Source organism: Erpetoichthys calabaricus, chromosome 6 (assembly GCF_900747795.2).
Source record: "Erpetoichthys calabaricus chromosome 6, fErpCal1.3, whole genome shotgun sequence".
NCBI classification, from domain to species: domain Eukaryota; kingdom Metazoa; phylum Chordata; class Cladistia; order Polypteriformes; family Polypteridae; genus Erpetoichthys; species Erpetoichthys calabaricus.
Genome location: NC_041399.2, coordinates 175,146,113 through 175,290,291, shown reverse-complemented (window position 1 = coordinate 175,290,291; position 144,179 = coordinate 175,146,113). Strand labels below are relative to the sequence as shown.

The following is a 144,179-nucleotide window of genomic DNA, read 5'->3' as shown; positions in this document are numbered from 1 at the left end:
AATGGTGACCATAGATGGAGACATTCAGGTTTTCCTCAGGTTTTTGAGGCAGTAAAGGCATTGGTGAGTGTGGGATGCCCACTGACCAGCTCCTTGATTTTGCTGACATTAAGGATGATCAGAAGGCAAATCTCTTCTCCGTATACCATTTCAGCTTTGCTTATGATCAAGCCTAGGATGCTGATGTTATCAGCAAATCTATTGATGGAGATGATGCTGTTTCAGTCCACACAAGAACGATCAAGGGGTACAGCAAACATCTGCCAACCCAAACAATTCAGTGCTACTTTTTTTGTAGGTGTGCTCCTAGTATTCCTGATGAACACCGGCATTTGTGATGGACCAAGTGTATTTTTTGCACTTCACACAAGATGGTTTTGCCTTGTTCTCCGTTTAGTCCTGCCATAAACTCTAGACTTTAGTGGACCAGTAACATAAGTCAGTTTCAGATTTTTCAGTGGTAGACACATGAGCTATTTTATTTATGTTATCTCTTAACATATTGTGTGCACTTTACTCATTTTTTTCAGTAATACTCCCTTTCCTTTCCTATATAGATTTATGGAAACTGAAAATGGAACATCTACAAAGACACTGTCTAACCTAATAGGGTAAGCATCAGCAGCAAGAAATGTTTGGCACAATAGTTTTTCAAACCCGCATTCTCTTTCTGTTTTTCCTGGGTAGGGCTGCAGTATCAGCTGAGCTGGGCTGACCAGCCCAACGTAACTCCAGAAACTCTCCACAGACCTTCCAGCGGTATGCCAAGATGACAAAAATACAATTGAGAGACACAATCTCTTCACTGAGTTCTGGGTCTTCTCCCAGTGGGCTGTGTCTGTACACTTCCCATGGTAGGAGCCCAGGGGACATCCCAAATTACCTCAGCTGACTCCTCTCAATCCCAAGAACCTGCAGTTCTGCTCTGTTGTAATGTTGAATTTCTCACTCTGCCATAGGGAATTACACAGCAGTCCTTCTCAATTCTTGCATTAAATTACTCTCTTCATCTTCTCAACAAAAGATTTCCAAAACTGAGTGCCCTTAGGAACAATGTTGCACATTCGGTCTCTGATACACTACCACAGAGTACTTTCAGCAGAATTATGTCAGGAAACCAACAGCAACATGCCTGCATAATGCCTCACTGTAACTGTGACTGCCAAGGCCAAGTCAGAAGTTCTCTGTCTTTTTAGATATAGATAGATACTTTATTAATCCCAAGGGGAAATTCACATACTCCAGCAGCAGCATACCGACAAAAAAACAATATTAATCCAGCAGCAGCATACCGACAAAAAACAATATTAAATTAAAGAGTGATAACAATGCAGGTATACTGACAGACAATAACTTTGAATAATGTTAACGTTTACCCCCCCGGGTGAAATTGAAGAGTCGCATAGTGTGGGGGAGGAACGATCTCCTCAGTCTGTCAGTGGAGCAGGAAAGTGACAGCAGTCTGTCGCTGAAGCTGCTCCTCTGTCTGTAGATGGTACTGTTCAGTGGATGCAGTGGATTCTCCATGATTGACAGGAGCCTGCTCAGCGCCCATCGCTCTGCCATGAATGTCAAACTGTCCAGCTCCATGCCTACAATAGAGCCTGCCTTCATCACCAGTTTGTCCAGGTGTGAGGCATACCTCTTCTTTATACTGCCTCCCCAGCATACCACTGCGTAGAACAGGGCGCTCGCCACAACCGTCTAATAGAACATCTGCAGCATCTTATTGCAGATGTTGAAGGATGCCAGCCTTCTAAGGAAGTATAATCGGCTCTGTCCTTTCTTATACAGAGCATCAGTATTGGCAGTCCAGTCCAATTTATCATCCAGCTGCACTCCCAGGTATTTATAGGTCTGCACCCTGTGCACACAGTCACCTCTGATGATCACAGGGTCCATGAGGGGCCTGGGCCTCCTAAAATCCACCACCAGCTCCTTGGTTTTGCTGGTGTTCAGGTGTAAGTGGTTTGAGTCATACCATTTAATAAAGTCCTTGATTAGATTCCTATACTCCTCCTCCTGCCCACTCCTGATGCAGCCCACGATAGCAGTGTCGTCAGCAAACTTTTGCAAGTGGCAGGACTCCGAGTTGTATTGGAAGTCTGATGTATATAGGCTGAACAGGACCGGAGAAAGTACAGTCCCCTGCGGCACTCCTGTGTTGCTGTCCACAATGTCAGACCTGCAGTTCCCGAGACGCACATACTGAGGTCTGTCTGTAAGATAGTCCACGATCCATGCCACCAGGTATGAATCTATTCCCATCTCTGTCAGCTTGTCCCTAAGGAGCAGAGGTTGGATGGTGTTGAAGGCGCTAGAGAAGTCCAGAAACATAATTCTTACAGCACCACTGCCTCTGTCCAAGTGGGAGAGGGATCGGTGTAGCATGTAGATGATGGCATCCTCCACTCCCACCTTCTCCTGGTATGCGAACTGCAGAGGGTCGAGGGCGTGGCGGACCTGTGGCCTCAGGTGGTGAAGCAGCAGCCGCTCCATGGTTTTCATCACATGCAACGTCAGAGCGACAGGCCAGAAGTCATTCAGCTCACTAGGATGTGATACCTTTGGGACTGGGGTGATGCAAGATGTTTTCCAAAGCCTCTGACTCTCCCCTGGTCCAGGCTCAGGTTGAAGATACGCTGTAGAGGACTCCCCAGCTCCAACACACAGGCCTTCAGCAATCGTGGCGATATTCCATCTGGACCCACTGCTTTGCTGGCACAAAGTCTCCTCAGCTCTCTGCTTACCTGGGCTGCTGTAGTTGTGGGTTGGGGTAAACTCTCTCCTATGCTGGTATCAGCACAAGGATGGGTGGAGGGTGCAGTACTCTGAGTTGAGAGTGGGTTAGGGTGGTCAAACCTGTTAAAAAAGTTGTTCATCTGGTTTGCTCTCTCCACATCTCTCTCAATGGTGGCACCCCGCTTCGAGCTGCATCCAGTTATGATCTTCATCCCATCCCACACTTCCCTCATGCTGTTATTCTGCAACTTCTGCTCCAGCTTTCTCCTGTACTGCTTCTTCACCGCCCTGAGCTTGACTCGGAGTTCCTTCTGCATGCGCTTGAGCTCATGCTGATCACCGCCTTTAAAAGCCCTTTTCTTCTGGTTCAAAAGGCCCTTGATGTCACTTGTAATCTATGGCTTGTTGTTAGCATAGTAGCGTACTGTTCTTACTGGAACTACAATGTCCATAGAGAAGCTGATGTAGTCAGTAGTGCAGTCAACAACCTCCTCAATGTTCTCACTATAAGATCCCAGCAGGATATCCCAGTCCGTAGTTCCAAAGCAGTCTCTCAGAGACTGCTCTGCCTCAGGGGACCACTTCCTGAATGAGCGTGTGGTTGTAGGTAGCTCCCTCACTCTTGGTTTGTAGTGAGGCTGAAGCAGAACCAGGTTATGATCTGCTTTCCCAAGTGCAGGCAGCGGCGCTTTTTAGTCATCCCGTTGTGTGTGTGTATATTATATATATATATATATATATATATATATATATATATATATATATATATATATACACATATACACACACATACACATACAGTGTATATATATATTATATACATATAAAAGCTGTGGTAATGTTTTTTGATGTGTCCTCTGTTGGAATGACAACTGCAACGCATTTTACTACTAAAAATGTTTGTGAGGCTCTATCTGTTGGAATGGCAGAGACATAGAAACTAGATGGACACACAGACATGTATCCTTTTATTAAGATGGATGAATATTAGAGAAAGATAAAGCTGTGAAGGTGCCTCAATCCAGATATTTCTGTTACTTCAAGTGGGTTAAAGCCTCACTGCAAGTGGTAAATGCCATGACATAAACACGTACAGTATTTCAAAGCAAGGGATCCGACCACATGGTTTACTTTTGTGACTGAACTGCATCAACGTATAGGTAAATGTTTATCAGTACTTAAACTGAAGCTATTTGAAGGTTTTCATTCCTGAATATATAACAGAACTCTGTCTCAAGTGCATTTCATGTGAACAACCGTAATAGAAAAAAGGAGTCAGATAGTAACAGGCATAACCCATTTTTCTTATCTAGTTATATACAACTGCTGCCATTGTTTTACTTACTCTCTTAATCTCTTGCTGTAGACTACCTAATTTGGGGAACTCGTGTTACATTAACTCAACATTACAGTGTCTTTTCAACTTGACGTCCCTGTGTGAGGAGTTTCTTACTCAGGATGTTTTCTGGATGAATGTACCATCTGTGGAGCTCACAAGGTACCAACCTAACTATATTAAAAAAAAAAAAACTCCACATGTGGATTTTGTCCATTTTGTTCACTGTTGTCTTCTCTCCTCTGCCTGTGTGGTTTCTTCTTGACAGGAACTTTGCATTCTTGCTGGACATGAAAGACTCGCACAGTATTGATGAGAAGAGAAAACTCCTCCTTGCTATTAAGAAAAATGTCTCCTCACAAGATCCAACATTTGCTGGTAACAGACAAAATGTAAGAAAGTAAGATTGTCTCAACATTAGCAAATGCTGATACCCATCTGAAGCATATTTTACTTGTTATCTCACACATTGACTTTTGATTTTCTGGAAGATTATGCTTTAATTCACAAAGGTATCTGTGTTTATTGTCACCTTCTAGGATGCTCATGAATTTTTGGGCCTTCTGTTGACTCAGCTGAAAGAGGATGGACATAAACTGCGCCATTATTTTCACTTTCCACAAGATACCGGAAAAGATGTCCAACAAGGGGTTTACAGCTGCCCTATTGCCAATAATCTGGAGTTTGTGTTGCAGTACATATTCACCTGTAAACAGTAAGTTTAATATCACAGAGGCAACGTGGCTTGAATAAATATTTAAGGTATATGATGGGCCCACCTCTTAAAGTGTATGGAGAATAATATTCGGGCACTTCAGATACAATACAATACAATACAATGCAACTTATTTTTTGTATAGCATTTTTCACTGAGTTTAAGTACCGAGCTCTGTAAACAATTCTTAGTTAAAATACAAGTGTAGATTATACTGATTAATAAATACAGAACTGGTAGACATATAAATGCAGATTTGTTAAAGCACAGAAAGAACAAGGTAAAAACTGATTAAACATAAATGGAAACCAACTTCTGTCCATTGATAAATTATGGCCAGTTGACAACAGTGGAGATTAAATTTATAGAAGAGAAAGTCAAAACTAAAGTCACAGTACTTGAGACCTTGGCCAACTGGCCACCTACCCCCTCTTGGGTTTTCTATAGTGGAGACGGTGCTGGCCGTCCAGTCTGATGAGAGAATTGTTCAATCTGATGATTCCAACACTCTTTTATCTAAGGACAGCATACAGGATAGAAGCCTGGTAGTAGAGCAGCAGCACCAAGTGCCACATCCAGATACTAAGAACAGAAACAGAATAGAGGAGGGTTAGTAACGGTTTAAAAATATTGTGATACTTGTATTTCTGTACAAATGACTAACAAAAGGGTTAGTAACGGTTTAAAAATATTGTGATACTTGTATTTATGTACAAATGACTAACAAACAGAGATGCAACATGCACAGCTAATCAGCAGCTTTAGTCAGGGTTTACTGGGCTAAAGTAGCGAGTCTTCAGACTGGATTTTAAAAGCTGAGACGGAAGGGGACTGAAGATCAGATGCATTTCTTATGCTACCTTTTCATTTGGATTTTGCTTGAAGGTGTGGGGATATTACTGTCCGGCAGGAGCAGGTCAACCATTTGTCGGTCAGTGTTCTACCAGGAAGGTCTCTACAGGATAGCCTAGATCTCTTCTTCAAGGTCAGTAACTTGACTGTGGGCAACTGCTTATTTTTTGATTCCTCGAAAGTGGGCTACAAGTGATTTTAGCCCTGCTGTGTGATGTTGAATTATACAGAAACATACCAAGTGGCTAAGAGTTAAACTTCTGTACTTCTGCAGCACACCAACTTTAGAGAGCTTTAAGTTAATACATGTTTTATATGTGCGAACTATGGTTAAATAATTGATAATGGAGAGTTATAATATTGTGCTTATACTGTGAATGATAAGCTAAACCATGGTTAACAATAATTAGTTACTAAGACCTATTCCAAAGCAGTTACAACTTCTTTGCATGTATTTGTGCCCCCACACAATATTTCTAATTTCTCCTGCAAAGCCTGGCATTCTTCTTCTTCCTGACATCCCCATATAATGTCTGGCAGCCTAATTTTAATAATAATTTCAAGAACCTTAACACTCATAACAGGTTATGACTTGGCATGGAATTAACAAACTACAAATTTTACCAGACTGTCAGAATGTGACATTTTAAAGCACAGATGTTTTGCCATTTTTCAATGTACACTTTTCTTTGCTAAAGTTTTGTGTCTTGTCAGCTTGTCCATGCATGCCTTGTGATGAATTTGGTTTGTCTCTCAGAGTGAAGATGTTGAGAGCACCTGCAGGCGCTGCCAAAGCAATTCTACTTCTTTACAAAGTGCCTTTCAGAGCCTTCCAAGGTTGGTCCAGTAAGCCCCTCCAATCAAATTACTTTGTAGGTTAGGTGAGGGCCCAAAAACCATCAGAGTATTCAACCACATCATGTAATGGAAGAAGGATATGTCACATTTGAAGTAGATGCAGAAGTGGTTGATTTATTTCATTAAAATTTTTCTAAGGACAAACCAAAGAGTATTACATATTACCACTGGTGAGAAATCACTCAGGGTCTCATCCCTTTCCCTTTCATGTCCTTTCATGTTACTCCAAGTCAATAAAGTGACAGCTCTTCCAGTTGTGCAGCATCAGAACTCTTTTAGCATAGTGGTATGGAAGACTGCTGTGTAATTCAAAGGCTTCCAAGCTCACATTCTGCTTCTTCTGTCTTGGGGATGACAGGTGGCTGAGAGGGGAAGGAGTGTGTGAAACAGAAGGGGCAACCATAGCAGAGACTGAGAGAGAGAGAGAGAGAAAGGGGATCTGCCAGTATGTAAGAGGCTGTTATGCTGACAGAGTTCACTTTTGGCTCAGCTGGCTAAGAAGGCTGGCCATGTAATCCAGTGGTCCCAGTTCATGCCCCATTGCTGCCACCTCAGGGAGTATACACAGATGAGTAGCAGGGTGTTACACCAAATGAATTCTTAAACAGAGATGCCTGTTCATTGGTAGTATGAAGTAGACATAGACTAAGTCAACATCTCTGGTCTGCTTGGCCAAGCATGCTCATTTCTTTATGTTCCATGAAGGGCTTATAAACAGCCTTCAGAGAATCTTCAGACCCCTTCACTTTTTATATATTGCTACATTGCTGCGTTATGCTAAAATCATTTAATACTCAATATCCCAGAAGGATTTAGGTATTTCCTGTTATTCTTCTATGCAGATCCTCTCAAGCTCTGTCAGGTTGGATGTTGGAGACTGTCAGTGGATAGCAATTTCGAGGTTCCTCTAGAAATGTTTGATTGGGTTCAACTCCAGGTTCTGAAAAAAAAGAAAAAAGAATTTTTAAAGCATTGACCATAAGCCACTTCTTAGTGTTTCTGCTTTGTATTTAAGGTCACTGTCCTGTTAGAAGGTGAACCTTTGGCCCACTCTGGAGTTCAGAGCAGTATGGAATGGGTTTTCGTTAAGAATAGCCCTTTACTTTATTTATTAAGCTTTCCCTCAACCCTGGCTAATCTCTCAGTCCCTGCTGCTGAATAACAATCCCATAACATGATGCTGCCACCACCATGCTTCATCATTTGAATGGTATTGTACAGCTGATGAGCAGTACCTGGTTTCCTCTAGATAGATGTTTAGAATTAAGACCAAACATTTCACTCTTGGTTTTATTAGAACGGACAATGTTTTCTCATTGAGTGTCATTTAGAGGTATCTTTTTGCAAACTACAAATGACCTTTAATTTGTTGCCTTCCAAGCTTTCCCATAAAGCCCCAGTTAATGGAGTGTTGTAGTGATGGTTGCCCTTCTGGAAGTTTCTCTCATTTCCACGCAGGTTTCCTGGAGCTCAGTCAGAGTGGTTCTTGGTCACCTTTCTTACCTAGGCCTTATCCTAATTCCTCAGTTTGGCTGGGCAGCCAACTCTAGGAAGAGTCGTGGTTGTTCCAAGCTTATTCCATTTAAGAATTGCATAGGCCTCTCTGCCCTTGCTCCTTCAATGCAGCAGACATTTTCTGTAGCTACCCCAGATGTGTGCCTTGACACAATCCTGTCTCTAATCTCTGCAGGCAATCAATGACTTTGACCTCATGGCTTGGTGTTTGCTTTGATACACACTGTCAACTGTGGGACCTTCTACAGACATGTGTGTACCTTCCTTAATCATGTGCTAAGTTTTGATCACAGGTGGACTCCAAACAAGGTGCAGAAACATTTCAATGATGATCAATAGAATGGGATGCAACTGAGCTATGGGTCTGAACTACTCGTGTCAATGTGATATTTTGTTTTTTTATTTGTATTAAATTAGCAAAAATTCATAGAATTCTGTTTTCGCTTTGACATTCTGGAAAACAGTGTTTGTTGTGGGGAAAAATTAAATGATTTGAGTTGAGGCTGCAACATAACAAAATGTGTAAAAAGTAAACATGTTTGAATACTTTCTTAATTTACCACATGTAAACAGAAAAAGGATGCTACATTTTGTTGTTGATTAGCCTTGTTTCCTTCTCATGTAGGGTACTCATTCTCCACCTGAAGAGGTTTAAATATGATGTCCACACCTTTCAGTGCTCAAAGATCACTGACCGCATCATCATCTCTGAGGACCTATCGGTTGTCTCACACTGTAGTATACCAGCCCAGTCTCCAGCACTCCAACTGTTCGTTTGCTTTCTTGTATTTCTGTATATCTTCTTGTATATCTCATCAATAGGGCTCTCTCATAGGAAATATGACTTCTTCCTCAAAATGAACCAAATTACCTCTTTGCATTTTCTTGCAGGTCATTTGAAGGAATGTCAGACAATGATATATTGGAAACAGTGATGGACATCAGCCTTTGGGAGTGTATCAGTGGATCAGATAAAGATGCTCACCAGGGATCTCTGGTACTTTAGATGTTACTTATGACTAAGTAGTGGTATGGAAATGGGGGTAAGGGGTACATCAGGTTAGTCGATTGTTAAAGCTGATTTGTTAAATAATATGTAATTTGACACATTCTTATTTATCATGGAATCAGAAAGTGGTAACATGTTGTATGCTGGTTGGACAGTAAGAATTCCACTGTTGTCAGCACACGTGGCAATGCTAATACTAGTAATTTGAGGTGAGTGAGCTCATTGCATTGTACTCCATTCTTTGTGATTTGCACTGTTTTGAGTGGTGCTCCTCAAATTTTCAGTTGTTAGAATCAACTCAGCTCTTCACTAACCTCCTTTAGTGGAAAACTAGAAGACTGATGAAACCCCACATTGCATAGCAGTGTGGATTCTCCAGAAAACATTCTTTTCATTAAACTAGGTCTATTTTGTATCTATACTGTTTGCGGTACTGTACTTTCATTCTTAGTTTGTCTTCCTTACTGACTGGGCAAGTGAAAAAAACAATTGAGATACATTTTTAAATATAAGGCTTTCATCTGAAAATGCACAACGTATAAAAGTCACAATGTTATCCTTTGGGGCCCTTTCATATCAATAAATAAACATGGAAGATGATATTAAAGTGAAATTAAAATTCCTAAGCATAAGACTCATTGATAAAGCTACCTGCAGATATCTTGGTCTGAATATCACTTTTACTTCTTCAAGTGGGCAGTCTGCAACTGATTTGAACTTTACAGTACTGTCAACTTTAAGACTGTAGGAGATTTATCCATATGAAACCATGATGAAATGATCTTTAAATATAATACGCTACCGTGGCTGTCCAGGATTTTAAATCACCTGTAGCTCGCAAACCGTTTGACCTATTGACCTGAAATTTGGTACACATATACTACGTGATGTCTACTACCTACTTACGGGGTGATGATTGACCTCCAAGGTTATTCCTCTTTTTATTTTATTTTACTGTAGAATCAACTCTCGGCAGCGGCCAGCAGGGCGGGTGTGCAGTGCATGCGTACGGGTGCTGTTCTCATTCCCTACCACCTTCGCCATCACTTCCCCTACCTCTTCATATCTTGAATCATTCTTGAAGCAGATTGAAGACTTAAGTGCCAACTTAAGTGAAAAATTAAGGAAAACATACTAAGTAATTGCAACACAAACACTGACTTAATTGGTTTTAACGTGAAAAAATGACGACCAGAGAAGAGAAAAGCTGGTCACTAGGGTGCAGAAAAGAAGAGCTGCTCAGGAAACAGCAAGCACATCAACCACTGAGCAAATGAATGCTAAACGTACAGAGAAAGAGTATGAAAACTATGAATGCTCAAGTCAAGTGTATTCACTGCCGTTACTGGTTTAAAACATAATACAATGGGGATAAGTAATGACACTGTAGCATTTGTGTGTCTATACATATATCTTTGGAGCCCCTTATAAAATTCAATATTGATTAATGGATGTGAGAAATGTAAAAGTTAAAGCTGCAAACCAGTTCTGCTTGAGGAATTTCACTGTCGTGCACCACTATGCATTGTTAGAGGTAGTTTCAGTGTTGAATGGTAGTGTACTTGTAGTTGTACAGTTGTACATCAGTACAACTGTGACAAAGTTCATCCTATTCATCAAGATTACCTTAAATAACATCAAGTTGTGATCTGATGGTCCCCAAAGTTTTAATCTCCACTCCAGGACTTGGTAATTTATTCCACATGTCTATGGTTTTTATGTGAAAAAAAAGTTTCTAACATTTTTGTGAAAACTGCCCATAAGTTTCTAATCTGTGCCCATGTGTTTTTGTTGTTTAAACTGAAAAGGTTCAACTCCTTCGATCTCTCCTCACAGCTCATACCTCTCAGTCCCAGAATAAGCCTAGTTGCTCTCTTCTGCAATTTCTTTAGAGCTGCTATGTCCTTTTTGTAAAGTGCACAAAACTGTATGCAGTACTCCAGGTGAGGCCTCACTAGTGTATTAAAAAACTCAAGCATAACCTCCTTTGGCTTGTACTACACACATATAACCTTCTTGATCACTTCTCTTCACTGTCATGATATTGTTATGTTTCAGTCATAGTTCTTACATCTTATTTGTATCCATTTTTTTCATTTTTTTATGTTAAATAGTGTGGATTACGTAGGTTTCATTAGTATTCTACTATGTATCATGTGTTTTATGGGTGGTTTCACAAGAGGCAGGGCCACCTGCCCATCATTGCAGGGGACTTATTTTTATACATGGATTTATTTTTATTTTAATCCATGACATAATTCTTGCTGTTCCACAGGGCAGAGATTCCGTGTCCTTCTCCCTAGTTGCAGTGCTGAGCCATATTGGGGACAGCTCTTACTCTGGTAAGGGTTTGAGGAATGCACACATATCAGTGTGCAGAACCGAGTCTGGTAATGAAGAAGGTCTAATACTTGTGAATGCAAAGCATTGTGATCTTCTGTCCTTGTTCTTATAGGTCATTACCTTTGTGATGCCTTCAATGAGAAGTTCCAGGCTTGGGTCACCTATGACGATTTGTCGGTTACAATAACCAAGAAGCCTCTTATACAGGATGCTTGGGCAACAACTACATACATTGCTTTCTATCTACGCAAGTAAGTCATAGGGCTTGCATGCAAAGACAGACTTGTATCCAGAGACCGTTAACACATTTTAAACTTGGAAAAAATAATCCCTGATTAATCATTATGGAAGTTAAGTATGATTTGCTTGATTTCATATAAATATCACCTAATATTTCCAACACAGTGGTACCATTCATGTGGAAGAGATCCTGGGTCTACAAACAGAAACAGTTCAGCTGTTTAAGTTCATGCGTAACAGAAAACAGTCTGATGACCAACAAATGTCAAATGCTGCATTTGTTCAAATTATTTTTTGTCTAGGTAATAGTTTATTTTTGCACAATATACCTTAATCACAAACACTCGTTGTTCAAAACAAAGTTTTAAGTATGAATGAAAAAGAGCAAAAAAAAAAAAAAGCGAACTGAACACAAAGCAGTTAAAGCATTTTTATTTTCTCATGAAAGTCTGAAGACATGTATAACTTTACTTCTACCAGTTTACCAGCTGGTGGAAAATGGCATTTACTGATGGGCATTTCAAATCACTTTACTGATTCAATTCATTAGAACTACTCAATTAAGTGAATTGATTCTTTTGATTATTGTTATTTATTTTTAGGATTTTAGGCTGTTGCATATGTAAAGTCTGGAAATGGAGAGGCAGGTCCTCTTCTGATCACATTACAAATACATAATGTTAAATATACAATTAATTATGAATTATTACATCATAATAATTCATATGACATTGCCCTGTTTCAGTACACAAAGCATGACAACAAATTTAAGGTATATAATTAAAATAAGATGTTAAATTACAGAATCAGAACTGAATGAGTATAGTGTGACTCATTCGTGAGTAATGATTCAGTTTGTGAATCAAACAAAAATTGTGTGACTTTTTCTCAGGTAATGATTATTTTGTGAATTAAATGAACAAGAATTGTGTAACTCGTTCTCAGGTAATGATTCAATACACAAAAAAAAAAAACATGAGTGAGAATTGTGGGATCTGTTATCAGGTTGATTCAGCTCGAACTCATAATAATTAGTAAATTATACATGCCCAGTGCAGTCAATGATCCATAAAAAAGTCTGTGCTAAAGTAAAGTTGAAAGTAAATAATTATTAGAACTAATTGTATAACTAATTTGTTGAATATACAAAAAGACTTAAACCTGTTTGTTTTAAACTGAATATATAAACAATGTTAAAACTATTCTACTAATGAATTGTACAAAACAAAACAAGTAATGAGGGGACCCGGGTTCACTTCCCGGGTCCTCCCTGCGTGGAGTTTGCATGTTCTCCCTGTGTCTGCGTGGGTTTCCTCCGGGCGCTCCGGTTTCCTCCCACAGTCCAAAGACATGCAGGTTAGGTGGATTGGCGATTCTAAATTGGCCCTAGTGTGTGCTTGGTGTGTGGGTGTGTTTGTGTGTGTCCTGCGGTGGGTTGGCACCCTGCCCAGGATTGGTTCCCTGCCTTGTGCCCTGTGTTGGCTGGGATTGGCTCCAGCAGACCCCCGTGATCCTGTGTTCGGATTCAGCGGGTTGGAAAATGGATGGATGGTACTTGTATGATGAATGAGAGAATCATCAGTGACAAGAGTGTTCAGTATTCATAAAGTTTGAACTCAAAAGAATCATAAATGAAGTGAGTCAAGACTCGTGGTTCAGGAAGTCCTCGCGCATGCGTTTTAAACCACCACCAATGTTAGTGATACAAAAGACGCTGTTGACATCACAAGGGACATACAAGGGCTTTACCACTCCCACCGAGCTCCATTAAATTGGTTCATTAGTGCCTGTGAATTGATTCATAATGATTCACTGAAAAGAATCTTTCAAAAAGAAAAAATAATTTGCCCATCACTAATGTCACCTCCAAATAATCTTACCAGATCTCAGTTCACCTGAAGAGTAGCTTGCTTATTTCAGATTTAAACAAATTTCTATGCACTCTTGAATTAGTGGACCTAACAAAGCAAATGAACAAAATTTTGCAGTCAAGTATGACCTTGCATATGTTACTGCTCAAGTCTTTACGAGTGGTTTACAAGCACTGGTGATGGCTAACCTTGCTGTTTAGCTATCATGCTGTGTTGAAGGCTTATCTCACCAGTTTTACAGATGTTACCTTCAACCTGGCAGTTTAATGGCAAAGTCCAAAAATTGCCTGCATGTGTGGAAAACCCAAAGGTCTTCAGATACAATTTAGATTGCAATATGTTGGTTTACTTTTTAATACTTTAATTAATACTATTGTAAATTTTTCACTGTATATTGCTGACTGTCACAGTGCTTCCTACGATTAACCCTGTAGCTGCATTTTTTTTATTCTATCCAATTTCACAATTTGTGCATTTGTCTTCCTTTCAGTTGATCTTATTGTTTAGTGAACTGTCCTTTATATTAACTTTATATGCTTAGGTTTTGAGATGTTTTCTAATTCATTGTTTTCTATAGCGTTTGCCCCTTGAATTGTTTCCAAATGCTGATAGCACTTAATACACTGTTCACTCATTTCTTTTAAGTGCAGACAAGTTTAAATGGTAGTGAAGTGTTTGTCATCCTTCAGCATTCACTATTATTTGTATGTGTTTGCTAATCATCTCCATCTGAATGCAATTAAAGGAAAAAATGTACAGAAAAGGGTACATTAAACAGCAAACAAAACTCAAACAAACACTTAATGCTATGACAAAACATACTAATATTTATGAGAAATACTTCTCAGCCACATAACTAAACAAGGAGATTTTAAACAGTTAGTATGACACACTGATTGGCATAAAAACCTGCATGCATGGGGTGGTCCAGGACTGAATTTGAAAACCACTGCTCTATTATATAAAACCCTAGATAATGCTCTTTTAGAATCTGAAAAATGTACACCACTGTCTATGTATAGTTTTAACTTTATTTTTCAGGGAAGACAACCAATGAAGATGGACTGAGTACCTATCCATCATATTAAATGTGAACAGTAAGTGAAAAAGCTTTCTATATACCGTGGATTCAGAAAGTATTCAGACCCCTTCACTTTCTGTACCCTTTTTGTTGTAAATTTAGTTTTAAATGGATAAATCTGTCATTTGACCCATTAATCTATCAATAATCCATAACGAAAATGAAAAAAGTGAAAACATGATCATACTTGATCGTACCTGTAATTGGTCTAGAGCAGTGGTCCCCAACCTTTTTGACAGCAAGGACCACTTTATTAGATGCAAATTTTTCCACGGACCGGTCAGGGGGGTTGGTTGGGGGGGGCAGTTTTATACACAATTTACATAACATTTCTATTATTATTAAAGTTATTAAGCAGTTCGCATACGTTTGCGATCTGAGATTTTTCTTCTTTTTTTGCATATAACAAAGATATATGCTTTACATTTGCCAATCCAACAGATTGCACATCACAAACACTGCAATCTTTTTTTCGTGTCTGTCGTTTCTATAGGTGGGTGACAATGAGTTAAATTCCAATGGATGTTTTTCAAATGTTGACAAACAATAAGCAAAAGGAATCACTGAAAACCACAGACAACAAAGACAGCAAAAAAAAAAATAGTACGAGGAAAGTTCGAAGAAAGATTTTTTTTACGTTTCTGTTTGGGGATCGTTGTGCAAACATGCACAACTGAGCTGCGACCACAGATCTAACTGCTCTGTGGATGATTCGTTCAAGCATTTCAAGGTCACTTCGTTGTAATGAAAGCATCTGCTGAATGTACTTCGTAGTAACGTGATTTCTATAGACTCGTGTCATATGGGGAAACTGTCGGGACCATAAAAATACTTTGTTGTAATACTCTCTCACCTCGGTCTCTCTCCACCGCTGCAAAGCCCCGCCCGCCAAGCGTTCTGAAAAGACTGAGTGAGTCACCATTGCCGGCAGTTCTCTCGCGGCCCGGCTGTCAGACGGCTGCGGACCGGTAGTGGGTCGCGGACCGGGGGTTGGGGACCCCTGGTCTAGAGCACCAACTTCTTTGGTGTACACCTGACAGCTGACCTTACTTGGTCAAGTAACACTACCTCCACAACCAACAAGGTGCAGCAGCATCTTCACTTCCTTTGGCAGCTGAACAAGGCAAGCCTACCTCTCCCCATTCCCACCACATTCTACAAGGGCACCGTCAAGAACATTCTGACCAGCTGGTTTGGAAACTGCAATACCTCTGTCCTTCACTGGATAGTGCACACAGCAGAAAAGATTACGGGGACCTCTCTGTCCTCTATTAAAGACATCTTCATGCATCTGAACCAGTTCTGTTCAACTTCTGCTCTTTGGCTGTCTGGACTCTAAACTCTGTGCTGCCCTCAGGTTATTTATATGCAGTACATTTGTTACACTGGTTACTACTGTTACTTTTTATTATTAGTTGTTAATATTCATTACTATCAAATTCAAATTATTACCATATTTTCACTTGCATATTATTTATTTATCTATTTATAGTATAGCATAGTATAGTAGAGCTTGTTACTTGTCTTGCAGTTGTCCTGTGTTTATGTCAATGTTGCACCACAGTCCCTGAGAATGTTATTTCTTGCACCTGTATGATGCAACACTGTACATGGATGGTATGACAATAAAGCCACTTCATTTGACTTGACTTGATTAACTAAAGATAGCGAGGTGCAGGGAATATACCAAGACAAAAAAAATACTGATTCCATAAAATTGCTGAATTAAGAACTCTGAACAATGCTGACAAGACAGTTTCAGAGCATGTTGTGGCCATATTTGTCAATTTTTGGGTGTGGCATTGCATTAATTTCCTTTAAACATACATAAATACTTTTACATATATAATCTACAGTAGATTTGATCAGGTATTTTGATGTTATTAACCATAGTATTGGGGTTTCTTTTTCATGCTCAAATTTTGAGTCTCCCCTTCTAAAAAAAGGTCCATAAAAATGTTTATCAACTGTATATAACAAGTGTGTTAAAATTTTAAGACTTTATAATTTATTGTCCATTCTGAAATTCACCAATGAAAAGAATCTTCAAACGCTTCCTAAACCCACTGAAGGAATCAGCATTTTAAATGGAGGCGGGCAGCTTGTTCCACCAGGTTTGATAAAACACAGATGTGGCATCACCAGACACCAACTGCAAGCCTGCGAAGGTAATTTGAAAATTATGTGGTAACTGTAATGAATAGAAGCTGACACAATAATACATGTTCGCAATGGGTAGTTCGAACATGTACAGCATAGTGCTTTGCTGTTAGTCCAGTTAAAGCCGTGGTCAAATGAACATGGACACTCGCTTGGTGTGTGGGTGTGTACCCTGCGGTGGGCTGGCCTTGTTCCTGCCTTGCGCCCTGTGATGGCTGGGATTGGCTCCAGGAGACCCCTGTGACCCTGTGTTAGGATATAGTGGGTTGGACATTGACTGACTCCACTGTAGGATTGCATCATTGTTCAGCAACGAGCTGTAGTGAGATTTCTTTAGGCAATGGGAGTGAAATCTGCTGAAATTCACCAAAGGATGTTTGGCTTGTGCAGATCAGTAAGCTGTTTGGGTAAGCACATACTCTAGGTCATCATGCACAATGGCAGTGTTTCCCAACCTCGGTCCTGGGGACACACTGTGTTTTTGTTCCAACCAGCTTCTGTTTTTAATTGGACTCCTGGGTTAATTAAGTAATGTGTTATTTTCCAAGTTCTGTGTTTTGGGAACAATATAGAAATTAGAAAACGAAGTTTGGTAAAAAAATATATATATATATATATATACAGTGTGTATATATATATATATATATGGAAAAATACATATTAAAATGTACCAAGCAGTTATTTCTTTTTAACAATATTTTCATCTTGATTTTCATTCTACTTTTCTAGGTGTTCTAATTGTTTAATTAATCCATTATTTACTAATTAATGGGTGTGATGCTAAAGTTGTTGTAGCCGTTTATTATTCATGGTTGTTTCCCAGCATGTTTGCTCTGCTCATTTTTAATTGTCATTAATAAGATACAATGAAGGGGAAAAACTGCACAGAGAAAGGGCAAACTATAATAAAATCAACAAAAGAGAGTTAAGCATTTAAATCAATAGCAAAAGCAGAAATATTTCTAACTGTCTTATAAATGTAAAAATCATACTGCTGTGCTTTGTGCTTTCTGAATGTAGAATAAAAGAAAAATAACACCAGCTAATTAAATGAGATCAGTGTTATCAGGTGTTGTTACTGATTAGAAATCTGGTTGGAATAAAAACCTGCAGCCACAGGGGGTCCCCAGGACCGAGGTTGGGAAACACTGCACTATAGCACGTGCAGATCCACAGCCGATATCAAAATGTACAGCAACAGGGAACAACGTAACCTGTTGGTCTTCACTGATGAAAGCATTTGTCATGTCGATGTGTGCTTGTACACATGATGCTGATGGTTGACCTGATCGAGTTTTGTCGGATACACTTGTTCTTCCTCCTTTAAACCTTTCTTTCCATTCACAAACTTATCATTGAGTGAAGCTATTCTTCTGTGAATTTCAGCTGTTTTCAGTCCCTTTGCCCATAGAAATGTTACTATGGCACATTGTGCAGCAATAGTGCAATCCCACAGTGGAGCGTCCATGTTCATTTGACCTTGGCTTCAACTAGAATAATGGGTGACAGCTGCGCAGTGTGTGTTCGAACTAATCAGGACATAAGTTATCACATAAGTTATCACAAACGTGTTGTATTGTGTCAGCTTCTATTTGTTACAGTTTTGATTTGATATACTTTATTAATCCCAGAAGTAATTACCATGTAATTTTAAAATTGCCTTTACTTTTTGATGTATCCTCATATATTTTATAATGTTTTATTGGATATTCAGACTCAGAATACAGTGAAATGCGTACTTCCTTGTCTGACAAACATGCAACATTTTGTCACTCTCTAATATCATGATAAACAAAAATGTATTAAACATCTACAGTTTCTAAACAGTGAGATGTATGAATTTACTAGAGTACTAGTAAGGCCCATGCTGATTCCAGAGGCACATGTTGTATAGGTGTCACTTAATTCCAAAACATTACCCAGAACAGGGGGTGTAAACCTCTCTCTGAGTGCCTCTCATCAGCCTCCTGTTTTGAAGGTACTGGCAGTATATTTATCTAAGCCACCGGTAGCTTTTAGTTTTGGAATCTCCTGATAAAGTAAAGTATGTTCTAACTAAAACCTTTTGAGTTTTCTACTAATTTCCCTTGCCATAGTGTCTGAATGAATGAAAATTGCATATTCTTTTGTGCAAAACCACCAACAAAAACAATCATGCTATGTATTACCACCTAACTACAGTAAATGAATTTGTGAAGATGATAAAACTAAAATAAAAAATGACTGGTGCACAAACAATGTAATTGAACAGAGCTCAGTAAAGAAAAGGAAAGGAATTACAAATGATTAATCATTCACAATGAAATGTTTGCATTTCCGTGATGGACTGGCACCCATCCAGGTGTTGTACCTGCCTTGTGCAGTTGTACTGCGACCCTGCCCTGGATAAGCAGTCTAGGTAGAAGGATGAATAGATGTTTATTTTAGGTTGGAAGGCTGGAAAGGATAATTTAGTTTTTTTTACAAATTTAAGTTAATTCTTCACAGTCATGCTATATATTAATTTGCCACATAACTGTCCATTCTAAAGTGAAGCATTTTAATATATATACTGTATATACAAAAACTGTATAAACAAGTCTGTTCTTACATTTAAAAATGGAGGTGATGGGGCATGGGTTCAAAACTGAAAACAAAGGCCCTAAAAACTTACCAAATATGTCCACTTTGAAGCAACATGCATTTCAATGTAATGAAGTATGAAAAATAATGAATTCATCATTTAGGATAGGGGGTTTCCAAACTCAGTCCTGGGAACCCACTGAGGCTGCAATTCACTTAATTAGCCCAGGAGTCCACTTAAAAACAGAAACTGGTTGGAACAAAAACCTGCAGCCACAGTGAGTCCCTAGGAGGACCGAGTCTGAAAACCCCTGCTTTAGAAGATTTCTAACTAGAAGATTAAAGCAGTCCTTGAATTTATTGGTTGCAGCACTAATGGTCTGTTACAGAATAGGAAGAAAAGTGACTGTGCAGGACGGCAGAGGTTTTAAACAAAACTGTTTGATTTTGTAGGGCAGCAAGTGTCTGTGCCACCTTCACCACATTCTGTAGTGCTTTGAGGTCCTGAGCGGAGTAGTTGCAATACCAAGATGTAATGCAGCCAGTGAGAATGGAATCCACTGCACACCAACAGAACTTCCTCAGCTAGTGAATTTATAGGACGATTGCCTGGTTGTGCGAGGAATGGGAATGGTATTGGACAGAAAAACTCCGTCTGTATCGCCAAGATGAGGAGACAGGAATATCAAGTGCAACTCTGATTTATTGTGTATGTGGTCGACTGACCCACGTGTCTGCTCTCTTTTACAATCCTACACACTAAGGCTAAGACAGTCGGGATATAAAAAGATAAATTGTCCTTTAATTGGCTCAGCCACACTGATTTCCTATGTACAAGGCATTTAAAAATGTGGCACTGACTTAAACAATTGTCACTTCCAATATGTCATCTTACCAGTCATCCTTGCTTTCTCATTCTAAACTGCCAGACCCTTCACATTCCACTGAAGTAGCATCAAAGCTCGTTTAGCTTCATCATTCCTATTCTTCTTTCAACCCTAAACTGGACAAGCGGGCTGGAAAATGGATTGTCTCCTGTTCTCTGGCATGCTCTCCTCTTAAGGCAACACTAGTGTTCATATTCCAGTAATGCTTGAAACTTTGTAATTTCTCACACATTTTAATGTAAATTTATTCTCTACTGTAAAATGTAATCCTGTCCACTCAAATTATTGGGTTACTTTGGTTTACTTGTTAGAGATTTACATTTACATTTATCAGACACTGTTATCCAAAGCAACTTAACAAACGAGGTCAGCATATTCAAGTAGACATCAGTTTGCAAACTGTTTGGGAACAAGTGTAACAAGACAAGGTTATAAAACTGATCACCACAAGTGAAGAGTTCAGAACAACATGTAGGTTTGTTGCAATTCCCAGGTTACAAAAATCTCCCAGCTAACATCAGCTAGACAGAAATGCACCAAACAAGAAAGCCTTCAAACGCTTCTTAAACACATCGAGCAAGTCAGAATTTCAGATGAATGTGGGCAGTTCATTTCACGAGCCAAGAGCTAGACATGAAGAGTCAGAATTGAGATTTTGATGACACACACGAGTGGACTAAGATTTGATACAACGCAGAGGTGACCACCATTCAACAGCAGACCTGGGTGGTGAAAAAGGTGCACAGGACTTCTGAAGTGCCTCCATATACATACTGTAGGTGCAGATTTAGTGACTACTCTGTAGGCAGGTATTAAGGATTTGAACCTAATACATGCTGCTACAGAAGAGCCAATGTGGTGATCTGAAAAGAGGAATGACATGTGTCTGCTTTGGCAAGTTGAACACCAGACGTGCCACTGCATTTTGAATCATCTGCAGTGGTTTGGGGACACATGCCAGTACTTCTGTCTGCAGAATGCTGCAGTAGTTCAGACGTGACAAGACCAAAGCCTAGACCAGCTGCATTCTCCGTATTTGATTTGATCTTGCAGATGTTGTATAGAGTGAATCTGAAAAACCAAGACACAATGAGCCTGGGAACGGTGCTATATAAATAAAATACATTATCATTATAGCAGAGGTTAGACATTCTTCAAAGTTTGTATTCTCCTATGTTGAATGGACTGAAGATCAAACACAAGGTTGCCTACTTTTCAAACCCTGCTTATTCACATTGAGGGCTGTCAGTGATCACACACTGTACTGGGAGCACTGCATGTAAGGTGGGAACTAACATCAGATCTGGTGCCAGTCCATCTCAGGAATTTTAACATAAATGTTTAGAATAAATACCTGTGATGGACTGAACCCCATTCCAGTGCTACTTTGGAGCACAATAAACTATTCTTCCCCCTTTTAGGTGTGTTTTGGGGTTTCTAGCATTTCCTTCCATTGTTATTAAGACTCCATTTTGGAAAAAGCCGCACATGGAGAAGCAGGTGGCAGACTTCTGTCTGTATTCACTCTTTATGTGTCCTTGTAAAGGCATAATCTATAAATGTTTTGTTATATCACTATATACATTATTTGAATTTTATAGTTGGCGATGTTGATTTTACATGACTGTTTAGTTTTGAATTTTAAGATATATGACTTTTTATGCATTTGTATATGATGCAACAGTGTGTATTTGTATTGAGAAAAGACAAGATGTGTTTTTTAACCTATTTTAAACTAAACTGTTTAAATATTTTGTATTAAATGTAAAGTATGTTTAAGGAGAATGTATATTAAGCTAACAAAATTCTGTTTGTACTTTTACACTGTCTCTTAGCTTTCATTAAAATGCCTGAATTCAACTGCTTTCTTGGGTGTTTCATGAAAGAGTTTTTAGCTTGCTGCACTGCCATGTGCATAAACATGTAGTGAGGGCAGAAGATGCGCCAGAGATTGGACTAAGTCCTACACACACAAGTCTCAAGTAAGCTTCAAGTTCTGACCTTCAGGTTTCAAGTCAAATCTTAAATTATAAGGATTACATTCCAGCAAGTCAAGCTGAGTGATGGAGTAAACTAGTGCTTCCACTTCACTTTACCAGCAATAATTCTCATTCTGATAAGATCTGATGTATACTAACATAGATGAGAAATAATTGGTTTATTTTAAAGCAACCAGGATTTGTACTATCAGTTTTCCACAGTTTTTTTTCACAATTTCACTGCGGCACAGCTACCTGCTGGTACTCTCAAACTACTGGGGCTGCAACCTTGATCTTGGGTGGACCAGAGTAAAATAAATTAAAAATAAATGCAAACTACATACATACACTGCATATAATTAATATTCAAATTATATTGATAACGATTAATTTATGAAGTGTGTAGTTCTCATACATTACCACACAAGGTAAACAAGTTTTCTTTTGGCTGATTGCAATTTTGGCATAATCTTAAAATTAATTACACTGCTGCATTAAAAACAAAGAAAAGATGTTTTTGTGATGTAAGGTGGGTAGCAAAAAAATCATAAATCATCCACATCCACACACAACCCACAAAATCAAGTCTTTACCTTTCTAACTCTACAAACATGTAGGGGATCCTTTGGAAAGTTATCAACAAAAGGGACTGTTCTTTTTGCAAAATATCACACTCATGTACATGAAACTTCATTATTTTAAGATAGATAGATAGATAGATAGATAGATAGATAGATAGATAGATAGATAGATAGATAGATAGATAGATAGATAAACTTTATTCAAATGTGTAAATAGAAAATAAGAATAACTGCTTTGAGGATTAAAAAGTGTTAACTTTGAGTAAGATTAACATAAAAAAATGAGTAATTACAACAATCCCTGACACGGATTATGCATCTGTTGAAAGAAAATAATTGCTTTCCTTCAACACAAATTTTGTTAGTGTGACATCTAAAAAAAATTTAAGTCAATATAACTAGAAAATCATAATGCCAGCAAATAATTAAGTTAAAGTAACTTAAATGCATAAAGTGGACATCCCCATTAGTTCTTTATTTTCCAGAGCATGGAATTAAATATCGGGTATAATTAACAACAAGAATTGACCTCTAATTAAGAAACTGGGTGGACTGAAATTGGTAGGAGTTTGAAGCCCCGTTTGAGCTGGTCATCTTTGGCACACTTGACATCTCATTTTGTTTGACTGCCGTTTAGAAAAATAAGAAACAATGCAGAGGACCAAGTGTTAAAAAAAACCAAAGTAGTTAAAATGAGGGGTAAAGACTTCAATTAACAACACAAATTGGTCACTGATTAAGAAAATGGCAGGAAGAAAACCCACGTTGTGATAAATAAAAACAAGTTAGACATTGTGCACATGGTGTAACATTCAGGTGCGTTCTGCGAGTCAATTAACTGATATGAAAGTTGGAGCATTTCAGTTTTATTTACTTTGTCCAGTCAGTCAGTTATTACATTTTTGTTCATTAAATAGTTTTGCAACAATGAGTCATATTCAAAAGTAAAGCAATAATAGAATGTAATTACATGTGTTAGTACACTACCTTAATTTTAAAGTTAAAAAGGGGACACAAAAAGGCTTGTGGTGGCTCCATAGCTTTGATACACAGCAGATTGCAATTCAAGTGATGAGAAAATACCATTGATTGATGTGTGTTAGTGATAGATAGATAGATAGATAGATAGATAGATAGATAGATAGATAGATAGATAGATAGATAGATAGATTATTAATCCCAAGGGGAAATTCAGTGGTGGAGGGTCTGTAACTAATTCTTGTTCAATTTTCTTACACAGCAGTTTTGAAAGTACAGTATATCCAGTAGAACAGCATCCAATGATTAGCAATTGAAAAATAACTTCATACAAAATGACCAATGCTAGCATAAAATCAGTATCAATATTACCCTATGAAAAGAGAAAAAGAATCTGAAATAACTTCTCCGCCTAGCTATTAATATTAATTAAAATGCAGTTATTCCTTACAATTATGTAAATAAATAACTTGAAAAGGAAATGATTTATCGTATAACGCGGATACGAAGGGTACACGATGGGCAAGTAGATTACAGCTTTGCAACGATTCTTCGCGCATATCCGGGACTAAAAGATCATGGATTGGGCGCCAGAGATCAGAGGTTTAAACCACAGTCCATTTTTAAAACCATCCTTACATCACTCAGGGCAGCTGCATCGTTCCCGTGTTAGTTTAAAAACCACTTAGCTGCAGGTTAATAACATTGGTTCGTTACAATAATACATTGCAGATAATGTTGTTCAATCAATTCAGTTTTTTATATGCTTACATATCAGCTTTCCCTTAAATTTACTTCCACAAATGGGATTTCCTTTTGTATTCTATCAACTTATCTAAAGCAACAGTAGGGGGGCGAGCTCTGCCCGTAGTCTGATTCACTTGCATTGGAAATCCGAGCGGCTGTTCAACTGTGCCGAGTTGTTTCTTGTAGAATTACGGACATGAGCTTTCGCAATCTGTGCTTCGCGCTTTAAAACAACACGTGGATCGCAAGTGCGAACTCTTTACGGTGACATGCTGCCAAATGAGTAAACCTAATCTTGACCGGTGTATATAGCTTAAGCGTCACGTCTTAACGGTCTCAACACGGTCTAATACATTAGGTAACGTGTTGTAAACTTTCAGCCCTACTGGAAAAATCATTTGAGCTAATGGACGAGGACGCTACGCTGGCCATAACTGGGGTGCCCAGGTTTTCAACGGCACAAACCGGGCCACATCTTATTAATCAAGCGATCAAACTGCGTCTCCCTCGGATTTTCAGTCCTCGTAGTTGGGCATATATTAAAAATGAAGACCCACCTGGAGTTTCGTGCGCGTTGATATTCCTTAACCAAGTCGTTATATTTCAATTATCAACTAAGTCACATTACCTGAAAACGAAACGCCTGATCATTCTATAGTCACAACAGCTGCCTAGTATTGCGCTAAGGAAATAATACTTATGGGACAACACTTACTATACGGGAAGGCATTGTGCCGGGTCCTCCCTGTGTGAAGTTTCTCCCCGGGTCTACAACGGTTTCCTCCTACAGTCTAAACACATGCTGGTTAGTTGGACTGGCGTCGATAAGTTGGCCCGTAAGTATAAGCGCATTCATTATGCGATGGACGGACCGCTCGGCGAAAGTGACGTCATACACAGAGGCACGCCCCCACACGCGGTTAGCGCGCGCTAGGTGTGTCCAAAGTGGTGAATTTCGTGAGAGGCTGGTTATATGTGTGCTAGAATGATGAACGAAGGGCAGAATATGAGACAACTTGACATCAAAGCGCAGGAAAGACATGCAAAAATGTCTGAAGTACATCTGTTTATCATGTAGGACTAGGCCAGCATCGCAACGGCACCCCCAATTCTGAATGTGTTTTGGTCACCGGATTCACGCGGTAAGTATAAACTAACCGTTAAAGCAGCGAGAGAGGGGTTGGGAGTATGCCCTTACACAATACACAGAGTGTTGACGCGCCCACCTCACGACGAACCACCTCATGATCCCAAATTAGGACTGGAATGCAGACGTGCAACGAGTAACGCCAAACTAGAACAGTGTGAGTTTTTTTGTTTTGTTTTTACAGTGGCTGGAGTGGCAATCCTGCCATCAACCCCCAAGTTTTCCCTGCAAGTCGGAGGACCTGCCTGCAGGGCTGTATGCAGGTTAACTTCACACGCAGGACTGTGCAGTTGTTGGTTAAGGACCTTGCTCGAGGGCCTAATGGAGTGGTATAATTTCTGGCATTTACGGGATTCAAACCGACAACGTTCCAATAGGGATTAAAAAAAAATCACCAAGTAAAAAAAAAATTTCTTTGTGATTTTAATATTCATGTTGATATCAACTGCATTCTTACAGCTGAATTTATCTCAACTTTGGATTGTTTTGACTTGACACAGCATGTGGATTTCCCCACTCATACTCGGGGGTCATATTCTTGATTTGCTTTGTTCAAATGGCTTGAATAATGTCTCTGTGTCATGTTCACTGTGGTATTTCTGATCATAAGATTATTAAATGTAACTTTAGCATTATTACCACTACATCTGTCAAGAAAAAGTCTGACTCCTATTACAACATTAGGTCTGTTAATTCTGATTTGTTTGCTGCTTCCCTTCGGTCTCCGTCTCTTTCTGAATTATAGTCTTCCTTCTCCTGAAAACATGGTTTCCCTTTATAACAGCTGTGTTTCCCAACTGTTAGATAACTTTGCTCCCTTAAGGACTAGGCAGGTTCCAGCCTCCCGCTCCTGTCCCTGGTACACCGATGAGCTCAGAGCTATGAAAGCCACTAGCTGGCACCTTGAAAGGCTTTATAAGAAAACAGGCCTCATAGTTCATTCACAGCTTTACACTGAGCAAATACTTAAATATAGGGATGCCCTTAACACTGCTCGCTCCAACTATTATTCCTCTCTCATAAATGGTGCTAAGACTAGGCCTAGAACTCTTTTTAGAACTGTTAATAAACTCCTCCAACACCCTCCTCTAGCATGCCCCAATACAATTGAACAGTGTCAGGCTTTCTTACATTTACTTAATACCAAAGTTGATCAAATCTATCACAATTTCACCTCCACACCACAATCAGTCACTCATACTGATTTGCCATCTCCATCATCAAGACTTGCTTGTTTCTTGCCTGTTGACTCTCTTGACATCTCTGAACTTATTAATAAGTCTAATGCCTCCTCCTGTCTGCTTGATCCTGCGCCCACTTCTCTGTTTAAGACATGCTCATCCATAATTAGTATTACTATTGCCTCATTGGTAAATCCATCCACCCATCCATTTTCCAACCTGCTGAATCCGAATACAGGGTCACGGGGGTCTGCTGGAGCCAATCCCAGCCAACACAGGGCACAAGACAGGAACCAATCCCGGGCAGGGTGCCAACCCACCGCAGGACACACACAAACACACCCACACACTAAGCACACACTAGGGCCAATTTAGAATCGCCAGTCCACCTAACCTGCATGTCTTTGGACTGTGGGAGGAAACCGGAGCGCCCGGAGGAAACCCACACAGACACGGGGAGAACATGCAAACTCCACGCAGGGAGGACCCAAGAAGCAAACCCAGGTCCCCAGGTCTCCCAACTGCGAGGCAGCAGCGCTACCCACTGCGCCACCATGCCACCCTCATTGGTAAATGCATGTTTCATTTCAGATTCTGTCCCTACTACCCTCAAAACTGCTGCAGTTACCCGAATCCTTAAAAAACCTGACCTGGATCCTTAATCTCTCTCCAGTTACAGGCCTATCTCTAATCTCACTTTTTTGGCTAAGGTGATGGAACGTGTGGTTGCTACACAACTCCTGCTTTTCTTGTAGATAATACACTCTATAAGCCTTTTCAGTCTGGCTTTCGTACACAGCACAGCACTGAGACAGCTCTTCTCTGTGTAGTCGATGATCATCTCTGGTCTGTAGACTGCGGTTCCCATAAAATTCTCCTCCTTGACTTAAGTGCAGCATTTGACACTGTTAACCATGAAATCCTCCTGTCACGTCTCTCTGCTGTAGGCATCTCTGGCTTAGCCCTTCAATGGCTTACATCATATCTTTCTAATAGGCAACAGTTTGTCACACTCGGCCTATATAAATCCTCCACCTCACCTGTGTCGCATTGTGTCCCTCAGGGTTCAGTCTCTAGGCCATTACTTTTTCTACTTTATATCCTTCCTTTGGGTCAGATCATTCGCAGATATGGCCTTAACTTCCACTGTTATGCACACGATATAGTTATATCTTAGTACAGACTCCCCTACAGATTCTCCTCCCAGCACACTCACTGAATGCATCACTGATCTTAAGCTATGGATGGAAAATAACTTTCTCAAACTTAATGCCAATAAAACTGAAGTGTTACTGGTAGGTCCAAAATCCCAACTTTCTAAGGCATCCAATTTCTCTATTTCTGTTGATGGTACACTTGTCAAACCTGCTCCTGTTGTCAGAAATCTTGGTGTTTTGTTTGATTCCTCACTTAACTTTGAGCTACACATTAGGTCTCTTTCCAAAATTTCATTCTGTCATCTCCGTAACATTGCCCGCCTCCGTCCATTTCTGTCCTTGTCTGATGCTCAAACTCTGGTTCATTGTTTCATAATGTCTCGTATTGATTACTGTAATTCCCTCTTCATTGGCCTTCCTGCAAAATCTATGCAGAAGCTACAGTATATTCAGAACTCCGCAGCTAGAGTCCTCGTCCACACAAAGCGTTTTGCTCATATCTCCCCTGTTCTCTCCCAGCTTCACTGGTTACCGGTTCCATCAAGGATTAAATTCAAGATTCTGCTTCTCACCTTCAAAGCCGTACATAACCTTGCCCCCCTCTACCTCACTCGGCTACTAGCTCCTTAAACTCCTTGTCCATCTCTCAGGTCATCGAGCAGTAATCTCCTTACTGTCCCACGCACCAGACTCTCCACCTTGGGAGGCAGGTCCTTCAGTGCTATAGCACCTCAACTGTGGAACTCTCTTCCTCAGTCTCTTCGAGATTGCCCCAGTTTCTGCACTTTTAAATCTCAACTGAAAACTTTCCTCTTCTACGAACTTTTGTCATCGGTGTAATTTTTTTTTTTTTTTACTTTGTATGTAAAGCGGCCTTGGGTTTGTGAAAGGCGCTCAATAAATGTAACATTATTATTATAGGGATTGCAATGCCTAGCCTCAGATCCCAACACTCCACCCAATGTACAGTATACCTAAAGGCTGGTTTATAATTGACGCGTCAGCAAAAATGACATCAGGCATCCATGAGTTGGTGGGTGCCAAGTTTCCGTTTTTTTTTTTCTAACATCGTAGTGCTGTATCCAAAGTGGTGAGCATGGATCGGATACAACGAACAAAGGACTGAATATCAAATTGTAAGATATGCAAAAATATTTGAAGTGCATCACGTAAAACATTTCTACTCACGACAATGTTATACCCACCCTTGCAGTGACATGTTAGATATGCGACATTGACAAGAAACTTTAATCTGAGCAGAAGAAGATTAATGCGGCAATCGAAGGGGCTGCCACAAGTATGAATACGTTTTGGTTGCTGACCACACACACACACACACTTTCCGTTGCGGGTGTGTAGTCTTCTTGCGGTTAGTATAAACAAGCCCTCTGAGTCCACCCCTGAGAGCCTGCTCAGGATTAAGTGGGCATAGTAAAATGGTATGGTACCTGTTGTATAATAAAACACTTAGGATGCTCAATCTGCAGTGGGTTGGCACCCTGCCCAGGATTGGTTCCCTGCCTTGTGCCCTGTGTTGGCTGGGATTGGCTCCAGCAGACCCCCCGTGACCCTGTGTTCGGATTCAGCGGGTTGGAAAATGGATGGATGCTCACTGCGGGTTCCTTTTTGTGCGGCTTGGCAGTGATACAGATACTGTATTTGGGACCAACTCTCTAGAAAGTCTTTATTAATCTTGAAATGAAGATGGTGAGGATGTTGTCCTGTCAGTGATTTTTGACCTGCTGATCTTCAGTCGTCTACAATAAATTGAAACTGTTTGAACCTGGTGTAGATCTCCCCATTGCATTTGCACTCCAACACACTGATTAGTCATGAGGATTTATGTCAGAATGGAATGCTTTGAATATATAAATGGAACATAAATTAAAGGAATGCAATTTGAAAAAGAATAATGGTGCAAGTCATTTATCTAAAGTGCACATCAAGCCAAAAAATCAAGACTCAACTCATGAGCAAGTTTGCTTTCCGTTTTATCTCTGTAAGCTTGCTTCCCTTCACTCGTTTTTTTCTTCAGTACTCACTTCAAAGCCTCTTCCTCTCATTCAGAAGACTTTTTAGCTCCTTGGTAATCCAGGGCTTCTTGTTTGCAAAGCTGTCCACTGGTTTTGTAGAGTACAGTAGAGTAGGGGAATGCAATTTTAATCTTGTGTTTTAAAGTGTCAAAAGCATTATAGACATTTTTTTTCCTGCCAACAGTAAGTTCCTTTACTTGAATTTCTGACCTAAGTAAAAGTAGCTTGCTTAATCACAGAAATATGAAGCATTAGTAGACACTTCAGCAGACAGAAGGCTAACCAAACAAACTTAACTAAGCTTAACTGCAAAAACAACTGTCTAGCAAAAATGAAAAGGGTTTAAATGGCAAACTGGCCAGTTCCTGAATTTTCCCCACATGTGTATTGGTTGCTTTTTTGTATACACAACTCATGAACATGTACTGTACAGCATGTCAAAATGCTGTTAAAGTAAAGGAAGCAATTAATAAGGAGAATACTGAGCAGCACGTCATAAACAAATTTATTAGAGAGCAGTCAACATAGGACTGCATTGGAAAAACCATCATGCACCAAGGATTACACGATGAAGTACTAAAGCATTTTGGTTAGAGAGATGCGTTGAATGTTACCCATCTTGATTTTCAAAAAGCTTTTTGCAATAAGGTGCCATCAAATGGATAGAAGGGGGAGTTCAAGCCACACAGTTTAAATTGAGGAAAATTCGCTTATACCTAGAAAAAAAAAAGTTTATGCAAAGAGGGACTTTTTCCCCAGTTTTACAAAGTGCCATTTTCCAGCTGCTCATTATATAATTAAATGATCCACATAAAAGGTAACACTAACAAGCTGGAAAAATGTGCAGGTGACAGTAAACTAGGTGGAATGGCAGATACCCTAGTCAGCAGAATCCATAAAGTCAGACCTGGATGGAGTTTACACTTGGGCGGTATCTGGCAGATGAAAATGAGTGTTAATAAATGTAAAGTGTTATATCTTATGAGATGGACTCAGGAGCTGTAATGCACCAGTCACTGTCTACATCTAGAAAGGGTAACAGGGCTGAAAGAAAATGCAGGGAGGTTATTCACAGGCTATGAAGCATACTAGTACGGAAGGCCCCATCTTGAAAAGTGTGTTCAGTTGTGGTCTCCATACAAAAAATTACAACATATGTGGGAACAACATAGATTCAAGAATTTTCATACTGATTATTTACACATTGCTGATTGACAGTGTTTGTTATTTATCAGGGTGGAAGTATGAGCATCGCCATCTTAACAGAATAAGCCAAAATTGCCATTCTTCATCTCCTGTAATTTTCAATTTAGCCTCAGGTTGCTCTCCTTGTTAAAAAACCAAGTGGTGTAACAAATCGCAAAAGTATGTCATTTTTGATGGACAAACTGTTAGCTAAGAAGAAATCAACCTGGCTGGTCTGGCATCACTTTGGCTTCAAGGCATACTCTATGAGCATGATGAGGTAAAAGATTTCACCAAACTAATTCGTTGGCTAAGCAGAAATGTTTTTGTTGTGAATGAGTCACAAATGACAAACTCACTTTTATTACAGACTTTAGTGACTATGCCAGTTTAGCCAATGCTGCTGGTACAAGTGCCAAAGGTTCATCTCACTAGGCATTAATTATTAGCACTTTTGGGTTTGGAAAAAGCGCAAAACAAACAGGGCAATGCAAGAAGAGCACAATGTACCACAGCTGTTTCACATTAATTATGTGAATAAATGTTAACATATGCTTGCTTTATCAACTCTTTCCTAGTTTCATTTTTTAGTGCAATACACATTTTTCTTGCTAAGCCTTCAACCCTTCCCAAACAGCAAGCTTACCAGTACAGAACACAAGGAGTTAATGACCAGGACTTCGTGGTATTCCACTTTGGTTGTAATAATCCTGTTGGGGCAGTGATGGAGATATGTGACTAGTCAGTTGCATTGCTGAACTTTGGAAACCAGGCAGCTCCTTTCAAAGCCATTCACAATTTTACAGAGTCACTTCTCTCAAAGGAGACTGATGTACACCTCTTGTAGAGCTGATCACAGGAAACAACACACTTCCCAGCCACACTGGCTTACTGATGGTTTGCCTTGCTAAACCAACTGGATAGAGTGTTAAAGGCAGCATCAGTACCAAGACAAAATAACACCACTGAGACACAAGTTTTGATGGATATGATCTCAACAGAGGCTGAAGTCTTCCACAAACATGGTTAAATGTGAGGTGATGCATCCAGAGAGTAGACAGCCATTGGCGGTCACTGAATGATCCAAGCATGATTTCATCTCACCAGTCTTGACTTTGTTTGCACATCCATAATGACTATGGCACACCTTTAGCTTAGATGCAGCACACTCGCCACATTGTACAACATCCACTACCTCTCCGGCATACCCACCATGTTGAACCTAATTCTTCTGTGAATTTCAGGAGGTTTCACTCTGCTCAAAGTAATCTAATTACGGCACGTTGATCAACAACTGTGCAATCCCGCAGCAGAGTGGCCATGTTCATTTGACTCTGGCATGTGTTCAAACTATCCATAAGCCTCATGAGCATGTTGTACTGTGTCAGCTTCTATCCATTGCAGTTACTGCATAATTTTCAAATTTCCTTTACTTAATGATTTACCCTCGTATAAACAGGGTATTTACAATGTGCCAATTCACAAGGTTCAAATCATTGGCAAAATAATGTCCATCAGTAATGTAAACAATTGTGGAGGATATCGTCCATCAGCACCAGAGAAAGTCATGAGTTGAGCAACTAGATTGCCCCCGGAATATGGAGTATGAGCTATGACAACAGACTCAAAGATAGATAGATAGATAGATAGATACTTTATTAATCCCAATGGGAAATTCACAATATAATGAATATTATATTGAATATTTTCAGTGTCTGAAAACCTAGATTAAGAGGAGACATGATCAAACTACTTAAATTTATACAGTGGGTTCCAGTTGTTACTTTAAAATTAGTTCTTGAATAACAGGTCAGTCATAGATGGAAGGAAGCTGGTTAAGGTTACATTTCACACAAATATTAAAAAGTGTTTTCAAATACAGAATCATAAAATTATCAAGTTACGTGGTGGATAGTAGTACTTTCGGGACTTGTGAAGAGGTTAGGTGAATAGAAACATAGAAATGATGCTGGTCTGAGTAGCCTGTTCTCATCAAAACTGTTCTTATATTTGATAATGCTTAAACAATTCATATAGAATTAAATCCACTACACGTGACATGTAATGAACTACAAGCATCCAAGCATCAAGCACTGGACAGGATGCACCAAAAGCAAAAAATGTGTTCCCAATGCATGGTGTATACTTTGTAAACATCTGCAAGAAAACAAATCTGAACACTTAATAAACACACACGAAAAAATGCAGTTGTGGCATGGTCATTTTTGGTATTTTTATTTAATAAATAAATTCCTTAACAGTTTTGTAAAAGTGAACAAAATGCTAAAATAAAAGGCACTTTAAAAACAAGGTAATGCGTGTTGTACATAGAACACTTCAATGATTAAGCCCGTTTTAAGGATTTTTGTTGTAACACTGACGTTTGTATTAAAAAGAAAAAAACATAGCAAAACAATATGTCAGCTCAGACCTGGATTAACACACTTTGATGAATTACTTTTAGGCACCTTTTAAAAATGCAAAAAAGAGCTAACGCAGTAACATTAAAAATAAGGCTTCCGGTACGTAAGGCGACCTTGCTGGCACTTCTGGGAAAAATAAGGACAATTTTGACAGCAGTTTGTATTAAATGCTTAGTCAAAACTTTCCAGGTTTCAATTTTCACTCCCCTTTCCATCCAGTGCTCCTTCACTACATCCTCATCATTCACTATAATTTCAAACAACTACTGCAAGTTTACATGAACTATTTTAACACACTTACTTGGTCTACTCAAACCAAACAGATGCTGCTCTCCTTCCTTTCAAGGCTGCCTCACACAATCATTTTACCTGGTGTCCCCACAAGAGTCAAAATGAATTAAGAGAAAACATAATAATATAAGTGATATATTCAAGCAGATGTGAATATCTGAGAACATGGGGAAAATAAAAAGGCACGGGCAGTTTTATCGGTATACAGTCAGTTTACCTGGCTAAGGTATCCCCCCCCCCCCCCCCCCCCCCCCCCCCCAAAAAAACAAAAAACAACTTAGACAAAAATCTCACTCATGCAGACATACACACAACTGCGCACACACATACATTCAGACAAATTAAAAAAATTCTTCCACCAGAATCCATTCCCCTACCCCCTAAAATACAAAACATAAAAACAAAAGTTTATACATACTTTATACATTTCAAACTGCATAGAAAAAGTTAGTAAAATCATTGAAATAGTGGCCTAACAATGCTAACGTATTGTGACCCCCCCTTCCAAAATAAACAACCCTTAAAATGTACTTTGCATACAGTGTTGTAATGAAGAAATTACATTGCAGTAATCCATCATTTGCCCTCATATTTAGGATTGACCACAGTTGTGACAGCGCTCTTATAAATTGGATTTTCACCCTAAAAAAAGAAAAATACCAAAAAATAAGTTATTAAACATTCAACATTAAAGGAAGACAATATGGTATATTCCAGCTTCAACCACTCTATTAATGCACACAACAAGAAATGCAAAGCTGTTTAGGTTTTAACTCGCATGCTTTTCTTAAAACAATGTAAATGTAGGAGATTATTGGAAGAATACAAAAAAAAAAAAAAAAAATATATATATATATACATACAGTATATAGTTTTGCAACAACCGAAAGTGTTTCCTCCTGTAGTTTACATGGCCCCATGGGCATTTGTGAGGTGGCAAGAGGGGATGCATTTTGGCGCTGGCACTGTTTAACAGTCTTATGCTTTTGATTTTTCGTTAGTATTTTTGCCTCACTATTAAATGAAAAACGTTTACAAAGAAAGTGGACAAGAAGAGTAATTACACCTGTAATATCTCCTCCTGTTGCCACCCTAATGCAGTTCTTTTTTTTTTTTTTTTTTAATCAGTAAGCAATTTTATTTTGCTAAACGTTACAACCATTCATTAAGAGTTTTAAATGTTTATATCACAATACATGTCCATTTCAGTGTAGAAGGAAACATAATTAGTTTCCAAAAAGGAATAAAATTGTTGTGTTAACTATACTACTGCAACTAAACATACACATTATTGAGTCTATCAACTGTTAAACAAATACTATAAGTAATTAGTGTTTTAGATACTTTATATTATGCAGAAACCTTCCTGTGAGCTGTACACACAGGTGCTTCGAAATGTGTGGACATTTTATTAACCCAGTCAATAACTGACCCTAAATGGCCACAGCAGCAGCTCGAGCACAGCTGGCCAGTGGCTCACGTCACAGTGAAGTGCACACAATGCTCTGACCCCCTCCACCTTCCAAATACACTGAACTTTATTGAAGTTAATGCAGGCAAAAAGTCAGTACAATTACAGTCTTCAGTTGTTTTCAAACACTTTTTGATGTGAAAATATCAGACTATGGACTTGCTGAAGTTCAATAATTTTTCTTTGTATTTGACAAGCCATTATTATTGCTGAAACATTGCGTGGAATGACTTGCAGAGTGGAAAAATCATTTAACACAGTGGCAAGTGTGAAAACTTGACTGAGGACAAGTATGTTAGATGTAGGTTTACTTGGGCATGTATAATGTATTCACCTATTAGAATGAAGTTTAAAGATTAAGAGCAAGTTAAAAAAAAAATAAGTGATGACTACATTTGCTGTTTAAGCAAAAATAATATACCACACATATAATAAAAGTGCACGATCCTCACCAAGTAAAGCAGATAAGAGGATGAGATGAAATGAGATAATCAAAGTAGAGTAAAGATGCCAACCTCAGTACTTTCACCAAAGACACACAACTTACTTAAAACATATGAATGTCACAAATGTAAATAATAAAAAGCCAGAGTGGATTGGTACAGAGTGTACAGTGAACACCAGTTACATATGCAAATAACTGTCTATTCAACTGCACAATTTTACATTTTACCAGTTTATTGGAATATGTAATATCACTAACTAAAATGTTTATTTAAAAAAAGCCTTTTAAAATCACGGACATAGCTAGATGTTATTTGGGTTTATTTTTCTAAAATTGCTGTTAAATACTAAACAAATAAATAGTTTATCTCTTTCTTATTCATTTTATTGCTGTCGTGAACATTTAATTTTATCGCTCACAGAAAATTTTGTGTTCCCCTACAAAATTTTCTGCAGATGCCCATGCATGCCCCCATGAATTTACCTTCTAGTATAGCAGAGGATGCATATAGAAGACATTTTTTGCACATATAAAAATAGATTTCGTATATAAAAATAAATAAAAATAGTTTATAAAGATGTTAATTTAGTATAATAATTCCAAATTTTAAACTGAAAATTGTATAAAGTTACTGAAAGAAGCAGTATGTGCTTATCCACTCTAATAAACTGTTCAAATGGAAAAGGAGTGAAGTAATGCATTTTTCCTTTATCATACTACAGCACAAGGGGTCAGTATTTAACAATCCTAAAACCATGAATGTATTTTCAGTTGTACTTTAAAACAATGGAAGCTCAGGTGTGAGTAATCAAACAAGTTCTTTTTATAACACATCTTGACAAAAACATATTAAATGCTTTGAGAGAATTATCTTAAAAAATAGTACATATAAAGATTTAGAGATGTGTGTCTTGGTATGTCTGGTTTACAAAAGTAACAGTTCATAGTATTTTATTTTATTCTATAACTCACTATATTATTTTGTAATTTTTAAGAGGCTTATGTAGTTACACTGCACACTTAATATTAACGAAGTATGAAGAAGTGTAATGAAAAACCTCAGTCAGAAATGGAGAAACCAGTTAAACTTGAATCTGTGACTTCTATAAAATAAAGTAAAAAAGGAACACTAAGTGAGAAAATATGATTTCGTATTTCGCATTAATTGCAAATAAGTTGTTCAATACCATAATATTAGCTAATCTTAAATCCTTGGGAAATGTGTGTGAAGGCAATTCATTTGTTTAAAAATACAGAGTTTAACAGTGGCAAAAGGATAAAATCTTGGAAAGAAAATTACATTCAACCCAATGTATTCTAATGTACAATGTAAAATGGGCACATTTCTTAGTGTTAGTTTAAGAAAAGTAGAATATGATTTTAAAAACTAAGATGATGGTGAAATTATTCAGAAAGATTAAGAGCTAAATTAATCGAGAGGTTATAAAATGGATTAATAAATACCTTCATTTTCCAGAGTGCAATATTAAAATGAATTTTGTACATCATCCTCTTTTGTTGTCAGCCTGTTCCCATATACAATTAGCTAAAATGTGCCTGTTCTTCAAGTATTTATTTCCCTGTGCCTTATAACATATTTCAAAAGTATTGTACTGGAGAGGGTTGCTAGCCCAGAAACTCTTAGCAGGCTCCATGTCCAGCAAAATTAAAAGGAAGCTACTCCACCCAGGAAAATCGGCAATTACTTTCATCACATTGAGGGAGGAGACTCAGTTCCAGCCAAGATTTGCAAGACTTCTTGGGACAGCCCAACTCCAGTAAATGAAGGCTAACCTTGGGAGGCAGCTCCAGTTTGTAGATTTCATTGAAGTAAACACACTCAGGACAGATATTATACTGATATTTGGATAAAGAAAGTGGTCATGCTTGAGCTGCCAATTCCATTAGAACCCCAGACAGAGAAGGCAAATAAGAAGAAAAAGGCCAAGCATGAGGTCTTGGTGGAAGGTTTTCATAGCCATAATGTATGCTCAAAAAAATATTTTTTTAGGCTTTCCACGCCAAACAACAAAATATTCTTCCTGCAAACTCAGCCTTCCCCATTTTATCATGAGTGTACGCAGGAACAAACCCATCAACATCATCTGAGGTGTAAGAAAAGTGTTTAAGTCTGCTATTATTCAAAAGGAACAATTTATTCACATAAGCTGGGGTTTGATAAGCTCTGGCAAGGTCACTTGGCAGACAGCATTTTATGTTAAAAGACCTTGAAAAAACTCAGCAAAACATGGCTACCATTCCTCTAGATATTCATTTTAGCATTTTTAATATTATACTACCTAGTACACTGCACAGTTACAAAATCGCAACTACTATGCCATATACTTTGTGTCAGATTGCATCTGCCACACAAACTTATCAATATGGATTATAGTCATGTGCCTGCTCACTATCCGTGTGGAGTTTTCACATTTTCCTGCATTGGCATGGGTTCTTTAATAAGTACCCTGTGCAAGTGTGGATATGTGCATGAGTGGGCCCCATGACAAACTGCCATTCTAAAGTTGGTTCCTGACTGTACCTAATGTGGAGATAATGAGCTCTGGCCCTCCACTTTCCTGAATTGGATAAGTTGGGTTTGAGAATGAGAATATTATGCTACACTTCGGTACATAAAAATTACACAAAAGACCTCAAAAACAAAAAAGAAACTTTACCCTGGTCATAACATTATTGCCAAACCAAAGTATGGTTATTATACACATCGGCAGGGAATAAAAAACATAATGCACTACTGTAAACTATAATTATTGTTATTGCTGTCTAGTATTTAAAAGACCATAAAATGCCGATAGCACATTACCATCTACTTTGCATTTTACACACATTCTCCTAACACACATATATGCAACCCCTGGCATAAGCAAGATGAGGTTTAGCAGAGGAGTCAGCAGAGAAGTCCATGCAGTAGCAAAGTGGAAAGAAAAGGAAAGGAATACAAACTGAGACTCAGAGAGCAGCAGCTTTGCGTCCATAGTTTGGATTCTGGAACTTATTAATTGGGCTCTTGTATATTGGATTCTCTTGCTAAAGCAGAAAATGTGATAAATGTTTAAATAAATGAAACACAAAGCAATGAGACAGAAAAAAATCTTAAACAAAAAAGAACAGCAATGAAATAAAGTAGAGGAGGAAGAAAGTAAGATGAAGCATATGCGACAACTATACAGGTACGTACAAGGTATAAGGAGAAAGGAGCATCGTTTTTTTTTTGAAGTACTCATTATAAAATTACATATCACAATCACATTGTACTAAAAACTGCAATGGAGGTTAAAGTATAAAAAAAAAAAAAAAAACTTTTGTGAAGAACGTGATATAAAAAGGTGTCTCACATTGAATTTTGTCTGCGTTATATAGACTGGTTAATGTTCCTCAATGTGCTACTAAGAGCACAGTTTTATTTTATAAGATGGTACTGTTTATAGTTTGTATTTTGCAGCTATGTATGAACCTACAAAGACAAGTGTACCACCATCCTATCTATATGTAAATTTGGTCACTCTTGCAATATCTATTTGCCTCTGTCATAATTAAAAAAAAAATATTCCAACATATCAAACAACATTGTAACTGAACAAATTATTTAATTTATTAGTGAAAACCACTGTCTTCATACTCTGACTGAACCCCTGATGATTTAAACAAATCATATATCAAATGAAAATGATCACTTACTTTACAAAAAGGAAAAATGTAATCGAAAAAAATTAAAGCAAGAAACACTCACAGTATCCCACTTGGCATTCATCTTTTCCTTTTCGAACTTGGCAAACTCTCTTCTGTCATGGATGATCATGAGAAGTTTCCAAATAAGCAGGAGAGCAAGGCCAATCAGCACAATGCCAGCAACCACACCCGCCACAATGGGAACTATGTCAGGACCAGAGGGGCACTCTTAAAAGAGAAAAAGGAAATGCAAATACATTAAACAGGCAGATCATCACTGACCACTTACTTGGTGGATTAAATTTCTTTAGACAGCCACTTGAATGCTGCACCCCAGCACTAATGTTGATTAAATTACTGCTATTAAAATTACTGAAATGCCATACTCAGTTAGCATGTTTACATGTACTTCAATAACCCGATCATTCACAGATACAGGATTTCTAAAATGCCATGTAAACTCATATTCCAATTAGAGAAATCTGGTTAATGGCCATTGAGAAACAAGATTAACGGAGGTTAGACTTCTCCTTAGATAATCGCATTATGTGGCAATGTAAACCCATAAATGGGTTACTGTCAGGGCTTTTGTAGCTTGCGCATGTCTGCTGCAATCCATCAGCCTGCGCATGTGTTTTCTTTACACACGCTTTCAGTTGCCACTGGTAGAAGCGTCCACAAAATACATTTCCAGAAGCAAATGTTCAGGTGATCACATTATTCCGTCTCCTGGCTGAAATAATCTGTCTCAATATTTCAGATATCACTAAATTTAAACTGATAAGCTGAATGAACAGTGCGCTCAGCAACACAATTGAAAGCAGTAGGGTAACATATTAAAAATATCATGTGTTACGTAGTCTGACTACTTTTTAAAGTGAGGAGTAATGTAATGCAATATTTATTGAAGTAAAAATACCTGTGTTATTATTATTCCAGCAGCACTGGGTGTAAGACAATAAGCACACATACTGCGTCCTTTGCAGGACAGAGTTTGCTGCATGCAATCCAGTAAAAGAAACCTATAAATAAAGCGTTAATTTGACTAAACATATAAAACACGAGAAAATGATCACAGGCATTACGGTTATTTTCAAATTCACGGTTGTCAGTGATGGCATTGAATTATTTTCTGCACAGTTTAATGACGCCCGAGTGTTTTGCCAAAGGGGTACACCAGAAGATTACTTATGCATATAAACATGGATTACTAAGAAACCAGTTTCTGTCTCAACCAGGTTATTCACCTTAACATGATTATGTTTGTGCATGTAAACACCCTGCATGATACAGTGAAAGACTGCAATAAGAGGGCCATGTTGTGCTAGGCAAACCATAATTAGCATGGAAGCAAGAAGAACTTTTTTAAAATTATACTGAGAAAATAGAAAAGAAGAAAACAGAAGTTTCCAATAATCCATCTCTCTCTTCAAATAACATACATGACATAGAAATGGCACAAAAACAGTATTCAATAAATAGGTCATAAAAAGTATGTATGTTTATTCAAATGCCCTTGCCCATTTTAATATAACCTGCATTTAAAAAACGTCCAGCAAGACTCTAGTTTACTAACTGGCCTTTCATGCTTAATTTATGTGTCTGCACCTCATTACTTAGACTCAGGACTTGTTCCTTTTAAAATCTGCATATTGTTAATTTTTTGGCCTATCTAGGCTGTACCTAGTGAATTAGTGAGTGAAAAGCTGTGTGTGAACTTGCATTTTAGGGCTAGTTGCATTATGTAAACCATGCTGATGTGATAAGCTCCTTAAAGAATATTCAGGAAATGAATGATTGAAACTTACAAGTAATAACTTAAGTTTCTAAGTGCCATTTCTATACATACTTATGATTGCTTTATTTTTCAATGTAACAACATTTTCAAACATGTAAACCCATAAATTAAAAAAAACATGTCTACTGATTAATTTTTTAATAAAATATTTAAGAACAGAAAAGCATGAGGAATCCATTTTTAAAAAAGCATGCCACACATCTTTATAATATGAATATGTTTGTTGTATAGTCTATGGAATATACTATGCTCCTTTAATATATTTTGTAATGTAATTTACCTGGTTTTTCCACTACATGCACATGAATGTCACTTTCAGAATTGTTAACGGCATAGGTAAAGTAGAACCAGCAGTCTCGAGCATCTCGTTCCTTGCAGTGAGTTAGGGCGGATGCCTGGCCTGGCTGAGGCAGCTTGTCTCTGTTGCTCACTTTCGTCAGGTTGAAGTACATGCATTCTGTTTGACATGTCTCTCTCTTCTCCCCAGTTTCAAATGCCCGACACTGCACACATTCCCTGCAGGTGTAAAGAAGTTATAATTAAAACACACTTCTCTCTAATATATTTCAAAAGTGAACTGCTTTACTTTAAATTAGGTTAAACTAGGGGGCTCCGCCCCCTGCTCGCTTCGCTCGCCAACCCCTGGTGTTGGGAATGACAAAGAGCGTGATGTATGAATGAGATATAGAATAGTGTGAAGGTGTAGATAATGCAAATAGAAAGCAAACAATAAAGTGTGTGGCACAGTGTAAAGGTTTATTGGAAAATTTCTTTGTACACGCCGTTTAAGTGTAAAAGGTAATTCCAGGTCAGAACTTGTAAGGTCAATGAAGATGGTCATTATCGTGATCAGAGTCAACTTTGTCAGAGCTTAGAAAGAGTTGTGTCTCTCCAGGAAGTAATGGAATGACTTGGGTATTTATGTTTTCCACATTAATATTTTTTGGACATAATATAGTGCGTTGTGTTAAAAGGGGCATTTGGTCTAATGAGATTGCTGTTCCAAATCTCTCTGTAACTAAGTCGTCGCAGATAAAGGCTTGAGGAATTGTAATAATATGTGGCTGAAGTCCATCTGTATTGGTGAGTGTACCATCTCTCAGTTGTAATAAGCAATTGTTATGATCTGGTTCTGGACATCGTATCTTTTTTACTAACTGTATCTTTTGAAAGCAATGGCAATTGTCTGCGTATTTTAAGGTGCACTGAACAATAGCTGAGTGCATGGCATCTGGAAGAATAGCTAATCACTATTTAAAATCTCCTCCTAATAAAAGTACCTTTCCTCCAAATCGAATATTATTATTCATAAACGTTTGTAGAAGTTTATGAATGGTGTTGAGTAAGTGACTTCATGCCATTGTACATTCATCAATGAACAACATTTTTTGAAGACGGATGTCACGTGCAGTGCCACCGTTAATGTTCATAGTGGATACCGATTTGTAGGATCTAATGCAGTTGATAAAGATTTCACTTTCAGGTACATCGTCAGTTAGAATCTTCTGTAGATATTCAGTATATGAATGTAAAGAAAGCAGTCTAATTTGACCCTTTTGACAACAACGTCTAAATGTATTACTTGTATTGCCAGTTGTTTCTTCAGGGAAGTGAACTGAATGACAATGATTGCAAATGACATTCATTAATCGGAATGAATTTTTCTGGGGTATGTTTTGCTTGTGCCGTTTGAGAGGCGCGTTGTTGCATATGCAGTATTTGGGACGTGTTGTTTTGGAGCTGTAATCGATTTGCCTGTGCTGTGTGAGACGCCCGTTGTAGCCTTCCTTGCCGTTAACGTATGTCTGAGACGGGAGGTGTTTCGTTTTGAATCCGTGCCTGTTGCGATGCAGCACTTTGATTGATAGTTTGCGTCATGTGGATCCAGGATGTAGATTTGTGCATATTTGCGTTGTTGATTTGTTTCAGGGTGCACTGTTCCAATGCGATGCAGTATTTGTGCACATATGGGAAAGCAGTATGGGCCATTGCCTTTTGGTGGCCTGATATTTACTAAAAGCAAATGAACTATTGTAGGATCTAACGCAGTTCATAAAGTTTTTACTTTTAGGTACATCGTTAGTTAGAAGCTGTAGTTGAGCTTTGCGTTTTTGGAGTCGAGACATTTTTTCTTTTAGAAATATGGATAAGTAATAAGAAGTATTGCACTCACTGTTAATATGGAGACTTTTCTGCGGTTGAACGGTTAATAGTGCCTTATGGTAATGAGATCCACCTATGCTGCATAGCCGTCTATTTTGTTGTTTCTTTCATGTTCGTGTGTTTGTTCCTGTTATCCTTTCCTTTTCGTTTTGTACCCGTGACCGTGTATTCATGACTTGTTTCAATATGTTTCCTTTTCTGCAGTTGAACGGTTAATAGTGCTTTATTGTAAGGAGATCCACCAATGCTGACACCTATGCTGTCTAGTGTGAAGGTGCTGACGTTCACTTTAGAATATGTGGCTTTGGGTGTGACTTCTTATGGATGTGGGGGGGGGGTTGTTGAGGATTGTTGTTGCGCGAGCGTCTTCTTTCTTTTTGTGTTCCTGTGTCTTGTTGAATCCCCCTCTTTGTGTGTGTCCCGTCCCTCGCTTGTAGGGTCTGTGGGGTGGTTTTGTGTTCTTTTTTTTGTGTTCCATGGGCTTGTTGAATCCCCCTCTTGGTGTGTGTCCCGTCCGGTGCCTGTAGGGGGGGGGGGTGTGCCTTGCTGTTGTGTGCGAGCCTCTTTTTTTTTTTTTTTTTTTTTTTTTTCGGGTCTAGTTTCGTGTGCAATGTGTTTCGTGCTTTTCCTGCGTTTGACTTTGCGCCTCATTTCTCCTTTTTGTATGTGCTCACTCCTTTTTTCTGTGGTCTTGTCCGCCACTCGCGGCCCCTCATCCGCCTTTGTCACCCTCTTTTCTCCGCCTTTCTCCGACTCTCGCGGACTCTTTTTGCGCCTGCGCCTCTCACGGCCCCTCATCCGCCTCTCTCGCCCTCTTTTGTCCGCCTTTCTCGGCTCCTCAGCCGACTCTCGCGGACTCTTTTTGCGCCTGCGCAGTACGTCTTTTTGCAGCTACGGCCCATGGCCGGATGTGCCTGCGTCCATCATCCGGTTTAGCATTCTCGGTTAGTAATATGGATCATAAATGAGCAAAAAAGCAAACATCAAAAAGAAACACAAAGCAAAGATTGCAATTTTTAAATCATTTTCTTCGCCTGAAAGTGAATTACAATAGGCACATTGTATCCAATAATTGCACAAAATATAATAAATATATGAATATAATCACACTAGTCCCATCTAAGGAACTGTTGTTAAAAGACATAAAAATGAAAAATATAAATGCTAAAGCATGGTGTAACTCCTTCAGGATTTACTGTTGTTAATGAAAATAACACAGTGATAGAACCCCCATCCGGATTTCATTAAACTGCAAATGTGTTCTTCATTTTTGACAAATGCCGACAGATTTTGAATAATATCAGGTGCAAATCTGAATATTGGTAGGTTCAGGCATCCAGATGTCAAAAACACTGGGTGTTCTGCATACTGAAACAATGTTACCTTTAAAACTATTTTTGTTAAAGTTTATCTGCCAAAACAGGCTGCATCACCTTTTTCCCCCCAGACTTTAATATCTGAGGATAAAGGCATTACATTTAATACATTATTACTAATTATTGATAATGAAGTGTAAACACCACTAAAAGCTCAAAGAAAATGTTAAATAATTAATGATATTTAAAGTTAAAAGACCTACATAGAAACTGTCTAAACAAGTTTAGATATCAGAGGAGCTGACTTACTTGTGCTCAGTGCACACTCCTGGACAGGTAGGGCATATCTCACATGTTGGGCCCTGAAATTTGGGGTCAGTACACTTGCAGGTGCCGCATTCACAAATTCCCCGGCCATTGCAGATTTGTCCATTCTTTGCCAAACATGTAGACGTGTCCAATGAGCAGTCACAGGCACTGCCTGTATAGTTAGGATAACATTTGCACACCCTGCACTCGCAGTCACCATGCCCTGGTTTCAGAACAGAATGAAAGGCGTCACCGTTAGAATGATTAAACTCATCTGAGGTTTGATATACTAACATTTATTCTCGTGCTTCTGATTTTTCTTAAAGAACATGGGTTAAAATGACCATTTGCCAAATTAAGAAATTTCTAAAGCCAAAAAATTAATAACAAAGGAAAGAAATTAAAAGAAATTCAATTTCCAGTTGTTTAGGCATTCCCCCCAACCTTCACACCAAATTCTACATTCCAAACCATTATATGTTATAGCAGTGAGTAGTACAAATTGGGCAGATTAGCATTTCTAGAATCAGTTAGTGTTCAATTGAGTATTGGAATGAACAAACAAATGACCCTAGTGACTTTTAATGTGCAATGATAACGTTAAGTGCATCTGCCCAGCAGTCACCAACATGAACTTCTCACAGGCAACTGCTTCAAAAGTTTACAGATGTAGTGATCTTGAAGACAAACAGCTTGGAGATAAGAAGGGGGACAAAGGAGAATAGCGAGAAACATACAAGTAGTCAGAGGTGCTACCACCAAACAAATCAATAGATGGCGAAATGTCATCTCAGAACACACCACTTAACAGACTTAGCCTTGAATGGGCTACAACAACTAAAGAGCATGTCAGATTCCGATGTCTCCAATGAGTACAGAAGCATCAAAACTGGACCAATTATAGTTTCCTCAGCATCAGTGGTGTAAATTAAAAAAATAGCTATTTCTCCCATGTTATCTGCAGACAGGTTCTGTGATACTTTCAAACCTGGTAATTTTGTATTAGTGAGTGGTGAATAATCAAAGCTGAACAGGCAAACATTTAAGAAAAACACCACCACCTTACAAGTTACTGTTTTTTTTATAATAACTCGAAGATATTCCAGCATGGTGTTAATACTAAAGTAAAAATATATGTACCTCAAACTATTTTAACACAGCAAAAAAAGAATCCCAGAAAAATTCCTAAAAGTGAAAATATAGCGACTGAATTAAATATACATTTCTAAAAGTAAAAAAGCAACAATTTGCTTTTGATTGAAAGTTATTTTTCATTTATATTAAATATTTACAATGGTTTTATATTGACCTGTTTCAATTAAACCTGCTTTACGGTTTCAGTTTATTTCATGTAACTATTAGTTAACAGCCCACTAAAAGTACAATTAAAATGGTTTATGAGGGGGATTATGTACTACAAGAAGGTGTTCTACAGAGTAATGTTATGTCTGTATATCTGAAAATGATCATTTACTCATAAGCTTGAATAGACTGGTAAGTATCCCAGGACTGGAATGTATACTTGCCTCCACAAATTTTATTATTTGACCTGTCACAATTAAAGTTGTCACATTCACAGTATTTGCCACTGAAGATCTCATTTGGATTTTCCCTCTTTTTACAAACACATTCTCCACAGATACAGTCTCCATTGGTACTGCAGATATCTGTGCTGTTGTCCTTTCTACAGTTGGCATCCAAGTCATCACTGTTCACCTCTTCTGTGCTGCACTCGCATACTCTACCAATACGTCCTTCGTTGCACCTAAGAGAGATTTAAAATAATTGAATGTGTTAACAAGAAACGTATTACAGCGTGGGTTAATCTTTGGTTAAACTTCAATATTGTACAGCATCATGTCAGCATAGGTTTTACCCTTCAAATCAAGCTATAATCATTTACTTACAGCTTCTTTCTTATGCATGACTCTTTACATAATGTCAGTATATGAATCAGTGAATGTTTACAATGTTCTTTTTGGTTAAATCTTTTTTTTTTTTTCCTTTTGCTTAAAGCATCCTTGGCCATTTAAATTGCAGCCTTAAGGCCATTTTGCAAAAAGTTGCCAAAGTAAAATTTCAAAGATCATGCAACATTGTGTCAGTTTAAGTTTAAAAATAACAAGTTACAAGTGAGACTACTACATAAGTAAAATAGGAAGACAAAATTGTTTATTTTTTCCCCAGATAATTTCAGTTATTGAACACAAAAGAACACGTGAATTTGCATAACAAAAATAAGTCAAGGCTATATGCACATCATATAAATAGCAGCAAGTGGAAAGAGTGTCATGCAAATATAATTTGCCTTAAAATGAAATCACTCATTTAATGCAACCAACTGAAATAATACATTGGTTACCTTCAACAGCCAATAAGAGATATGCATCAAACTCTTTATTGACCAGCCAATTCCTTATGAATAAGTGGTTTCAGTAATGGGTGGACATTTAGTTACCTTACCCATGTAAATGAGAATGCAGCTTTCGGGATGACATGCAGTGTAAACGAACTGCGATGCACCTTACTAACAACCGCCCTAGAAAAGTGCTTTTATAATGCTCATATAATTTGTTTGAATAAATGTTGTATTTTCTTTTTCTTACCTGCATGCCCCACACTCAAATGTACCATTGCCATTATTACAGATAGGGCTGTTGGGAATTCCTTGATTATGACATTCACATTCACAGATGAAATTAAGAGTGATCTCAACTTCTTCATTGAAGCCTTGTGGCTTAATTCGAATGGTTTCACTCTGACCCTTCTTAGGACATTTTTGTGCTGTAATGCTGATATTAAACATCACCTAAACATCAAAAACATTTCAATTTAATACACAGGTGACAAACACAAAAAAAAAAGTGCCTTATTTTATCTTGTACACACAAAAAATGGTAGCTGTCACTGTGTAGAGAATCCACACACAGAAAGTGATGCTTATTAAACTAAATTTTCTTCCCTTTTCCTCAGTGGCCTCTTTTTGTGATGGCATGCAATACAGTCTTGGCATTCAGATGTGGTGATGGAATGGCATCTGTGATGCTTTTATAGCTGTTTTCTGAGCTGTTACAGAATCATGCTGTGTTTGCATGTTTTAAAAGTACATAGTAATGCTAATAAAAAAGGGTTTAAAGAGCTATTTGAAGCAGATTAAATTAGCTGGCACTTGTGGATGTGGGGTATGAAAGAATTCAACTTGCTTATATAAGCAATGATTCCTGTGGCACGATTACCCTTTGCTATTAGTTTTTCAGTTGGCACTTATGTGACCCGTTAGAATTTTCTTCATTTGTTGCATTCAGACCACCAAAAGTAATTCCATTTGTCATTTTATCATAATGCATTATTGTTCAATGCATCATAACCAATTATTATATATATATATATATATATATATATATATATATATATATATATATATATATATATATATATATATATATATTTTACCTTATATCATTTTCACATTTTTAGCCCAGCCCAAAGCTAAACATCCCAACAATGAAATGGCTTTGAGTGTTAAGGCAGTACCTGAAACTTAAAATTGCCACTTCAACAAAAAATATTTTTGTAGGTAAAACATCTGACATACAGTATTCACAGAAGTGGAAAATTGAATAAGCACTTTAAATGACATGATAAGAAACCATTGTAATAAACTGAACAAAACCACCATGAACGCAACTCTTACAACAAGGTCTTAAAATGTAAAGGAGATACATTAACTTACTCCTGATGACTATATAATCACTAGTTTATTGGAATGATTTTTTTTGTGTACAGACAGCAGAGAAAAAGTATATTTCATCTTTGATATTCTGAATTACCAAATCTTTTTTCACAGTAAATGGAGTCAGATCTTTTTTTTTTTGGATTATTGCAGTACAGAGAGGAGTGTATGACTGATGGTTTAGTCATCTTATGGACAAATAAAGTATATCTATCTGTAGCAGTATGCAGTGTAATCAAACATGCAACCTACTATATATAATCTATTTAAAGGCATAACCAGGGTCAACTGTTTGAGTAATATGGCTAATGATGAGGTCCGAGTTAAATATATCTAATTTTACCCCTTACCATTAATAGTAAACTGTCTGCACAAAGCTTTTAAAGACTAAGTATGACACCATCAAATAAAATGTGTTTAAACATAAAAACAAGTTGCTGATATATATTTGGAAAAGTTAAAAAGCCCCTTTTCTTGATCTCAGGCTTTGTCAAACCATTATCAGAGACATACTGCCATATGAATAAAGTTCACGACATGTACTGAATTTTTGCAAGAGTGGAAACATATCAAAATACCTCTACATGCAAAGTTGTACTAAAATTACATGTAATCCTAGATGATTATCTAGGGGTCTGCAGACCTCTCTGACTTTAGCTAAAAGTTGTTTATTCAGCCACACCATTTACCTGTTGTACTTGTTCTTTTTGTTCCAAACTAAAGGAACCTTAGTGGTAAGGGTTTCATATGAAACTTCAACCTATATTCAATCCACTGACAATGTACACAAAACTTACGAGGTCTAGACAGAAAAGAAACCGTATGCTAGTGTAAATAACAGGTATCAACGTATTCTATGTTTCATAGTATTATGTACTCTGTAAGCCTTGGTACTGAGTGGAAATAGTTTCAGGCCACTAAACAATCCTAAATATGCACTTCAAATAAAAGTACTCACAAAGCAATATATAATTGTATTTTTTATAGTAAAGACTGATTAAGGAACAAACACATACAGTATAATGCAAACTGTCAAAAGCAAATTCAAATCTGAAGCTTCACGTTTATTATTCTAAGAAATGCAGACATAATTTAACATAAAAACATATCCCTTTTTTGTTGTTTATTTTTACCTCATCGCCAATTGAAATGTTAGAGCATTTTCTTCCATTTTCTCCTGTCCCAATGATTCCATTTTTGCAGTAAGAAACATAGTTAATAGTCATGCCCTCGGGTAATTTGCCATTCTCTAGGATAACTTCTGAAGACAGTGACTGTAAATAAAATATGAAGATATTGATATGGGAGATTAGACTTGCAATTGATAAGTGCAGTTTACTCAATAAATCTCTCTCTCCCTTTTGCCATATCTGGATTCCACATATTTATTTTTTTTTTAACCTTGCAATGAGGCTTGTGTGTGTTGAGCATGTTTTATCCTTGCTAATACTAACACCAAAGACTCCCACATTATTTCAGCACTACAGCAACATAGTGCCTTTTTAGAATGACAATTATCTTCTCAGTGATTAGAATTATATGCTAGCTTCCATTTTAGTCATGTGGTAATGTCATACCATATATGATACAAGGACAGATTCTGTATTAGCAGCATTTCAAAAGCTACCATTAAGACATTCATATTGCTTCACTTTGTGGAGTATAACTCACATAGGACCTTCACAATCAATTCTAATAATGGAGGTATGATGAGCAATAATTGGGGTAACAAGCATAACTAACAAATAAGGCAAATAATTTAGCATGGTTCACAATTTATTAATTATGTTCAACACATGAACAAAATTTTACCTTCATTGACACACAGCTCATGTATCAAAGATGTCGCCTGTTTTGAACAACTGTTGTCAGAATTAACAAGTGATGCAAATAATGCACTGTATGTGCTAGTCAAATAGCCATAAGAGATGAGTATTAGATGAAGTTAATATTTTACATCTAAAATATGTTTATGTGTATTTTACAGATGATTTATTGTTTAGGCTGTTATTTTTAAAATAATAAAGTACACCTAAAACCAGTTTGATCACAGGGTTTATTTTGTAGAGTATTACATTTCAAACTTTACAGATTGTTTATTATTGTAATATCTTACATGAAATCACAACTATCTTATTCAACAACAACAACAGTGTTGTATATCAACTAATAACCTTGCTACATAATGTATTTTTAATAATATTTCTGATTTAGCTATCAATTAAATGCAGGGCCAATAGATACAACAAGTTAATTAATAGCTTTTGAGACAAATAAATCTCCAAAGCATTATAGATCTGCACAGTTGATAGCATGGGAATCTATTCTAACAGATATCATTCCAAGTCAAGTAAATCATATCGGTTCGAATTGGGATACATTATGCAAGCTTGCTAAAGTGAAAGTTTCAGTCAGTTTATTTAGCAAGAATTACCACCACTCCTTCAAACTTTGCTCAGACATGTATGGCATGTACAGTATATTGGTCAAAATAAAAGAATCTAACTACAAAATTGACTTTAATGAAATGTACAGCATATCTTATACAATTAATCAAAGTCTGCATTATTATTATTATAATACAACAGAAAAAAACAGTCCGTCACCTTGTTCTCTACTGGCTATTACTGTCAAATCCCATCACTGATTATACTTACGTTATAAGCATCAATAATCAATTTGATAACATTGCTGGAGTTAGCAGAAAGGGTTCCCACAGCAGACTTTGGTATGAGATTCTTTAGTTCCTGAAAACAGAACCAGACTATGATACAACATGTGTAGATAAACCTTACTTACTTTCAATGTTGAACATTTTTTAAAATGGAAGTTAACTTAGCAATGCAAATCAAAGTCCATACGACTTCACTTTACTGAATCTTACTAATTTATGCTGACATTCATCTGCTAATTGTTTCCAGTATATTAATAATATATAGTTAAAGTAGCATACACAAGACATCTTTGCAGATATGACTGCACTTATTTATTAATTTGATAACACACTCTGATTGATTAGGAATGGGCCACTGAAAAAAACAAATTTTGCCTTTGTCTATCCCCAATCAATATTTTGAAGCCTCCATACTGGTTTGCACTCATTCTCTCTGCTTTTATCACCATCTACTATTTGATTCTTCCTCCCTTCTCTCTGCTTCCATGTTATAATCTGGATGGCACCACATCTGTTGTCTTAATGTCCCCAGACATTCAGTTTTTCACACACTCTCTCTAGTTCTCTCCCCAATGTTCATCAAAGTGTAAATCAGATAATAGCACTAAAACCTTTCATACATGGTACATGAAGATGATGACTGACACAGGAAAATACACTGATACATCAGTCCTTTTACTGTCTTCTGCGATATCCTATTTTGTTACTGTTGTATTTTGTGAAATTACATCATATCTTGCCTGTATTCATATCAGAGCAAAACTCCACTTCTTTCATACCTTGAAGCATTTCTTTATTTTGTATAAAATTTGCCTAAGGACTTTGTCTCTGTTCCAAGGCTGAAAACACAGTATGCTTTTATAAGTATACAATGACATAGTGTTTAAGGCATTGAACTTCAAAGCCTGATGTTGTGAGAATAAATCAAGCTACCGAGACAGTGTAACCATGAGCAAGTGGCTGGTGCTCAAACTGGAAAAAAACAAAAGAAATCCAATTCAATTGTCTCTCTCAAATTTTGTAAGTCACATTGGATAAAGGCACCCACTAAAGAAATTTATTACCTATTAAACAAGTGAGGAATATAGAAATTTGTTCCTCTACTTGTATTAAAAAAAACCCCAAAAACTATCAACCGAGTTATTCTGCTCATTTTAACATTCAAGACAGGATAGTTAAATCTGAATTTAGGCACAGATTACATTTAAATTTAAATAAGCATAAACTCATTTACAGTTTGTTTAGTTCTGTGTTTAGTTTTTTTAATAAATATTTTATGAAAAAATATAAAAAGCAACAGTTAAAATAAAAAGTAAAAACCAAAAAAAAAAAATAGCATTTAGAAAGGGTTATACTTAAAATAAGAATTTAAAAATGGAATATCATACACCATGTCATTACATACTCTGGATCCATCCTGGTTAAAATTTTGTATGATCTCCACTGTGACAACTCAACCACACAAGACATTACAACGAGGACAATTTGGTTTTAAGAAAAGGCAGAATTGGAAATTAAGACCATATGACTGCAAAGCAAGCTGATACTCTCTGGATGTTTTGAGCTGTAAAGCTATAAATAACACATCACAGCGGCAGTCCATATAAAACAAAATATGGAAGACACTTTTCTTCTTTTCAAAAACCTTACCTTGTAAACAGGTTGGAATTCCTCAGTGACAGCAAAAATTGTTTGAATGTTATTCTCACTTAATTTTTGCACAAGATGTGCAATGGAAGGGTAATCCTAAGGGATGCATTAATTAAAAATACATTAATAGTCCACAAATACACTTGAAAATACATTTATTACATAGGTATTGTCAGTATATAAAAGAATAAATAATAGATAAAAGGAGAAGGCTCGTCATAAAAGAATACTTCTCCAAACATTCTAAAAATAGTATGCAAAATGCCTCTACTAATTCAAGGGCTGAATTTCTCAGCTCAGTTTAACACTGTACATTCATCTCTAAAAATATAGTTCTCCTCAGACACTGGATCATAATGCAACTCAATGGCAAGAGTATTTACGTGTACACTTACTATGATATAAGGTGTAATAAACTTTGAGAGTTTTAATTTTAGGGTATTGAAAACACAAAGGACTCACTCATATATACTAAAGTACTCACATAATAATGGCTCATGGTGTACATGCCATCTTTCAGGTGACACTTTCCATCATTTGGCAAGACTATCCCACCTAGCTTCCCATCCCCAGCGAAGTGGAAACCAGCATCCGTAGAGAACACCAAGAGTCGTGTGACATTTCTCCAACCAATAATGTCCTAAGGAAATGTTAAAATAGATAAGATACAGACAGTGCACATACCATTTCATCAAGTGTACTTGTAAAGGCCCAGTGAAAGTGTAAAACAGCTTAAGTGTGTAACGTTTTTAACAGAAAAAAGTGCACACATCAGGAAATCTGTATGCCTGAAGTAACTAAATTCTTTTTTTTTACATTAGTATGCAATAAATAATTTTACTAACTTTAAATGCAACTAATCACAAAGGTGCTTTAATAGTAGGACCCACAAATAGATTAGCTTAGATAAATGTTATTAATCCCGAGGAGAAATATAGGTGCATACAGCAGCAGAAACATAAAAACAAGAGAAACAGACTCAGGACAAATAATACAATCAATCGATCAATAAACAAACAAAAGTATATTGTGCAGAACCTGCAAAATGAACTTAAAGAATACAAGTATTTAGTCTGGGACATCTGTGGGGAGGAACTGAATTGCCTGATAACAGCAGACAGAAAAGATTCCAGAGTCTACATAATCATCATAATGTGTATTTGAATGAAAGTGATATCAAAGTATGAAGTATCTTAAAACCCTAGACAAATGCTCAATGACAATGTTTTTGTATCAAGTGTAACTAATTTTGCATTTACTGGACATACAGTTTGCTGAATTAAATATTTTTTATTATTTTTATATTATTGCTTTCCTGGAGGAATGGTTAGTTACCAAGAGTTTGTTTTCATGTGGAGGACTAGAATAATGTGAAGGGGAAGTCAAACACTTATCTTTTATGCACATAACTTTATCACTAATAGCATATGTTCAAAATATAAGTTAATGTGACACAACACTGGCAAGTCAAATGAGCATATGCTTCCCCTCCTCTAAAAAATATATTTGTGCCTATTGTTTCTACAGCATATATTTACTGTGCATGGCCTTCACAAAAACAATAAATTATTTACATTAATAGGAACGCTACACCTTTTAAGTTCAGTATTTTTCAAGTCAAAGTTACTTCTTCACAAACAAGGAATATACGAATTTGCCAAGTGAAATCGAGTTCCAAAGTTAAGTGTTTTCTATAAAAAAAAAATATCTTGCCCACGCTGATGCTATACAATGGAGGCTATTGGGCACGGAGGCAAAGCTTAAAAACTTAACAAATATATCCCTTTTTCAAGCCAAGACAGGTGTTGAGTACTATGTATGTCTTGCAGTTGCACACACATTGTAAAATAGTTTATACTCATACATGTTATTGTTTTAACAAAAAACAAACAAAAAAAAAAACTACAATTATGAGATTTGAGGTTCAGCCATTTCAGCTGTGTGTGATAGCAACAACTGTTTATCCCACTGAGGGGTGGTTTCCTCTAGAAAGACCAACTCACAGTAAACTTTTGTGCCACATAGTTGGTTTTGTTTTGATTTACCTCTATTTATGTGTGAACTCACACAACAAGTAGAAAATGCATCATTACCACGAGAAAAATAGTACCACAAAAATGAAATAAATTATTTCCAAATCCTTTTTGATACCACAAACGTGTCAGAATAATTGAAGGCATGTTTTTATATTTAAAACTTTTGTAACTTCCTCTGAAAGCTTTAAATCTTTTGTTTTTTGGTGGCGTTCTGTGCACTGTAGCCATCATTGTGAAGTACCGGTGTGGGCAAGATATTTCACATGGCAAATGCATAAATACCATGATTTTGAAGAAATAACTGCGACTTGAAGAATACGAAACTTATTCTTTAACTGAAAATTGTCTTGTGAAGTTCTAGTACAGTGCTATTTGTGATACTGCCTTAACTGCAACTAATGACAATGGTGCTTTAATTGTAGGACCCACAAATAGATTAGCTTAGATAAATGTTATTAATCCCGAGGAGAAATATAGGTGCATACAGCAGCAGAAACATAAAAAAAAGAGAAACAAACAGACTCAGGACAAATAATACAATCAATCAATCAATAAAAAAACAAAAGTATATTGTGCAGAACCTAAAAAATGAACTTAAAGAATACAAGGTAACTTTGTTAAAAGTGAATCTTAAAAGGGAGAAACACTTAATACATAAGCTGATAAGAACACTCACCAGTAATAGTACGAATACCACAAAATGCTTTTGTATCTGTTCCTAGTGTTTAAAAAATGCATTAATAAAGCCATGCTGCATAACAAATCCCATACAAAAATCATAAATCACGACTCTGTCCTTTAACAGGAATTCTATGTAACAGTGTTGGCACATTTGTTTTGCCAGTTGCTTCAATGTAGCAAGTGATAAACAATCAACATATAACTTCAGATGTAGATTTATGATTTAAAGCCACATACATGCTGGGTTATACGCAAGCTTCTAATAGCATCTTTGGAACATAAATACAAAAAGTTCAATTTTTAACTAGGGAAAATAATATGCAAAGGAAGACTCACGTGTGACAGGATCCTTGCTTAAGTAACAAGCAGGAGTGGGAGGGAGTGAACACTTCATGTGGATCTGCAAGAAGCTATGGTCAAGGCGGAGTATGTGCCGCTTGACCCTCATTTGTTTCTCAGTGATCGAGTTGTATGTTACAACTGTGGTGCATTTTACATGCTCTATAACAATTCAATATTACTGAACTGTTGAGATAATTATTATTATTGTTCAATGAATTTTTCTTTTCTGCAAAATTCTGTTTTTCTAAATCTTGCACGTAATTCCACAGTAAAATTTCATAAGGATTTAATAACCTCAGAAGCACCAAGTGCTAAATAATACTAAAAAAATACACATCTTTCTGCTATGATGAAGAGGTCATAAGCATCACATTTGCTTTTTACTTATTTTACATATGTAACATACATCACTCTTCTGTGTGAAGCTGGATAGAACAGCAAGTAGTATACTACAAATAAACATTAGGAATTACTGGGGAAAAACTGAACTTTAGTAGTACTGTGGCACAAGATAGTAACAAAGCAGGTGGCACTGAAAATAGAAAGACTTTGGGATCCACATTAATTTGGGCTGGCATTGCTGTATTTTGCATGTGCTTAACATGTGCTTTATGGTGAACTATTGTCCAACCCAGATGGGGCCCCTAAAAGAAACACAAAAAAAATTTCCAGGCTAGTTTGGAATGAAATCCATGCCTCTCAAAAGAACTACTTACACTGCATACTGCCACCTGCATGATTGCATCAAAACCCCCTTCAGGTGAATCCAGGTTTCCAGAAATCTGCTGCTGACCGACCAATGTGTTAAACTGGTTTCCATCACTGGTAAGACTTAGTACATTCTTATAACTAAAGGGACTGGTGCAGTTCTGATCCCCAGTACAAGGATTCAAGAGCTTTGCTGGAGTGGTGCTAATATAGGGCATCACAGTTTTCTCAACAAAAGAGCCAAAACCTAAAATATAGAACATAATTTTTTTTTTTAAATAAGCCTTTATCAGCATAATAGAAAACTTGAAACTGAATATAGAAGAACTTATCATATGGTATAGTAAAACTGAAATTAATCTCATCTTAAATACTAAATACCAAATTAAAGTCTAGTATGAATCAAATATTTGTTAAGTTTCAAAACTTTATAGACAGAATTTTTCAAAAACAAAATTTGCAGCATTGAACTTGCTAATGTGTCTGTTCAATGACACTTATACATGACCCAAATATTTATAATTTTGGACAATACTGTATGATCCAGGCCAGACCTCTGAAATCATATGTGTTTGGAAGTGACAATGTACCTGGTTATCTTGGTTAATAAAGTTCAATGAGGAAAAGGGCAATCAATATACCTTCCATCCATCCATTTTCCAACCCGCTGAATCCGAACACAGGGTCACGGGGGTCTGCTGGAGCCAATCCCAGCCAACACAGGGCACAAGGCAGGGAACCAATCCTGGGCAGGGTGCCAACCCACCGCAGGACACACACAAACACACCCACACACCAAGCACACACTAGGGCCAATTTAGAATCACCAATCCACCTAGCCTGCATGTCTTTGGACTGTGGGAGGAAACCGGAGCGCCCGGAGGAAACCCACGCAGACACGGGGAGAACATGCAAACTCCACGCAGGGAGGACCCGGGAAGCGAACCCGGGTCCCCAGGTCTCCCAACTGCGAGGCAGCAGCGCTACCCACTGCGCCACCGTGCCGCCCATCAATATACCTTTCTCTACTAAATAAGGATTTTAATAATTCACCTTTTGAAAGACAATTTTACTTGGTTAATTAATATTTACCTATTTTCTGAAAAAAAAATTGTTGAATTTGATAACACACAGTTTAATTCAGGATAATGGATGTCACAACATACTGTATATCAGCAGTTATGGACAGTGTCAATCCATGCAGAACCCTATATATGGCATACTTCAACCTACTAATCCATTTTAGAGTTGTAGGAGGATGAAGCCTATCCCAGCAGTACTGAGTGTAAAGCTGTAGTTATTCATTTATTTAGATTATGATTTGCAGAAGACAAACATTGCTGAATTCATTCCATAACAAACAAAATAAAACAAAAACATAGCATTAAGCCCACAATTCCTCAAATCATTCTGGCTAATACAAGTAGATTCTGTAAAAAATAAAAATATTAATTTTAACTCTTACCAATTCTAAAATCTGAGGTAATGAGAGACATTTCTTCCCTCAGACTTGTTCCTAGGTTTTTCACATTTTCTAAATCATCTTTCATAGAAAATGAGAGGTCCATAAGATAATACAGATCAATAGGGTAATCTTCTGCTCTTTTGAACTTCAGCTCAAAAGACTGTGGTTCACCTGTAAGAAAAGGGAATTAAATAGCTAAAATAAACTCAATCATAGATACATCTGGCACAATATATTGGATAATATTGAAATATGGCATCTTCTGTTCTTTCATATTTAATATTGAAACTAAACACTTAAAAAATACAATTACAAAACATGTCAGCAAAGATGATATAAATACACTATGTTAGATGAATCTAAAGTGAGATGTCATAACATCCCAAAAAGGTTTAAAGGCAAGCCAGTTAAAATGTTGCCAATCTACTCCAGGCAATACGGGTTTAACATTTAAAACATCAATAGCTCACAAAAGTTCATTTCCATTGTTCATTAATAAATAAGTCCTGCAACACTACTAAAAGGAAGTAAAACCACAAATTTGCAAGGAAGTTTGATCTAGGATCCTGCAATTCATTATTACATTAACAAACATAAGGTAAAACTTTGGCTGTATCAAAACAACATACTAATGTAAAATGTTATATTCACATGTAAATACTGGAACTGCACTGGTTAATACTACTGCCTCACAGCTCCAGGGGTCTCATTTAAAAAGCTTACACAAAAAGAGGCTTCAAATGTATATATGGAACTGCCCACTCAAAAATCGTGATTTAAAAAAGAAAACTTGACAAGTAAGCTTATATATATTTATGCCAACACTGACCCATGCATACGGAACATTTCAGAAAAACTGGGAAAAGACAACACCCTTGACCAAGAAAGAAAATGCAGCCAAACCAGCCTAATGATGACATGCATGAATAACAGTTCAAATTATGAGCCGTCATTATAATGTCCTTTGACATGACAAAGAAAACCTCAGAGGTGTGGAATATGATGTATAGTCTCTATTTTAGTTCCTTTTAAGTGGGCCAATGCTGTGTGCTTGCACTTAAGTACTTTTTTGTTCACCTGTTACCACTTCTCAGAGAACAGGTCGACAGGTCAGGAATATCTCAGCCAAGCTGAAATGACTAGTGTGCTGTCAAGACCCGAGCAGACATCTGTTTGCGCAAGCAGTTGACCACGTTTGTCATTCCATTTGCCATAAGACAGATGCAAAGCCCAATAACTTTTTGGATATTGCCACTAGTTACACTTCATGTGTACCAACAGGTTGTGCACAGTAGAGTCTGGGGCTGGTTTTCTTCTTTTTTATCCTATAATAGGCCCATTGCCTCATGTGAAGCAGAGGTCGCTGTTACTCTTTTTCTCTCTGCCATGCCACCTTGTCGATCAGTGTCCTTATGAAGTTTTTAACAAGAAAGACTTTACAGGGGCTGTTGCCAACCACAAATTGTGCTTCATCAGCATTCACCACACTATAAGCTTTCAATTAAGACCAAAATCAGAGTAGTCCAGGTGGTTTCCAAGTTAACATACAACATATAGGCACAACCCTAAGCATTTTACACGCACATACACTATTATATATATATATATATATATATATATATATATATATATATATATATATATATATATATATATATACACATACGTGTGTGTGTGTGTGCGTGTGTATCACAATGCTGTGAAAAAATATTTGCCCCTTCTTGATTTATTTTTTGCATGTTTGTCACACTAAAATGTTTCAGATCAAACAAATTTAAATATTAGACAAAGATAACCCAAGTAAACACAAAATGCAGTTTTTAAATAATGATTTTATTTATTAAGGAAAAACAACTATCCAAACCTACACGACCCTACGTGAAAAGTAATTGCCCCCTTAACCTAATAACTGGTTGTGCCACCCTTAGCAGTAACAACTGCAATCAAGCGTTCACGATAACTGGCAATGAGACTTTCACATCACTGTGAAGGAATTTTGGCCCACTCTGCTTTGAGAATTGTTTCAATTCAGCCACATTGGAGGGTTTCCGAGCATGAACCGCTTGTTTAAGGTCATGCCACAGCATCTTAATTGGATTCAAGTCCGGACTTTGACTAGGCCACTGCAAAATCTTCATTTTGTTTTTTTAAGCCATTCAGAGATGGACTTGCTGGTGTGTTTTGGATCATTGCCCTGCTGTAGAACCCAAGTGCGCTTCAGCTTGAGGTCACAAACTGATGGCTGGACATTCTCCTTCAGGATTTTTTGGTAGAGAGCAGAATTCATGGTTCCATCAATCACAGCAAGTCGTCCAGGTCCTGAAGCAGCAAAGCAGCCCCAGACCATCACACTACTACCACCATGTTTGACTGCTGGTTTGATGTTCTTTTTCTGAAATGCTGTGTTGCTTTTACGCCAGATGTAACGGAAACTTTTGTTTCGTCAGTCCACAGAATATTTTCCCAAAAGTCTTGGGAATCATCAAGATGTATTTTGGCAAAAGTGAGACAAGCCTTTATGTTCTTTTTAGTCAGCAGTGGTGTTCGCCTTGGAACTCTACCATGCATGCCATTTTTGCCAAGTTTTTTCTTATGTTTGAGTCATGAACAATGACCTTAACTGAGACAAGTGAGGCCTGCAGTTCTTTAGATGTTGTTCTGGGTTGTTTTGTGATTTCTTGGATGAGTCGTCGCTGCACTCTTAGAGTAATTTTTGTAGGCTGGCCACTCCTGGGAAGGTTCACCACTGTTCCATGTTTTCTCCATTTGTGGATAATGGCTCTCACCGTGGTTAACTGGATTCCCAAAGCTTTAGAAATGGCTTTGTAACCTTGTACAGACTGATAGATGTCAATTATTGTTTCTCATCTTTTCCTGAATTTCTTTAGATTGTGGCATGAGGTCTTCCTTATTGGGATCTTTTGGCCTACTTCACTTTGTCTGACAGGTTCTATTTAAGGTCTGGCAGTGGTTATTGAAATTGAACTCAGTTTTCCAAAATATGTGATTAACCACAGTTACGTCATGATTTAACAAGGGGGGCAATTATTTTTTCCACATACAGCCATGTAGGTTTGGATAGTTTTTTTCCCCTTAACAAATAAAATCATCACTTAAAAGCTGCATTTTGTGTTTACTTGGGTTATCTTTGTCTAATATTTACATTTGTTTGATGATCTGAAACATTTAAGTGTGATAAACATGCAAAAAAAATAAGGAATCAGGAAGGGACAAATACTTTTTCACAACACTACACACAAACACACATATTATATATATATATATATATGGATTCTACTACTTAACTAAATAATGCTGTTTATGAAGCATAAACAACCTTCAGTTGGATACTATTATTTGTAGAGTTTAGACCTCATGAAAATTGTCATAACTTTGACACATTTCAAACTTTCTCAAACAGGAAAGTGACTAAAACAGAAGGTGTGTTTGGAACAGAGTAAATATAATTTAAAAAAAATAGAAATGAAAACACAACATTTGTTTCTATATAAACATATATTTCCTTGACACAGAGCATTATATTTTGGAAAATATATTCAGCAGATTTCACCTAAACAACAAAAATTTATCTTCACAACCCATGTGCAAAATAAATAACTTGCCAGTCCAGTGCCACAAAACTTTTAAAATTATTAAAAAGATCACCAACACATGCTACGAAAGGATAAGCTGAAATTCACCTGATCGAAGCGTCAGACTCATTTTCTGTGGCTGAATCTGGGTAATTTCTTCTGGCTTTAATTTTTCAGAATTCTGGCTGCGGTTTGTCACTGGCTTGTTCTGCAACACTTTTTGTGTTCCACGAGGGTTCTCTATCATGTCGTCAGGACAGCGTTTTCTCAAAGATTCCAAGTCATCACATCGTGCTGATGTAGGTTCCCCTTGTTTTAAGAAGTCCTATAGTGAGATGTACCCATATTTTTATATATAATGTTTAAATTAAGTGCTTTCAAAAATTAAAATACACATTAATTTAGGCAATAGGAATCTGTGGAATATAAAGAAGAAAATATGCAAAATGAAACACAAGCTGTTTGAAGTAATGGTAGTTTCACCATCTCTTTACAACCTATATTCCTTAAAATTTAAATATTCTTCATGAAATTACCACACTTCACCGTTACTGATTTAATTGCACTACACTGTTACTGTACACATATTCCCTACAACATAAATTTAAAAACATACAAATTAAACATTTCACAAAAGCATGGTAGTGAGTAAGCAATTCAGTAAGCACTCATATACATATACAAAGCATCAACTGAAGGTTGTTACAGGAAGCAATCTTGCATTTGCCATACATGTGAAATTGTAAGAACACGAAAAAGGTCCAAAAAAAAAAAAAAGTTGACAGAGTATGCAAGCAGCAATCATGGAACCTTAAATGAATTTAAAATGCCTATAAACCTATATAACTAAGTTTGCTACGTTTTTCATTACCTGGAAAATATCTATTTCACTCATTACTGCATCAACTGGAGACTTTTTCTTTGTTGAAAAAATTTTCAAGCCGTAAATACATTTTAAAAAATATACCGTTATTTAAACGATAAGCATGGAAGAGTTTCTGTTAAAAAAATAAATAAATTTTAACATGCTGAATGAAATCTTGTGAACATAGTCAAGTTTGTTCTGAAAAAAGGAACTATGCAACAAATGATCCGATAGTATAAACTATTTACAAAAAAGACATATGGGACACTTCTATAACTGGAGGCTTTTAGGCAAAATACAGAACAAATACAAAATTGATTAAACTTAAAACACTTGACAGTGCCTCCTACTCTGAACGAGTTAAGGGCTGCTCTCATCTGACGCCAGAAAAACACAAGCCTGTGATAAAAACTTTTGTGAATTGACCACGAGATATAGTAATTATAGTCACTTATAAGAAATGTAAATGAGTGTAATAATCAAAGCAGTTTTATTATGAGCAGAACTAAAAAGAACAATTATTTGTTTTTCATACTTTATTCGATCTAGCAGCCTTTGTTTTACATGTAATACATGGCATATAGGTTAAAGCATGCATTATAAGAATAAATTGAATAATCAAGTGTTTTAAAAAAGCTCTGCCCATTCAGTATAAGGCATAAACCAATTTGTGTTTCAACTAGGGCAGCACGTTAGTGCAGTGATAGTGCTGCTGCCTCACAAAAAGGATTTGGGCTTGTGCTCCAGGTGCTCCCAGAATGGAGTTTGCATGTTCTTCCCTTGTACGGGTACACTTATTCCAGGTGTCTCTATTTCCTACCAAAGTCCAAAGACATGCAGGTTAGGTGGAAGAGCATATCTAAATTGACCACATTGTGTGTTTGTGTGGGGACTCCCCTGTTAAGGACTGGTACCCTGTCCAGGTGTTGTCCCTGCCTTGTGCCTAGTGTTGGCTGTAATGGGCTCAGCTACCTCACAGCCCTGCCTTGGATAAGCTAGTTACAAAAATGGATGGATAGATGTTTCTGCTAATTAAAATGAAGTTTTACATTTTACTGTGTTTTTTTATCATGGTATCAAAGAGTAATAAGCTGCATGTTGGTTGGTTGGTTGGACATGAAAAGAAACATTTCACTGTACTTTAATATTGTAAGACAGTAATATCACAGTTGTATCACAATTGTTGAAATACGATTCTGTGCAATTCGGCTTCAAATCAAAACAGTTTTGACTCAAATAATCAGTCACCATATTTTCTAACTTCCAGTCACCTTACAATGGAAACCAAACATGTACTCCTACCTACACACATTTTAAATGATCAATTCTGATAGAATACTACATATATGTGAAACATGACTTTTACTAGTTTGGTAATGAGAAAGAGATCTTGCCTGAAGAAGGGGCCTTAGTTGCCTCGAAAGCTTGCATATTGTAATCTTTGTAGTTATCCAAATAAAAGGTGTTATTTTGCTTGACTTCTCACTACATTCATAATGGCTAACACGGTACAACACCCTAGTATTTCTGGTTTGGTAAGGAATGTATTATTTGTGGTTATGACAAAAATAAGTGACAGCAACACATACGTGCCTCATACTCTATTTTGAAATTTCTCAGATTTTTTTGCTCTTAAAAAGGACACTTGCTAATCAGTGTTTTTATACACTTGTTATATTCCAACAAGGCAGCAAGTTAAATCATGAAAGATACTCTATTGCAATTTATTTCATTTGTAATTTTAAATTTTCAAGTGAATGCTTATAATTCTCCTTAATACAGCATTCAACTATTGATTTATTTATTTGCTAATACAAAGTCAAAGTAACCCAAAAGTGAGATACAAACCAAATTAAATAAACAATAACATTTTCGGTATTTTCATCAGCTAAGTCACTACAAAATCCAGAATTATTTTAGGCTAGGCCACTGTTCTTTTAAATTAAATAAGTAGCAATAACAAGGAGACTTACAGGTTTGGTGCACCATCCACAGTTTGCTGCCACTTGTATACACTCACCACAGGATTTTGCATTGGATTTTGTACACTCATTGCCATCTGTAATAAAAAAATAACTTGGTTACTTACACACCACACTGGTTCTCAAGATAATGTTCCAGGCATTAGCTGTGCAAAGGTTTTTGGATAACAGACTTAATAGCTTAGGACAATGTGAATATTGGCACATACAAATAGAAGCCACATATGCCATGTGCTCAACAGGTTCAGTTCATGTGGCAAATGAAAACTTCTGCATCACATAAAATGATTAGCAGGTTGAAGTGGCACAACTTTAACTGGCTCAATCTATAGGATAACAAGGAGTTGAAGACTATAAAGGCAGCATTGGGCCATTCACACACATACTTATACCAATTTAAATTACCGAGTTATCCTAATATTTGCATTTTTTGCAATTTGTGAAAAAACAGACCATCTTGAGAAACACAAACACATGGTTAAAAAAAACTCTAATGACATGGCCTTGACTTATGAGACAGAAACAATAACCCCTGTACAACTGCACCACCCAGCCAAGGAGTTATTATGAAAGAACTGAAAGCTAAAATGATTCCTGTAGAAAACACTCTGTGGTGCATCAAATTTCACTTGGAATTTTTAGTATAATTAAGAATATTTTAAATATTAGCCTATAAACACTTGGTGCATATTGCACATAGTGCCTAAGAATAGCATGCCCACCTTATATTACGTGTAATACTCAAAAGGGCAGAGTGCAGCTATCTTGTCAAGATATTTTATGGCAGTTAGAAGCACCCAACAAATGAGCAAAGGTTTTGTGGCAACTAGAGCCATGGACTTAGCCAAAGGCAAATACTGGCACTATGTCTTGAACATGCAGATATCAGCTAGATGACCATGTAACTGTCGGGGTTCAGCCAGTTTTTACAAGATATGAAATAAATGGCAAATTTGATCAACACAGCTAAGTAGATTTTGGCTGACACATTCCAGGGAAACCTTTCTGGTGGCAGAAAATAAAATGCAATATGAAAAAAGTACAGGGACTAATTGTAACATATTAAAAGTCAAAAACAGACATCCATCTTACCTTGCTGAGCACCAATGGAACAAACCAGGCATCCAAGCGTCACTAATATCGGAAAAGGTACATTCATCTGAGAAAAGAAAAAAAAAAAAAACACAATTAAAGTGGGCTCAAAATGTTAATTGAACCACATACATTAAATTCGGCAATAATATTTATCACCAGAAAACCTGGCATTTTTCACTAATGACAACAGTTCAACATCAAAAACTACTATTTTTGGCACTCTGTCCTTATAGGTAATCAGGTCAGGTGCAATTCACCCATGACCCAACTGTAGGTACAGTATATTGTCATAAGGAACGGATTCCCTCCTCCTTTAAATAATTCATATTTAAAAAAAAACAAAAAAAAAACACAAAATATATTAAAGGATCATTTTTGGTGAAAAAGCTTACTTTTTACAGATAGTAGTGCTGGGTGGTATGACCAAAATTCTATATCACGGTATTTTTCAAAATTATACCGGTTTCACGGTATTCAACGGTATTTCTTTCCCATGCAGCATGAGTGGATGTTAACCACATTTTCCACTGCAAATACTGCAGTAGACTGGCTAAGAATAACCAATTCCACTGTCATGAGAACTGTACTTTGTACAAAAAAATATTTTAATGTGCACACAAGTATTAATACAGGTTTGCATGGCCCCATAATAATTTTCAAGAGGGTGGCACTAATAAAGAGAAGGAATCACATTGCATGACAGATGCAGTCAAAATATAGAACCTCTTTATTAAACAAAGTTTGCAAACAACTTAAACTAAAATTTTGACAACATATTTTCAACCATCCAAAGAGGCATTTAGACTTAGTAAAATATCCAGAGGTGTGTGTTAAACGTTGTATTGCACTGAACATGTCTTAGAAAAGGAATAAATAGTAAATATTTTTTGTAAACCAACTACACTTTCTGTTAACGTTAACAATCTCTGTCCACTGACATGTTAAAGTGACTTTTTAAACAACTTTACCATCATTAAACTGTATAATATTTAAACTAATAAATAATAATAAAATAAATAATAATGCAACTTCCAGTAATAATACTACTTCAAGCCCAGTTGTATTATACAGTATTCACCAAATAAAAATAAAATAAAATAATACAAAACAAGTGCAACTTGGTGATGACAGCTTTACCAACTGAACCATCATTAAGGGAAATCACATTAATATGGACCTTGCTTCAAGCTAAGCTATATACATAAAAAAATAAAACTGCAACTTGCACTTATAATGCTATTTGTGGTATAGCCCTACGGAAGCGTATTAGGGCCACGGTGAAGAAAAAAAAATATGGACACAGTGAAGAACAAAAACACTATATGTCAAAAATAAAGTCAACATGTTGACTTTATTCTCATAGTTTATTTTGTCATTGAAGTAGAATGTCGTAAACTAAACTTCATCCTAAAATCAATGTTTAATTTATTAGATTTTCTCAAACCCTGTCATAACTATTGTAGCACATTAAATGCTTTGTGTTAAGTGTTCCCGGACCCAGTTGTTAATCGCTGTACGTGCTTCTTAAACTGACTTCCTCTGCACTAAGAGGAAGCGCAGGCAGCTATCGCTGCACAGAATACATTCACTTCATGATAATCCTGCTCTCTGAAAATTTAGAATGCTAAGATAAATACTTGATATCATTTTCATGATGAAATGCATTAAAGCAGGTATTAAACATGCACGGTAGTGCTGCTCCTTCGCAGTAAGGGGTCCCAAGGTGTACATTCAGTGTAGAGAACTTTATGGCAGGTGTGATGAGGCTCCAAAAAAACTGGATGTATGAATGGGTATCGAACAGGTTTAGCTTAAATATTGTGTAAATGTTGGGTTCATGATCTGGTGGTCGGTGACACAAACACAGAATTAAATGGATGTTTTTCTAAGTGGACTTTCTTTATTGCATGTGTGCTGTCTGTCTGATGTAACAAACCCCCAGTTCCTATCCTTCCTTTTTCTTTCTCCACATAACCAATCACCACACGATAAACGTGTTTGTGAAATTAAAACTAGTTATAAACTTAGACCACGGAGTGTTCAGAACTTTAAAAATATCTTTGTTATACATGTTTAATTATGCCAACAATTCAGAGTTGTGCCCATCCCTGCAAGCATTGTGTGCGAGGCAGGAGCAAATCCAGCACATCGCTGGGTGAATACGAGCAATACATACACTAGCAGGGTCAATATAATGTAACAAAACCCCACATCCTACATGACTTTGAAAGGAAACTGAAGCACGCCGAGTAAACCCACCAGAAAAACATGCAAATTCAAGGCAGGGAACACCCTGGACCCCCTTGCTGCGAGGCAGCAGTGCAACCTCCATGCCACCGTGCCCCCACATGATTAATACATACTTTGATGCATTTCATCATGAAAATGATATCAAGTATTTATCTTAGCATTCTAAATGTTCAGAGAGCAGGAATATCATTAAATTAATGTATTCTGTGTGCTGCCTGCGCCTTCTCTTAGTGCAAGAGGAAGTCAGTTTAAGAAGCACGTAGCGATTAACATGGCTCCGGGAACACTTAACACAAAGCATTTAATGTGCTACATAACTTATGACGGGGTTTGAGAAAATCTAGTAAATTAAAAATTCATTTTAAGATGAAATTTAGTTTACAATGTTCTACTTTAATGACAAATTACGATAATAAAAATCAACATGTTGACTTTAATCTCGTCATAAGCGTCGAGAATAAAGTAGAAATGTCGAGAATAAGGTCAACATGTCGACTTTATTCTTGTCATAAGCATCGAGATTAAAGTGCAAATGTCGAGAATAAAGTCAACATGTCGTCACACTATTACACAGTACCCAGGTACATTACACAGTATTGAAAAAAAATAAAACAAGTACAACTTGGCTTGCAGTATTATCCAGTAGTATAGAAACAGTATTCAAACATTTGAACATAATGGTCCACATCCGACCTTTTAAAACCAAAGTATCTCCAGACAACAGACACGGCTCCTTTTTTCGGCAAAAGTTCTTCTGTATCATCATGTTCAACTTTATTGTCTGCTACAGCTTCAGTTTTGGAATGTTCTCTGTCCATTTTCACCGTTCAATACCTCCACTAACTTATGTACTCCGTTGTATGCATGTTAAGCGGTGCAGCAGTGAAAAAGGTCCCTTCTTAAACAGATTTCCGCTGCTCCACGTTCCGAATGTTGTTTAGGTTATTTAAGCCGGTGTTGCGGTATAAGAAAAATCCATATCATAACAAAAATAAAAAACGGTTTTTGGTATGAACCGGTATACCGCCAAGCACTAACAGATAGTGTAACATATATAATGAAAGTCAACCAAGAGAGCTCCAAAGAGGCCAAATACAGTACATGGTGTCTGAATCACAGATGCATTAGACACAAAAATAATTGCATCATATACAAAACACCAAAAAAATGACAGCATTATGCCAAACATGGACATACTGCATCTATAAAGAAAAACAGTGGTCATAGGTCAAAGCTCACTGGTAGGGACAGATTTACACTTGACATGATAATTGCTCAATGCCTTAAAAATTACTGTTATTGTCCTGTTTGTGCATAAATGTAGAGGGTGATGTTGTGAGGAACTTTATGAGAATCGGATGAAGTTAAGATCTATCTCTCTATTATAAAAAAAAAAAAATCCTGGAGAGAAACAGTAGTGCGTCGAGACGTGATCTTCATATTAAGATCACGGAAGACACTTAAAAGACCCGCGAGGACCTTAAACATTAGACACTGTGCCAAGAAATGACTCAGGACCGTCTCGCGAGGACGTAGAAGATGAGATTCTTGCAAGACACGCCCTACTTACAATCAATATCAAATAAGACAACGGGGCAGCTCCAGGGTTTCAGCACATATAAAGCGTATAAGGACAATACATTATAAATGAAACGTCAATGACTAAGCGAAGCAGCGTGGAGAAAAGAGACTCAAAAGCGGAGAGAAAAAAGAGCAAAAAAAAATAAAAAATCTAGGTGCAAATTCAGAAAATAAAGAAAGTAATTATCAGCCCATAACAAGTGGAACTGAAACAAAGCACGTTCAATCAGGCTCAGAATTAAAAGACAGAGTAAAAGACAAAGTAGAACTTCATAAACACGTTCACAAACGTTGGCGCTATACACATGCAGAGCAGGTTATGAAAGCAGTGGAATTCGAAAGGCTCAAAAAAAAGTATGTGTGATACAAATGTGGAGAAAGTTAAAGAATATGAAAGTAGGAAAATTAGAAAGTATAAAAAAAAAAACAAAGTAAAGATCGCAGTAGCGCAAACGAACATTATTACTCGAAAAAGGGAAAATAATCACCACGGACCAGGTGTCACTGAAAAAAAAGCAAGACAAAGCGAGGTCAGAAATAAAAGAGTAGAAAACAAAGTAAAACGTCATAAAGAGGTTACAAAACAAAGGGGCCACACACATGCAAGGCAGGTTAGAGATAATGAAAACTGGAATTCAAAAGACTCAAAAAAAACGTAGGCGCGAAACACATGCAGAGCAAGATACAGAATATGAAAGCAGAAAAAAAGACTGTCAAAAAAATAAACATTGCATTAGTGCAAAAAAAGATAAATTATTAATCAGAGAAATAACTAAAAGGCGAATAGAGATCGAATATATGGACACAGGTGATATGTCAGAAGTATGTAAATATTGTAAGGCTTTAAAGTTTAAGTCAGAGAATTTAAAAAACGTGGTTCACCTCACATGCATTTATTGGTTACTTTGCAAAAAAAATTAATAACTGCTGATGATGTAGATCGCTTTGTCAGTGCTGAAATTCCAAACAGAGAAACCTATCCTGAATTATGGTACAAAGTCATTAAACACATGTCTCATGGACCTCATTTAAAAGATTCAGAATATTGGGACTCCCAAGATTCCAAATATTGTTTTTACAGAAGTTCTGAAATAAAAGTGAAACTAATGAAATAGCAACAATTCAAAGAAAAAAAAAAAATCTTAAAAGTGTGTATCCAGAAAACCAAACATAAATGTAAATATTACACATAGGAAGTAAAAATGTGACATCTGAATACATAATGTGAGGTCTGAAAATTGCAAGTATACCTTATGAGAAGGATTTCGGAGTCATGGGGCATCTCAGTTTTGGGTTCGTTTGAGTTGTGTTTTTTGGGGGGAAAATCAATATTTGAATCAACTTCCAGACAGTGTTTGTTTTTCTTCACACAGAGGACCATAGACACATGGAATAAGTTACCAAGTAGAGTAGTAGACAGAATGACTTTAAGGACCTTAAAGACTGGACTTGATACTATTTTGGAGGAATTAAGCCGACAGGACTGGTGAGCTCTGTTGGGTTGAATGGCCTATTCTCGTCTAAAACTTTTTAATGCTCTATTCAGAACTGATTCTTCTTATATGGCTTTTCCTTGTCTACAGTTTTATTGTACACAGAGCCCACCTCTACAACTTGGCAAACAAAACGGTTTGATTTTGTCAGGATGAATCACAAACTAGTTGAACCGAGTTGCCGAGAATATGGCGCTACACAAGTGGCATGTAATATTATATGGCCTTTATTTCACAGAATTTATAGACTGTGCAGATTGTTCTTTTTACCACCTTTCGCAACAGAATGTTTCAGGGCTCAGCATAACAAACACTAAGGACTGCTTGTCACTGAATTGAATTATCTTCAAAAGTTATTCTTATATTTGTTGGAGTAAGAAACTCAATGAATGACAAACGGGCAGCAGTAATGCATAAACTCTGTGCTTATCAAAAGAGAGTTGTAAAAAGGAAAATGGAGCCAGATTTATTAATCAATCTCTTCTGACTTTTTCTACTAGATTATTACACTGCAACTCACTACTACTATAACACTGTAAACTGCAACAGAAAAAAAAAAGTTATACTGGCCAACTTGTGTACTAGAAAGTTACATAAAAAGCTTCACACAAAATATCACATCAAACATAATAGTTACCAAATGTAAAGAACTAAAGCAGAGATGAATTAAAAACATGACAAAGCTTAAGTACAAAGAGCAAAGATTTAAAGAACACTTGCAACTGCAGTTAAGCCAAAAATTATTTTTTGTTTCTTAACTGTGAACCACCCCTTTAGATATGATGACCTACATTCCTCACTGGAAATTAAGTAGCCTCAGAAGTTTGACTTGTACACCAGTGTGCAATAAAAGAAGTGGGATGAATAGCAAAAATAAGTTGGATATTAGCCATCAAATAACCACAGCCTGATGTTCTGAACAAAAATACCTTGAAAACTCGGTATAGAATTCTCATGGGGGGGAAAAAAATAAATCAGAAGTAAATCATAAACTGAGTAGGAGTACACCAATGGAACATTCCTGAAGGCGATAAACACTTAATATGTGTACCAAAACACAGCCTTGACAGAAACATGTTTTACCCCTGAAAGCCAAAGAAATGCAAAATAAAAGACAGATGGATATAACAAAATAATGTTGACTGCTACTTGGTGCTGCCAGCACTTTAAATAGCACAACCCAAACTACTACTGCTTCTTCCCAAACACAAAACCAATAAATCATCAGATACACAAATACTCTGTGCTTCAGATATTTCAGAACAGCAACAAAATGTGTGAAGCATGAATGCTTCAAGGAAGACTAAGTAACATCTTGTGTGCACTCGTGTCAATGACTGCTGTCATATGAATCTGAACTTAATGAAGACTACAGTACTCATATCAAAGCACCCCTTTCACCTCTAATTCTGTAGTTCATTGTTTCTAGTTCATAGTTTCATAGGTCACGGCCCATGTTTTCTACTTTCGGTCACACAGAGTCGTGAATCACAACTGAATGGAAAAGAGTCACAGATGGTTTGCATAATGTATTGCAATGCATCGTCGTGAGCAGCTAAAGAAAACATCACTGCTCCATTACAACCTCAACCTGCCATTCTCCAAGGGGCAGGGATGACAACAGGTGGTGATTCTCCAAGGGTGAAGGATGATGATCACTGGCTATTCTTCAAAGTGGACAAAGCCACCCCCGTGATGACGATTGCTTACGGTTCTTCAAGGGGTAAAGAATATATCACCCTCTTGGATGATGGTCGGCAATGACTGTGGGTCGTGAAGATACAAAAAAAGCAAAATTGGTTTGTGAGAATGATAGGTTTAAGAACCACTGCCATAGGCAGTCAGAATAAACAGCTTCACTACCTTGACATTTTTCTCATCTGTACCTTTCAAAATATTAAGCACCACATTTAAACAATAGACAACAAAATGTTAAAAGGTCCCGAATTAAAGAAGACCAGACAACAATTAGCAAACAGGCTTACTGATTACTTTCCTCAAGGACGTGAAATCTTATGTCTAAGTACATTTCACTAGTTGTAAAGTAGGTTCAAACTTAAAATTCTGAAAGATGTACAGAACTTAAATGTGTGGCACTTTACAGTGCTCAGAAAACAAACAAAAATGATCAAACATCTGTGCCCAGTATCAGAGCACTTGAAATTCATTTACATTTAGATATTCTAATACAAAGCTCTGAAAAACTTAATTGTTTAACTGTTTAGTGAACACCATCTGAACATACTAGTTAACCTAAATCAACACTTGTCTATGGAAGGTGCAATAACAGTGTGGGGTTCTGGGGATACCACTGCTACATGCCATTTGGTCTCTATATTTGCATGGCAAGAGCTGTGATCATATACTTGGAATTAAATAAAGACTGTTTAATGTGGGTGCTGAACTCTGCCAATGATGCATCTTGTCTCCTTTCTTGTTCAAGGGCTTAAAAATGATATACAGTATATATTTTTTCAGTAGGAAACACTCACATCAACTCCAACATTTATGCAATACAGTTGTTCATTAATTTAACCAATGCATTACAAGTCACAACCTGGCAGAAGTGAAATGGCTGTGTGCACAGTGCAGGTCAGGTCAGGATGGGGAGCATGCACTGGTTGACCCTTTATCTGCCGCAGCCAGGTGGTATGTGGGCATCCACTTGGCCTAGTCCAGCTATTCGGGTCCTCAGTATACAAAGCATATTATATTGGTGGAAAGCATTCTCAAACAGTGCTAAGAATTAGAGGTATATATGGGAGAATATGAATCAATAAACCTCCTATATCAAAAACAAAAATGTAACTTTTTTTGCTGTAATAAATATAGATCACACAGATCAATAATTATAAACTACAAAAAAATTTCAAGCATGAAAACAGTACACTAGATATTGATATATGTGATTAACTGCTGCAGGATATCTGCAGACAACTTAAAATATGTACTTGTGTTTTGATCAGATGGCTACATTACTCAAAGGAAAATAAACTGTCGTACCCAAGTTCAAAATAACATAGGAAATAATTACAAATGTACAGGGAGGGAGGGACATTTGATTGTTTTCTTTGTATACAGTCCAATGTGACATGACTTTAGATGTTAGTGCTTAGCACAGTGCAAATGGAACACATGGGAAAAAAACATCCTTTTCAGGCAGGTAGTCACTAACTCACTGATTGCATTTTACAGGCACGCACAAAAGCAGGATACGGTATAACACCGGGTTAATGTGGAAATAGGGTTTCTTTAAAATCTCTGTTTATATGCACAAATCCACTTATGGAGTTCTTTTTAGGGAAAATGCTCACAAATACACAAAGAAAGATTAAACACTATCATCAGCCACTGAGAATCCAAAAACATGCATTGACCATGTGTCTCACAAGGATAGTGAGGAATTTAAATTTTAAAAGTACTTCATTAAATTACTCATTAATTACAAAAAAATAACTACATATGCACTTACTTATAGTAAAATTTAATGTGTTAAAAATCGTACATTACTTTTGCATTACCTTTTCTTCTTTTGTATGAAAAACTGCAAGTTTGACTGGCCAGCATGTGTTATTAAATCCTAAACCCACATATGAACTTTCATAAAACTGACCAAAAAAAAAACAGGCCAAACATGACAATTTTCTTATGTTTTATAAATACATGTAATCCTTCATGTGCTGTGAAGTAAGCAGCATCCATCCTTTTTTCCATCCCCAACCTATACCTCATTTATTATTAATTTATTATTTATTTATTTATTATTATTGCGGATTGCACACTCTTTTCTGCTTGGCTGTGTGATTAACCCCTGCAAAAGAGTGATATACCAGTACACTGGCTTCCTGCCTTGTACCCAATGTTGCTGGGATAATAACACAGTTATTTATATTTCAATAAAATAAGTATTGCATTGGGTTACTCTTTACTTTAAAAATAATCAGACAATGTAACACATATTGATTTTAACATGTTACCCCCACACATACTGCTCCTAAGATTGTGGTGCAGTGCACAGTACTATATATGCAGCACATCACCATGAATTTAGCAATTTCTGAAATACTGAGACAGATTACTTTAGCCAGGAGAAGAAAAATGCAGTCACCCAAACATTTGCCTAAGGAAAGTTCTTTGTGGATACTTATACCATTTATGTACCAAGTGTGTACCAAGCAAAGACATAAATGGGCACTGTGCAAAAGACATACACAGATTATGAAATCATAACTTTTACCTGGTTAACGGTTTAGATGGCCACATAACTGGATTATCTAGGGACAAATCTCTGAGTGTTAACCCAGTTTCTCAGAGACCAATAACCTGGTTTCTCAACCTGAAATAAGGGTAAATATGTCATTTTTGAAACCAGGTTTCTCTTAATAACCAGGTTATTAAAGCACATGTAAATGCACTGATTCGATGCATTTGCTCAGCATAACTTCTTACCTCAGGCAAACTGCAAGAGAAATGTACAAAGAACAAATGCAAATACACCTTGCATAGCACCACAAAAGTCCCAATAACATTTCCTCATTTTGGCAGCTGATCAACAAGGAGCATACTTCAATAAACCACAGTCCAAACAGATGTCTGTGCTGACACTGAACCTTCACAAGCTTCTCTTCTATTTCTACCATCCAAAACACTAGGCACCCTTCTTTCATTGTAGCCACCAATGTTCGTCATGGTTTGTGGGCATTGTATTTACAGCTCTTTGAGTTTAGTGCTCATTGGCTGTTTATTATAGGGGTGAGCTCTGGCATTTAAAGTAACTACTCACTATGATAAAATTAAACCAGTTTGATTCTACTGTAAAGAGTAATAGAGTCCTGTGCGTGACCAGGGGTGCCACGCCACAAAACTGATAGTAAGGGACACTTACTGATTGTCAACAACTCACCTCACTTTATGTAAATTAAGGGTACATTATTAAAAAAAAAAAAAAAAAAGTTGATTACTCCACATGATTAAACATCATCTTAACAGGACAACCCACAATGTTGAGAAACAGTGATTTAATAGTTAATCACATAAGTATCCTCCCATTTTATATTTGTGTAATATCAAAAAAAAAAATCAAAGAAAAAAAAACTAACATGTCTACAAAATCACTTTTCAAAAGGATTTTCACAAAGCAATGGGAAAAAAGCAAGCTGCAAACCACAGTACAGAAATGTGAGACACTGCCAGGCTTACTAGATTAAATGATCTCTTAAGTATTCTACTGCTTCCCACACTCAAATTTAGTCTGTCAACAGGCCTTTTCTTTGGACCAACATCACATTTTCCTTCATATATTACTATAACTAATAATAAACAGACAACCTTTTTTAGGCAGCCAAACTGCAGGTTCCCTATGGACCTGCTGAATGTGTCTTAAGAGAAACTGATGCATTGCATTAAAGGATAATGAAGCCAAAAAAACCCTGCAACCCTCCACCACTGAAGGCATTCTGAGGCATTTAACCGACCCTAGAATGATGTCTCTTTTCCCATATACGGTCATGCTAATATGATCAGCCTCCAAAGGCTAGCTGCTCCACACCCTCTCTTCCTGTTCATTAGCTCATTTAAATAGGTCTTTCTTTTATTATGCTGCAATCCGAGAATTCAGGAGACTTGTTTTAAACTTTATAGCTCAAACTGAAAATGCAGACACAAACAAAATGAAAAATAAACCAATAAATTAATAAAACAAATACAAAAAAGCAAAATCAATGCCAGAACAGTACTAAAGAGAAATCATTGAGCAAACAGACCAAGTTAAATGCAAGAAAATCAGTACATAGAGATTTTCATACTACACCATTACAATTTCTTCAGCTAATTAAAACTGAGTATTTTTCACAGTTTAATAAACTGATATTTAAAAATTTTACCTTTACATACAAATAATCTGTACCTTATATACAATATGAGGCCCATTCTTAGTCATTTTAAAATACATAAAACAAGATGTCACTGGTAAATTTAACATTCACCAACAGCAAATTTAAGTAAAAAAAGTTATAAAAATGTTTAAATGAAGGTGCTTCAAGCAAAATAAGATTTTAAATGACTGCCACATTTTATTTCACTAAATTTTACAAAAACCTTTTGCACATTTGCTATTTAAGGAGAAAATTTAATTAAATCTTCAACCCACGCTGGGCAGTTATGGGAAAGAGGTAATCCACAATGCATCTGCAAAAATTCAAAAAACATAATTCATGGTTGCCAGGTTCAGTTTTTCTTTCAACTGATCTACCTTTATAAATATAACCATTTGTCCTGAAAAAGTGTCTTGGCAACCAGTTTTTTTTGTTATTAAAGTATTATTTAAAAAAATGCAAAAAAAAAAAAGGTTATTTTTATTATACATTTAAAGATAAATATATATACAATTTGCATACAACTTCAAACTTCTCTGAAGCTTTATTTGTGGAAATTGCACACCCTTCAATTGCACAATCACATACATACGATATTCATGTAAATATATTTACACACAGAGAATAGTTGCTTTAAAGTCGAACAGAAAACATTTCAGAGATTGCTGTACAAACCTGTTACAAAAACAATTTAACTAAAAGCATCAGCAACAACAAAAATCTTTGAGTGTACATAGTGTACTACAGTATGTGTCTATGTAAGTGTGATCTGTATGTCTAGCTGAAACCTTTGTAAAACTGTTAGTATTAAAAACCATTTCTGGATAAGTCTGCCTAAGTCTAGAAAACTGACATTAAATGTAGTGAGTGTGGGGTATTTCTGTGAAATGTTTTTGCTTTTACTTTCCTTTAATAAGATCATTACAAAGAAGCTATAAATGAGGGGTTATTAGTATTAGTACAGCATTATACTATATACAAGAAGTCAGAAGTCATGTAGTTGTACTAATACAAAACAGGAAGGTAACCTAATATACATGAGTGGGCCCTACAAGTAACTGGTGTCCTATGCAGGGTGTTTCTTCCTTTTGCAATAGGCTTCCAAGATAGTTGTCACAGGGCAATGGAACCTAACTGAATTAAATTGGTTTGAAAAGAATGCTACATATGTATATTTTTGGCATCATAAACATGAGAAATACACAATACCTGCTGAAGATGAATATTAAACAGATAAATTAAATTTAAAGAAGGCTTAAAGCAGCACATACCCCAAAGTTTTAATTCTATGTCCCCTCTTTATTGTCAGTCAGTTATAGTCTAATCCACTTAGTCCTGAACACTGTCACAGGGGGTGCGGGAGCCTACTCTAGATAGCACAGGGCACAAGGCAGAAACAAACCCTGGGCAGGACACCAGTCCAGCACCGGATGAACAGACACACACACACACACACACAAAACGGACAATTTAGGATTGCCAATCCACCTAACCTACAAGTTTTTGGACTGTGGGAGGAAATTGAAGCACCTGGAGGAAACCCATGCATGGAGGACTCAGGATGCGAACCCTGGTCTCTTTACTGCTAGGCAGCAGTGCTACGATTGTGCCACCATGTTTACTGTAATGAAGAAAAATATGGGTCAGAGAAAAATGGGAATCATGTCAAGGATGGTTATGATGTCACTGTAGTGCAGCATGATTCACACACAGCAGATAAAACACCATCAAATTGCAGTACCGTAAATGCATTTAAAGATCATTCTTGAATGAGCACATGACAGAAGGAACAAAGAAAATGTTGTAGCATTGGAGGAAACGCTTAAAAGGTGGAAACCCTAACCTGGAACTCTGCAAGATAATAATTTTTCTCTAAGGCCTAAATATACAATAAAATATTAAATATATAGAATACATATGGTATTAATACTGTCAGATACTTATAAGAGCAATAATGTAACTCCTCATTCAAATAGTATTGTTTCAAACATGTTTCATCAAAACATTAAATGCAAAAAGAAACTTAGTTTTGAATGAATAGAAAGGTTCACCATCTATTGCAGAAGTTTTAAGTTTCCCAGCTATTTTCAGTGTCTATACTGTATGCATGCTGTACACAGAAATAACTCAAAACTATATTGGTTTCTTTTCAGAATATACTAATACCCAATCTGAGACAGTGTTGGGAGCAGTTTCTTTGTCAACAGATGGAGGCAGACTCAATGTAAAACATATTCTTCTTCAATGATTATGATATTCAGCTTGGCTCAACATGGTACACTGCATTCCATTTCTCTTGACTCACAATGTCAAAAAACATACCTGGGACAATACCCTACTTGAGACAGCTGAAGCACATGCTTTTTTAGGTCACTTATTTTGGGAGAGTCCCCTATTTAAACCTTCCTGGAATTAAATGTTTAGTTATCAGTTGTTAGAATCATACTTTAACCTCCATAACATCAAAAATAAAAAATACTATTTGTACCCTAAGTTCTTGTCAATAAGCCGCGGCTTATCTAAGGAAAAAAGTTGTGAAAATGAAAAAATAGAATATCGGCTTATACATAAGTCCGGCTTATACATCCATCGCGGGGGTTGCGTTCCAGAGCCACCCGCGAAATAAGAATATCCGCGAAGTAGAAACCATATGTTTATATGGTTATTTTTATATTGTCATGCTTGGGTCACAGATTTGCGCAGAAACACAGGAGGTTGTAGAGAGACAGGAACGTTATTCAAACACTGCAAACAAACATTTGTCTCTTTTTCAAAAATTTAAACTGTGCTCCATGACAAGACAGAGATGACAGTTCTGTCTCACAATTAAAAGAATGCAAACATATCTTCCTTTTCAAAGGAGTGCAAAGCAAGCAGTCAAAAAAAAAATCAATAGGGTTTTTTGGCTTTTAAGTATGCGAAGCACCGCCGGTACAAAGCTGTTGAAGGCGGCAGCTCACACCCCCTCTGTCAGGAGCAGGAAGAGAGAGGAAGAGAGAGAGAGAGAGAGAGAGAGATAGAGAGAGACAGATAAAAAAAATCAATACGTGCCCTTTGAGCTTTTAAGTATGCGAAGCTCCGTGCAGCATTTCTTTCAGGAAGCAGCTGCACACAGCCCCCCTGCTCACACCCCCCTACGTCAGCGCAAGAGAGAGAGAGAGAGAGAGAGAGAAAGTAAGCTGGATAGCTTCTCAGCCATCTGCCAATAGCGTCCCTTGTATGAAATCAACTGGGCAAACCAACTGAGGAAGCATGTACCAGAAATTAAAAGACCCATTGTCCGCAGAAATCCGCGATATATATTTAAATATGCTTACATATAAAATCACAATTTAAATGACCGCTACGCGCTCGTGTTGACTCGGCGACGCCCAGAGCAGAAAGAACGCGCTCCGGCCGCTCCAACCGCGCCATGCGGGAAGTGAGAGAGAAGGCAATATCTCACACTCTCTCCCCCCTTAAAGAAATTAAATGGGCGCAAGTGAGACCACTGACCTCCCTCCCTTCTATTAGTTATAGGTTATAGTACGTTCGGCTTATCCATGAGTCCGGCTTATCTATGATACGATTTTATTTTAAAAATTCGTATGATTTTTGGTCTCCGGCTAATACATGAGTCTGGCTTATAGACAAGAACTTAGGGTAATAGAAACACATACTTACCAAAATGTCAGCATAAATAGAGTACAGTAAAGGAAAGGCATGACTAGTGTCCTCTGCTGTTCTGATACAAATTTAGTAAAAGTCCTTTGTGTTATACGTTTGGAAACCGTCATCAACGCATTGCCTGATGTTGCAATTGGAACAGAACAAGTGTACCTTACGCGCTTATTTTATTTTTTTCTGTTGCTTGTGCATAAAAGGGTGGAATGTCAGTGCCTGATCTGCATGAGCAATGCTGCCCATTGTGTTATTGTAGGCTACCACAGTGGATGACTAAAATGTTTCTTGTCCTTTCCCTTGTTCAGAAGTTATAGTTTTTCCTATTTGCTAAGCATCTACTTGTACCACAGTGAAACTTCATGTGACCTAATTCACCTGGCATATCATGTTGGTTTGGTTGTAGAGTGCTGCATGCATCAATTTCACTATCCATGTCAAGGTCTGATAACCAATTCACATTGACATTTCTATCACTTTATTCAACTAATGGTTCAGTTTCAGTTTGTTCTAAAACTGGTTTTGCAATGTTTCGTTTACAAACCATCATGTGTTTTGGTGGAAGAGTCTGCCCCTACTAATGAATATTGATGAGTTACCATAGTGTGATAGAACACATAGAAAAAAAATTCATGTTTTTTGCAGTACAATGTCATTTAATACACGAGACTGCAAAATAATACTGTCTCGAGCAGTATTTGAGCTTCAACATGCTATATCTCACCTAAACAGCTTAACCATAGAAAGACTTTGAGATAACTATTTATTTTCAAAAAGAATTCCAAGCCTAAGAGACACCTGGGGTTAATGCCAAGGAGGTTAGAAGCTATATTTGGTGTAACAAGTGATAAATGGGAAGTTGCTTCCTAATGAGCATTCTATTGTGATCCTTACAAGCATTCTATTGCTCATTTGGAAAAATTCAACAGGACAATGGGGAAATGTAGAATTTTATTTTGAATGAGAATTGTAAATTTTCAAGGACCTACTTAAAAGAAAATCCCACAGGCCTTTACAAACTTTGTGGTTCTCAACTAAGTGGACATGAGGAACTGATACTATTTCAGAATCTTTGAGTGATAAAAGTATTCATTTATTCTTTCTCATTCCTGTTGTTTTGGTTACAAAGGAGTACATAAATATAGAATACTTAAAAAGTAAAAGGAAGCACACTTTATACAGTAGTGTGTTGCACAAGAACTTGGAGCTGAGTATATACACCGGTACTGCACTGGTATTTGCTAGTTGCTTTTGTGGGGTAAAAAAAAAAAAAAAAAAAAAAAAACTCCTGTATCTATTTGGCCACCTGTTTTCCACGAATCCTCTTAATTAATCTGCAGAACACTTTTGAGCTGCAGTTTTCAAAAAGTGAGATGCAAATATTGGAGTTAGCATTTGGCAAGTTCCCCTAGCTTCAGAAATGAAAGTACAAGTGATGAAGTCAGACCTGATCCAACTCCTCCCATGTCCCTGATGTCCTCAGTAGTAACTTTTTCTCTTCTCTTATTTAGAATACTTTGCACGGAATCCTTAAACTGCATGGTAGAAGAAAAAAAAAAAAATCTTGCATGCAATACTAGCTCCTACATAGCTAATTAACTATCTAGTAGATAACACATAAGACATATACAGTAAATGGACTTCTCCTTCATATACTTCCTTAGAAGGCTGGCGTCCTTCAACATCTGTAGTAAGATGCTGCAGATGTTCTATCAGACGGTTGTGGCGAGCGCCCTCTTCTACGCGGAGGTGTGCTGGGGAGGCAGAATTAAGAAGAAAGACGCCTCATGCCTGGACAAACTGGTGAGGAAGGCAGGCTCTATTGTTGGCATGCAGCTAGACAGTTTGACATCTGTGGCAGAGCGACGGGCGCTCAGCAGGCTCCTATCAATTATGGAAAATCCACTGCATCCACTAAACAGTGTCATCTCTAGACAGAAGAGCAGTTTCAGCAACAGACTGCTGTCACTGTCCTGCTCCACTGACAGACTGAGATGATCGTTCCTCCCCCAAACTATGCAACTCTTCAATTCCACCTGGAGGGGTAAACGTTAACAATAGATAAAGTTATTGTCTGTTTTTACCTGCTTTATTATCAATCTTTAATTTAATATTGTTTTTTGTATCAGTAAGGTGCTGCTGGAGTATGTGAATTTCCCCTTGGAATTAATAGAGTATCTATCTATCTGTCTATCTCTATTTATCAAGTGGTTGAGCACTGATTTAGCACGTGGAGCCAAACCCAATCTAACTCCATTCCCTGGACTTTTCCTTCTCTAGTGAGGACTTCCACACTTTTGATGGTAAATTTAATTAGACCTTTGAGTTTCTTGTCAAGTAGCACAAGTTCTTTGGATAGTTAGGCTTAATATTTCTTTTCTATATTGGGTAATTCTTATGGTTAACTCCATTCTCAATAAGTTTAATGAATCTGCATAAATGTACTAATACTGAAAGTGCCAGTCTTGAATGTAAATGCAGGATTTAAAAATCCTGAATGGTTTAACCTGATAAAGCAAGAAAATCCAACTGCTTTTTGAAGGCAAATTTTTTTTTTAATCTTGATATGCAATTAATTCACAATTAAAACATAATTTGTGCATGATTAGTGCTTAAATTTGTGCTTCTGACATTTTCAATCAGCATCTCTTTGCTCTGGTAGCCTGTAAAACAATAAGCTGTGTAGCTACACATATAAACTTATGTATGTTCTGTTAGTTATGAAGTATCTTAACTTGTTTATGTTCATTTATCCCTGGTAATTAATAAAGTATATCTAATCTATTTGCATAATATTCATTTTTATTTATCCTTTTCTTCGAAATGTTGGAGGAAAAATATTTAAAAATGTGTTACCCCTTACTAACAGTTATTATGAAAATAAATGGTGAACTTCATAATGTGTATTTCTTTTGAGTAAGGATTAGTCTGATCAGTTACTGTTGCCATAACCAGCTTCCTCAGCATTAGAATACAGCCATACTCAGAGGAAGCATCTATAGACAGATAATCTACAGACAAAATACAAATGATTGTTTGGTGTAAACATTTTTAATGTAATAAATAAAACACTAAAGATGTTTTTTTTCCTTTATTTCATTAGTACAGCTTAGTTTTAGTAAACTGTTTATTGATGCTGCGGTGGGTTGGCACCCTGCCCGGGATTGGTTCCTGCCTTGTGCCCTGTGTTGGCTGGGATTGGCTCCAGCAGACCCCCGTGACCCTGTGTTCGGATTCAGCGGGTTGGACAATGGATGGATGGTTGGATGTTTATTGATGACTGACATACAATGAAACTGCAAATGTTAGTCACATGAAATTAGACAAGCAAAACAATGTTAACAACAACTTATTAATGTATGTAAAATATAGAGGAATGCTGCTGGCACTTGTGAGCAGAAAACCATGGGTACCAACTCCTCCAAACTCTGACTCTTTTCTAGATAGGTTTTTTTTTTTTTGACGTAGGTAACACTTCAAAACTTGCAGAATATTTCTGATACAAACTTTCCACTTCAAAATATGAAGAATGAAAGTTTCATCACAGTTATGGGTCCACTAAAAAATGACCAAAAGAAATGGCAAAGGACTGATCCACAACATGATATTAAAAAATTTCCTTAACGGGAAAAAAAAATCCCCAACACATGCTAATTCCTTAATATGACAAGCACTTGCATCTTGGTGGCCAATGCAAATAGCAAAAAGCATGCAACATAATTGTGCACTGGTGACAGGCTGTGGACCACCTTGATAAATTAATTATACTGTGTTTATACAATCAGATTTAAATGAGATAGCACTGCATTTTCAAAATGGAAACAGTGGATTCACATGTGTCATTGGTTTCTTTGCGGGGTGCTTGAAAGAAAGAAAAAAAAAACCCATACATTTCTCGATGTATTGGCATGTACCACTTTATGCAAGAATTTTCAGAGTGTAGCCCAGAACAAAGGCTTGGTGCTTAAACAAAAAGCAGCAGCATATAATGAAGTGATCCGAAAAAAAAAAAAAATTAATTCACAGGCTTAGATGTATGAACGCACTGCCATTGTATAGTAGATAATGAAAAGAAACATCCTGTAATTATTAAATCAAACATTTTCATTTACAACAGGTCAATAACAACTTTAGAATTTATATCAAAATTATTTATAAAGCACATTAAAAAACAACTGAGGTTGACCACAGTAATGTACAGGAGTATGTAAATTAATGAAAAAAATAAAATGCATCACAAGTAGAATATACAAACACACATAAAAGAACATATTAAATCATTTATTAGGTTTTCAACCTAGTTTTAAAAAGTGTAATTGATGTTGCTGATCTGACTACAAGAGGCAATGTATTCTACAATTTGCATGCCACTCAAGACAAAGCATGACCACCCTTTGTTTTTAGACAGGACTGTGACTACCAACAGGTGCTGATCACACAAGCACAGTGACTTCCATGGACAATAAAGCATTATCAAATCAAAAAATATTTAAAGGGACTAATCCACATATTGTATTTATTTTAATATTTTATTTTTTGTTCTTAATGCACTAAGAAACAGGAAGCCAGTGAAGAGACGCTAGAACCAGAGAAATATGCTCTCTTCTCTTTGTGCCACACATGTACTAATATTAGTAGTGAATGTTCTGATTTATACAGATTTACTAGTATACTATGTTTTATTTACCCTGGATAATTAAAATTAAGCATGAACAGGAATGGAAGAATGAGGACAAATAAAGACGTTGAACTGTTAGACTTGCTGAGAGTTTTTTTAAGGGAATTACTGGTAACAGTACAGACTAGATAGTTCACTCGGATCTAGTCTGGGCATATGATATGGAAAGGGTCAATTCCTTGGGATTTAAATATGTTATGTGATTCATTATATGAAACAATTCCAGATATAAGCAGTATATTCTGAGCTAAAAGACTGGGATAGATCCATTTACTAAAACTGTAAAATTCCTATTTAATTATCTATGCTTAAAATTCAACACATTCCTGAAAAACACTATGGCCAAAGCCAACTATAAGGCCTCTTGGCAGACAAGTACAGTGGAAAAACAATCATCTCAAGACTTCATATAACAAAAACAAAAAACCAAATGGAAAAAAATAAATCCTGTTTAATTTTAAATATTTCTTTTCGGCTTCAGATTTTATCATATATAAAAAGCAGAGTCACTGAAAAGGAATTTCAAGAAAAAAAAAAAAAAAGCACGGAACCCACATGGAGGAAAGCTAGACCGCCAATCACCTGCTTCACTTCCTTTCAAGCTTCAATGGGGGTTGGGGGGTGAGACAGACAGACAGACAGACAAACTATGAAGGGATGGGAAAAAGCCAGAAAACCAATGCATTTTACAATATACATAATACATGCTCCCATTTTTGATAACAGTATCTTTGGTGTTACTTCAGCTACACTGTAAACAAGTAGTATTCTCAAGGTCAGTGGATCTTTAATTCCATTTTGAAATGGCGAGGTATTGGGGGGGGTTCGGTGTTGCTAGGTGTTCTGAGCAATAACTGCATTAGTTCTATTTTCCTTTGTTCTTAGCAATTCAATTTTCCTAAGTGGTTTTGCAATTGGGTGGTGGAGAAAAGTAATTGACATTTAGCATTTATGACAATTTTAGGTACTGGTAAGGGAGAAACTCTTCATTTAGATTATTACACTACATTAAGAGGTCAGTAGTGCAAGGAAGAATGAATAAATCAATGCATGCAATAAATATAACTCTCATAAAATAATGTGCTCTATTATTCAGTAAAGACTACATGCAGATGCAGAAATCCCTTTTTGGCATGTCACTAAATGGAAATTTAAAAAAAAAACTATTGTTAGATAGCCATTTCATTTCTGTTTAGTTCATTCAGCTCTTTTCTAATACACATAAATCAGTTCAGGGTCTGGTTTAGCATCAACAAAAAACAATCACTTGAATGTACATAAAGTAAAATCTAAAACCATCAGTCCATAATTAATTAAGGCAAAAATGATATTTTTTTCACTTAAAAGGAGACCAAAACTTTAATCGGGGGGTGTAAAGGCAACAATTCTGTCAGCTATGAAATACTGTAGCTCACTTTATTCCTGCAAAATATAAGAAACTTGTGCCAAACAGGGAATCCCTCTAATGATGCCATGTTAACACCATGGTTATTAATTGATTCAGTCTGTTGTCATGAAGATCACAAGACTGTAACTGAGGTACTGTTGCTTTTGTGGTGCTGTCTTTAAACATATGCTTTTATTGTTTGCTGTAGATTTTTGTGAAATGCAGGTTTCTTGTGCAAAATGGAGACACAGATACAGTGCCCCTTATCTTTAGTCCAGTGTGACTTTAAATCTTATATACATAACAAAAACTATGTATGAAAATTTTAAATAAGCATTGCCTGCAGCAGAAAACAGTGCAAAGAAATTTTTTGAAAACTGAAAAGCAGAGAAACCACAATTTTCCCGACATATATCAACAGGAGCAAGCTGAAAATAAAATTAAATCATTTGCTTGTATTTAATGTACTCTGTGTATAACGAATGCTTCAATTACTGTTTTCACTAAAAAAAAAAAAAAAACACCTTTGAACCTGACTGGTAGCCTAGTTTTGTTTTCTATTTTGGAAATACTGTCATAAACATTTGCAACTTATTCAAACCTAAAAGTTAGTCTAGGGGGTCAGAGGCTTCCACTTATAAATTATTCTGGAGGGTTTTCGTCTTTTCTCTGTTCTGATTAGACCAAGCTATGGATTTTTCAATAGTTCAGAAGGTTGACTTTCATGGAATTCTCCAAGAATATACAAGAAAGTAAGCTAAATAAGGATTTTTTCTCATTACACGTGCTGCTAAGTAGTGTGGAAAACACTTAAGTTACTGTTTATTTCACATCATAGATATTGTGGTTGCCCACCATATTAAGACATGCAAAGAAAGTGGACGTATTAATTTATAAATTGGTTAAAATCCATTAGGCAATTCAGTAATATTAACTAGTTTGTGCTACTTGCACTGTTAAGGAGAATTTTATTTGTCCTATATGCATTTTATGCTATATATATGTGCTTATATTTACATCTTCTGACAGTTAAAATAACAAACAGGTGGGCACTCAGCTACAAGACATGTTTCAAAGCAAATTAAATCTTGCACTAATAAACAATGCCCTCTCATATTGTCTGGGACACTGCTGGATTATTAAATAGCACAATCCAATCAATGACATTATTAACAATTTGAAAAAAGACCACCTCTGAAAAAGGATTTTCTAATCCCACCACAACTTTTGCTTTGTGACACAACACTGAGATCTAGTGTTGAGTTTACATACGGGGCACATGTTACTTGCATTAAATATATAGTAAACAATAAACTGTTTTTCTTCTGTGAAGCTAAATACAGGACTGCATTTATTTTTAAATCAGTACCAACTTTGTCCTGCACTACCTATCCTCAACCTATCAAGCCAAACTACCAGCACATTAAAATATCAGAGTAAAGTGCCATTATGCAAGGCAGTACTTCATGGCCTGTCAGAGAAATACTATTTCTAATGAAACTTTACTCCTATTTTTCATGTTTATAATAAATTGTTTCATTTTATAAGCAGATACCTTATTTTTCACACCATAAGACGCACTTTTTTTCCCCCAAAAGAAGGTTGGAAATGTCTGTGCGTCTTATGGAGCAAATATTGCGTCACAGACCATGATGTGTATTACTTGACAAAAGTCGACATCCAGGGGTAGAGGGCGACAAAACTCACCGATATGTTACAGGAATTCCCTTTGTGCTTGGAGGAATGTTAGACTCATTGACTCGGCATCTAATCCTTGCGTGTGCGTGAGTTGCGAAATGTAAACAAATGTACACAAAGGCAAGATGGCATCGACATCTCACGAGAGAGCGAAGCGAGTGCAGAAAACAAATGTTTTACGCATTATCACTGAGTCGGACTCTGATTTTCAGAATCTGATTTTGTTGAGAGTGATCAGGAGATCGAACAAGAGAGTGAGGAACTGGCATCAGCTGATCGGGACACCATTCGTGCAGCTGATGCACCTATGGCAAGGTTCGTGTGGGAGGAATACCTAGACATTGATCCGTGGGAGCCAAACTGGCTACCGGACTTCACAAGACAGTATGGCTTGCTGTTGGACATGACAGATTACCAGCCGCTGGACTACTTCATGCTGTTCTTTCCTGAAGCTGCCTTTCAGCTACTGTCAGACGAGACAAACAGGTATGCAGAGCAATTTTTTGAATCGAGGGCTGTGCTTGCACGGCATTCTCATTTTTCAAACTGGAAACCCACAACAAAACACGAGATGAAGGGCTTTGTGGCATTACAAATATAGATGGGACTAGACTGGCGATATAACTTCAGGGAGCATTGGTCCAAACGTGTGTGATGATAGGTACGTGCTCCTGCAAAGTGACTGTGAGCAACTGAGCTTTATAAATTCGGACGCTAGCGATGAGGAGTTCTTGGGGTTTCCATAAAACTAGACGAGTGCTTGAACCTTAAAGTCTCTCCTTGTTTGTTAATGACAGTGATGATGTTTCTTAATACCACTGTTGAATTTACATGGTTGAAATATTATTCTGCTATATTTTATTAAACATATTAGTACACCATTTGGTTCAGAATATTTTTTTTCTTGTTTTCCGCCTCTAAACCTAGGTGCGTCTTATGGAGCAAAAAATACGGTAATACCTATCCAGCTCTGCAACCCACATAATGCCAAACCAGATGGATGACTGTCTTCCAAATGTGACACCTAAACTAATTTACCTTTCTAACTGCAGCTTTACACATTACTTTGGATAAAGACATAAGTAGACAAGGTAAAGGGGAAAAAAATGGGCACACCTACTACTGTCAATTTGCACATTAGTTCAAATGAACTACTTTTAAAATGTTCAATTTCAAAACAAGCATTTATAATCTTTACCTTGGTAAAAGACCAATTAATTACTTTGTACTGTTTAGTTAACTGAATTGCATGTATTGTGAAATGGATGTTGGGTAAAGAAATGTGTGAAAAAAAGGGAAAAACATTTTTGGTGATCTTTATAGTTTTACACTAGGATTTAAGAAAGGAAAACAAATATAGTGATGGTGTAAGAAACAAGCGTCAGACTATTAACATATCCAGTTGACATTTAAACTCTCATTGCTTAACTTAAGCATGTTCAGTGCCAAATTCTTTGTTATTTTTACTGTGGAAATATACACAAAATAAACACAGACATAATACAAAGAGTGTCTTGGACTTTGCCCCACTCTATTCAAATATATCATTATTGCAGTTGTACATGTTATTGTCAGTATACTGTACCTATACACAAAACATTTCTATTGACAATGTTTTATTTCATGTAGCAATAATACCAGTTTTAAATTCTTGACTGTGTGCATTGTCAATGATAAAACATACTTGCTCAATGTGTGTACTCAGATTAGTAAAACAACAAAAAAACAGGGAAGAATTGGTGGTGCCTTGCCAAACAGTTCAGGATACCAAAACGGAAATAACTCCCTGGCTTAAACAACCAAGCCTTTACAGCATTCTTTGATAGAACTTAAAGCTCCAAAACTAACCTTACCTCCATAGCTCTAACAAATCAGAAACTGTTCACTTTGCAGAGGAACATGAGCATGGACAATATTTTAAATAAATAAAATAAATAGTGATGAAGTGGCTCCCTATCCTGGAATAGTTTCTACCTTGTAACCAATGGTACTATGGGACAGGCACTAAAACCCCACAAATGTACACTGGATAAGTACATTTACTCACGTGTAAATAAGTTTAAGCTTTGATGAACATTTCATCAGCCACACATCCTGGTTATCATTTTCTCATACTATATAGTATTTTATTCTTTTTTGTTACAGTTACCTAAATGTTTCTCCTGTTCTGCTTTTTGTTACAAAAAATAGGACAGAGGGTTGTGATAAAGGATAAACTGGTCATTAAGTGTGAAAGGAGCTGTTTTTGCAGGAAAAGCAGCTTGGTTTTCTTATATGATTGGACTGAACCTACCTCCCCCCCAAAGTAGCTTAACATCTATTTATATTGTGATCATCCATTATAGGTCAGAGGCAGGAATTCCCAAGTGTTGTATAGGCTGAAGTGGGTTGCAAATATCATCTTAACATAAAACATTACTGCATTACAATTATTTGATTGGAATGTATGGACCTGTTTTGTAGAAACTGCAGAGAGCAAGCAAATTTTGCCATCTCTGGCACAGTTTACCCTGTAAATACGTATGATTATTTTTATGTACTCATGTGAATTTAAATGAATGGGAATGAGCTTGTCTGCAAGAGATATTTTTTCACTCTAGGAACTGAATACATTGTTAGTTCTGAAACATTTTTACATGAATAATATGACATGAAATCTACCACCCCTAGACACAACATATACAACACACGTGAAAACACTCGAAAACTGAGTTCATCAGTTTTAAAGTACCTGTCTGTGTTAAAGTAAGAAGATAAATACCAGTAAAACTGACATAAAACCTGAATAGGTCACAATGTATGATTTATAAAGTACAGCTGCCTAATGAAAATATGAACAAGGTGCTGTGAGGTACTCGCCCAATAGTACCTTATAAAAAAGCTCAGTGACGTCACCACCTCATCAAACTCATCTGTAATAGGGCTGCCAGATCGAATGTTGCTATTCCAATGTAATTCAATTTAATTTAAAAAAATCTTACTTAAGATACATTCACATGTCGTCCCTACTATCAGATCATTTGGTGACCTCACTATCACTAGGCGGTGACCACAGGTGTAATTAGCACTGGTGTATATGGCAGAATTTGTAATAACACACTTATTTTTGTTAATACTATAAATCACCAGAAAAACCAATTGTTAAAAAGGTCCCTGTACAACAAGTACTGGTAATAGTAACTCTCAATATGAAGACATTAGATACAGACCTGTAGCATGTCTTGATTTAATGTTTTTTTTTTTTTTGAGTGAAACTTCCTTTCTAGATCTTTTGTGGCCTATGCTACGAGAGAATTGTAGAGAGGAATTAGAAGGGTAAGAAGAGTGTGCTGTAATATAGCAACAGCAGTTAATAATGCTTTCTACCTCTGTGCTCCAGAGCTCATGGATATAATTGTCATCAAGACAAGTACCATTCTCGATCACTTTGGCACATAAATCATGGGTTACCTTAACAAATGATAGATTAGTATTTTTCATGCTTACCTGGAAAACAGTTGCAAATATGAACAGTCTTGCATTTGTTAAAGATGGAGCATAGGAAGGTTAAATAACTTGCTCAGTGTCAAACAGTCATTTGGAGGCAGTTACTCAAGTAGCAAACTTATGAGTTTAAAGATTAATGTCTAAGTCACTGCACCATACAAAAATAGACCAATAGCTGATGCCAGAATTGCTTGCATAGATGATATGTTAACAAAATTCCTCCTAGCAATGCTGTAGATACTGAAAGAAAGATGAAACATCTGCTTCAAATTAGATGTGCTTCTGTCTTTCTGTAGGCACATGCATGAAACCTCAAGTAACAATTTTTATTGTTTTAAATGTTGAAAATACACTAATTAATTAATTTACCAGCAAGACAAAGCGAGGCGAGGGTCAGTTACAACTTTAGTTAACATCTCTCTTTGGTAGGTGTAAGATTTTGTTATCTTTTTCTGTTGTCTTATAAGACAATGTGGAATCAGCCAAAATGTTGCTGATTTGTCAAATGAAAATTACATTTTATTTAAGAAAATATAGCATAGAAAGTGGGAAGAAAAGTTATACTTGAATACAAATTGAGGGGTAGAAAGTGGATTCGTCGCTGTCTATATCAAGAAGGCTGTTCAATTATATAGAATATCATAATGTGTGGAATACAAGTCAAGGGAGGTTACTCAGAAGTTATATAAAGTACTAGAGAGGCCTCACCTGTAGTACTACACATTGTTTTGGTCTCCATATTGCAGAAAATATGCAGCAGCACAACAGAAAGTCCACATGAGAGCAACTAGACCAATTCCAGGACTGAAAGTTACTGTATGAGATATGAGGAGAGCTTGAAGTAGTTTAGCCTTTAATTTTAAGCAAACAAGAGATCAAAGATGACATTATCGAAGTGTTTAAAGTTATAGTGGGATTTAGAACAGTGGATCCCAGCTGTTACTTTAAAATAAATTCCTCAACAAGAACAAGAGCACACAGTGTGAAACTTGTTATAGACAAATTTCACATAAATGTTAGAAAGTTTACTTCACATAAAAATGCCAGACACATGAAATAAAATACCAGTACTTGGTAAAAATTCTTAGCTTATTGTTATTTTGAAGAATCTAGTTAATTAGGATTGGTGAGCGTGTCAGGCTTAATGGCCTGTTCTCATCACAATATTGCTAATGTTCTAACAGGTATTTAATACATTAATATAGTATTTCTTCTTTAAGAAGTGAAAGATGTGCAGACTATTATTTAAGTAAGCTTACTGTTTGCTACTTTATCCAGATGCATAAAATGCCAACCAAACCTAGGTTGCAGAAGGCCAATACCTACAGTATCTCGGGAGCAAGTCAGAAACAAGCCCTGAAAAAGTGTAACCGTCAACTGGAGTACCCACTGATGCGCATACCAACACAGGCCTAATTTACTGCTGTCAAACAACCTAACACACATTCCTGATATGGTCAATTTGATCTAATTAATTCACTTTGCAATTTACTAAGAGAATGTGTTAAAAACAAAACCGTTGTAGTTTTAGAGGAGAATGTCTCAAAACATGTCTTGTTTTTCAGTTTTGTCTTTGTGTTCAAAAGAGTACTACTTTAAAAAAATAATTATTGCAATGCTGTGAAAGAAAGTTTGCTATTTCCTCCTAATGCTGGACACTTTCAAAGTGGCAGAAGAGGCAAGGTCAATGGAATCAGCCCAGGAAATGATGCCAATGCACTGCTGAGTATGCATAAACAGATGTTTAATCACTCAGAAGTTGGTCATAACTGGAAGACAAAAAAAATGAGACAATGACTAGCATCATTTATGACTCATGCATTCAGGCTGAATGAGTCAGATAAAGCAATGCCCTTTTCTTCAGAAAAACACTTCATTACTAAACTTACAGTGTGATACAACAAGTCCCCTAATCCACAGCATGACATCAGTATTTCCAGGGAATGCTTCATTAATTATACATCGCCAAAAAAAATCTCCACTGGCTAGGCAGCCACCACTTCTTTGTTTTTCCATGTCTCTACAGTATCTAAGGTCCTAAACATGTTATGTAAATGTGTGTGAGACAACCCACAAGAGTAAATTCTACAACAGTAAGGAAACCTTATACTTCACAGATGTAAGCTAAGACTGATTATACTGCACTACCACTCAATTTTAATTGACCCCAACCACTTACAGCTAAATTATGGACTATAAAACATCCAGCTTTCCATTAATACAAGTGGCATATAAAATCTGCTGCTGTTCAGTGGCCTTATAACTGCAACAGCATAAAACAGACTACTTAATTCAAGATCATCAAGATGGGCCACAGATGGCCAGATGTCTTGAGTTTACAATTTCATATTTTACTATCTTAGTGTTTTGTCAGCACATATGAGTAACTTCCCAGGCTGAGTAACACATAAAATATGTAGGTAACCATTTAGTACCATGTAGCTGGTAGGCTACATACTCTAGTGCTAAGGGTGCTGCAAGAATCAATGCTTCTAGAACAGTACATGCTTGACTGCAAGTAGAAGAACACCCACAAACATATGAGTAAGACGTACGAAAAAACACTGAAAAACGCAACACTTCTGAAAAGAAGAACTGCAAATGCTTCGCCTTCAAGGCAATATGTTTATTCTGAAATACAGGTCTGAAAGCTATGGAGGATTAGTCTTGCAAAAATCAAATGCACTCTAATGTGTAAAATGCATTGAAATAAAATATATATTAACTTCATGCATTTAATGTCTTTTCATGATTTGTCAAGGTTATTATTAAAATTAAATCAATCAAATGATTTATTGCTGTATAATACCATATACAATACTCAGGCCAATCTGAAAGGTCCTGAACATTCCTTAACTTAGGGCTGGGCAGTATGACCAAAATTCTGTATCAAGGTATTTTTCAAAATTATACCAGTTTCACGGTATTCAATGGTATTTTTTCCCCATGCATGAGTGGATGTTAACCACATTTTCCACTGCAATTACTGCAGTAGACTGGCTCGGAATAACCTATTCCACTGTCCTGAGAATTGTACATTGTAAAAAAAAATTTTTTAATGTGCACAAAAGTATTAATACAGCTTTGCATGGTCCCATAAAGTAATAGTTTTCAAGGGGGTGGCACCAATGAAAAGAAGGAATCACATTGCATAACAGTTGCAGTCAAAATATAGAACCTTTTTATTGAACAAATTTTGCAAACAACTTAAATTATAAATTTGACAACATATTTTTAACCATCCAAAGAGGCATTTAGACTTAGTAAAATATTCAGATGTGCTTGTCAAAAGTTGTATTGCACTGAACATGTCTTACAAAAGGAATAAAGAGTAAATATTTTTTGTAAACCAACTGCACTTTCTGTTAATGTTATCAATCTCTGTCCACTGACACATTAGCTATATGGATTGTAATGGCATTAGTTATCTCGATCCACCGCTTACTTTTTTTGTCGTAGGCAGTACCTCTAGCAAATGCGTCTACAAGTGACGTCTGACTTGAGTGTCCTCTAGCTTGTTCAGTTTTACCTGAGGACGCGGAGGGTGACAATCTTAGTTCCATAAATTCATGGTACTCCAATGCATGTTTGCGGCTAAGGTGGTGCAGCAAATTGCTCATATTGCCGCCTCCGGCAACAACTTTAGCTCCACAGCATTTGCAGTAAATAGTTGTTTGGTCCACATCTGACCTTTTAAAACCAAAATCTCCAGACAACAGACATGGCTCATTTTTTCGACAAAAGTTCTTCTGTGTCATCATGTTCAACTTTATCATCTGCTACAGCTTCAGTTTCAGAATGTTCTCTGTCCATTTTCACCACTCAATACCTCCACTAACATATGTACTCAGTTGCATGGGTGTTTAGCGGTGTAGTAGTGAAAAAGGCCCCACCTTAAACATTTTCCCGCTGCGCCACATTCCAAACGTTGTTTAGGCTATTTAAACCAGTATTGCGGTATAAGAAAAATCAATATCATAACAAAAATAAAAAACAATTTTCGGTATGAACTGGTATACCGCCCAGCACTACCTTAACTATTAAATTTCACTTACAATTTGCATGAAGTGCACTGCATTTCTTTCCATAAATACTTTGTTTTTAATTATGACAGGAAAATTGTGGCAAAATTAAATCATTAATATAAACATGCAGGGGATTTTACACATATGATTACATTTGATTTTGGCATGGATAATTCCTCATACTACATAATTCTTCCGATCAATACAAACTAAAGGAGGAAACACATTATACTTGACAAAACACCACCGAGTCCAGCACCCTGACATATGTGAAGAATTCAAGCAAGTGGCTTTCAAGTTATGTTAACATTAACAGCTACACCACCGTGGCGAGTACCCTCTTCTACGCAGTGGTGTGCTGGGGAGGCAGCATTAAGAAGAAGGATGCCTCACGCCTGGACAAACTGGTGAGGAAGGCAGGCTCTATTGTTGGCATAGAGCTGGACGGTTTGACATCCGTAGCAGAGCAATGGGCACTCAGCAGGCTCCTATCAATTATGGAGAATCCACTACATCCATTAAACAGTGTCATCTCCAGACAGAGGAGCAGTTTCAGCGACAGACTGCTGTCACTGTCCTGCTCCACTGACAGACTGAGAAGATCATTCCTCCCCCAAACTATGCAACTCTTCAATTCCACCAGAGGGGGTAAACGTTGAACATTATTCAAGTTATGGTCTGTTTTTTACCTGCATTTTTTATTACTCTTTAATTTAATATTTTTTGCTGCTGGAGTATGTGAATTTCCCCCTGGGATTAATAAAGTATCTATCTATCTATCTATAACGTTTTGTCAAAGTATTCTTATCTAGAAATACATGTACTGCAATTACAGTATGTTTGTTTGAGATGACTATTTATTGGGTTATAGGTTGTTGCCTATGTTTGATAAGGCTGCAAGCTAAGTAATGCTACTGGTTTAGCATGAAGCTCATTAAAACATTATTTAATCAAGTTTCAATAAAATATAACAGTAGTATTTTAGGTAGATTTTTAAGAGACAATAGTGGTTTGTCACCATGTCAGTAAATTTTTACTTCTATTTGTAATCCAGTTTTAGTATAATAACTAGACATTAAGCCCGTTACAATAACGGGCGCTAGAATAGTAGTGCATAAACATTAGTAGGAACAGTCTATATTAAATATCAAAGGACCGTCTATTTTCTGTTTCAATAATACTGGCTTGTATGTGGCTGTAATATGCGTCACTGTATTGTGTGCCTTTAATTTTGTCTCACAGTAATACGTCTCTCCAGCAAGTATTTTAATCTGTGCTGGCATGCAGCTGATTATTGTATGTATGGCGTCTCCCCAGCAACGGATATTATATGCGCGAAAATAAATCTACTTTTAAAAGTCATCCTATTGTAATATCATGAAAATTCATATATTTAGGAAAACACTTTACCAGGCCAAGTTTGTTAATCGCATACCTGACATCCTCAGAGTGAACACTTGCATAACAAACACTAATCCCACCTCTTTGGGGAAGCTGGTCTCCGCATCTCAGTACCCGATTGGATTTTTCGTGCGTTATGTTTTAGGTCTTACCTCATTTACCAAAATCTGATTGGATCGGCCGCGCAATATTTTATAGGCCCCGCCCTCTCTGTCTTCTGTGACGCGTCAGGCGGCCTTTGAAGCATTGCACCATGCCCCGCACATGCACACTTCACCAGAAGACACACACACACGGACACATGGACGCACACAGGGATTTTATTAAAGAGGATAGTGTGGCAGGCCTCTGAAACCCTTACTAAAATTTTCTTGACTTTTCTTAAGTCTTGTCTTTGGATCTTTTAAAAGATCTTATTCAGAATTGAAGTTATACCACAATAAAGTCTGCAGTATCTTCAAAAGAGAAAACTGAGAAAATTGTGTTTAAAGATTCTAATTGTTCCTTCTTGACACATTCACATGAGTAAACAAACACTGTGTGAACAGCAGGTGATCATGGTCATTATTCTGACTGTTCATAAAATAAGCAGCTATCAATTCTGTTTGTTCAAAAAACACTTGCTATGTTGATTATGATAATGATTTTCGTTTGTGTAGCAGTTAATGTAAGGCTTTATTCAGTCACACACACACGCACACATCCCCACACAGGCTTTACACAAATGTCAAAATACAGGGAAAGTCTCATTTTTAAATTGACAAATTATAAGCATTTTCATCAAATAATTGACTGCCAGTATGTCTTTCCTTGAAGGCTATATGCAAGTAATGGACTTGGAAATTAGTCTTCTTATTTTGATCTACTGTGTATGCTTACTTGCTTTATTTTTCCGTGGACTTTCTAGGGTTCTGTATGTGCTATAGAAAATCCATTTGATATTAAAATGCCAATCCTGGTTTATTTAAATGACAGTTGGGTAACTACTTTAAGGACACACCACCATTTAAAACTACTATCACCACTAGTTTTTTTTTTAAATTTAATTGTATATAGTATTACAGAATAAAAGCAAAATAGTGTACACTTGAGGCACCTTTAATAAAAAGATACTAGGTAAGATGGCTACATGCCAAGGTCTGACGTTTTTTTTGCTCACATAAAGTATTTTTATGCTGTCTTTCATAAATGAAGGGTAGCATGTTGAATGGTACTTCTGTTTTAGTGTTTTTGCCTGGGTACTGAGTATCACTAATTTCTACTAATATTAATATAAACTACAAAAGTTTTCCTATCATGACATTCCTAGCACTTGCAAGCTCCTGTTCCCATGCTTAAAACTAAAAGCTGTGAATAACTGAGAAAGAAACTCTTCCTACTTGTTTTAATATTTTTTTTCTTTTTTAATTATACTGACAAATTGTAGGTACAACACATTGAAGCAATGCTTCTAAAATAAGCATCTGCGAAGGATGATTTATTTGAGCAAAAACAAACAAACAAACAAACAAAAAATATCATTTGGTTAACCACCAATTTAAACAATTCCATTAATGTTCACTACTGTCAAGGATCCAATTGCAGGCAAAGTTACATCACATAGATTTGTAAATTGTGTTGATTAAAGCACATTAACAGAAGAAACAACAACTACTAAAAAAAAAGTCTGAAAGAAACTGATGTTCTTCAATAATTTTAACTTACATGTTAAAATGGGTAGTTTGTGAAGGTTAACACTGAAATGAATCATAAAGAAATGCCAGTCACATTTATTTATGCTCGAATACCATCTGGCTGTTGAAAGTCAGATTGGGACTGCACTCCTGAATTTTACTGTTTAATTCTTTCTATATCTTTTCTATAGCAATAGTAATGCAAATAAAAATCGTACTATCAAACAAGGTTCTCTTATGTATTAAAAAAATAGATGTTCCAGATGAAAAACAGAGGCCAGTAAAGAGAGGATACTGAATCAATTGTTAATAATAGACAGTACAGTATATCCATGACAGATGTTATACATATTGCAACATTGACAGAACATTAAAAAATTACTTCTTAGATTAAAAAAAAAATAAAAACAACACTATACACAGTAGTCAATACTTTAACAAAGTAAACTGCTATCTGTTCGGTGAAAATTACACTAATCCTGAGATGCTACCATAAATATTAAACAAAAATCTTTGAACCTTGAAATAATGATATTTCTCATATCAAATAAAGCATGAGATATTTCAGGCTTACTATATTGTAAAGCAGAAAACACATGTACAAAAGATACCTAAATCTGACAGCATTAATGCAACATTCACAGCATAGCAGCATTTTGCAGTAAAAAAAACTGCAGATGACAGCTCAAAGAGGGACATTGTTAGTGTCATTCAATATTCATTGCTTAATGGAAAATCAGCTATGAAATTTGGAGGTCTAGGCTCTTGCACTCCTGTGCTGCTTACAGGACAAATAAAAGGGGTGGGGTGGGGGGACGGTGTATGGGAGTGGCAGGGGGGTTGTGACCTGAGTAACTGCAGTGCCTCTTTATACTTCTGGTCTCTTGATGCCTGAGTAATTAATATAGGGTTCAAGTAATGTATAATCGTTCGTGTGTTTTTTGTTTTTTTAATTCTTTAAGTTGAGCATGTAAGCTGGGTCACTGACTGGACATACTCCCTCTTCTTTAAATTATTAATCACATTTTTTTAAATAGCTATTAGTACTTTAGATCTTATAGCTTCTGGAAGGATAATAAAAGGAAAATAAGATATCTAAAGATATCTAAAATACGGGAGAAAAAAAATATTGAAGCCATATCCAATAGTTGGTTGCCTTCAAAGGCTTAAAGTTTTCGTTAATCATTTTCTTGGTTGTTACTTAAGGTTTGCTTGATTGTTTAAAGCTTGCTATTTTGCTAGCCCTAAACACACTGACTTGTTGCTTTGACATTTTTGTATACTTAAGATACAGAAAATGTTTTAAAGCTACACTTTGCTTAAATCAAATTTCATGTGTTAAGTTTAAAATAAAGGCAAAACATCTTACAGTCTTAACTGCCTTTGAAATTTTACATTTAAAGAAGAAGAATCAGACTACACCAGTAATTTTAATCATTGGATAAAATAAGATTATTAATAAATACACTGAATGTTAGACTGCATGTATAAATGTGGGCCCACTTCTTAAGAATGCAATTGGTTTAAGAACAATTGGCTGCTGTTTCAAAAGCCTTTTTTCATCAAAAAAGTATTTAACTAAAAAGTACATCTTAGCGCAGGCATGTCAAACACGCGGCCCCCGGGCCGCATGCGGCCCGCAACAGAAATCTGTGCAGCCCACATGACAGATCCTAGTTAGCACAGTTCAAAATGATTACTATCGTTTGTGATTGAATCATTCTGCATCTTCGGTGTTACTTATTGACTTTTCTTACTTCTGCCTTCTGACAAAAGCGCGTTTTCCCATGGCATTACGGTACCGGAAACGTCATCTGCTAGTATAGCCACGAGCCTTAACCAAAGTTAATGAGCCGCAGCGTCACAACTGAAGTGCTAGGCTGAAGCAGGGGCGGCCTTAGGCATGTGCAAACTGTGCACCTGCACAGTGCCGCCAAATCCCAGGGGCCGCCACGCCAATATATATTGAATATAAAACAGAAAGAGAAAATAACAACACAGCTGACGGCAATGTGGTCGAAAAACTTTGTTTCTTGTTAATTAGTACGCTGTATTTACAAATGTCGCTAGAGTCTGAGCAGTAAGCTATATGTAGTATTATAATGTTTTGCCGTAATGAGAATATCATGGGTCGCCACTTGGTTTTCAAGTTACGGACACGCGTATATAGAAGCGTGTCATGAGCACGAGGCAGCTATGCAGTGTCCGCAACGGATGTGGCCATCCGCCGTGCATAAGATACCGTATTGACATTGCCAGGCGAAGGGGCCACCGATTCTTTCTCTGCCCAGGGCCGCCATGAGCCTAGAGCCCTGCTAAGGCTACACTACTGACTGGGCTGCTGAGACTGGCCACTGGGCAGAACTGACCATCACGAGTAGTAATAGCCCGCATATTTTCACGTTTTTTTGCTCTAGTTTCATGTAATTTTGTGCTACTATTGTAACGAACAGTTAGTGCAGACTACAGCTGAAGATTTGAAGTGGACGCGAGAACTTGGTGAGTTGTTGTTTAACATATTTTTGTGATTTTGAGTTTGTAAAATTATTGTAGGTCAGGTGGCTTTTTGCATATCGGCTTATTTTACAATATAAACTTTGAAGTAAACTTAGTAAAGTAAAATTTGATTTTTGGAGGATTTGTTTTACAACTTGAATTACTGAGCAATGGATTCAGTGAGCATTTTCGTGATTTCAGTTCACACAAACAGGGCATTGCGCTGTTCTCTTACAACGTTGAAAATGCGCCTGAGAATATGCAAATTGAATCGATTGAAGTGCAGTCAGATTCTATTCTGAAGGCAAAATACAACGAAGTTGGTGTGCCAGGCTTATATGCTTACCTGCCACCCTCGTATGTGCAGATCCGTAAGTTGGCATCGAGAGTACTGTCTATTTTCGGAAGCACTTACCTTTGTGAGCAATTGTTTTTGTTAATGAAAGCTACCAAACCCCCACATCGCTCAAGACTTACCGTCGAGCACCTTTCATCCCTCATAAAAGTTGCAGCTGCCCAAGATTTCAAGCCTGATATTGATGAACTGGTTACTAACAAGAGATGCCAAGTGTCGGGACAAAAGAAATAAATCTCACACTGTAAGGCTCCTAATAAGCAATGAATATAATATAATGAATATCAATCATCAACACTATATAAAAGCAGTCGGGATTGTCCTTCCGTCCCGTGAGTGCAAAGCGTAGCGGTATTCCGCTTATCACAGACTTACTACTTGTGGCTTGCGGTACGAAGCGACGCGATGTGAACAGAGTTCTGGTGCTCCCATCGTTCCCTTGCTTTTGTGCGCGATGCGCTGGAAAAATAGACAAAATTATGTCTCAGGAAATAATTAATGTTGATGGAGTACAAATGCCTCACCGCGTAGTAAATATCAGTAGAGATGGTGCTTGCTTATTCTCATCTATAGCTTATTTAGTGCATGAAACTCCGTCTTTAGCGGTACAGATTCGGGCTGACATTTTACGACATTTTAAGTAATTGGTCAAGGTTTCAGCCATTTACAATGATGCCGTCAGGAATCTCTTATACAAATGAGCTTCAGTATCTCACTGAAATGTCAAAGTCTCAAACTTATGGTACCATTTCTGAGCTAATGGCAGCGGAAGAGTTGTTCCCCTATGAGTTTCAAGTATATTATTATGGAGTCCTACACTCCAAGTTTGGACAGGCACTCGAGGGGATAAAAAAACTTAGGTTTTTGGGAGATGTTATGAATGGGCACTTTGATGTTCTCATTCCCTACACTTACATGCCTGATGTACACATGGAGCGCACACAAATTGAGGATAAAAGTCGGTCGCCTTAAAAGGAGGGTGAGCCTAGTAATATAATAAGGACCTAGCTAAGAGGTTAAGACTCTAATTCTACACTGTTGTATGGAGACTGCATGGAAATAAATTGCTTTTCTTTAAACTTTAAAGTATAAGTGTTACATTTTTTAAAGTGTTCAGTATTGGAACGAAAGCTACAGTAACTTTGTATAATAGTATAATAGTATTTGTTACAGTACGGCCCGCTGACGCACGTATGGCAGTCGAAGCGGCCCACCAATGGTAGTGAGTTTGACATGCCTGTCTTAGCGGAATTACTATTGTAGAAAATGAATGGCAGTATATGAAACTGGGGTGGTTCTTCATAGTATGCTTTTTGTAATTGCCACAGACCAAGTAAAAAAGCAAGTTTAGAAAATGGATAGAAATATGCATGCATTACAGTGAGGCTTTTATTTGGCATACAAACCTGTAACCCTTTATTCAAGTTATCACAAACAATACAATGTGGCAAAGATTACAGAAAGGTAATAGGCTATGTAATAATACTAAAATAGAGCCCTGTTAAATAAATTTCGATAAATGGTGATGTATACAAGACATATACTAAGAATCAAAATGGCATTATGCAATGTAACTTTGCAATTTCACTTACCACCATCACATGACTAATATCAATAAGCAGATTAGGAAATTTTAAAGACCTGGGAGCCCTTATAAATACGATAGCCTATTCAATCACCTCGCAGTTGCCTTATGTATTTCTAATCCTTAGATATGTCTAACTAAAACAGGTCAGGTTGGGGAGCATGCACTGGTACAATGAGTTGCCGCACCCACCACATGACGAAACAGCTCGGGATCCTAACTAAAACAAATGGCAAAAATCACGTAAAGACTGACCAATAGTTATTTAATGAATGCATTTTTTTAAATAACAGTGGGACCATTTAAGAACTTAACAATAAGTCATAATTGTATAATAAATTAATAAATTCTGACCTTCTTAATTTTACAGTTAAGCTCAAGTGGTCTAGTGGGTTATTAAAAGCAGGGATTCCATAAAACATAAAAAATACTGTTATGCTTCATTAGGAGGCATCAATTGAGACAAAAAAAGTTTGGTTGATATTGAAGAATAATTTACAGTTACATGGATATCCATAAACCTTAATGTTAATAATGGTAGATTATAACACTAAACACAAAAACTGCTGTACTCTTAAATATATGATTATGACAGACGAAGAGCCACCACTATCTCGGGCAATCTCACTGTTTAAACAGTTTAGCAACTTGAAACAGAAAAACACCATCTCAAATTTTTCTTATAAAACTATAAGGGAGTTCTGCTTTTAAATGAAATATCAAGGAAAGAGAGTATAATTTTCTAGGAATTAACCCAGTGCCTTTAACCAAAATGTATTACTTTGATGGATTTAAATAACTATATTTTGAATTATCCAAGAAAACGTTAATGAAACATGCATTATGCCGTATCACACAAAAATTAATGGTTCTGATTACCATAGTTTAAATGAAGTTCAAAATTATTATTTCTTTTTTAATAAAACCGAGTCTCTGTCAGTGTTAGCTCTTAAGCTACAATCATAATACCTATTGTAAAGAAAGTGATGAAAAACATTGTGAAATCTAACTGGGTGAAACGCTATTTGACTTTTTCTCACAATAACCTTTTGAATCATTTATTGCAACTTCACTGACTTCGTGAAGCGGCTAGCAATAACTATCAAAACTAGACACACCACAAATCTCCATTGAAATCAAGACTGAAAACAACACTGGTATTCTGCAAATATAATAAACAGTTCACACTCCTCCACCCTAAACACTTATCTCTCTGTTCTTACAGTACACAAAAGCCCCACTCTCTTTTCATATCACAAACTCCACTTCTGCTTTTCCTAAAAGTTTAAGCTTTCACTAGTCTTCTTAATATACTTATAGTTGGAACCTTCAATGAACTCTTTTCCTACTACTTACTAAAAACAAAATGCAATCTGGATTCCAACATAAACTGAAATTCTTCCATCATTCCAAAATTCTGTTAACATTAAGTGCAAAAATTAATTAATTTTCTGAAGAAGAATGAAATACCTTTAGTGTTCAATATTATAAAGACAAAAAATAAATGTAGAATTGTATGTCTGTCAGCCATGTGGAATTGTATAGTTAGTTTCCAGACTTTCGAAGTTCAAATGTGATATTGATGGGGGGAACAAACATTTTTGTTTCATGTTGTGTGATTATTAAACTTTGGGACTGGTTGTATTCTCTTGGAGTTCAGTAGTTAATAGTAAGAAGAAGCAGTTTTTCGACCAATGTAATAATTTTGCCAGTTGCAGTGAGGAAAACCTTGACCAGTATCAGCACATATGAACCTAAGAACTATTCAAAGCATTCAGCCTTTTCAGGGAGAGTAGACTCATTGTGCAAAAGAGTACCTTAATAACTTTGAATTCTGCCACTAGAACTACAACTCTGACTTCAGGAATGATGGAGACACCTGGATTGGTGTGACTTAGAACAGTAGCCTTTTTTAATCTGAAAGACAAATTGGTATTTGGCCATTTCTTCTCTTCATATGTTCTACACACTGATCAAACACAGAGGACGGTTATTTGTAGCTGGTCATTTAAAAGAACCCTTTTTTTAAATTTTTTTTTTTAAATTGTCCAAAATCTTTCCAAGGTCACGGGTGGGGGTTGATTTGTTTGAACCTAGTTTTGTGAAACTTGACTTTCTTGTATAAAATGTTATTTGATTTTAATCATTTCAATAAAAGTAAAATGTTTCCAGGGCAAGTCCCAACCTGTGAACGTCGCAATTGAGTTCCAGCCTCACTGGGCCATATGTTTTGGGTGTGCCCCAAATAACATCATTCTGGAGCAAACTTTGTAAATGCCTAACAGATAGCCTTGGTGTCACAATCACTCCTAATCCATTAGCAGCTGTGTTTGGTGGACTTCCAGATGAGCTAAAAGTGGAGAAAGACAAACAAACTGTAATTGCCTTTACTACACTACTAGCAAGCAGACTTAAAAGTTTTACTCTGGCTCTTGGCCTTCCTCTCTTTCTCTAGGGTGGGGGTTGAATTTAATTTAGTTTTATTAAGTTTGACTTGTTTGTACAGAAATTTTACTTGATTTTAATAAATTAAAAAAAGTACTTTTTTTGAAAGTCTGTCACTGAATGAGGTACATATTACGAAAAAAGAAAGGCAGATGTGTCAGCCAGTAACCAATTTGTGGTGCAGTGCCTCAGACAGACCAGAAGATTCCTCTGATCAGGATGACTTCAAACTGTTGTCTCTGGAAGACCACTTCTTTCATCTAAGTTGTGTCTCTGACAAACATTAATTATCTAGATTCAAACAGAAATAAACTATATAAAGAAAAAACAAATTGGTGGCAGTAGTATGTCATTCATAAACTGTATTCTCTGCACTCATGTCTTAGTGAATGTATAAATTCAGCACCTGGCGTTTAATTATATCCTTTCAGGCAAGCATACCTTTGAGATATTCATAAACTCAAAGATAATTGTAGGCTATACTAATCACAGATTTCGATGTGCGGCAAACTGAAAGCCACACAGTAATAAGAACATTCTATAGTACCTGGTCCACAGTCAACATCACATAAAAACCATAAGGAGATATACTGTACTTTTCCTCAATTAAGTTTTTGCTTTGGAGAAAATAAGGAGAACAATCTAACTTCATGCAGGAACCCTGTTACTTTGTTAAAGACAACACCTTGTTTATTAGCACTGTAGAAAGAAAAACAGTTGGTTAATTTAACAGCATTGGCTGGTGGCTGATAATTGCAATAACACAGTGTGTCCAGTGTTATGACTAGTATTATTCTTTAACAGTTATACTCTTCCTCAGAGTTGGTCACACCTGGCGCAGTTTAAATTTATTAACTGTTACTGTCAGTTGGTTGCTTACCTGTACTGTTGTATATGTAATGCATTTGAAATGCTGCAAGAAAACAAAATATCATCTGAATGTTACATTTCTACACAAAACTCTCATTATCTAAAATTATGAAATAATCAAAGGAATAGTGCTTCTCTGAGCTTTGCAGTTTTCTTTAATAGAAGGACACTCAAGTTACCGGCAAAACTGCTTGTTATTTGATCTATCTGGTTGAGGTTTACTGGATGTCCCTACAACTTTGAAGTCTCTCTTTCTCTTTGGCCTCAGGGCTCGTCTGCTCTCAGCTGTCTAAACATTTAGAGGTATATATTTTCCTCTTTACTAACTTTAAATGATTTAATTCAGCAGAACTTAAATGTTGCATTTTTATTTAAAGTTGTTTGGGATAAAAAGCAAGGAATATTGCTCCCTAAGGTTTATTTCATAGCTCTCCAACACTGCCCAATCTTCCATGGCTGTTTACATGTGGCTCAATAAACCCTTATCTGCCTTACACACTGCAAATTTACTTTGAACTCGTACATTAAAACAAAAGATCCATGTGTGACCAGACCTACAATTACAATATATGTATAACTTTTGTCATCCTTTTTCCCTTAATTCTGCCTGGGGTATTAATATTTGTGTGTGATTTGGTCCCTTAATGTCATTATATGTATTTTTTCCCTCTATATAGCATGTATGCATGTATATGTAACCTTCACACCCTTCCTTAAAATCCTTCATTTTGCTGTTGTTTTCCCAGGATACAGTAATCCCTCCTAGATCGCGGGGGTTGCGTTCCAGAACCCCCGCGAAAGATGAAAATCCGCGAAGTAGAAACCATATGTTTAGATGGTTATTTTTATATTGTCATGCTTGGGTCAAAGATTTGCACAGAAACACAGGAAGTTGTAGAGAGACAGGAACTTTATTCAAACACTGCAAACAAACATTTGTCTCTTTTTCAAAAGTTTAAACTGTGCTCCATGACAAGGCAGAGATGACATTTCCATCTCACAATTAAAAGAATGCAAACATATCTTCCTCTTCAAAGGAGTGCACATCAGGAGCAGAGAATGTCAGAGAGACAGAGAAAAGCAAACAAATCAATAGGACTGTTTGGCTTTTAAGTATGCGAAGCACCGCCGCACAAAGCAGTTGCAAGGAAGGCAGTAGCTCACACCCCCTCCGTCAGGAGCAGAGAATGTCAGAGAGGGAGAGAGACAGATAAAAACAAACAATCAAAAATCAATACGTGCCCTTCGAGCTTTTAAGTATGCAAAGCACCGTGCAGCATGTCGCTTCACGAAGCAGCTGCACAGAAGGGAACAACGTGAAGGTAATCTTTCAGCATTTTTAGATGAGCGTCCGTATCGTCTAGGTGTGCGAACAGCCCCCCTGCTCACACCCCCTCCGTCAGGAGCAGAGAATGTCAGAGCGAGAGAGAGAAAAGTAAGTTGGGTAGTTTCTCAGCCATCTGCCAATAGCGTCCCTTGTATGAAATCAACTGAGCAAACCAACTGAGGAAGCATGTACCAGAAATTAAAAGACCCATTCTCCGCAGAAATCCGCGAACCAGCAAAAAATCCACGATATATATTTAAATATGCTTACATATAAAATCCGCGATAGAGTGAAGCCGCGAAAGTCGAAGCGCGATATAGTGAGGGATTACTGTATTTATTTTTTAAACCATATGGTCAATGTAAAAATTACATGTTGAACTTGTTTAACTCAAAATATATGTATGAGACATCTGTACAATCAGCTTGTTGGTCTGGATTGACAAGTAATGAAACCATCTTCAAAAGAGGGATTGGGAAATAAAAGAACATTCAGAAATGTGTCGATCGGAAAAGTTACAATATGAAATAAGTCTTCAAAAAATATGGTAATTGTGAAATAAATCCTGTAATAATAATAAAATAATGCTTTTGTATTTCATAATAGTTACATGACTTATTTAATTTTGCATTTTTCCACAATTTATTGACTAGTTAATATAGAACGCTATACTTTTAAATGCAATTATTGATTTTGTATTTGCCATTTCATTTATTTGATTTTGGTACAAATGGTATTCCATACAGTAGCACATGGATTTTGTGATATACACATCCATAAAAAGAAACTACCACATCACAAATAAAGTTTATATTTTAAACCCCAAAATAATCATTAATAGTGATTAGGAGACTGCATTGGAAAAGATGCCAGTCCATCACAGAGATATCCATATACTCACTCGATCTGGAAACTGCAATTCGCTTAAAATGGACATACTCTGTCATGCAAATGTGACAACTGAACAGGAAAAGAAGAATTAAGAGTTCAAAAAATTGAGAATGCTCAGAGCAGACATTTAATATATAAGGATTTGCCAATGAATTGGGGTCAGCCAATTGATGGTCCAAGGTTGGATACTTATTAGTTATTTTCTTAAAGCAAGAAACTCCACTACAGATCTCCCTGGGTGCATTCGATCATGCACCCTCCTACAACTGTGATGGTACTTTCTACTGGATGTGGTGTTGCAAGAGCATGGAATACACTTCTTATATGTTCCATCTCACCACATGCAAGGATATTCTTCCAACATAAAAAAAATATTTTAAAGCAAGCAGATCTATTCTCAGATGCATTATTCCTCAGTTTATTCCTACATTCCTAGTTAAACATTCTTTGTGTTTGGAAAGAGTAGCAGAAATCCAGCCTCTCATCAGGGTTATAGGAGCCAATGCTCAGTTGCAGCATAATGTGTAAAGGCAGAAACCAAAACTGACACACTCATTCACTAATTTACTACCAATGTGGAGTTGTCAATAAGACTAAAAAAAAATCAGATATAAGCATTATTTAAAAATGCTTCTAACTTATCAGTATATCTGTGACGATGCGGGTTCTGCTCCATGCTCCCATATGCTGTTTGGGAGCCCTTGAACCCAACACCATCGGTAATGTTACCGATGAGCTAGACAGTGAGGCAACAACACAGCAAGGGAATGGTACAAATGTGCAAGGGTGCTTTTATTTAAAACCAATCAAACAAAAGAGTGTTCAAATAGTGCAGTGATTCAAAGTTCCAATAAATAAATAATCCGTAAAAGAAATGTGGAGGTTTAAAAAACAATAGAAAAACAATCCTTTAAAAATGAGGTTAAAACGTTGCTGGAAGCGGTCCTTTAAAACAATGACAAGCCCGGTGCTTCTTTTACTCTAGCGTCTCACCTGCTTCTTCCGTTTGGGCCCTGCAGCAGGTGAGACGCTCTTCTCTGCAGCTGACCTTCTTTCACTTCCAAACAGGTCTGGAGGCCTCCCGATCCTTGCTTCGGTCACGCTCTCATCCCAGACCGGGACTTAGCTTCTCTCCAATGGCCAGGACTCCCACGCTGGAGATTATCTGCTCAAGTCTCCCGACTCCTGCTGTCTTCCACAGTGAGTCACCTTCCTCGCTAGTTACTCCCGCTCTTCTCCAAATGCTCAGTGGGAGCGACTACAATCAACTGCCCTAGGTGTTAGATAAACACCTCGCTACGGCCCACAGTCCAGCTGTACTCGAGAATGATCTCGCTCGTTCGCCTTCGCACTCGCTCTCTCACACACACCGGCTTTCTCCTCACTTCCTTCCAGCAACCTCCGTCTCTCTTTCCGTTCAGTTTTTGTTCTTTTCCATTTTCTTTTCTAGCCGACTCGCGCTCCTATATATGTCGAGAGGGCATAGCAGCTGCAGCACATTAGCAGTCTCCGGAACGATCACGGATGTGGGCAGTCTCTCACCTGTGCACTTAGGTGAGAATCGCCCACACCGCAGCTCGCCCCGAGACCCACTTCAGCCACAACTACCACGCCCCCTCGCTAAGCCATAAGCGCGGTGATTATTTATTTTAAAAACTGGCCTTTGCTGAGAGCTGTGGACCATAATACCACAATATCATTATAGGAAATGATGGCATTAAGGCTTACTTTTTTTGTTCTATAGATCTTTACTTTAGCATAATGCTACTCAATGTCGGAAAATGATGAGAAAAATAAAAAATATTGGCCCGTTTGATTCCATGATGGAACTGCCTGAGTGAAACAAGACAGTCATGACAACAAAGGCTGGAGTGAATATCAGAGTGCATGACAACACATCAAAGCAATCAATTATTTCTCATTTAAAACAAAAAACAAATATTTTTTTTAGATTTTAACCTGCTGAATCTTAAAACACTTCACTTTAAGGGAAGGGTGATATTCCAGCAGTCACGTGTATTTTGAATCATTTTACTGCTTCCATAGCTGTGGCTGAAGACACTCTGCATTCTCTAGTACTCAAACTACTCCACGGCCACTGTCCAGCATTATTCCATCCTTCCTCTTCCGAAAGCCTTACAATACATTTGTAAAATACTCACAGATGAACTTAATGAAAGATCTTTAATTAGAAAGTTTAGGCATAATATTATTGTTTCCAAAAACTGTGCAAAAAAGAAACCAGTATGACTGTGCAAATAACACAATTTTCAAAATAGTAAAACAAAATATGTTATATTATTTTGTTGGTCCATAAAAAGAATTTAAAAAGAATTAACTATAAACCATGAAAGAGTTTTAAAAATTAATGCAGGATGACTGCAATATACATTAAGAACTTTTTAACAAAACTTTGTTTTTAGCATAAACTAAACAATAGCAAGTACCAAAACAAATCGTAACAGTACCTCAGCACTGTACAAGACTTATTACCTGTATAACTGTATATCATAAAATCCATAAACAATTAATAAAAACAAACATTCTGGCCCATTACTTGCCTATTTACAGACCTTATTTAGTATACCATTTATACATCTAACTTTAGAACCTCCAAAGCAGAAAGAGAACCACAAATCCTTGCTGGACTGCTAGCCAAAAAATCCTGCAGAGAATCAGTCTAAAGAAAAAACGGACATTTTAAATCAGCTGTTTATCAGCAGCTGCTGTGAGATGGATGCAACAAAATTTTGTAGAGCGCCATGACAAATGCATGGAGGAAAAATGTACGAAGCTATAGAAGGGTTACTGAATTATACAATTTATTATTCCACAAACCCAACTTGAAAAGCAGACCACACAATGTCACAGTATGTGCAGACACTTGTAGGAAGTGTAAAAGTAGCATCTGCAGTTGCCATCAATGGCTTCAGGTGAAGATTGTCAATGTCAATTTATTTATATAGCACATTTAAAACAACACAGTAATGCTGTGGCCAAAGTGCTTTACAATAATAGAATAAAAGAAAAACAAAATAATTAACATAAAACAAATAGAAATAAAATATATGAACATAAAAAAATACATAATAGAATGTTATATACATAAAAAATAAAAGTAATCTATACATATTAATAAAAGGCAAAGCCCTCACTGACTCACTGACTGACTGACTGACTGACTGACTCACTCACTCATCACTAATTCTCGAACTTCCCGTGTAGGTGGAAGGCTGAAATTTGGCAGGCTCATTCCTTACAGCTTACTTACAAAAGTTAGGCAGGTTTCATTTCGAAATTCTACACGTAATGGTCATAACTGGAACATGTTTGGAGGAGGCGGAGTCACGTATCGCGTCATCACGCCTCCTACGTAATCACGTGAACTAAAAACAAGGAAGAGATTTACAGCACGAGTCAAACGCGGGAACGAAGGTAAATGACGTTAATTTTTGACTGTCTTTTAATACTGTGTGAGCATACATATTAACACATGTGCAATTAAACGTGTGCATTTACGGGGTGATTTCTCAGGCTTAAAAGCTCGCCTTTTACTAAAAAGGTAAATGCAAAACTATTTTCAATCATTCTATGATCTGCTTCTCACAACTGAAGGCACCGTGGCTGATGTTACGTCACTTGCTGTCCAACCATAAGCGTTACCTGGTAGGTAACCGGCCATTCACTTCACTACCTTACGGGAATCGAACCTCTGAGGTTTTCTTTTGTTCTTAATTAAAATTTAAAAGAAATACTTCACCGCTGCTAAGCCCCTCTAGCGCTGACGTCCGAGGTTCGATTACCATAAGCAAGTGCAGCGAGTGTGTAATTACATTCACGGCATTCGCAGTCTGATTCACAATCTGATTGTATGGGTGGTTACCTACCAGGTAACGCTTATAGTTGGCCACCAAGTCAGGTCGAAGTGATCACTCGAGTAAAGGCAGCTTCACAAAAAAACAGATCCTTAACAAACTGTTATTAGTATATTTTCCCTCAATTTAAAAAAGTTTTATTTTCTTCTTAATAAAAATTTAAAAGCGGTACTTCGCCGGTGCGAAGCGCGTGCATTTGACCGACTGACACATACAGACATATTCATGAGTGCAGGTACTTCGGAAAGAAAGCACCGTGTAAACCTAAAGTTTAAATTAAGTTCATAGACCTACAAAAGGTTGCCATTCATTTGAGGCAAGATTGCTTTTCTTCTGTACAACTATACGTTGCATTCTCAAGAGTGTGCTTGCACGGCTTCGGATATAGATATATATATATATATATATATATATATATATATATATGTATGTATGTCTATATATAAATATGTAAGCTTATAAGTACTGCCTTACTTCTCTTTAAGAAAGGAAGATGTAATGATACTTGATTTAAACGATTCCATGTCTTCCTGGGTTTGCTTAGCTTATTGTCAGTATCTTTACACGTTTTTTTAAGACTTATTGACTGAAACGGGCTTTCACGAAAAAAGTTAGGGCTTTGCTACAGGATACACCCTCCACAAGTTAAGCAAGTAAAAATAAAATATATATTTCTGTTTTATTTAAACCTTTTAAGTTTGTATGCATAGCCCCATTTGGCTGTTTAATTTTTTTTTTTCTTTCTTCAGTAATATTTAATCTCCTTAAAGAAAAAGAACATATCCATTTTACTTTTTTGTATCTCTTTAGTAATATTTTAGTGTAAAAGGATAACCAGTATTTAAACCTTTTATGTTACTTTATACATTTATTTTACACAATGTTGAAAAATTAATAAGAAAGCTACATATTTTGGCAGCTGCTGCTTTCATTTTCAATGAAATGAAAAAAGCTCTCCAAGAGAAAACGTCAATGAAGAAGAAACAGTTTGCACTATCTAAAAATGAGAAACCCTTATTTATAAAAGTTTGCTGCAGATGACTTAACTGAAAATAAATGAATAGTTCCTATGTGTATAATACATATTTATCTATTTTACTTATGCCTTTATTCCACCAACTTACAACATCTGAGGTACAATTTGTTACATTACTTTTCTTTTTTTGCAGCACAGGCAGGTGAAGTGACTTCCTCAGGGTCACACAGTGGTGTCAGTACCAGGATTTGAACTGACAAGCTCCGGGTTTACTGAAATATTACTGAAGAAAGAAAAAAAACGAAAACGGGCAAATAGGGCTATGCATACAGATGTCCATCCATCCATTATCCAACCCGCTATATCCTAAATACAGGAGCCAATCCCTGCCAACACTGGGCACAAGGCAGGAAACAAACCCCGGGCAATGTGCCAGCCCACCGCAGGGCGCACACACCCACACACCAGGGACAATTTAGAATCGCCAATGCACCTAACCTGCATGTCTTTGGACTGTGGGAGGAAACCGGAGTACCCGGAGGAAACCCAGACAGACACGGGGAGAACATTCAAAGTCCACGCAGGGAAGCGAACCCGGGTCTCCTAACTGGCACCTTTCACTGCGCCACCATGCCGCCCGCATACAAACTTAAAAGGTTTAAATAAAACAGAAATATATACCTTTATTTTTACTTCCTTAACTTGTGGAGGGTGTATCCTGTAGCAAAGCCCTAAGTTTTTTCATGAAAGCCCCTTTCAGTCAATAAGCCTTAAAAACACGTGTAAAGCTAAACTTGCAGCACCACTATTCAATTACACTTGCCTAACGCCTCTCCTAAGGGGACATACTGTGGGATCTAGGCATCAGTCAAAGCACCAATCACAGGCCCGATTAGAAAGCGGGAAGCTGTGATTTGTCGTCTCCCTCCCATGTAACAATCACAGCCTGTGTTATTACGCACTATGTATGTATATATGAAGAGGATGGATGGATGTATATGTGTGTGTTTATGTATATGTATGTGTGTATATATATGTATATATATATGTTTATGTAGATATGTGTATATATATATGTATATGTAGATATGTGTATATATATGTATATGTAGATATGTGTATATATAGATATGTGTATATATGTATATGTATATATATGTTTACATAACCTCTTTAACACACTACTTCTCCGCTGCGAAGCGCGGGTATTTTGCTAGTGTTATATAATCACAAAGAGGAAACCATCAGTATTACTGAAGGTCATGGAATGCAAGTGAATAGAAATGAGTCTTTAGTCTTGTTTTGAACAGTTCAATTGTAGACGACTCCTTTATGTGATGACGTAAAGCGTTCCACAGGCGAGGCGCAGCAGCTGCAAAAGCCCTGTCCCCCTTGGTTTTACACTTGGAACGAGGGACAACCAGAGACAGATGACCAGAAGATCTAAGCACTCTGGATGGCTGGTGTAAAACACACAGTTCAGATAAATAGGCAGGAGCAAGCCCATGTAAAGATTTAAAAACTAGTAGCAAGATTTTAAAATCAATTCGAAAACTGACAGGCAGCCAGTGTAAAGAAACTAAAATAGGAGAAACAGAGTCATACTTTCTTGCCCCAACCAGAAAGCGAGAGGCAGCATTTTGGACCAACTGTAACCTGCGTATCAGAGATTTGTTAATCCCAGAATAGAGTGAGTTGCAGTAATCGAGGCAAGAAAAAAGAAACGCATGAGTAGCTGTCTCAAGATCCCTACAAGATAAAAAAGGCTTTATCTTACCTAATAGACGAAGTTGGAAAAAGCAACTTTTGACTACAGAATTTACTTGTTTCTCAAAAGAGAGGTTACTGTCAAAGGTAACACCAAGATTGCGGACTTGAGGTTTGGAAAAGACAGAGAAAGAGCCGAGAAGTCCAAGACCAATTTGGGCTTTAGCTAATGGACCCACCATAAGCACCTCTGTTTTATTTTGATTTAGGTCAAGAAAATTATTAGCCATCCAGGATCTTAGTTCAGACAGACAGTGGTGGAGTTGATTTGTTGTAGAGTTGCAGACAGGAATATAAACCTGTGTATCATCAGCATAGCAGTGAAAAGCAATGTTACATTTCCTAAAAATAGATCCAATAGGGTGAAGATATATAGAGAATAAAATAGGACCCAAAATGGATCCCTGAGGAACACCATATTTAAGAGGAGCAGTAGATGAAGAAGAGGAATTAAGTCACTGAAAAGTGTCTACCAGTTAAATATGACCTGAACCAGTTAAGAGCAGCCCCTTTGAGCCCAACAAGATGTTCAAGCCACATCAGCAATATCTTATGGTCAATAGTGTCAAAGGCAGCGGACAGGTCAAGGAGGAGAAGGACTGCCGCATCACCCGAGTCAGTAATAAGAGAGATGTCGTTGAACACTTTCAGGAGTGCCGTTTCAACACTATGATAATGCCTAAAGCCAGATTGGTAGATCTCAAATAAATTATTGGAGTTAAGGTGATCAACCAATTGATTATAAATAATTCTTTCTAGAATTTTAGCCAGAAATGGCAGTTGGGAAATTGGACGAAAATTGACTAAAACTCCAGGATCTAATTCTGCCTTTTTCAGACGGGGACAGACTGCAGCATGTTTAAAAAATGAGGGCACAACTCCTGAACTAATAGAATCATTGATAATGACTAATAAGGGTGGGCCCAACACATCAAAGGCTTCCACTAAGATGTGGTGGTACAATATCCAGAGGACTGGGGGCTGGTTTAAGGGTATCAATAGTTCTTTTTGTCTGTGAAAGTGAGACTAGATCAAAGGATTCTAAGACAATGTCATGATTAACAGTAGAAAGTTCATAGCCCGTTTGAACAATGCCACGGCGGATAGTATCGATTTTGCTGACAAAGAATGATAGAAAGATTGAGCTGGAGATATCCTGATTTGGAGATCTTGAAGGGTAAGTATTAAAATGATTGCAGAGAAAGGACAGACAACATGCATAGCGGGCAGGTTGAGCTTTCAGACAACTAGGCATATTTATTATTTTACTTCACAACATAAAAGGCAAATCGTTGAATCCTAGTGTGCCTATGCAACCTTCTACACAGTTAAAGGTCATGGGGAGCACCACCAAAACATTAAGCATACATACAAACACTGGATTAAATGGAATTTTACCACACTTTGCACCCTCTGCATGCATAATCAGGATGACTGTGGATTGTACTCTGTCATGCACTTGTCTACACTCTGGAAGACTTTAGATCGTTCACACCTGCCAACAACAGGGCAACTCACTGTGATCCTCTTTTCCACATCAGAATCATTAGGGCTTCTGTCTCATGCTTCCAAGACAGCTACACTATACAGTCTCATCCAAATCCCTCTAGCTGTACAACTGCTCCACCATCCAACTCCCTATTACCAACCCAGAGGAGTCCTGCTCATCTCCTGGCACCGGAGATGTAGAACAGCCAGGTAACAGCTCAACCACTAAACAGTGCCCTCTAGAAAGCTGTGGAAAAAACAAGATGCTTCCACAGAATTTGCTATCAATCAGATAACTGGCTCCACTGTCTATAAGTGTTGTTCCCAGTACAACCTATCACTAAGTGCTTCTATTTGTTATCCACTACAGTATCTACAAGCTCTTCAAAAGCACCGATCATATAATCATAAGGCATAAAACTTAAAGGCCAATACTGTAATAATTACGAGCTTTTGCAGGGGACCGTACATAATGTGGCACTATAATTACTCTTTAATTTATGTGATTCTGCGTAATACTTTCATTTCTGTATGACATTTCACCTCATGTTATGTTTTGGCACTATAAAATGCACAGGACAGTGATGTTTCACTAGCTGTGTGCATTTGTCATTGTATGCATTTTCCTCTGCATATTTGACAGAATTTTCTTTTGTTGGTGTGCCAGTTTAATCAGTACAATATCAAATTGCTTCCTTAACAAATTGACATGGTTTTTCATTTTAAAGAAAAATTTGAAAAGTAGCACATACACAAATATACAGTACTGAAGGACAGAATCCAGTTAAAGATACAAAAGGTACAAAAAGGGGAATTCAGTTTTCAGTTCATAAAATCCAAGCATATAATTAAGATCTGATTCTTAGTAAACTCTTTGAAAGCCCCAAATAAATGCATTTGGAGTATTATATCCAAACTATTCAGACACTGACTTATTCAATACAGTGGAACCTCGGTTCATGAATGTCTCGGTACACGTACAACTCGGTTTACGACCAAAAAGTTCGCAAAACTTTTGCCTCGGTTCACGACCACACACTCAGTATACGAACAAGCCAGGTTCCCTTTCGGTTTGTACATGTTCAGTCTCTCCCTGTGCATTTTCTGTGCAGCAAGCAAGAGAGAGAGCGCGGCGCGCGCGCGCGCACACACACACACACACACACACACACACACACACACACACACACACACACACACACACAGAGAGGCAGCGCGAGAGACAGAGGCACACACACAGGCAGGGCCGAGACAGAGAGAGCCGTGCGCACACACACAGGAGCACGCGAGAGAGGCGCGCACACACACAGGAGCGCTCTAGAGAGAGACACACACACACAGGCGCTCCAGGCTCGCAAAAGAGAGACGCACGCATGCACACACACACACAGGCGCGGGAGAGAGAGGTGCACACGCACTCTGTGCGCTACAGAGACACACACACAGGTGCTCCAGGCTCTCAAAAGAGAAACGCACGCACACACACACAGGCGCGAGAGAGAGCGAGCGAGTGAGGGACGCATAAGGTAGAGAAGGCTTGTTTTTGTTTTCAGTTCTATTTACAGTGATCGGTTCGTAGCCTGCATTGTTGCAATGTTACTTTTCTTGGTGGTTTATTAAATTACGGATTTTTCAAATGTTCATTTTTTCCCCTGTGCTTAAAACTCATTAAAAAAAAAAAAAAGTGTTTTTAGCGAGCGGTTCCTAGCACTATAGCGCGAACTATTGCAGTGTATATTTATTACACACATACATATATATATATATATATTTACACACACATACAGTTCGTACGGTCTGGAATGGATTAATTGTATTTACATACAATCCTATGGGAGAAATTGCTTCGGTTCCACTGTATAAGTTTCCTCTTATCCAATTTAAATATCTAACTAATGCAGAAATAGTTCATCTTCAGTGATTCACACACATTTTTTTTATATCTTCGTGTCAGTAACTGCTGTGAGGGTGACAAAAGCTGAATGATTTTTTGGGTAACCAAAAGCAAATCAGGAGTAGAATAGATTTAATATAAAGTGGAACCTCGGGTCACAAACGTCTCGGCCCACGTACTAATCGGGTTATGACCGAAAAGTTTGCCAAACTTTTGCATCTGTTCATGACCACACACTCGGGTGACGAACAAGCCAGTTTCCCTTCCAGGTTGTATGCACCGATGATTTCCGCACGTGTTCAGTCTCTCCCTGTGCATTCCTGGTGCAGCGAGTTAGCGAGCAAGTGAGAGAGCGCAAGAGTGCGAGCGAGCGTATTTATATTTACATACAGCTTGTACGGTCCGGAACAGATTAATTGTATTTACATACAATCCTATGGGGGAAAATTACTTTGGGTCACGACCAAATCGGGTTGCCACCAGAGTTTTGGAACAAATTACAGTCGTGACCCAAGGTTCCACTGTATACAGTTAAGTCCATAAATATTTGGACAACGACAACTTTTTTCTAATTTTGGTTCTGTACATTACCACAATGAATTTTAAATGAAACAACTCAGATGTAGTTGAAGTGCAGACTTTCAGCTTTAATTCAGTGGGGTGAACAAAACGATTGCATAAAAATGTGAGGCAACTAAAGCATTTTTTTAACACAATCCCTTCATTTCAGGGGCTCAAAAGTAATTGGAAAAATTAAATAAATGGAAATAAAATGTTCATTTCTAATACTTGGATGAAAACCCTTTGCTGGCAATGATAGCCTGAAGTCTTGAACTCATGGACATCACCAGATGCTGGGTTTCCTCCATTTTAATGCTCTGCCAGGCCTTTACTGCAGCAGCTTTCAGTGGCTGTTTATTTGTGGGCCTTTCTGTCTGAAGTTTAGTCTTCAACAAGTGAAATGCATGCTCAATTGGGTTAAGATCAGGTGACTGACTTGGCCATTCAAGAATTTTCCACTTCTTTGCTTTAATAAACTCCTGGGTTACTTTGGCTATATGTTTTGGGTCATTGTCCATCTGTATCATGAAACGCCGCCCAATCAATTTGACTGCATTTAGCTGGATTTGAGCAGACAGTATGTCTCTGAACACCTCAGAATTCATTCGGCTGCTTCTGTCCTGTGTCACATCATCAATAAACACCAGTGTCCCAGTGCCACTGGCAGCCATGCACGCCCAAGCCATCACACTGCCTCCACCGTGTTTTACAGATGATGTGGTATGCTTTGGATAATGAGCTGTTCCACACCTCCATATTTTTTTCTTGCAATCATTCTGGTAGAGGTTGATCTTGGTTTCATCTGTCCAAAGAATATTTTTCCAGAACTGTGCTGGCTTTTTTAGATGTTCTTTAGCAAAGTCCAATCTAGCCTTTCTATTCTTGAGGCTTAGGAGTGGCTTGCACCTTGCAGTGCACCCTCTGTATTTACTTTCATGCAGTCTTCTCTTTATGGTAGACTTGGATATCAATATGCCTACCCCCTGGAGAGTGTTGTTCACTTGGTTTTCTGTTGTGAAGGGGTTTCTCTTCACCATGGAAATGATTCTGCGATCATCCACCACTGTTGTCTTCCGTGGATGTCCAGGGGTCTCATGTATAACGCCGTGCGTAGAACTCACACTATAATATGGCGTAAGCACAAAAGCGGGAATGTGTATACACACAGAAAAATCCAGATGCAGGAATCTGTGCGTACGCAAACTTTCACGTTCTTCCACTACATAAATCCCGATCAGCGTGAAAAGTAACGCACGTGCACGCGCCTTCTGTTCCGCCCCAACTCCTCCCAGAATTATGTCTCTTTGAATATGCAAATCGATATAAATAGCCTACTATGAAAAGACAATCGGAAAAGCATGGGGAAAATAAGAATTTCAGCGAATACCAAGTGGAGGCAAAGGAAAAACGTACTATTTGTTGGTTTAAACAGTGGTATAATCAACAAAAGAAAGTTGATTGAGTGACATAGTGTCGGAGAAACTCGAAAGCTCACGTTCACAAAGTTGCACAGTACCCGAAATAAAAAAAGAAGTTGTCACATATCAAAGTCGGCGTGAAAAGGCGACTCGTAGCAGACCGTCTGAGTGTCATATGAAAGCTTATTAGGGTACTGTAATAAAAAAGGTTTTCTCTGTAACAGGAGAAGGGATGAAATAAAGGAGTAAGAGGGGGGGGGTTGGTCGCTTCAGTGCAAAACCAGCTACAAAGATTGGAATGTTTGGGATGATAGCGAAAGAATGTGCAAAAACTTGCTTCTCATAAAGAGTTTCAGAATGTTATGGGAATACAGTCAAGGCCATGTACTTGTTTTTCACTTCGAGGGGCTTCATTGCAAGCAACGCTTGTTATTGTGTGTCTTCTGATACTAGGCACCATCTCAGTGAGGGCCAAGTAGAAGAAAAACAATACTGCGTCCCGTGGAAGGGTGTGTGCTGAAATTGATCACTTCTGTATACACTGCTTACACGTAAGCCATTTTGGGTAAGGACACTCAATTAGTATATAAGGGAAGGTTCTGCCCTCAGTTTCTTCGGAAGCTCAACCGTGGGGAACGTGCACACCGCCCGGTATTGGACCAGGCTCACGAGTTGATCCTCTGACGAGACTGACACGTGGGCTCCCTCAGTCTACTGGTCTAGGATGATGGCTCTGGGTCTTTTGATATTACTGTAAGTCAATAGTATAATTCATATATATATATATATATATATATATATATATATATATATATATATATATATATATTACTGTGAGTCAATAGTACAATTCCTATATCTGCATGTATATTGCTATTATATTGTATGTAACTGATACTATATTTGAACAAGTAAACAATTGAAGTATTGGACCTTTCCTCTCTGATTCTTGCCTGCTTATTTTCTGTTAAAACCTTTGAACCATTTTCCCAAACTAAAACATTTTGGCGTAGTCGGTTGCAGGATTTTGGGGAATCTGGTAAAATATTGAACTATTAAGTGAGGCAAAGGAAATCAGAGATGTTTAAGAAAAAGGATAAAAACCCTGGCGCAGCTCCTTTACCTCTCCCTGGCTGGGAAGAAACGGTATGGGAAGACTGCGCCAGAGAATTGAGATGTGGGGGGGGGGATTAGCACAATATTGGCAGAGCTTGGATCCCCCAACACCAGTGAATGTGCTAGCCGCGCTTAAGAAATGTCAGGTGTCTGCAAAGGAACCCATAATGGGCTTGCAGACGCGGGGGTGGGTTTTGCTAACTGCGGTTAAAAATCTGGACAGTCTGATAGACGAAAAAGAAAGGGAGATTAAGAAAATGCAAATGGACTTGGCGGATGCGTTAGGGCGGGCCTCGATGGCCGAATCCCAGGTAGCTGTATTATTGCCGCGGGTACAGAGAGCCGAGGGGATGTCGGAAAAGGCAGCCTTTTGCATAGCCAAGGTGAATGCGAAAAAGAAGCGCAGACCGGATGTTGCGAAGATCAAAGCGTTTGTAGCCGCAGTTAACGTCCATGAGTGGGATCCTGAAAAATGGGACGGTAACATTTGGGATGATGATTATGAGGATGATGACGGACCCGATGCAGGGTCGGTAATTAACCCTCTGCCTCTACAGGCTAAACCCGTGATGCGTCGCAGACTTTTTACTGATGCACAGGGTAATGTTAAGATAAGGAGAAAAACCGGCGCAAGAGTAAACACAAGAAAGGAGGAAAGAAAGCCAAGGGCAAAGAAAAAGGGAAAAATAAAGGAAGGACTTTATATCCCGTTGAAGAATTAGAACATGCAGCATGAAATTGTTAAGGGTAAAGCTAAAGTGTAAGTTAAAATTTTTTTTTTTTTTTTTTTTTTTTTTTTTAGAATTAACACAATGTAAATAGGTAGTATCGTAATCATAAATTCTGTTTCAGGAGGAGGAGAGGAGTGGGTGCAACATGCTGTGTTCTTGTTTTACAGAATTGGGGGTGTTCTGAATGAAGTAGGAGCCACCACATTAGGAGGCGAGGCAACAGAGACGACTCAGGTCCGATGGCGGTGGAACAATTCCACTAAGCCCAGACGTCAGGAGAACACCACGTGTCTGGAGAATCAGTCTTGCAATGTCCTCACCATTACGACTGGTGACGGGTGCACCATCTACTCCTCGAACTTGAAGGTGCCGTGGGTAAAACCACAGAAGTATCTGATTGAGTGCTCTGAAAACTTAAATATTACCTGGACGTCGAAAGTAACTTGGTGTATGGGGCCCTGGAACGGCTCCAAGGTACAGTGCGAGGTCAATGCAACATCAGGCGAATACACCTCTAATAAGACTGGGCCCATTGGCTGGATCAATGCAACTGAAATTATTAACAGGACTATACCAATGCTTGCTATAGCCGTGTGGGCCAGAACCCCCATAACGAGACAGTCACATGTAGAACCAATAATTGACACATGTAAACTTGTTTCTATGACAGCAAAAAGGACTAAGGTTACATGGCAAGTGACGTTTCCACTGTTGCCACAGTGTAAGCGTGCTAAACGGGCATGGTATGACACTTTCTTAGGAGGGGTTGGCACCACCCTAGGAACTTTAAACACCGTAGATAATGAAATAACTGCAAACAAGCTTGAGAATGTGGGACGACATACTCACAAAGTGGCAGACCAAATGGCTAGGTGGTTACCTCAGTCCATGGTCTCTCATCAGCAAACAGTAAACTGGGAACAACGCGCTTCAGATTGGATAATCACGGCTAGCAATGACACTCGATGGCTAAATGTCTCAACTTTCATGAACTGGACTGTATGCACTTTTAACATATTACAAGCACAGATACAGAAAAATAACATGCAAATGGCTTTAAGGACTAATAATATGCAAACATGGCAAGATATATGGAACATTAGCAGTAGCTTATGGTTAACGGTTAAACCTGAATATACTAGGTGTAATGATACAATATGTAATGGGTATTGGTTTCAATATAATGTTACCACTATGATAACCTTGTGTAGATATCACATTTTACCTGTTGTTGCACACGGACACCCTTTGGTGCTGCTTATTATTATTATTGCTTTAATGACTATATTCAATTGCTATGTGTTTTGTGTTTTAAAACGAATTAATAACAGAGCACGACAGACAAGGTTGCTGATTTTGCGCTGAGCGAGGGACCGATTGTAATAAAAAAGGTTTTCTCTGTAACAGGAGAAGGGATGAAATAAAGGAGTAAGAGGGGGGGGGTTGGTCGCTTCAGTGCAAAACCAGCTACAAAGATTGGAATGTTTGGGATGATAGCGAAAGAATGTGCAAAAACTTGCTTCTCATAAAGAGTTTCAGAATGTTATGGGAATACAGTCAAGGCCATGTACTTGTTTTTCACTTCGAGGGGCTTCATTGCAAGCAACGCTTGTTATTGTGTGTCTTCTGATATTAGGCACCATCTCAGTGAGGGCCAAGTAGAAGAAAAACAATACTGCGTCCCGTGGAAAGGTGTGTGCTGAAACTGATCACTTCTGTATACACTGCTTACACGTAAGCCATTTTGGGTAAGGACACTCAATTAGTATATAAGGGAAGGTTCTGCCCTCAGTTTCTTCGGAAGCTCAACCGTGGGGAACGTGCACACCGCCCGGTATTGGACCAGGCTCACGAGTTGATCCTCTGACGAGACTGACACGCGGGCTCCCTCAGTCTACTGGTCTAGGATGATGGCTCTGGGTCTTTTGATATTACTGTAAGTCAATAGTATAATTCATATATATATATATATATATATATATATATATATATATATATATTACTGTGAGTCAATAGTACAATTCCTATATCTGCATGTATATTGCTATTATATTGTATGTAACTGATACTATATTTGAACAAGTAAACAATTGAAGTATTGGACCTTTCCTCTCTGATTCTTGCCTGCTTATTTTCTGTTAAAACCTTTGAACCATTTTCCCAAACTAAAACAGGTACAGAGAAAAAAAATAGGCACGCAGTGGGAAACAAAAGCACGAAATGTCAACTTTAATCTCGAAATTTCCATTTTAATCACGTAGTTTATTTTGTCATTAAAGTAGAACATCATAAACTTCATCTTAAAATCGTTTATTTTACTAGTTTCTCAAGTAGCACATTAAATGCCTTGTTCTGTGTTTAATCTTCTATGTGCTCTGTGTGTGTTTATCACTACGTGCTTCCGTTCTTTTCTTTTTCTCTGACAGGACACAGAATCCATTACATTCATGATATTACAGCTCTCTGAATAATTAAAATACTGAGATGTATACGTGATATCTCTTTCATGATGACAGGAATGAAAGTATGTTATTAAACATGGGAACACGGTGGCGCAGTGTTTGTATCTCACGCAAGAGGCTTGCTGCGCCATGTGCGACCTTCGATGAAATAATTTATTACAGAAGTACTGTCTCTTTTAAACGTACTAACCTCCAATTCCTGTCCTTACTTTTCTTTCTCCAAATACCCAATCAGCTCTGTAATAGACGTTAAGCCATCTGTAAGCTTAGAACGCCGATTCTTCAAAACTTTTAACACTAGAATTACCAGAGTCTACGAAAAAACTCGTAGATCCGGCCCACCTTAAAACTGTTCTCACCTCTCCTTTGTCTTCTAAATGTGCCGATTAACACGAGCAGCAAGCAGCCGACTACTCCATCCCCCACCACTGCAGAACGTTCACTAAGTTTTCCCAGCTCATGCCTTGTTTGATTACCTGGGAGAAGTGCTGGAGTTTTAGAGTGGAAATAATCGCTATTTGGAACACAAGCATTTCATGTGTGTTCCGCTTCTAGAGTAATCTGTGTAAACACATTTTTAAAACAGAAACTTTTTCATATTTTAGTAGTAAATGACAAGATGTAGGCATAAACTATATAATGTATGAAGCCTGAAGTCCAAAGATCAAGTAAACACTTTCACAAAAGGTTCAAGGAAGATACAACACCTTCCGTGGCGCAGCGGTAAGATTTGTTGACTTGTAATCAAGAGTCCCCGGTTCGATCCCCACTCACTCCTATATTTGCCGTTTTCAGTAGTGAGCTCCTCTTTTTGTTAATATTATACAGTACACACATACATTTGGTTTGCATCTGTAACACACGGTGTGCATTTATAGGACTTATAAAAGTTACCGTTTTTTTACTTCTCTCTAAATCACAATCACGATACATACTACCGCCCCCCCCCCAAAGGGATCCGACACTGTTATTTTTTATTTGAAACGGAATAACTGGAGATGTGTGTGTTGTTTTGAGACAATGGAACTGGACATTCTCTCATCTGGAGGATATAAAAGCTGACACACAAACACTGGCGAATCTGCCTTCTTCGTATCTCACCGTCACTTGATTTTTTTTTATTCAGTTTTATTGAGTGTTCCTTCTCATGCTGAATTAGTGTGCACCTTATGGTGTATGATGTCGAAAAAAACCAAAAATACACAGACGTAGGTATATATGATATTTGGAATTATTCATTTTATGACCTGTATAGTACATTTTGGAAAACTTTGTGGCACGGATGCAACATTATTCATATTATTCATATTCATTCGCATAACATCTTGCGGTTTGTAATCAGTGACTGCGTGTTTTTTTTTCCGATCTTGCCAGTCCCCACATGTTGCTGTATGCTGTTTCTTTTGTACTACAGGACATGCAGAGGATAGAATAGTACAGAGCAGTAAGTTCAGCGCTATATACAATCATCAGATTCAAATGTTAACTGTTCACACACATTCAAGGATAGTCTTTCCTACATTTACAATGTGTGTACCTGTTACAATGTACACGCTTCTCTCTATGCTGTGGTTCCTATTACCACCTGAAAGAAAGAAAATATATGTGAAAACATCATCGCACTAATGCAATATTATTTGAAAATGAACAGCGTCAGATCGGGTGTGGATTTATGTTGGCGCTATTGCTGAAAGAAAAAAAGATATTAATATGCAGTTAATATGCAGTTAATTTCAGTGTATTTATAAAGCCGCATCAGGAATGTGGGTCTAAGAAAGAAAGGGTGATCACACAGGAACAGTAGCACTGCTTTGACGCTGGGTGCCACCAGTCTGCAAAACCGAGCGGAGAAATTGCGTACGCCTGGGTATGAGGTACCATGGAAATGTGCGTGGCTTTACGCCAAGTTTAGGTTTTATACATCGCGATTTGAGCGTAGAAACGTTCGTACGCAATATTTCTGTATGTACGCACCATTTATACATGAGGCCCCAGGTCTTTTTGCGTTGCTGAGTTCACCAGTACTTGCTTTCTTTCTCAGGATGTACCAAACTGTAGATTTTGCCACTCGTAATACTGTAGCAATTTCTCGGATGGGTTTTTTCTGTTTTCGCAGCTTAAGGATGGCTTCTTTCACCTGCATGGAGAACTCCTTTGACCGCATGTTGTCTGTTCACAGAAAATCTTCCACATGCAAGCACCACACCTCAAATCAACTCCAGGCCTTTTATCTGCTTAATTGATAATGGTATAACGATGGACTTGCCCACACCTGTCCATGAAAAGAGCCTTTGAGTCAATTGTCCAATTACTTTTGAGCCCCTGAAATGAAGGGATTGTGTTAAAAAAATGCTTTAGTTGCCTCACATTTTTATGCAATTGTTTTGTTCACCCCACTGAATTAAAGCTGAAAGTCTGCACTTCAGCTGCATCTGAGTTGTTTCATTTAAAATTCATTGTGGTAATAGACAACTTTTTTCTAATTTTGGTTCTTTACAAGTCCAAATATTTATGGACCTAACTGTACCTAAACTCCTTTCTCTACATCTGGAAAAAGTGACCGTTTGTTTTTGAATTATGTTATTTTAAGCTTGTAGGTGAGAATGATGCTTATTTTATAAACATCTGCATTTCAAAAATCTTTAGTCATTACACACTCACTCACTAATTTCTTTGACTTGCCAGAATTCCAGACTTAATTTCTTCTTTTCATTTATGTAATTCTCTTAACACAGCTAGCTTCCAGTCGATCAGTAGTTTTCTCCATTTAAAAAAAAACACAACTTTCTCACCTAGCAACTGAGTGTTTATCTCCACTTACAGTAGCTGCCATACCAGAAGGAGTAGTCTAATGACAAAACTATTACTATTAGAGATCTGATTAGAATGAGACAGACTAAGGCTATGTGCTTAAAAATGCAAATTTGAAGCACGATGCAACATATTGCAGTGTGTCATGTACACAAAGTAAATCATAACTTACCTGTTTATATGCAGCTGGTGGTAATAAGCACCTCACTGAACAGAAAGTGAGGTCACTTGGGTTACACCCTGCATAAAAAAGGGCATACTTGCTTTGTAGAGTATTGCACCTTCACATAAAACAAAGCAACTTTATTTATATAGCACATTTCGTACCATTAGGTAATTCAAAGTGCTTTACATAGTAAAAGTAAAATATAATAAAGATACAACCACATGATAATTTAGAAAGACAGTAAAATGACAGAAAGTTAAAAAAAATACAAAAAATTAAGAAAATAAAATGATACAGCACAGAAACAATTCAGCAACATAGTCAATCAAACGCACAATACATAATCAAATACACAGGAAAATAAAAATAATTTGGATTTGAGGACTTCTACTGTTGAGGCCTCTGTAACATGTTTTGGCAGATTGTTCCATTTTTCTGTTGCATAATGGCTTAAAGCCATTTCACCTTGTTTTGTTCTCAGTAAGGGTATAACCAGCTGTCTAGCCTCTTAGGATCTAAGAATTCTTTTTGGTCTATAATGTATACTGTGATGTATACTTGTCCTAAGCCGTTTATTGACTTAAATACTAAAACCAGTATCTTACAATCATTCCTGTAGCTAACTAGAAGCCAATTTAGTGGTCTTAATACTGGCGTAATGTGTTCTTTTTTCTTAGTTTTGGTAAGTATTCTGGCAGTAGAATTTTGCAGTAATCTAATCTGCTAAAAATAAAGGCATGGATAAGATTCCCCAAGTCCGTTTATGACAACAAACCTCTGATTCTAGAAATGTTTCAGGTGACAGAATGCAGGTATACTTACTGCTTTAATATGCTTACTGAAACTAAGATCTGTACCCAGAAGTACCCCACGATTTTTGACTTCGTTTTCATCTTTTAGTGTCTTAGGCTCTAAATAAGAAGCAATTTTAAGTCTTTCCTGATTACTGCCAAATAGTATAATTTCAGTTTTCTTTTTGTTTAACTGAATTAAATTTTGCTGCATTCAGATGTTAATCAACTGTAGGCAATCACAAAGTGAGTCAACAGAAGTAAAATTATTTGGAGAAAAACACAAATAAAATTTGGGTATCACCCACATAGCTTCGGTATTAGTCTTGTTGTCTTGTAACAATCTACAAAATGGGAGCATGTACAGGTTAAATGGAAGAGCGCCCAAAATAGATCCTTGAGGTATTTCACATTATTTCTGTCTGCTGATAATTACCAGTTTCAACAAAGTAACCCCTGCCTTTTAGATATGATCTAAACCATCTGAAAGCTACTCCAGACAATCCTACCCAGTTTTCTAGCCTTTCGAAAAGTATTCCATGGTCGACAGTATCAAAGGCAGTACTGAGATCTAGCAGTACCAGAAATGTTATTTTTCCAGAGTATGTGTATAAATGAATATCATTCAAAACTTTAATAAGTGCTGTGTCAGTGATATGATGTTGGCGGAAAGCAGACTGTAAATCATCAAGGCAGCTACTACAGTTTAAACGCTTTTTCAATAATCCTACCTATAAAAGGAAGATATGAAATGGGTCTATAGGTAAGTACTATAACATCCAGGCTGCTCATTCTTTAAAAAGGGCTTAATAATTGTCTTCAATGCTTTAGGAAATATTCCAGTTTTGACTGATGCATTTACTATTTGCAGTAAGTCTGACACCTGTTTACATTGAAAACTATCTCATAATAAAACTGCTACACCACTACCTTTCCAGTTAGATTGATAAACATTTCTGCACTGACTTTCTGCAGCCAAGAAAAGGACTTGTCACCTAACACGATAAATACACCTGAGACACAGAAAGTAGTAGTGCCAGTCCACCCCACCCAACTAATCCATTAGCTCTGCATGATGAACAGTCCCCACTGTATCTTGTTCATAATGCTTTTTAAATTTTTGAGTGCTGCAGTCATACTTCCGTTGAGGAAGTGATAACAGTTGTGGTTTTCGGTGTATTGTTCATAAATAGTATGTCCATGCAGTGCTGCGTTATATCATGCAATACAGAAAGAAAGACGAAGCTAGGAGACTCAAGTCACCCAATTTAATTTACCAGTTGGGCTCTTTGAAAACAAATGGATATAAAATATGACCAATATTAAGGAATATAGATTGTTAGATTTGTGCTTTTTCCACTGTGTACCTGCGCAGGTATGTCCAGCACTGAATTGAATTTGTTTTGTCAGTTAATAGTTAAGAAAATGCACATTACCCAAAAAAAAAAAAAAAAAAAAAGTTTCCATGTTTGATATAAATCAAAATGAAAGGCAAAACTGGGCAATTCAAATTGCTAGCCGAGTTACTGGTGCAAAATTAGTTTTCAGTCATCAAATAATCTAAGCTGATGCTTTTATAAATTACAATGCCATGGTTTAGATATATTTACGACTGTAGCACTAGAAGATTAACTTACATGCTCAGAGTCTAACAGCAGACTGGTGGAGACTGAACCAGAAACCTCAGTTTACAGTTCAAAATTTTAACTACTGGATTTCACATTCTCATAATAATCAGAATCAATATCATTCTTGTGTTTTATTCTTTTATCTTATGTCATTAAGAAAGATGAAAACAGGATAGAACCAGCACTGCATGTGGCTTTGGCCATCACATTTCAGAATGTTCCTGTTGCTTACGTAGCCTGACCCCATGACCAAGAAAGGAATGCATGGGAAATAGCTCTTAAGAAAAGAATCTTAAAAATGAGCAGAGTCAGTTGTGGGAGCTGCAGGCCTCATTACTGTGTATAGCTGTACTCACATTCACTGCGTTTAAAATAAAAATATCTTTAGCTTTACTTCTGTTGTCAAAAAAGGCAGCTGATTAATAAATGAAAACTGAAATTTTAATTAAAACAAACCGCTTCAATTGGAATGTGCAGCAATAAAAGTTACAAAGGCCACTTTTCTTTTTTTTTCTTTTTTTTTTTTTTGTTCTTTATTTCGCCTTATACAATTTCTTGTATTAGGAATTTGTTAGTTTTCGCATACCCCATGGGGTCAGAGCGCAGGGTCAGCCATTGTACAGCGCCCCTGGAGCAATTGAAGGTTAAGGGCCTTGCTCAAGGGCCCAGCAGAGTAGGATCTCTTTTGGTAGTGACGGGGATTCGAACCGGCAACCTTCGGGATACCAGCGCAGATCCTTAGCCTCAGAGCCACCACTCCGTCTGCCCACTGTGTTTGGTAAGATAGCAAGTTCTACTAATAAAATGTTCTGTTTAACAACATGCTCATAAACTAAAAAAGAACATATCAAATGGTTATGGTCAAATGTGCTCAGACTCTTGTAATTTAACCAAGTCTTTTAAAATAAACAAAAATGACCTTGTCACATTTATTAGTGTCACTTGTCACATTTATTAATTTCACTTGTACCTTAAAAACAGGAAAAATTAAAAGTAAAGCTTTTATGTCTGGATTATCCTTTAGTGGAATTTAGTATACTTTCATGAAAAACAGCTTATTCACCTAAGCTATCAACAACATAAAAACTTGTGAATGCTCATCATGGCTGGGACTATCCTCTAGCTTTTCACTGTGAAAAACCTACAATAAAATAAACCTTTCTGGATGTTAAAAATAACATCAGGTCTAAACTTAAAGCTTAGAAATTAGGTTTCATCTTTGAAACACCTTGGCTTTCCTGTTTCTACGGTTGGTAATGGTATCACCTATGGAACTGTGCTTAACCTGCCTTTATGTGGGTGCAGAAGGTGAAACAAACAAGTGTTACTTTAAGTTGATGGTGAAAACTGTTGGGAAAATAAAATACACATGCTCTCCAAACTTCTAAAGGATAACCTAGTGTGACCTAGAATAATCCTTCCAGGCCCCATTGTCCATAAAGCACTAAACTAAGAAGGGTTCTATGGATCTAGGTCCAGAGGAACATCAGTGCCCTAAACAGCCAGACTTTCTGATAAAAATAAAAATAAAAATAAAAAGATGAAACAAAATTAGAACTGTTTACAAATGTACATATGTTCTTTGTTTACAGACTACAAAAATAGTCCATCAAAAATAAAATAATAGTAAATCACATTTTCTCTATGGGCCATCAATGTGGAGATTCCATAATGGTGTGACTAAGTCACTGAAAATATTCTTTTACATTGTGAAATCAAAAGATTATCAAAATATTAGAAAATATATATATCCCAGTGTTTTCAAAATGAGTCTTAATCTAAGGTGCTGATCAGCACAATAGAGTTACTAAATATTAATCTTAAAACACTACCGATTTGCTCAAGAGGATCTTAATCCCAGTGAAAACCTTTTGAGGGACTGGTGGGATGAAGGCACTCTATTAATACTGAAGAATTACAACAATTTAAAACTGAATAGTGGGGTGATATTTTAAAAGATTCAGGAAGATAACCAATAAGTAGTAACATTACCAGCTCTTTGTCTAGTCATTTTTATGCACAGAGATAGCAGAGTAGACTAATCCACCACCTAATCAAAGCATCATGATGTTCCTGATGGATTAAACGCCAGAAGTCTGCATGACCATCATCATCAAGTTCTTCCAGTGGGAACCCTAAATACAAAGAGGACTGTTTCATTTATGTTAGGTAGAATGCCCAGAGGGGGCTGGGCGGTCTCATGGTCTGGAACCCCTACAGATTTTATTTTTTTTTTCTCTCCAGCCGTCTGGAGTTTTTTTTTGTTTTTTCTGTGTCCCCAATTCCCCCCCCCCCCCCCCCCCCCCACCCGGCCATCGGACCTTACTCTTACTCTATGTTAATTAGTGTTGTCTTATTTTAATTCTTAGTGTGTCTTTTATTTTTCTTTTCTTGATCATGTAAAGCACTTTGAGCTACATTATTTGTATGAAAATATGCTATATAAATAAATGATGTTGTTGTTGTTCCAACAAAACACATATAAAATCGGTCACAAAAACCAGCAGCAATTAACTGTTACAGAAACACACAAATTGCCAACTCAAGACAGGAGACTTAGTGAGGGTAAGGTGGACAAATACGGTTTCTGTTTATTTAAGTACATCTTCTGAAATTGTCCTACAGTCTGTCAAGCAACAGGGGGTAAAGCTTACAACAAAATAACTTCAGAGTGCAGTAATGATATATTTTGATGTAGTAGTTTTCTCCCAAGATGACACTGCTTCATAATAAAAAGGTGGTTTTTCAGTATTTATTACTTTTATAATATTTATTACATATACACAAATAATCACCCATACTGGACCAGTTCATGTGTGGTTAATCATTTACTTTAAAATTTACATTTACGTAACTGTGTGTTCAACTTACACCCAATGTTTTATGAAGCACTCTACAAAGTTTCCATAAAAGAACATTGCTGTAATGCTGAAATTAACACACACCCATCCAATTTCAGAACTTACTTTTTCTATTATAGGGCTATTGGAAGCCAAGATTATCTAAGCAACAACATGTTCGAGAACAGCAGCAAATTAACAGCTATGTACACTTGCTGAATAAGCATGTCTTTGGGATATTAAAGGATGCCAAACTATCAGAAAAAACCCACATAGGAAAGAAAGCATAAACTTCTACAAGTGGACCAGTCAGCATTTGAACCACAGTACTGCCCATTAAACAAGGCAACAACCTGTTGCTCTGATAATCATAAAATTTTATATTTTCAGTTGGACATTCTGTAATCGTAACGTTCCATTATATTGACAGTCACCTATTGATATCTGAAATTACATTTCTCCCCAATGGAAGCAGCTGCCAATTTTCTTTTGAATATGTTATTTAACACAGAATTTGCTTTGAAATATACCAACCAGTTTATGCAAGACAGCTTCTTCTAAGGACACACCTGCACACCAGTGACTGTACTAGCCATCTCAACTCTATTCAATAATTACATTTTGAAAGGACAAAATCTAATCAGCACAAATGCCAGATGCATTCAGACACTGAATATCTATAAATCTTTCAATTGAGATCTCTAGTTAAAACAGAGCTACCATTAAGTTGCACCCATTTTTAACTTCTAAGAAAGCTCACAGAGCCCTTTGAAAAAAAAAAAAATATATGGGTAACCAGTATTTATAGGGTACATCTTCCATTCTGTGATGTTACCTTAATAATATCTGGATAACGCCATGGACATTGTATTCCTTTAATCAGCTATACACTGAAATAAAAAAATTGCAGCAAATTCTTTCCAGGTGGCAAAAGTAAATGTCTCATCAGGAGTAGACAAAAAGGAACCAATATAGAAAATGTTAATTCATATTAAACTAGGGGGCTCTGCCCCCTGCTCGCTTCGCTCGCCAACCCCTGGTGTTGGGAAATTACAAAGAGCGTAATGTATGAATGAGATATAGCATAGTGTGAAGGTGTAGATGACACATATAGGAAGCAAACAATTCAGTGTTTGGAACAGTGTAAAGGTTTATTGGAAAATTTCTTTGTACACAACATTAGTAGAAATGATGGTGTCTTGTCTTTGAATGAGTATTCCTTGGCATTGAGCATTTATGACCTTAACTTTAACGTCAGATGAACGTCGAACTCGTGAGAAGGCCACATAAAGTTGCCCATGTCCAAAAACAGGCTTAGAGAGGTAGATGCCAACCTTGTCCATGGTTTGTCCTTGTGATTTGTTGATGGTCATGGCAAAGGCAGGTGTAATGGGGAACTGTCGCCGTTTAAGTGTAAAAGGTAATTCCAGGTTAGAACTTGTAAGGTCAATTCTAGGAATTAGAACAGTATTGTTAGCATGTGATCCTGTAAGAACTGTTGCTTGAATAACATTGTGTGTCATGGTGTTGACGACTAAACGTGTACCATTGCATAAACCCTGTGTAGTGTTAAGGTTTCCTAATAGCATGATTATTGTTCCGTTTTTAAGGCTAAGATTGTGTTGTGGAAATCTGGCTGGGTTAATAGTGTTCAAATATTCTAAGGGGAAATTAAGATGGTCATTGTCGTCATCAGAGTCAAGTTTGTCAGAGCTTAGAAAGAGCCGTGCCTCTCCAGGAAGTAATGAAATGACCTGGTTATTAATGTGATGAACATTAATATTTTTTGGACAGAATATAGTCCGTTGTGTTAAAAGGGGTATTTGGTCTAATGAGATTGCTGTTCCAAATATCTCCGTAAGTAAGTCGTCGCAGATAAAGGGTTGAGGAATTGTAATAATATCTGTGTGAAGTACATCTGTATTGGTGAGTGTACCATCTCTCAGTTGTAATAAGCAATTGTTATATTCGGGATCTGGACATCGCATGTTTTGTACTAAGTGTATCTTTTGAAAGCAATGCCAATTGTCCGCGTAACCTTTTTTTGAAGCGCGTTGTAGGTGACGTGAATTTTTTTTTTTTTTGATGTGGGTGCGTGTTTGTGGTCCCGTTACTCGAGCCGTCTAGTTTTGTACCCGTGATCGTGAATTGATGACTTGTTTGATGTTTATCGCTAGGAATATGGATAAGTAATAAGGAGGATCGCACTCACTGTTAATATGCCTACTGTTCGTTTCTTCGTATTATCAGCAATCAGGTCTCGCGCCTGTATATGTATTGTAGTTCGCTCTCTTGTTGTTTATGTATGACGTCATCACGTATTTTAAGGTGGACTGAACAATAGCTGAGTGCATGGCATGTTGAGCAATAGCTAAGCACTGTCTAAAATCTCCTCCTAATAAAAGTACCTTTCCTCCAAAGGGAAAATGATTATTCATCAACGCAATGCCAATTGTCCGCGTATTTTAAGGTGGACTGAATAATAGCTGAGCGCATTGCATGTTGAGCAATAGTTAAGCACTGTCTAAAATCTCCTCCTAATAACAGTACCTTTCCTCCAAAGGGAATAGTGTATTATTATTTATCAACGTTTGTAGAAGTTTATCAATGGTGTTGAGTAAGTGACTGGATGCCATTGTAAATTCATCTATAATTAATAGTGTGTCAAGACGGATGTCACGTGCATTGTTACTGTTCATTTTCATAGTGGATACCGATGTTTCTGTGATTGGGACCGATATTTTGAATAAGGAGTGACATGTGTTTTTGGAGCCGAGACATTTTTTCTTCCGTGGTTTCAGAAGCTTGTTGTAGGTGCCGACGTGATTTGTGCATATTTGCGTTCTTGATTTGTTTCAGGGTGCACTGTTCCAATGCGATGTAATATTTGTCCACATACGCGAAAGCAGTATGGGCCATTTCCTTCTGGTGGCCTGATATTTACTCCGGTATATGCAAAAGCAAATGAACTATTGTAGGATCTAATGCAGTTTGTAAAGTTTTTAGTTTCAGGTACTTCGTTAGTTAGAAGCTTCTGTAGATATGCAGGATATGAATGTAAAGGAGGCAGTCTAATTTGACCCTTTTGACAACAACGTGTAAATTCATTACTTGTATTGCCAGTTGTTTCTTCAGGGAAGTTAAGTGAATGACAATGATTGCAAATGACATTCATTAATCCCAATGAATTTTCATGAATAGTGGACTTACTATTGAACGCGTTGTCAGCTAACTGGCGCAATCGTTTAGCAGGTGTCTGTCGTTGATGTCCTTGACGTGTATGTTTTGCTTGTGCCGTTTGAGAGGCGCGTCGTTGTATGTGCAGGATTTGGGACGTGCTATTCTCGAGCTGTAATTGATTTGCCTGTGCTGTGTGAGAAGCCCGTTGCAGTTTACTGTGTTCATTGTCTGTATTGAGCCTTGCCCGTTTTTGTATGTCGGTTAATCTGTGAGACTCGAGGTGTTTCGTTTTGAACCCTTGCTTATTTGAGATTTGCGTTTTTTGAGCCGAGACATTTTTTCTTGGCGCGTAGCCTCACCTTTTTTTATCTCTGTTAGTCGAGGGGGTGTTTGTGTGTGGTGGGTCTGAATCCTCTTTTTTGTGTGCGTACCGTTTCGTGTGCTATGTGGCGCTTGCGTCTGACTCCTTTCTTTTTGGTTTTCTAGGGGCGCGTCGCCTCATTTCTTATTTCAGTTACTGGAGGGGGGCTTTGTGTGTCGTGGGTCTCAATCCTCTTCTTTGTGTGTGTTCTGTTCTGCGCCTCATGTCTTATTTTACGTTGCTTTCCATCCGGTTTCCGTTGCTTTGGGGGGGGGGGGGGTTTGTGGGGGCGCCTGCGCAGTACGTCTTTTGCGTCCACGGCCCATGGCCGGATGTCCCTGCGTCCATCCGGTTTACCATTCTCGTTTAGTAATATGGATTATATGTAAAAAGTTTGCCACATTTCTTCAATACTCAGACTTCATGTATCACTATAGTACACGCACAGGACTGAGGGAGTGCAACCACTACATAAAATATCTTAAAATGACTTACATGTGACAAAGTGGTTCACACATTGCTACACCCTCAAAAAGTCAGGAGCAAGTTTTGCTTAAGGCCTATGTGTATTCACAGATGAATATTAATGCATATGTGTTTTCTACTTTTTTTGCAGATTCCACATTCCACTACCTTTCATTCTGCAATTAAATATTTTTCTCTAGTTGAATAACGGGGGGAAAAAAAATCCTGTCACATGCAGACATTGTGTTAAAGTGTGTGACATGTGATGTATATCCATAGTACGATACCCTCTTAGCCAACTATGATGGCAATTGTGGCGACTATAATCCTAAAAATGTGGAGATGATATTTGGTACATTTTTTCCATTAACCACGCATGTGCTCAACCTCATCTCCAGGCAACAGGAAAGGATGGTTCTTGAAAAATTGAAAGGACCAGGCTTCCTGTGTTGTATATTTTTCTGTGGGGGAAAAAACACAGTAATATGACACGCTGGTGCACATTCACATAAATCCACACTTAGTGTTCTGCATGACAATTTTTTTTTTAAATGCACTAAGAAGATAATTGATTTTACTGGAGTGATGCAAATTCCCTATATTATGCAGATACAGTAATTACACAGGGAAATGCACAAATGTGAATATTGCTTTAAACTTGCTGGTGCAATCCTTAGTGCATTTCCATTTTACTGAAGTTTATCATGGAATTCTGAGTCAAGGTTTTCACAAATAATAATTCTGTGAGCTAAATTCCATCAAAACAAAGTTTGCTTAAGGATGGAAATGCCACTTGTACATTATTAATCAGAACGATCCACAGGAATTAACGTTTCCTGAGCATTAAAGAAAGGAGAAAAACTGAGCAGTCTAGTTACAAGACCATGGAAAGTTCAGTATCAATTTAACTGGTTGTGGCACGGAAATGAAATGGTTTAATGATAAATTTAAATTTAAAAAGCAGCCCAGAAAAAGAAGCAGGTCACTTTACCATCATGGCATCATTTCACATATATATATTTTTTTATAAGCAAGCAGCTGCAGTAGGACATACTTTTTATTCAGAGCAGAGAGCGGTCTCAGTTTTGAGAGCATACGGTAGTTTGAATGACTGAAGGCAAAAACCACTTTGACTAATGGGTGCAGAATGGATGAAAAAATCCTACACATTACTTCTCTGCATGTATATCAGACATGAAACAGTAAAAGATATGCCTGAGGCTAAGCATGCTGCAGCAAATCTTTCACAACCTCTGTGAAAAGGGACCTTCCCAATTACTGTATCTGCAAGCTATATAAATGAACACCACATAATCTAAAAACAAGTACATTTACAGGATGTAGTTACGCAATGCTAGCAGGCACACCTAGGCTGCATAAACATGAACATACTTGATAGCTTAGTCTAACAAGACTTAATACAAAATTACTCCTTGAATATTGTGCCTCCAGGGGGAACTTAGGCAGGAATGTAACCACACAGCACATTGAATCTAACAAAGAAGAAATTAAGATTTGTTGTTTGGAGGATAAAGGAAGTGAAAAGAATGCAATCGCCACTCTACAACAGAATGGTCATAACGCTATACAGATTTAACTGGACATACCACCAGGCTCTAAGGTCATTAATAGATCTGTTTCCACACACAATAAAAGCAAAGTTAGCCACAAAACTATCCTGATTAGCTCACAGTAACTTAAGGAAGAAGATGATACTGTTGTTAACCAAAATGAAGTTAGACTCTTTTTGGAAGAACCCAGCCCCCATACTGACCTCTTGATAAAACAATATAATGTACACAGAACCAGATGGCAACTCAGTGAGTCATCATGTAAGAAAGGAAGGAAGGGGGAAGGATGATTAGTTCAGACAGGCAACTACCATGCAGTGACTAAACCATTTAATCAGGAACATGGTTCCCAGTGGCAGTACTGCATCACTAGGGCACAGCATTCAGTACATGAAGCTACATGTACTCAAATACAGGAATTCTAGAGAAATAAAGTATAGCTGCATTAATCCATTTTCAGAATTTAACATAATCTTTAATCTAGTTCAGTTTTGAGAAGTTCAGGAACCATTTTCAGCAATGTCATATAAAATCTCTAAATTGACACTGACCAAGCACAGGACTTCATACCATTACACTGGGTCAGTGAGGTGACAATACTAGTCATTTTACTATTTTGCGAGGTCTATTTTATGATCAGGAATAGAACTGTATTTAATCACAAAAAATGTTAAAATTTAAACAAATAATAATAATTCATTACATTTATATAGCGCTTTTCTCAGTACTCAAAGCGCTATCCAAACAGGGAGGAACCGGGAAGCGAACCCACAATCTTCCACAGTTTCCTTACTGCAAAGCAGCAGCACTATCACTGCGCCACCTGTGAGGAACGTAAAAAATTAAAAAATACAGGAAGTCAGACAGAGGCCAAACATTATTATTCAAAATGATAACATTGTAAAAGCAAATAATGCCACTTAATTATTAACAAAGCCACTCACCTTCCCATAAAATTAATTATTAACAGAAATAGCTCAGATAATGGCATCTGTTAAAAAATTTTTCGAATGAATAACTAGAACAAATTTTACTACTGGTAAAAAAGTGAGGTTCTATTATGTGGGTAGGTATCCAAGGACCTAATCCATAAACCGAAAGAAATTAAAAAAAATATCTACCTTAATTATATTTTTCAAATAATTAGAATTAGAAAAGCTGTGAATACATTTAAAATTGCTACTGACTGGCATTTAAATTGCTTTAAAACATAAAAGAAAAAATTACTTTAAGAAGGAAAGATACTGATTAAATTCTTCTCAATATTAACTTTTTTTCCTTAACAGCTCATCTATATTAATCTTACAATGATTAATAGATTATTAATGCTTCATATGCACTGACAAAGAGTATCCATCTCTTCAAACTAATGTTAAACACTTCTGATGCTAAGGTTGTGTACAGTCTGAAAGAGTATGGGAGGAAGGACAGACAAGAAACACTACATTTGAAGCATATCTAATTAAAGCAAAACATTTGTAAGTGGGCCCGAAAATGGACTCTCTCCCATCCAGGATTGCTTCCTGCCTTACACTAAATGCATCCAGGACGGACTTCAACCCTTTGTGGACCAACCAAGTGATTTTGATAATGCTATGTGATATCTGAACTATTCAACCCAAAAAAAGGCGTTATATCACAGGGAAAGAGACTTAAACTAAAGTTTGTTTGGAAATTATTCATTCATTAGATCATTAAAATGTCAAACTAATACAAGATCAAAGGCACATGAACAACATCAATTTTAAATGCTTGTCACTAACAGCTATGTTTTTCCCCAATCAAAAGACAATTAGGTATCAAGCACTAAAATCTTAGGCCCTGTTGTTCAAATTGACTAAAGCTTATCTGTGAATGACCCCAACTTTAGACATCTGTAACTTAACAACAAATGAATTTCAACCACGGCATCAAGCAGGTCAGCTTTAGACCAGTATCACAGTAGATACCTTCTTGCATATGTAATAAAATATTAGAGGTTGATCAAACAAGGAAATGCTATATATATACACATATATAAAACAAAACAATCTCCAGAATGTTAAGATTTGCATTAAAGCAGAATTTGTCTGAACATATCTGATATTCATCGGCTACTCTGATCCTATATTGCCCAAGCATATTTCTTGCTATCCTAATCTCTATATTTATAAACACTATTTTAAATCTGAGCACTCTCCAAAGTTTTTTTTTTTTTACTTGGCCCAGTTTCTGATAAATAACCAAACTGGTTTTCCACACAACCAAACTTAATTCTATGTGCACACATCATAGTTTTCACAATACAACATACACCCTGAGCAGGCTCCATTAGTTCTGCACTGTACTGAATGTGGAAAATTCTAATACCTAGTCATTTCTTTTAACATATTTGATACAATTAATTCTCTTGGTTTGTAATTTAGCAAATAGCTTGTAATTTTGAAATCTACTATATTTAAAAATATGTAGAAAAATATCAAGATGTTACATCTCTGGTGTGAACACTTATTAATATACAGGAAGTGATCTTCAGCATACACCACAGCTGTTACAGGACAAAAGAGAGGTCTAGGAGCACTACTCTCTGTATAGCTATGTTGTGAGCAACCACATTGTTATTGGCCCACCCATTTTTTTAGAAAAAGGTTTCTAAAGTAGTACACTATTATATTCTCTACACAATACGTTTTTCTTGTATTTGATTACTGAATGCAAGTTCTTAATAGCTACAATCAAGATAAAGTGAACACTGCTGTATATATGGCAATGCTTGCTACAAAACAAGGTAACATATTTTCCATAGCGTGTGTTCCATGATGAAATTGTCCCACCCTCACGCTGCTTGCTCCTCGTGCCATTATGTATAAGCAGTTTAGCCGGTGATTGCATATGGCAAATGTATGTTTGGATGCACTGCCACTGCAGAGTGATTTTGCTCTTTGCCTCTTTGTGCAAACACGATTTTAACTGTGTTGCCTTATATGGATTCACAAGCAGTATGTTCGCCTTCAGAGCACCACTTGCACTTTTTGTATCCACCCTTCACATACCTCAACCATGTCACTGCCCTATTCAGAGAATTATTTGTGCTTGAAGCATGAAGGAAAAAAGGTCTAAATAGCCATACCAAGCTAACCGTGCAGATCGTGCAGTACATGTATGTCTACTTGACAGCAGATAAAAAATAAGGCAGTCAGTCATTTTCCAAACCGATATATCCTAACACGGAGTCACGGGGTACAAAATTAACACAGATTTGATATCTGAGGAGTCTAATGCGTGAATTTGAATAACTTCACATCGAAGTCTGACCACTTTTAATTTGTTGTTTTATAGGAGCTTTTAGAAACGAATTACTCCACGCCCATTTAGGAACTTAAAAACAGACTACGGGTATCAGCAACATAAAGACAAATCTGTGCTAGTAATTGGTAGATGGCCAGAACAATGGAAGAAATTATAAAAATCACAGATGTAGCCAAGTTAATGGGAATCACTATCGGGTGAGAGGCGCTTTAAAACATAATGGTGTGCTGGCAGTTTCTTCATTGTAACCCCATTTTTACTTTGTCGCGATGTAAACCTCTATTTTAGTATTCAACAAGCAGCCAACATGGACTTCAGAGACGTTATTTTTAAAGTATTATCTGATGTATCATTCACAGCTTAAAGCTATACCAATAATCATTTGGAACGCCTCAAGAAAGCGCTGTGGCACAATCTCGGACATTACACCAAGCGAAGTAACAACTTCACAACACCCTATCCTTTATTGCCCTGGGTTTAAAATATACGCGGGGGGTATTAACTGACGCGTTTCTCTTGGATAGAATTGCCGACCCCCAACTCACTTTCCTCTAGACCAGGAGCCTTCTCCTGAATTCGCCTCCTTACTCCCCCTGCCCCGCGTCGCTAGTGATTCGGGTACGAACACAAAGCGGCCTACTCTATTCAGGAGCCTATAGCAATGTTTTTGACTAAGTGCAATTTTATTAAGTTTTGCCTTATACGGGTTTTCTCTGTTGAAGTTAGACTGGGTAACGGAAGAGAGAAAACTTTGTAGACAAAAGAAAGTGGGAGGAAACCGCTCCTCCACCCAGCACTCACACACCACCACCCATCCACCCCGGGATCATACGCGGCCCAGCTGCTCTTCAACGCGAAATGGCCAGAGAAATCGAGCGGCTGAAAGTGTACAAAACTCCTTATCTCAGAAAAAACCAAAATACCAGTGATCGGACACATCTTAACTTTTTACTATCTAAAAAAAGGTGCATCAAGAGGACAAATACGAGCATTAGTACTTCACCAATAACATAACATGAAAATGCCAGCTCTCACAACTCACTGCCTTTCGACCTCGCAAGTCACTCTGTGCTTCTAAACACTGTGTCGAGTTAGGGCATCGCAGGAAGGTGACACAAAGATCAATGGTTTACCTTCTAAACGCGTGTCAGGCGATCGACCGCAAGTTTCTTCCTGTCTTCGCCTCAAAGCCGCATACAACGGAAAATCGACGAAGGACTCTTCTTGTAAAGCGTTCTTTTGTTTTACTAATACAAATCCAAAATGCTCGAAATAGCTGGGACTGCTTGCTTCATGAATTGTCTCCTATTACCGCAGTTCATTTCAAAGAACATAAATAAAATAAAAAATAGGTGCGTCCTCCCCTTTCAAACGACCTCCTTCAGACAGAGACAGAGGGGGGGAAAGAAAAGGCAGAGACCACTGGACTATTACTGAAAAGCGCTGCAGTCAGCAAGAGCGTCACCAGCCATCCTCTCCTGCGGCTGGGTTGTCTGCGACACGCCCCGTTAGAAGTTGTGGACCCGCCCACCAGGCAGAGGCGTTCGACAGAGACCCGCCCTCAACGCGCAACGGTCTCCCGCCGGAAATACCAGCGCCCTTAGTGTGACTCGCCCTGTGAGACGAGAGGAAGCGTTTAGGCTGGTCGCGAAGTCAGAGCGTTAAACAAATATTTGCTCTTGGGGATAGTGTTGATCCCGTTTACAGTCGAAGGGTTCTGGACGGTG

The 144,179-nt window shown here is 37.2% G+C and overlaps 1 protein-coding gene across 2 annotated transcripts; it reads right to left on the bottom strand.

Annotated features, from left to right (window-relative positions):
- Nucleotides 1-33,378: 33,378 nt before the first annotated feature.
- Nucleotides 33,379-143,936, bottom strand: itgb1a (integrin, beta 1a). 2 transcript variants are annotated; one of them, XM_051929062.1, is made up of 17 exons: nt 143,586-143,936; nt 65,887-65,953; nt 64,786-64,871; nt 62,056-62,272; nt 58,355-58,525; nt 56,898-57,136; nt 53,607-53,762; nt 53,123-53,218; nt 51,456-51,545; nt 49,932-50,072; nt 47,672-47,874; nt 46,592-46,830; nt 45,066-45,288; nt 41,558-41,793; nt 39,541-39,707; nt 38,754-38,837; nt 33,379-34,515 (listed from the first exon to the last, which is right to left on the bottom strand). In XM_051929062.1, exons 2-16 carry the CDS (start codon nt 65,951-65,953, stop codon nt 38,760-38,762), a joined length of 2,409 nt encoding a protein of 802 aa, XP_051785022.1. In that variant the 5' UTR covers nt 143,586-143,936; the 3' UTR covers nt 33,379-34,515; nt 38,754-38,759. The 2 variants fall into 2 exon arrangements, with proteins under 2 accessions (XP_051785022.1, XP_028659956.1); XM_028804123.2 differs by lacking the exon at nt 38,754-38,837 and having other exon boundaries at nt 143,586-143,934.
- Nucleotides 143,937-144,179: the final 243 nt, after the last annotated feature.

Bases quoted from the DNA above. Each gene is read 5' to 3' on its own strand.
- itgb1a (XM_051929062.1), bottom strand. From the start codon at position 65,953: ATGAATGTACCTTTTCCGATATTAGTGACGCTTGGATGCCTGGTTTGT. The intron at 62,273-64,785 runs GTAAGTCTCCTT...ATCTCACTATAG, and splicing joins GTGGATGGTGCACCAAACCT to GACTTCTTAAAACAAGGGGA. The intron at 58,526-62,055 runs GTGAATTTCAGC...CTTTTCTTACAG, and splicing joins GAGTCTGACGCTTCGATCAG to GTGAACCACAGTCTTTTGAG.